Source organism: Cyprinus carpio, chromosome A9, assembly GCF_018340385.1.
Source record: "Cyprinus carpio isolate SPL01 chromosome A9, ASM1834038v1, whole genome shotgun sequence".
NCBI lineage: Eukaryota > Metazoa > Chordata > Actinopteri > Cypriniformes > Cyprinidae > Cyprinus > Cyprinus carpio.
Window position 1 is genome coordinate 30,444,003 of NC_056580.1, and position 144,179 is coordinate 30,588,181.

The window sequence follows — 144,179 nt, forward strand, 5'->3', positions numbered from 1 at the left end:
ACATCATCATCATCATATGGTTTATAATGTGAGTTTAATTATAAACTGCACTGACTTCATAAATGCACTTTCATATTGTATAAGTTCATTTTGGTGTAACAGAAGGAAATGGATCAGCTGTGTGTGATTATTAGTAATCTTTTAAAACATTCATATTTTCTATCAATTGAATGCTGTGGTCCATATGTTGTTGATGTGATTTTAACAGGAAACAAAGGTGTGTTAAAACTGAAGATAACAGAGTGAAACAGGTAAAACATTCAAACACAACTTTACAGAAGCAGAAAATCAATCCATCAGCTGTTATGTGTTTCAGACTGTAACTGTACAGAATGATGAGAAAATAAAAGTCTTTTATCAACAGAATCCAGCAGAAAAACCTTTAAAAACTCATATTTCTCTCATATTAGACAGTGATTTCTGAAACTGTGTCTGCAGCGCCCTCAAGATGACGTGACACATGATTTAAGAAATAAAAATATAAAAACACTTATTTAAATGTAAATGTTTGTTTAAACTTGTTGAACTGTTCTCATAACCTGAACACAAAACAAACATAAACCATGAGCAGCCGAGTCTGATTCACAAACAAATGACTCATGAGTCTGTTGTTTTAACGAATCATTTAAAAGCCTGATGAGCTCAGGATTTATTGATATGAATTAGTCTGGCAAGTCCATTTTTACCCACCAAAAATCCTATATTTAATATAGTGCTATACATGTTTACTTATATTACCTGCTGCTATTTTCTTTCTCTGTGTCTGTAGATCTGTGATCCCAGTGAAGACACATACACAGCTCTTGAGCTCAAGTCCACGACCTCTGACCTCTACGACACACTCACAGTAAGTGAGACGTCAAAGTCAGATCATCATCACAGATGATCACATGACCATCTCTCGCTCTCTTCCACACAGACCGTTCGTCCCAGACCTCCTGAAGACTCTTGATCCTAAACATGAGAATCCATCAGTAAGTGTCTGAACTGCAGCTCCTCTCAAGATAATCAATAAAACTCTCTTCAGTTCTAGTTTGACTGGTTCATGAAGCTTTTGGAAGGTTTATAATGTTGTTGATGAACTTCAGTCAGTCGTTCTTCTTCTTGTTGTTTGTTCAGATCAACAGGAAGATGCTGCAGTGAGAGGCGGAGCACAAAGGAGCCAATCCTGAGCTCTGTGGGCAGAGCCACATATGATTGACAGGCGTCATTAGTGAAGAGCTTAAATACATGACGTAACAGTGGAATAAAATGAAAGTTAAAAACTGGTGAATTGTCGTCGTGTAAATATATAATGTTATAATTAAGTCAGCAGAGCAAAACACATGAAGTGATATTCAGTTGTGAGATACAACCACTGTTTTATTATTTCACAACATTTTCCTGCTTTTAAATCATAATTGATCATTGTACCCTGATACTGAACAAAATCATAACTGTGCACCTCACAACAGACAATGTATTATTATATGGTGTCAAAGTGCTGCTCAGTATGATCTGTTCTTCTGTCTTTGTGTTTCCCTCAAACTACCAGCAGAGGTCACCATCTCTGCTCCTGACATCAACACTGATGTGCATCAGCTATGGAGGTAAATCAGTAGCTAAACTTGAGAGGTTGAAAATCTGTGAGAACTTGTCATATTAACATTCATATTTGTAAGTTGAAATTTACACTCACAGCTCTGATGTGAAAAGCTGAATCATTCAATTTGCACAAACAGACAATGATCATAACACCCGTGTTTTGAATTGGAAGTTGTAGATTAATAGTCACAAATGTGTAAAATGACATTCACACAAAGTAAATGACATGCACAAATGTTTATGACATATTTACTTTTGTACTTTACTTCATTTTCGCTGCACAATGTCAAGTCGGCACTTACAAGCTCTCAGATCTGGCGGTACAAGTTCACATCCTAGCGCTCTGACTTTTGCTACTCCTTTTGCTGTATTCTGTTGCAAAACTCACTTGTGTATGCGGATGTGAGAGAGCAGAGCCGGGGACGGGGCTTTGGTGCGAATGAAGACATTTTATTGGTCGATGCCTGATGAATCTAGTATCTTAAAATCCTGTAAAAGCTAAGGATATTCAGTGAAAATAGTTTGCAGTGTTTTACAAATAACTGATACATATGCATAAAACACAAATTTCTTTCTTGGCAAGTTGCGATGGCTGGCGTTGTTCATTGGTCAGGCATCGACCAATAAAATGTCTTCATTCGCACCAAAGCCCCGCCCCTGGCTCTATTCTCTCACATCCGCATACACAAGTGAGTTTTGCAACAGGAATACGCAAAAGGAGTAGCAAAAGTCAGAGCGCTAGGATGTGAACTTGTACCGCCAGATCTGAGAGTTTGTAAGTGCCGACTTGACATTGTGCAGCGAAAATGAAGTAAAGTGCAAAAGTAAATATGTCGTAAACATTCGTGTATGTCATTTTCTTTGTGTGAATGTCATTTTACACATTTGTGACTATTAATCTACAACTTCCAATTCAAAACACGGGTGTTATGATCATTGTCTGTGTGTGCAAATTGAAAGATTCAGCTTTTCACATCAGAGCTGTGAGTGTAAATTTCAGCTTACAAATACGAATGTTAATATGACAAGTTCTCACATTCAGATTTTCAACCTCTCGAGTTTAGCTACTGATTTACCTCCATATCCCTCCAGCTTTGAGTATGAATGAAACACACACTGCAGGAGTGTTTAGCGCTCCGTGATGTTCATCTCGCTTTCTGGGTCCGAATAAAATATCAGGTCATGCGCAGACTATCCTGTCTCTTTGATTTTAAATCTATATTTATTTACATCTGCTCTTGAAAACCTCTATGCGAACACACTTGACCAAAAAAGTGCGGGGGAAGAATTTCGGTGATATTAAAAGTAATCTACGCCCCTGGTTTTAATGCATAAAGCCACATACTTTTACATTAAGTGTTTTAGAATGTCCCGATGATTCATTCATGAATTCGACTGGTCCAGAAGATTAAACTTGCAGCAGCTAAAATCTTGTGATTCAATAAATCAGACATAGTGAGTCAAGTTAACAATAAACAACTGTGCATTATAATGAAGGCTTTGGAAAACTGCACAGCGTTTTTAGCTTTTAAAACAACATACTCTGTCCTACACCAACTACAAACAATTGATCAATTTGTCTAAACCCCTGTGTTGGTTAGGTTTAGGGGCGGGTTTAGGTGTAGGTCATTTGTACAAATTCATATGGGTTGCAAGGGGTCTGAGAATGCGGGACTCTGGGTGCGTCGACAGGCTCCGAACACATACAACTTTTTCATAGAATAGCCTGAATATAAACATCACAACTTTAACATTTTGCATATTCAGCATTTACAATTGCCAACGTGACACTCTAATTGATCATTTATATATATTACACTTCCACTAGACTTTACCCTTTATCTAAAATAATAACATGAGAATGATGATGTAAAATATATTCAGCATCTAATCCATATTCTCAGTAAAGAACATACACTCCGTTTGTTATCTGATGTATTACATTGAATGACGAGACATATGAAATTCGCTCATCTACATTCACTCAACTGTAACGCATAACACACAGTTTAACAGACATCACTGCCAAATAATGACCACGTATGTAAATTAGAGATAATTCATAACGTGAAACATATTATCTCTTATAGATTCAAATAGTATTTATACTTTAACCAGTTATAAAGGACTTTTGCGCTAATCGCGGGGGCACTTATGCTAACCATGTGCTCAACACGACGAACTCATGACTCACTATAAGACAATGAAGAGAAGAACGCATTTGTGATGGCTTCTCGTTTCTGCATTTACTACGAATGAGCATCACTGGCGCGCCGGGCTACTATGAGATGCGTGCGATGACGTCATCACGCTGGTAGGCTATGCCAAGCGAAAATAATCAATTTAATAAATGCACAAAACACTCTTTCTTTTTAAACATAAAGTACAATAAAACATTTAAACCATGTTTAAAACTATTGGGAAAATTAGCATCACACTAAAGAAAATGTACAAACACAAACGGCCTGTACTCACTATTACACTCTCCCCTACAGGATAAGATGTCGTCCCGACATCTACCAATGCCCTTCTCAATCAATCTCAATCAATATTGCTTTCTGTTAACAAATTTCTTTCTTTTCTCTTTTTTCCATATAAATCAATTGGCAAATGTCATATATTGACAAGAGTCTCAAAGTTCAGCAGCAATAGTCCATTTGGCGGGATTGTTGTCAGGAAAGGACAACAAAAAAATATATATATATATCTCACTTATGCCAAACGAAACAGTCCATTTGAAACTTAGAACAGTTTAACGTGGCTGTGTTCAGAGCCCTAAAACTGTCCATGTTCCCTAAATGGCACAGCAGTATCTGCTTTGCTGTTCATTTGAGTTCACTATTGATTGTCCATTGTTCATATATGTTTTCCAGGCTCTTCAGTGTGCATATTAGAAAGGCAGTTCATAGTTTATCAAATGTTCCAGTATGTGTGACCAGATATCAATAGTCCATATTATTTGCAACCCCAGGGTAATTGGTACTATAACCAAAACAGTAGGTCACTTAAAGATATGGTAGATCAAAGTTAGTAGCAAAAAGGTGGGGCTTGGTGATAATAAAAGGGTATTGTTGACCAAGTGTTTGGGACTCTGAAATCCTGATAATAGTCACCACTCATACTCTGCACATTGCGACATACTGGTGTCCCAAAGGTGTCGTAAGTGAACTTTTTTGGGGGCCGTCGCATTCTTGTTGTTAACTTGGAACTGTTTTGCTCCCCTGAGTCCATGTTTCTCTGTTCTTGTGTTACAGGTGCTCCTCTCTCGACTAACTCTGTTTCCTCAGACTCAACAGTTGATCTGATCTCCTGAGCCTCCTGTCTGTCTCTCATGTTGTTGACTTGTCTCTCTTCTCTAGGCTCAGTTTCCAATTCATCTTGGGTTGACTGTGGATGTTGTTCATGAGCTAGTCTATGGGTACCTACTGATGATTCAGGTAAGTCTGACTCCCTTGATAACACATCTCTATTTGTCCCATGTTGTCCATCAGTCCTTTTGTCTCTTTGTTGGTATCCCACTCTGAAGCTGTACTCATCTTCCTCACTTTCACTGTTGGCCTCTGGCACATACTCTCTGTTCCTTCCAAGCTGACTCCTCTTTTTCCTCTGTTGGTTAGGTGTGGAGTCCTTTTTAGGTAAGTAATCACATGGTAGAAGTAGATTTCTGTGTAAGACTCTTGACCTTCCTTTCCCCTGCTCAGGTTTCACCTCGTAAATAGGGACATCCTCCATGGCTTGACGGATTACAACGTGAACTTCGTCCTCCCAGTAGTTCCTTAGCTTTCCAGGACCCCCCCGTGGGGTGAGATTTTTCACCAGGACTCGGCTTCCAGGGTACAGGTCAGCACATCTTACTTTGTGGTCGTAGTTCCGCTTGTTCCTTTCAGCAGACTTTTCTGCATGGTCCCGTGCAATCTCGTAAGCCTCTTGCATTCCCTTTGTCCAGCGTTCTACATACTCTCGCTGATTAGTGGTGCCGCGGTCCTGGTCAAGTCCGAACAACGCATCAACGGGGAGTCTTGGAGACCGACCAAACAACAGGTAAAATGGCGAGAAACCGGTAACCTCACATTTAGTGCAGTTGTACGCGAAGACTAGTTTGTTAAGTGCCTCCTTCCAATTGGATTTCTCTTTCTCCGTCAGAGTCTTGAGCATCTGTAGTATCGTTCGATTAAACCTTTCCACCTGGCCATTTCCTTGGGGATGGTAAGGGGTTGTTCTTGATGCTGTTATACCACTGTACTTCCTTAGTTGGTCGAACAACTGGTTCTCAAATTCTCCGCCTTGGTCGTGGTGGATCCTCGAAGGGAATCCGAACTTAAGGGCAAAATCATTGAACAGTCGGTCAGCCACCGTTTTGCCTGATTTTGATGTGGTAGCATAGGCTTGAACAAATCGAGTAAAGTGATCGATGACGACGAGAATGTACTCATATCCTCCTTTGCACTTATCCAGATGGAGAAAATCAATCGAGACCAGCTCAAACGGGTAAGTTGTCTTGATGCTCTTTAGCGGTGCTCGTATCTCCCGACATGGTTTTTTCTGCTTAATGCATGGACACGCCCTTAGGACATAATGCTCAACGTCCTTTTGCATCTGTGGCCAGAAAAAACGGTCTCTAATAAGGCTTGTTGTCCTATCTAGCCCTTGGTGGCCCATCTCATCGTGTAGTTCCCGCAGGACGATGTGCTTGAACTTGGCCGGTAACACAAGCTGAGTTCGCTGTGACGTTTTACGGTACAGTATGCCATGTTCATCTAACTGTAACTTGTCCCATTCTCGGATTAAACCTCTGAACTTTGGTTTGACTGCCCGCCACTGCTTTGAGCCTGGCCGGGACCCAGACTGTAAGTGCTCGACGATCACTTTGATGTCCTGGTCGTCACTCTGTGCCTGTCGAATCTCCTCTTTTGACAATGACGTTGGTGATACTTCATCTGTGTCTCTCCATGCCATTACATCCTCGCATCTGACAGTCATGCTGGGACCCAGCTCATCCTGGATTTCGACTGCTTGTATCATTGCTCCGATGCAATTTGATGGAAGCTCCTCTGTGTACTCTTCCATCACAGTCTCTACGTCCAACGGTATCCTAGACAACGTGTCTGCATCCACATTCTCTCTTCCCGGCCGGTAGCGAATTGTGAAGTGGAAATCCGCTAACTCACCGACCCATCGGCACCCGGTTGCATTGAGTTTTGCAGACGAGAGTACATAGGTCAAGGGATTATTATCGCTGTACACAGTGAAAGTTGGGGCGTAATACAAATAGTCCCTGAATTTTTTCACAGTCACAGCCCACTTTAGGGCGAGAAATTCCAGCTTCCCACTGTGGAGGTGGTAGTTCTTCTCAGCCGCAGTCAATGTTCTGGACCCGTAAGCGATCACCCTCAACTTTCCACCTTGCCGTTGGTATAGAACAGCCCCCAGGCCTTGATTTGATGCATCCGTATGCAGGATGAATGGTTCAGAGAACTCTGGGAACCCTAACACAGGTGGTCTGACCAAACACTCAATCAATTTCTCCAAGACTTCTTGGTGGTCCGCTGTCCATTCAATTTGCTGGTTTGATGGCACCACAGAACCTTTCTTGCTCCTTTCTGTCCTTTTCTTTGCCTTTGCTGGACTTTCCCCATCATTGGCTTTGCCCTTCAAAAGGTTATACAGTGGACTGGCGGTTCTTGAAAAATCCTTTATGTACCGACGGTAGTAGCTGAGCAGGCCCAAGATCTTACGTAGCTCACCTACAGTGCTTGGTCGCTTGTCCTTCAAAGCTGTTACAGCAGCCGTGTCGGCTGGGTCCAGGCGACTACCCTCTGCAGACACAATTCTGCCCAGGTATCTCACTTCGTTCTTGAACATGTCGCATTTCCGTGGCTTTAATTTAATTCCATGGGTACATAATTGCCTCAGTACTCTCCTCACGGCCTCCACTTGGTCATCAAATGACTTTGTGAAGACCAAGACGTCGTCCAGATATGGCACACAGATCTTGTCTCTGCTCCCCCTCCAAACATTTCTCCATGAACCGCTGGAACGCTGCCGGAGCATTCATAAGGCCAAAAGGGATGCGTATCCATTCATACAAACCCCAGGGAGTTGTGAATGCTGTTAGTGGCCTGCTCTCTGGGGTCATGAAGCCTTGGTGATACGCTTTCCCTTGGTCGAGCAGAGAGAACCAAGAATTGCCCCCCAGGCCATCCAAGACATCCTGCACTCGAGGAATCGGCTGACGGTCAGGTACTGTCTTCCGATTCAGGTCCCTGTAATCTATACACAGTCTGAGGCTGCCATCCCTTTTTCCGGACACACACAATTGGCGAAGAATAAGAGGAGTTGGACTTTTCTACCCACCCTTGAGCTATTAAATCCTGTAGGTAGTCTTTCATCTCCTGGTACAAGGGCCTTGGAACTGAATTGTATGTCCGAGCTACAGGTGTACTGTCATTCAAGGAGAGACTCATTTGAAGTCCCTTTGCACAACCAATGTCGTCGTCGGATTTTGAGAAAACCTGGCACTCCTCCCTTAACATCTGCTTTGCTTGTTGTTGTTGCCGTGCAGTTAGATGGCTCAAGTCAACTGGTGGGTCCCACAGGCTGTCTTCCTCTGTTCCCCTTGGTGTCTCCTCGACCGTAATCTGAGTCACAGATCCTGTTCCCCTTGGAGATATCATCGTCGCAGGTAAGACTGATGTAACTGGTTGCACTATTCCCAACTCCACTCTACCTCCTAGGATAATATCGTGATCGGTCTCGTTCGTCACGCTCAGAGTGACTGAAGGGCGGCCACCTTTTTTTCACCTCCAGCAGAGTGTCAAACAGTTCTAGGCCCTCAAGGTATTGAGGGTTGACGCATGGCTCAAACAGCAACACGCTGTCTTGTCTCACATGTGGCATTTTTATCTTGCACTGTATTTGCATGATTGTGTGCCTTGGTATGTTCACAGATCCCTTGGCCGTACTCACTGTATACTCGCCAAAATCATCAGCTGTCACCAGATTGATGAAGGTATACACTTTGCTTCTTTTCAGGTTGGGAAAGGCGCTTACAACAGTTTGATACAACTGCCTGTTAGTCGCTTTGTTCAAATTGTCTGTATCTTTTTGTTTCATCACTTGCTCGATTACATTAAATCCAATTATAGGTTTAGGGAGTTGCTGACCTTTTAGAACAAGCATAGGGATGACTAATTCTTTCACTCTTTCAGCAGGGGAGGCCAACTTGAATGTCACCTCAACCCATCCTTCGTACGGCATGTCAGTACCATTGGCCGCCACAAGGTGTAGGCGTTCAGGTGTTTCTGTGGCTTCGGAAATATCCCTCAGTCTAACTTTCGGTATGTAGCTGTCTTTCCACTGCTCATCAATAATACACACCTGGGAACCTGTGTCCCATAAAGCTTCTGTCTCATGTCCTTGTAAATAGCAGGCCACCAGGCATTGCCTGCCAACTAGGGAGGTTACTGGGGAGTGCTGATTAACTCGGCAGTTGGCTGTTATTATACTGTCTATCTCATGAGGCACAGGGTATTGCGGTTTGGTTTTGAATTGCCGTGTTGTGTGTCGTCGGGACGTGCTTGTCTCTTGGGTCACTCCCTGTCCCTTTGGAGTAACCCTTCCCCGTTTAACTGGATCTCCCTCGAGTTTCTTGTACCCCGTACTCTGCACCCAGCTGCATAATGTTCACTGCTGCTGCAATAATAGCAATGGGTGCACAGCTCCGTGGTTCCCCTCTGTTGGCAGTGAAAACATTGTCTAGCTTGCTGGCGTTTGGGCTGTTGAAACTGGCGTTGGAGCTGCGACATCCGTTCATTTGGGTATTGTCGTGAGACTGGGTATAGTGACTGACTGGCTGGGGGGGGTATTTGAAAGTGATGGCGCTGGGGCTGCTGTTGCTGAGCTAAATGTGTCAAGGCATGGGGTGGCTGTGGCGTTGTATATTGTTGCTGTGAAATAGCACCAAACTGCTGATGTTGTGATTGAAATTGATAATGTTGTTGTTCAGGTGTGACTGAATCTGACCTCTGGGCTTGATGACCTGGCCCTGGGCTCCACTCTGGCGGCAACTGGCTGATCTGTGTCATGTTCTGCGGATGGTGGCGTGCCGCTGTCACTGCGAACTCTTCATTGTTAACTGCAAAGCACTGCTGTGATGCGACTAGTGGTTGTTGAATTTGCTCTTTGATCAGCATAATGTCATCACTTAGTTTTTTTAGCTGAGACATTAAGTCAAGTTTTGACTGTTTAGGCTGGCATTTCTGTTCAGGAACGGGCTCCTCCAGCTGGGTGGCGTGAACAACAGCTTGGCGTTCTGTTTTTCCGCTTGTTCTGCCTCTCCGACTCATGAGAGCATGCAACATTTAATTTTTCCAGCAATACTTCATCGGAAATCGCAGCGTCAGAAAGATATGGCTGTAAGTCGCTCTGAACACGGTCGTTTTGCAAGCCTGTTAAAACTGAATGCAGAAACATGTTCTGCACTAAAACAGGGTCATACTTCAGCCCAGATTCATCTTCTTGTGAGGCAAACAGAATTTTTTGTCTCAGGTCAAGAGCACGTATCAGGAAGTTTTTTGGGGGGTCTCTTTGCTGCGCTGGCCCTCAGTGGTCAATTGTTTGTAAAATTCAGTTGCATTTTTTTCTTGATAATGAGAACGGAGAATGCGTCTCAGAGTAGGAAGAGTTAAACCAGCTTTACCTTCAAGATAACTACGCAGCTGAAGCCCAGGTGTAATGGATCTGATTACTGCATCTATGATTTCCTGTTCAGGATATCCCTTGTCCAGCCCACTCTCGATTTGACGAGCAAGACTAGAGAATGATAATCGGTCCTTTTGGCCTGGTTCACCGATCAAGCCTGAGATTTTAAACTCTTTATGCCAAATGACTGGCGCGCTGTGTCTCTGGGGCAGTTGTGAATGGTCTGTACGCCTCCTATCTGATGTTGCCTGTGCCCCTGATGTGGTATGTGCCACAGCAGTATTAATATGCATGGCCTGAAATGACTCCGTTACAGTACTAGTTTCCCTCACTGGTCTCTTGGCAGCGTTCATGTCTCTTCCAACATGTCCTGGCTCCACCCATTTTTCTGGATTGTCAGAAGTGGCTACTGTGAGGTCACTTATTTTCTCATGAATACACAATAACTCCGCCATACCACTATCCTCTAGTTCTTCCAGCTCACTCCTCAATAAATGACTGCTGATATACTTTATGAGTTGAGAGGCGGGTCACATCTTTCACTGACGTGATGTGTAAAAAAGGAGCAGAGTTCTATTAATTTCTCTCTTGACAATGTGCATAATTTTTCTCCTATCTCCTCCTGGAGACTTTGAAGCGCATCCATTCTTGTTTTGCTTTTCTCTGCAGTATTTAGCAGTGTTGAAAGTGGTGGTTACCTCACTGACCTGGGTGCCGTCGCTTCTAAACTCACTGTGTCTCAAGCGCACGCACCACTAAATCAGCCTTGTTTCTCCACTTCACTCTGCAGCCTCACTGCGGTACATCTGGGTAAGAGATGAATGTGACTGGGTGGTTCTCGCTGATGAAGGAGTCAGTCCACCCAGCAATCATCCCAGCGGTGCCTCCAAAATTGTAGTACTCCTGTAAGTAACAAGACAATGAAGAGAAGAACGCATTTGTGATGGCTTCTCGTTTCTGCATTTACTACGAATCTCTCAAAAAAAAACTATGCATATTACAACTGTTCAAGACACTTCATTGTCAAATACACATACAACTTTTTCATAGTAATGCCTGAATATAAACATCACAACTTTAACATTTTGCATATTCAGCATTTACAATTGCCAACGTGACACTCTAATTGATCATTTATATATATTACACTTCCACTAGACTTTACCCTTTATCTAAAATAATAACATGAGAATGATGATGTAAAATATATTCAGCATCTAATCCATATTCTCAGTAAAGAACATACACTCCGTTTGTTATCTGATGTATTACATTGAATGACGAGACATATGAAATTCGCTCATCTACATTCACTCAACTGTAACGCATAACACACAGTTTACAGACATCACTGCCAAATAATGACCACGTATGTAAATTAGAGATAATTCATAACGTGAAACAATATTATCTCTTATAGATTCACATAGTATTTATACTTTAACCAGTTATAAAGGACTTTTGCGCTAATCGCGGGGCACTTATGCTAACCATGTGCTCAACACGACGAACTCATGACTCACTATTCATATAATGAAACAGCTGCGTTAACACACACACACAACTCGTTCCTATTATTAACAATGTTTATGCTTAAATCGAAAATGTGTTTTGCATTATACTTTGCAGTTACCTGTAAGTAACAAGACAATGAAGAGAAGAACGCATTTGTGATGGCTTCTCGTTTCTGCATTTACTACGAATGAGCATCACTGGCGCGCGGGCTACTATGAGATGCGTGCGATGACGTCATCACGCTGGTAGGCTATGCCAAGCGAAAATAATCAATTTAATAAATGCACAAAACACTCTTTCTTTTTAAACATAAAGTACAATAAAACATTTAAACCATGTTTAAAACTATTGGGAAAATTAGCATCACACTAAAGAAAATGTCTACTCTATCTTGATAGCAACGCCTGTAGCGGTTTTTATTATTTCCGAGCATGCAATTCATGTCGTCTTTTTTTTATTTTCCCCCCCACCCCCTTTTTCGTCTTGTTGTCCCTTTTGTTCCCGCAATGGCTTTCCCAATCATTTATAGATGTTGCGTTGCCGCGGGGCATCATTATTTCCGTCATTTCTGCGAGTCAAGTCATTATTTCCCTTCTTGCCGGGATGGTGGGGGGTTTCCTCCTGCGCGGGGCTGCGGTGAAGAAGTGCGCGGTGGCCGCGCGGCAGCATGTGCAGCTTAGAGCTTGAACATGCCTTCAACATTTATCCACACAAGTCTAAGCAACGCACGACACTGCAACAGTTATCCAAAGTAGAGCTACTGTGATGTAGCTTATTTTTCTTATGAATACCGTAACAACAGAGCTCTTCCTAGCAACGACAACTGTGCCTATAACAGAATGAGGCGCAAGAAATAAATACACTGTCCTCTCTGTCTTTTCCTCTTCAGCTGCACCTCCTCCATAAATGACTTGCTGATAATACTTTCCTGAGTGAGAGGGGGTCACAATCCTTTCAACACCACTGACGTGATTGTAAAAAGGAGCAGAGTTCTTATTAATGGCTCTCATTGACACTGTTGCAATACGTTTTTTCTCCTACCCTATCTCCCCTCCCCTCTCCTCCGCAAGACTTTGAAGCGCATCCGATTCTTTCTGTTTGCTTTTGCTCTTTTGCTCTTTTTCTCTAAAATATTTAGGCAAGTGTTGAAAGTGGTGGTTACATCTCCCTTTTTACCTGGGGGCCGTCGCTTCTAAACTCACTGTGCTCAAAGCCGCAGTTCTGCACACACTAAATTGAGAGCGCCTGGTTCACACTTCACGTTCTTCTCCACTTTCACTCTAAGCAAGAGCCCGAACAATGCGGTACATCTGTGTAAGAGATGAATGTTGACTGGGTGGGTTCTCGCAATGAAGCCAGCAGTCTCAAACCCACCCGCAATCATGCCCAGCGGTGCCCTAGTCCCAACAAATTGGTATACTCCTTAAGTGACACAAGACAATGAAGAGAAGAACGCTTTGGATCTGCTTCTCGTTTCTGCTGATTTACCTACGATCTCTCAAAGGGTATTTCTGTACACTGTCTTTTGCTAGTACGCTTGAAATACACTCACTGTTTTTCACAACAAAGGTCTAAGCAAAGCGCACGACACTGGACAAACGTAATGCAGGGGGACGAGTACGAGGGACAATTGCACGCACGTTCAAACACAGTAAACAAATACATATGCGTTTCCTAGTCAACGACAACTGCGCCTAAACACTAAAAGAGAACAAGAAATGATGTAAAAAGTACGATCTGCTTTTAACTTCGCCTGATTAACTGAGTCTCTCAAAGCCGTGTTGTCTGTACACTGATGTCTTTGGCTAGCCGACATTGAACACACTCATCTGTTTTCACAACAAAGTCTCCGCATAGCGCACGGACAGTGACAAACGTATGCGCTAGAGTACGAGACCAAAACGCCAGCACGTCTCAAAACAGTAAACAAACAAGCGTTTCTTAGCAACGACTACTGCTGCTGTAAACACTAATGAGGACAAGAAATAAATACTTACGATCTGCTTTTAACTTCCGCTGATTTAAACTGCTTCTCTCAAAGGGTATTTCTGTACACTGTATTCCTGCTAGCGCTGAACACACCTTCACTGTTTATCACAACAAACGGTCTAAGCAAGCGCACGACTGACACTCGTATGCGAAGAGTACGAGACCAAAACGCAGCACCTCTCCAAACAAGACATGAAACAAACCAAGCGTTCCTAGCAACGACAACTGCGCTAACACTAATGAGACCAAGAAATGCATACGTTACGATCTGCTTTTAAATGCTTCCTCTGATTTAACACGCTTCGTCTCAAAGGGTATTTCTGTACATGTCTTTTGCTAGCGCTTGAACACACTCACTGTTTATCACAACAACGGTGCTAAGCAAACTATTGGACAATGACAACGTAATGCGATAGTACGAGACCAAACGCAGCAGGTCTCAAAACAGTAAACAAACAAGCTTTCCTAGCAATGAGACAAGAAATAAATACACTTACGATCTGCTTTTAACTTCCCGCTGATTTAACTGCTTCTCTCAAAGGGTATTTCTGTACACTGTCTTTTGCTAGCGCTTGAACACACTTCACTGTTTATCACAACAAAGGTCTAAGCAAGGCGCACGACACTGACAACGTATGCGATAGAGTACGAGACAGCACGTCTCAACACAGTAAACAAACAAGCGTTTCCTAGCAACGACAACTGCGCTAAACACTAATGAGACAAGAAATAAATACACTTACGATCTGCTTTTAAACTTCCGCTGATTTAACTGCTTCTCTCAAAGGGTATTTCTGTACACTGTCTTCTGCTAGCGCTTGAACACACTTCACTGTTTATCACAACAAAGGTCTAAGCAAGCGCACGACACTGACAACGTATGCGATAGAGTACGAGAACAAACGCAGCACGTCTCAAAACGGTAAACAAACAAGCCCTTCCTAGCAACGACAACTGCGCTAAACACTAATCAGACAAGAAATAAATACACTTACGATCTGCTTTTAACTTCCGCTGATTTAACTGCTTCTCTCAAAAGGTATTTCTGTACAATGTCTTTTGCTAGCGATTGAACACACTTCACTGTTTATCACAACAAAGGTCTAAGCAAGCGCACGACACTGACAACGTATGCGATAGAGTATGAGTCCAAACGCAGCACGTCTCAAAACAGTAAACAAACAAGCGTTTCCTAGCAACGACAACTGCGCTAAACACTAATGAGACAAGAAATAAATACACTTACGATCTGCTTTTAACTTCCGCTGATTTAACTGCTTCTCTCAAAGGGTATTTCTGTACACAGTCTTTTGCTAGCGCTTGAACACACTTCACTGTTTATCACAACAAAGGTCTAAGCAAGCGCACGACACTGACAACGTATGCGATAGAGTACGAGACCAAATGCAGCACGTCTCAACACATTAAACAAACAAGCGTTTCCTAGCAACGACAACGCTAAACACTAATCAGACAAGAAATAAATACACTTACGATCTGCTTTTAACTTCCGCTGATTTAACTGCTTCTCTCAAAAGGTATTTCTGTACAATGTCTTTTGCTAGCGATTGAACACACTTCACTGTTTATCACAACAAAGGTCTAAGCAAGCGCACGACACTGACAACGTATGCGATAGAGTACGAGACCAAACGCAGCACGTCTCAACACAGTAAAAAAAACAAGCGTTTCCTAGCAACGACAACTACGCTAAACACTAATGAGACAAGAAATAAATACATACGATCTGCTTTTAACTTCCGCTGATTTAACTGCTTCTCTCAAAGGGTATTTCTGTACACTGTCTTTTGCTAGCGCTTGAACACACTTCACTGTTTATCACAACAAAGGTCTAAGCAACCGCACGACACTGACAACGTATGCGATAGAGTACCAGACCAAACGCGGCACGTCTCAAAACAGTAAACAAACAAGCCTTTCCTAGCAACGACAACTGAGCTAAACACTAATGAGACAAGAAATAAATACACTTACGATCTGCTTTTAACTTCCGCTGATTTAACTGCTTCTCTCAAAGGGTATTTCTGTACACAGTCTTTTTGCTAGCGCTTGAACACACTTCACTGTTTATCACAACAAAGGTCTAAGCAAGCGCACGACACTGACAACGTATGCGATAGAGTACGAGACAAACGCACGTCTCAACACAGTAAACAAAACAAGCGTTTCCTAGCAACGACAACGCTAAACACTAATGAGACAAGAAATAAATACACTTACGATCTGCTTTTAACTTCCGCTGATTTAACTGCTTCTCTCAAAAGGTATTTTTGTACACTGTCTTTTGCTAGAGCTTGAACACACTTCACTGTTTATCACAACAAAGGTCTAAGCAAGTGCACAACACTCACAAGGTATGCGATAGAGTACGAGATCAAACGCAGCACGTCCTAACACAGTAAACAAACAAGCGTTTCCTAGCAACGACAACTGCGCTAAACACTAATGAGACAAGAAATAAAGACACTTTCGATCTGCTTTTAACTTCCGCTGATTTAACTGCTTCTCTCAAAGGGTATTTCTGTACACTGTCTTTTGCTAGCGATTGAACACACTTCACTGTTTATCACAACAAAGGTCTAAGCAAGCGCACGACACTGACAACGTATGCGATAGAGTACGAGACCAAACGCAGCACGTCTCAACACATTAAACAAACAAGCGTTTCCTAGCAACGACAACTGCGCTAAACACTAATGAGACAAGAAATAAATACACTTACGATCTGCTTTTAACTTCCGCTGATTTAACTGCTTCTCTCAAAGGGTATTTCTGTACACTGTCTTTTGCTAGCGCTTGAACACACTTCACTGTTTATCACAACAAAGGTCTAAGCAAGCGCACGACACTGACAACGTATGCGATAGAGTACGAGACCAAACGCAGCACGTCTCAACACAGTAAACAAACAAGCGTTTCCTAGCAACGACAACTGCGCTAAACACTAATGAGACAAGAAATAAATACACTTACGATCTGCTTTTAACTTCCGCTGATTTAACTGCTTCTCTCAAAGGGTATTTCTCTACAATGTCTTTTGCTAGCGATTGAACACACTTCACTGTTTATCACAACAAAGCTCTAAGCAAGCGCAGGACACTGACAACGTATGCGATAGAGTTCGAGACAGCACGTCTCAACACAGTAAACAAACAAGCGTTTCCTAGCAACGACAACGCTAAACACTAATGAGACAAGAAATAAATACACTTACGATCTGCTTTTAACTTCCGCTGATTTAACTGCTTCTCTCAAAGGGTATTTCTGTACACTGTCTTTTGCTAGCGCTTGAACACACTTCACTGTTTATCACAACAAAGGTCTAAGCAAGCGCACGACACTGACAACGTATGCGATAGAGTACGAGACCAAACGCAGCACGTCTCAACACAGTAAACAAACAAGCGTTTCCTAGCAACGACATCTTCTAAACACTAATGAGACAAGAAATAAATACACTTACGATCTGCTTTTAACTTCCGCTGATTTAACTGCTTCTCTCAAAGGGTATTTCTGTACACTGTCTATTGCTAGCGCTTGAACACACTTCACTGTTTATCACAACAAAGGTCTAAGCAAGCGCACGACACTGACAACGTATGCGATAGAGTACTAGTACAAACGCAGCACGTCTCAAAACAGTAAACAAACAAGCCTTTCCTAGCAACGACAACTGCGCTAAACACTAATGAGACAAGAAATAAATACACTTACGATCTGCTATTAACTTCCGCTGATTTAACTGCTTCTCTCAAAGGGTATTTCTGTACAATGTCTTTTGCTAGCGATTGAACACACTTCACTGTTTATCACAACAAAGCTCTAAGCAAGCCCACGACACTGACAACGTATGCGATAGAGTACGAGACCAAACGCAGCACGTCTCAACACAGTAAACAAACAAGCGTTTCCTAGCAACGACAACTGCGCTAAACACTAATGAGACAAGAAATAAATACACTTACGATCTGCTTTTAACTTCCGCTGATTTAACTGCTTCTCTCAAAGGGTATTTCTGTACACTGTCTTTTGCTAGCGCTTGAACACACTTCACTGTTTATAACAACAAAGCTCTAAGCAAGCGCACGACACTGACAACGTATGCGATAGAGTACGAGACCAAATGCAGCACGTCTCAACACAGTAAACAAACAAGCGTTTCCTAGCAACGACAACTGCGCTAAACACTAATAAGACAAGAAATAAATACTTTACGATCTGCTTTTAACTTCCGCTGATTTAACTGCTTCTCTCAAAGGGTATTTCTGTACACTGTCTTTTGCTAGCGCTTGAACACCCTTCACTGTTTATCACAACAACGGTCTAAGCAAGCGCACGACACTGACAACGTATGCGATAGAGTACGAGACAAACGCAGCACGTCTCAACACAGTAAACAAACAAGCGTTTCCTAGCAACGACAACTGCGCTAAACACTAATGAGACAAGAAATAAATACACTTACGATCTGCTTTTAACTTCCGCTGATTTAACTGCTTCTCTCAAAGGGTATTTCTGTACACTGTCTTTTGCTAGCGCTTGAACACACTTCACTGTTTATCACAACAAAGCTCTAAGCAAGCGCACGACACTGACAACGTATGCGATAGAGTACGAGACCAAACGCAGCACGTCTCAACACAGTAAACAAACAAGCGTTTCCTAGCAACGACAACTGCGCTAAACACTAATGAGACAAGAAATAAATACACTTACGATCTGCTATTAACTTCCGCTGATTTAACTGCTTCTCTCAAAGGGTATTTCTGTACAATGTCTTTTGCTAGCGATTGAACACACTTCACATGAAATAGCATTTCACAGCTATTTGCCACAAAACAATTACAAATTATGCTAAACAATACCAAACCAAACGCAGCACGTCTCAACACATTAAACAAACAAGCGTTTCCTAGCAACGACTACTGCTAAACACTAATGAGACAAGAAATAAATACTTACAATCTGCTTTTAACTTCCGCTGATTTAACTGCTTCTCTCAAAGGGTATTTATGTACACTGTCTTTTGCTAGCGATTGAACACACTTCACTGTTTATCACAACAAAGGTCTAAGCAAGCGCACGACACTGACAACGTATGCGATAGAGTACGAGACCAAATGCAGCACGTCTCAACACATTAAACAAACAAGCGTTTCCTAGCAACGACAACTGCGCTAAACACTAATGAGACAAGAAATAAATACACTTACGATCTGCTTTTAACTTCCGCTGATTTAACTGCTTCTCTCAAAGGGTATTTCTGTACACTGTCTTTTGCTAGCGCTTGAACACACTTCACTGTTTAATCACAACAAAGGTCTAAGCAAGCGCACGACACTGACAACGTATGCGATAGAGTACGAGACCAAACGCAGCACGTCTCAACACAGTAAACAAACAAGCGTTTCCTAGCAACGACAACTGCGCTAAACACTAATGAGACAAGAAATAAATACACTTACGATCTGCTTTTAACTTCCGCTGATTTAACTGCTTTTCTCAAAGGGTATTTCTGTACACTGTCTTTTGCTAGCGCTTGAACACACTTCACTGTTTATCACAACAAAGGTCTAAGCAAGCGCACGACACTGACAACGTATGCGATAGAGTACGAGTCCGAACGCAGCACGTCTCAACACAGTAAACAAACAAGCGTTTTCCTAGCAACGACAACTGCGCTAAACACTAATGAGACAAGAAATAAATACACTTACTCGATCTGCTTTTAACTTCCGCTGATTTAACTGCTTCTCTCAAAGGGTATTTCTGTAAACTGTCTTTTGCTAGCGCTTGAACACACTTCACTGTTTATCACAACAAAGGTCTAAGCAAGCGAAGGACACTGACAACGTATGCGATAGAGTACGAGACCAAACGCAGCACGTCTCAACACAGTACACAAACAAGCGTTTCCTAGCAACGACAACTGCCCTAAACACTAATGAGACAACAAATAAATACACTTACGATCTTCTTTTAACTTCCGCTGATTTAACTGCTTCTCTCAAAGGGTATTTCTGTACACTGTCTTTTGCTAGCGATTGAACACACTTCACTGTTTATCACAACAAAGGTCTAAGCAAGCGCACGACACTGACAACGTATGCGATAGAGTACGAGACCAAACGCAGCACGTCTCAACACAGTAAACAAACAAGCGTTTCCTAGCAACGACAACTGCGCTAAACACTGAGACAAGAAAAAAATACACTTCCGATTTGCTTTTAACTTCCGCTGATTTAACTGCTTCTCTCAAAGGGTATTTCTGTACAATGTCTTTTGCTAGCGATTGAACACACTTCACTGTTTATCACAACAAAGGTCTAAGCCAAGCGCACGACACTGACAACGTATGCGATAGAGTACGAGACCAAACGCAGCACGTCTCAAACACAGTAAACAAACAAGCGTTTCCTAGCAACGACAACTGCGCTAAACACTAATAAGACAAGAAATAAATACAGTTACGATCTGCTTTTAACTTCCGCTGATTTAACTGCTTCTCTCAAAGGGTATTTCTGTACAATGTCTTTTGCTAGCGATTGAACACACTTCACTGTTTATCACAACAAAGGTCAAAGCAAGCGCACGACACTGAAAACGTATGCGATAGAGTATGAGTCCAAACGCAGCACGTCTCAAAACAGTAAACAAACAAGCCTTTCCTAGCAACGACAACTGCGCTAAACACTAATGAGACAAGAAATAAATACACTTACGATCTGCTTTTAACTTCCGCTGATTTAACTGCTTCTCTCAAAGGGTATTTCTGTACACTGTCTTTTGCTAGCGCTTGAACACACTTCACTGTTTATCACAACAAAGGTCTAAGCAAGCGCACGACACTGACAACGTATGCGATAGAGTATGAGACCAAACGCAGCACGTCTCAAAACGGTAAACAAACAAGCGTTTCCTAGCAACGACAACTGCGCTAAACACTAATGAGACAAGAAATAAATACACTTTCGATCTGCTTTTAACTTCCGCTGATTTAACTGCTTCTCTCAAAGGGTATTTCTGTAAACTGTCTTCTTGCTAGCGCTTGAACACACTTCACTGTTTATCACAACAAAGGTCTAAGCAAGCGCACAACACTGACAACGTATGCGATAGAGTACGAGACCAAACGCAGCACGTCTCAACACAGTAAACAAACAAGCGTTTCCTAGCAACGACAACTGCGCTAAACACTAATGAGACAAGAAATAAATACTTACGATCTGCTTTTAACTTCCGCTGATTTAACTGCTTCTCTCAAAGGGTATTTCTGTACACTGTCTTCTGCTAGCGCTTGAACACACTTCACTGTTTATCACAACAAAGGTCTAAGCAAGCGCACGACACTGACAACGTATGCGATAGAGTACGAGACCAAACGCAGCACGTCTCAACACAGTAAACAAACAAGCGTTTCCTAGCAACGACAACTGCGCTAAACACTAATGAGACAAGAAATAAATACACTTACGATCTGCTTTTAACTTCCGCTGATTTAACTGCTTCTCTCAAAAAGGTATTTCTGTACAATGTCTTTTGCTAGCGATTGAACACACTTCACTGTTTATCACAACAAAGGTCTAAGCAAGCGCACGACACTGACAACGTATGCGATAGAGTACGAGACAGCACGTCTCAACACAGTAAACAAACAAGCGTTTCCTAGCAACGACAACTGCGCTAAACACTAATAAGACAAGAAATAAATACAGTTACGATCTGCTTTTAACTTCCGCTGATTTAACTGCTTCTCTCAAAGGGTATTTCTGTACACTGTCTTTTGCTAGCGCTTGAACACACTTCACTGTTTATCACAACAAAAGTCTAAGCAAGCGCACGACACTGACAACGTATGCGATAGAGTACGAGACCAAACGCAGCACGTCTCAACACAGTAAACAAACAAGCGTTTCCTAGCAACGACAACTGCGCTAAACACTAATAAGACAAGAAATAAATACAGTTACAATCTGCTTTTAACTTCCGCTGATTTAACTGCTTCTCTCAAAGGGTATTTCTGTACACTGTCTTTTGCTAGCGCTTGAACACACTTCACTGTTTATCACAACAAAGGTCTAAGTAAGCGCACGACACTGACAACGTATGCGATAGAGTACGAGACCAAACGCAGCACGTCTCAACACAGTAAACAAACAAGCGTTTCCTAGCAACGACAACTGCGCTAAACACTAATGAGACAAGAAATAAATACACTTACGATCTGCTTTTAACTTCCGCTGATTTAACTGCTTCTCTCAAAGGGCATTTCTGTACACTGTCTTTTGCTAGCGCTTGAACACACTTCACTGTTTATCACCAACAAAGGTCTAAGCAAGCGCACGACACTGACAACGTATTCTATAGAATACAATAACAAAAAAAACAATTCTCAACACAACAAAAAAACAAGCGTTTCCTAGCAACAACAACTGCGCTAAACACTAATGAGACAAGAAATAAATACACTTACGATCTGCTTTTAACTTCCGCTGACTTAACTGCTTCTCTCAAAGGGTATTTCTGTACAATGTCTTTTGCTAGCGCTTGAACACACTTCACTGTTTATCACAACAAAGGTCTAAGCAAGCGCACGACACTGACAACGTATGCGATAGAGTACGAGACAAACGCAGCACGTCTCAACACAGTAAACAAACAAGCGTTTCCTAGCAACGACAACTGCGCTAAACACTAATGAGACAAGAAATAAATACACTTACGATCTGCTTTTAACTTCCGCTGATTTAACTGCTTCTCTCAAAGGGTATTTCTGTACACTGTCTTTTGCTAGCGCTTGAACACACTTCACTGTTTATCACAACAAAGCTCTAAGCAAGCGCACGACACTGACAACGTATGCGATAGAGTACGAGACCAAACGCAGCACGTCTCAACACAGTAAACAAACAAGCCTTTCCTAGCAACGACAACTACGCTAAACACTAATGAGACAAGAAATAAATACTTACGATCTGCTTTTAACTTCCGCTGATTTAACTGCTTCTCTCAAAGGGTATTTCTGTACACTGTCTTTTGCTAGCGCTTGAACACACTTTACTGTTTATCACAACAAAGGTCTAAGCAAGCCCACGACACTGACAACGTATGCGATAGAGTACGAGACCAAACGCAGCACGTCTCAACACAGTAAACAAACAAGCGTTTCCTAGCAACGACAACTGCGCTAAACACTAATGAGACAAGAAATCAATACCTTACGATCTGCTTTTAACTTCCGCTGATTTAACTGCTTCTCTCAAATGGTATTTCTGTACACTGTCTTTTGCTAGCGCTTGAACACACTTCACTGTTTATAACAACAAAGGTCTAAGCAACCGCACGACACTGACAACGTATGCGATAGAGTACGAGACCAAACGCAGCACGTCTCAACACAGTAAACAAAAAAGCCTTTCCTAGCAACGACAACTGCGCTAAACACTAATGAGACAAGAAATAAATACATTACGATCTGCTTTTAACTTCCGATGATTTAACTGCTTCTCTCAAAGGGTATTTCTGTACACTGTCTTTTGCTAGCGCTTGAACACACTTCACTGTTTATCACAACAAAGGTCTAAGCAAGCGCAAGACAACGACAACGTATGCGATAGAGTACGAGACCAAACGCAGCACGTCTCAACACAGTAAACAAACAAGCGTTTCCTAGCAACGACAACTGCGCTAAACACTAATGAGACAAGAAATAAATACACTTACGATCTGCTTTTAACTTCCGCTGATTTAACTGCTTCTCTCAAAGGGTATTTCTGTACAAAGTCTTTTGCTAGCGATTGAACACACTTCACTGTTTATCACAACAAAGGTCTAAGCAAGCGCACGAAACTGACAACGTATGCGATAGAGTACGAGACCAAACGCAGCACGTCTCAACACAGTAAACAAACAAGCGTTTCCTAGCAACGACAACTGCGCTAAAAACTGAGACAAGAAATAAATACACTTTCGATCTGCTTTTAACTTCCGCTGATTTAACTGCTTCTCTCAAAGGGTATTTCTGTACACTGTCTTTTGCTAGCGATTGAACACACTTCACTGTTTATCACAACAAAGGTCTAAGCAAGCGCACGAGACTGACAACGTATGCGATAGAGTATGAGTCCAAACGCAGCACGTCTCAAAACAGTAAACAAACAAGCCTTTCCTAGCAACGACAACTGCGCTAAACACTAATGAGACAAGAAATAAATACACTTACGATCTGCTTTTAACTTCCGCTGATTTAACTGCTTCTCTCAAAGGGTATTTCTGTACACTGTCTTTTGCTAACGCTTGAACACACTTCACTGTTTATCACAACAAAGGTCTAAGCAAGCGCACGACACTGACAACATATGCGATAGAGTACGAGACCAAACGCAGCACGTCTCAACACAGTAAACAAACAAGCGTTTCCTAGCAACGACAACTGCGCTAAACACTAATGAGACAAGAAATAAATACACTTACGATCTGCTTTTAACTTCCGCTGATTTAACTGCTTCTCTCAAAGGGTATTTCTGTACACTGTCTTTTGCTAGCGCTTGAACACACTTCACTGTTTATCACAAAGCTCTAAGCAAGCGCACGACACTGACAACGTATGCGATAGAGTACGAGACCAAATGCAGCACGTCTCAACACAGTAAACAAACAAGCGTTTCCTAGCAACGACAACTGCGCTAAACACTAATGAGACAAGAAATAAATACACTTACGATCTGCTTTTAACTTCCGCTGATTTAACTGCTTCTCTCAAAGGGTATTTCTGTACAATGTCTTTTGCTAGCGATTGAACACACTTCACTGTTTATCACAACAAAGGTCTAAGCAAGCGCACGACACTGACAACGTATGCGATAGAGTACGAGACCAAATGCAGCACGTCTCAACACATTAAACAAACAAGCGTTTCCTAGCAACGACAACGCTAAACACTAATGAGACAAGAAATAAATACACTTTCGATCTGCTTTTAACTTCCGCTGATTTAACTGCTTCTCTCAAAGGGTATTTATGTACACTGTCTTTTGCTAGCGCTTGAACACACTTCACTGTTTATCACAACAAAGGTCTAAGCAAGCGCACGACACTGACAACGTATGCGATAGAGTACGAGACCAAATGCAGCACGTCTCAACACATTAAACAAACAAGCGTTTCCTAGCAACGACAACGCTAAACACAAATGAGACAAAAGAATAAATACACTTACGATCTGCTTTTAACTTCCGCTGATTTAACTGCTTCTCTCAAAGGGTATTTCTGTACACTGTCTTTTGCTAACGCTTGAACACACTTCACTGTTTATCACAACAACGGTCTAAGCAAGCGCACGACACTGACAACGTATGCGATAGAGTACGAGACCAAACGCAGCACGTCTCAACACAGTAAACAAACAAGCGTTTCCTAGCAACGACAACTGCGCTAAACACTAATAAGACAAGAAATAAATACAGTTACAATCTGCTTTTAACTTCCGCTGATATAACTGCTTCCCTCAAAGGGTATTTCTGTACACTGTCTTTTGCTAGCGCTTGAACACACTTCACTGTTTTATCACAACAAAGGTCTAAGCAAGCGCACGACACTGACAACGTATGCGATAGAGTACGAGACCAAACGCAGCACGTCTCAACACAGTAAACAAACAAGCGTTTCCTAGCAACGACAACTGCGCTAAACACTAATGAGACAAGAAATAAATACACTTACGATCTGCTTTTAACTTCCGCTGATTTAACTGCTTCTCTCAAAGGGTATTTCTGTACACTGTCTTCTGCTAGCGCTTGAACACACTTCACTGTTTATCACAACAAAGGTCTAAGCAACCGCACGACACTGACAACGTATGCGATAGAGTACGAGACCAAACGCAGCACGTCTCAAAACAGTAAACAAACAAGCCTTTCCTAGCAACGACAACTGCGCTAAACACTAATGAGACAAGAAATAAATACTTACGATCTGCTTTTAACTGCCGCTGATTTAACTGCTTCTCTCAAAGGGTATTTCTGTACACTGTCTTTTGCTAGCGCTTGAACACACTTCACTGTTTATCACAACAAAGGTCTAAGCAAGCGCACGACACTGACAACGTATGCGATAGAGTACGAGACCAAGACGCAGCACGTCTCAACACAGTAAACAAACAAGCGTTTCCTAGTAACGACAACTGCGCTAAACACTAATGAGACAAGAAATAAATACACTTACGATCTGCTTTTAACTTCCGCTGATTTAACTGCTTCTCTCAAAAGGGTATTTCTGTACACTGTCTTCTGCTAGCGCTTGAACACACTTCACTGTTTATCACAACAAAGCTCTAAGCAAGCGCACGACACTGACAACGTATGCGATAGAGTACGAGACCAACAGCACGTCTCAACACAGTAAACAAACAAGCGTTTCCTAGCAACGACAACTGCGCTAAACACTAATGAGACAAGAAATAAATACACTTACGATCTGCTTTTAACTTCCGCTGATTTAACTGCTTCTCTCAAAGGGCATTTCTGTACACTGTCTTTTGCTAGCGCTTGAACACACTTCACTGTTTATCACAACAAAGGTCTAAGCAAGCGCAGGACACTGACAACGTATGCGATAGAGTACGAGACAGCACGTCTCAACACAGTAAACAAACAAGCGTTTCCTAGCAACGACAACTGCGCTAAACACTAATGAGACAAGAAATAAATACACTTACGATCTGCTTTTAACTTCCGCTGATTTAACTGCTTCTCTCAAAGGGTATTTCTGTACACTGTCTTTTGCTAGCGCTTGAACACACTTCACTGTTTATCACAACAAAGCTCTAAGCAAGCGCACGACACTGACAACGTATGCGATAGAGTACGAGACCAAACGCAGCACGTCTCAAAACAGTAAACAAACAAGCGTTTCCTAGCAACGACAACTGCGCTAAACACTAATGAGACAAGAAATAAATACACTTACGATCTGCTTTTAACTTCCGCTGATTTAACTGCTTCTCTCAAAGGGTATTTCTGTACACTGTCTTTTGCTAGCGCTTGAACACACTTCACTGTTTATCACAACAACGGTCTAAGCAAGCGCACGACACTGACAACGTATGCGATAGAGTACGAGACCAAAACGCAGCACGTCTCAACACACAGTAAACAAACAAGCGTTTCCTAGCAACGACAACTGCGCTAAACACTTAATGAGACAAGAAATAAATACACTTACGATCTGCTTTTAACTTCCGCTGATTTAACTGCTTCTCTCAAAGGGTATTTCTGTACACTGTCTTTTGCTAGCGCTTGAACACACTTCACTGTTTATCACAACAAAGGTCTAAGCAAGCGCACGACACTGACAACGTATGCGATAGAGTACGAGACCAAACGCAGCACGTCTCAAAACAGTAAACAAACAAGCCTTTCCTAGCAACGACAACTGCGCTAAACACTAATGAGACAAGAAATAAATACTTACGATCTGCTTTTAACTTCCGCTGATTTAACTGCTTCTCTCAAAGGGTATTTCTGTACACTGTCTTTTGCTAGCGCTTGAACACACTTCACTGGTTTATCACAACAAAGGTCTAAGCAAGCGCACGACACTGACAACGTATGCGATAGAGTACGAGACCAAATGCAGCACGTCTCAACAGTAAACAAACAAGCGTTTCCTAGCAACGACAACTGCGCTAAACACTAATGAGACAAGAAATAAATACACTTACGGTCTGCTTTTAACTTCCGCTGACTTAACTGCTTCTCTCAAAGGGTATTTCTGTACACTGTCTTTTGCTAGCGCTTGAACACACTTCACTGTTTATCACAACAAAAGGTCTAAGCAAGCGCACGACACTGACAACGTATGCGATAGAGTACGAGACCAAACGCAGCACGTCTCAACACAGTAAACAAACAAGCGTTTCCTAGCAACGACAACTGCGCTAAACACTAATGAGACAAGAAATAAATACACTTACGATCTGCTTTTAACTTCCGCTGATTTAACTGCTTCTCTCAAAGTGTATTTCTGTACAATGTCTTTTGCTAGCGATTGAACACACTTCACTGTTTATCACAACAAAGGTCTAAGCAAGCGCACGACACTGACAACCTATGCGATAGAGTACGAGACCAAACGCAGCACGTCTCAACACAGTAAACAAACAAGCGTTTCCTAGCAACGACAACTGCGCTAAACACTAATGAGACAAGAAATAAATACACTTACGATCTGCTTTTAACTTCCGCTGATTTAACTGCTTCTCTCAAAAGGTATTTCTTTACACTGTCTTTTGCTAGCGCTTGAACACACTTCACTGTTTATCACAACAAAGGTCTAAGCAAGCGCACGACACTGACAACGTATGCGATAGAGTACGAGACCAAACAGAAGCACGTCTCAAAACAGTAAACAAACAAGCCTTTCCTAGCAACGACAACTGCGCTAAACACTAATAAGACAAGAAATAAATACAGTTACAATCTGCTTTTAACTTCCGCTGATTTAACTGCTTCTCTCAAAGGGTATTTCTGTACACTGTCTTTTGCTAGCGCTTGAACACACTTCACTGTTTATCACAACAAAGGTCTAAGCAAGCGCACGACACTGACAACGTATGCGATAGAGTACGAGACCAAACGCAGCACGTCTCAACACAGTAAACAAACAAGCATTTCCTAGCAACGACAACTGCGCTAAAAAAACTAATGAGACAAGAAATAAATACACTTACGATCTGCTTTTAACTTCCGCTGATTTAACTGCTTCTCAAAGGGTATTTCTTTACACTGTCTTTTGCTAGCGCTTGAACACACTTTACTGTTTATCACAACAAAGGTCTAAAGCAAGCGCACGACACTGACAACCTATGCGATAGAGTACGAGACCAAACGCAGCACGTCTCAACACAGTAAACAAACAAGCGTTTCCTAGCAACGACAACTGCGCTAAACACTAATGAGACAAGAAATAAATACACTTACGATCTGCTTTTAACTTCCGCTGATTTAACTGCTTCTCTCAAAGGGTATTTCTGTACACTGTCTATTGCTACCGCTTGAACACACTTCACTGTTTATCACAACAAAGCTCTAAGCAAGCGCAAGACACTGACAACGTATGCGATACGAGAGTACGAGACCAAACGCAGCACGTCTCAACACAGTAAACAAACAAGCGTTTCCTAGCAACGACAACTGCGCTAAACACTAATGAGACAAGAAATCAATACTTACGATCTGCTTTTAACTTCCGCTGATTTAACTGCTTCTCTCAAAGGGCATTTCTGTACACTGTCTTTTGCTAGCGCTTGAACACACTTCACTGTTTATCACAACAAAGGTCTAAGCAAGCGCACGACACTGACAACGTATGCGATAGAGTACGAGACCAAACGCAGCACGTCTCAACACAGTAAACAAACAAGCGTTTCCTAGCAACGACAACTGCGCTAAACACTAATGAGACAAGAAATAAATACACTTACGATCTGCTTTTAACTTCCGCTGATTTAACTGCTTCTCTCAAAGGGTATTTCTGTACAATGTCTTTTGCTAGCGATTGAACACACTTCACTGTTTATCACAACAAAGGTCTAAGCAAGCGCACGACACTGAAAACGTATGCGATAGAGTATGAGTCCAAACGCAGCACGTCTCAAAACAGTAAACAAACAAGCCTTTCCTAGCAACGACAACTGCGCTAAACACTAATGAGACAAGAAATAAATACTTACGATCTGCTTTTACCTTCCGCTGATTTAACTGCTTCTCTCAAAGGGTATTTCTGTACAAACTCTTTCGCTACCTATTGAAAACACTTCAAAAAATAACACAACAACGGTCTAAGCAAGCGCACGACACTGACAACGTAGGCGATAGTAGTACGAGACCAAACGCAGCACGTCTCAACACAGTAAACAAAAAAAAGCGTTTCCTAGCAACGACAACTGCGCTAAACACTAATGAGACAAGAAATAAATACACTTACGATCTGCTTTTAACTTCCGCTGATTTAACTGCTTCTCTCAAAGGGTATTTCTGTACACAGTCTTTTGCTAGCGCTTAACCACACTTCACTGTTTATCACAACAAAGGTCTAAGCAAGCGCACGACACTGACAACGTATGCGATAGAGTACGAGACCAAATGCAGCACGTCTCAACACAGTAAACAAACAAGCGTTTCCTAGCAACGACAACTGCGCTAAACACTAATGAGACAAGAAATAAATACTTACGATCTGCTTTTAACTGCCGCTGATTTAACTGCTTCTCTCAAAGGGTATTTCTGTACACTGTCTTTTGCTAACGCTTGAACACACTTCACTGTTTATCACAACAAAGGTCTAAGCAACCGCACGACACTGACAACGTATGCGATAGAGTTCGAGACAGCACGTCTCAACAAAGTAAACAAACAAGCGTTTCCTAGCAAGGACAACTGCGCTAAACACTAATGAGACAAGAAATAAATACACTTACGATCTGCTTTTAACTTCCGCTGATTTAACTGCTTCTCTCAAAGGGTATTTCTGTACACAGTCTTTTGCTAACGCTTGAACACACTTCACTGTTTATCACAACAAAGCTCTAAGCAAGCGCACGACACTGACAACGTATGCGATAGAGTACGAGACCAAACGCAGCACGTCTCAAAACGGTAAACAAACAAGCGTTTCCTAGCAACGACAACTGCGCTAAACACTAATGAGACAAGAAATAAATACACTTACGATCTGCTTTTAACTTTCGCTGATTTAACTGCTTCTCTCAAAGGGTATTTCTGTACACTGTCTTTTGCTAGCGCTTGAACACACTTCACTGTTTATCACAACAAAAGGTCTAAGCAAGCCCACGACACTGACAACGTATGCGATAGAGTACGAGACCAAACGCAGCACGTCTCAACACAGTAAACAAACAAGCGTTTCCTAGCAACGACAACTGCGCTAAACACTAATGAGACAAGAAATAAATACACTTACGATCTGCTTTTAACTTCCGCTGATTTAACTGCTTCTCTCAAAGGGTATTTCTGTACACTGTCTTTTGCTAGCGCTTTGAACACACTTCACTGTTTTTCACAACAAAGGTCTAAGCAAGCGCACGACACTGACAACGTATGCGATAGAGTACGAGACCAAACGCAGCACGTCTCAACACAGTAAACAAACAAGCGTTTCCTAGCAAGCGACAACTGCGCTAAACACTAATGAGACAAGAAATAAATACACTTACGATCTGCTTTTAACTTCCGCTGATTTAACCTGCTTCTCTCAAAGGGTATTTCTGTACACTGTCTTTTGCTAGCGCTTGAACACACTTCACTGTTTATCACAACAAAGGTCTAAGCAAGCGCACGACACTGACAACGTATGCGATAGAGTACGAGACCAAACGCAGCACGTCTCAAAACAGTAAACAAACAAGCGTTTCCTAGGCAACGACAACTGCGCTAAACACTAATGAGACAAGAAATAAATACACTTACGATCTGCTTTTAACTTCCGATGATTTAACTGCTTCTCTCAAAGGGTATTTCTGTACACTGTCTTTTGCTAGCGCTTGAACACACTTCACTGTTTATCACAACAAAGGTCTAAGCAAGCGCACGACACTGACAACGTATGCGATAGAGGTACGAGACAAAACGCAGCACGTCTCAACACAGTAAACAAACAAGCGTTTCATAGCAACGACAACTGCGCTAAACACTAATGAGACAAGAAATAAATACACTTTCGATCTGCTTTTAACTTCCGCTGATTTAACTGCTTCTCTCAAAGGGTATTTCTGTACACAGTCTTTTGCTAGCGCTTGAACACACTTCACTGTTTATCACAACAACGGGTCTAAGCAAGCGCACGACACTGACAACGTATGCGATAGAGTACGAGACCAAACGCAGCACGTCTCAACACAGTAAACAAACAAGCGTTTCCTAGCAACGACAACTGCGCTAAACACTAATGAGACAAGAAATAAATACACTTACGATCTGCTTTTAACTTCCGCTGATTTAACTGCTTCTCTCAAAGGGTATTTCTGTACACTGTCTTTTGCTAGCGCTTGAACACACTTCACTGTTTATCACAACAAAGCTCTAAGCAAGCGCACGACACTGACAACGTATGCGATAGAGTACGAGACCAAACGCAGCACGTCTCAACACAGTAAACAAACAAGCGTTTCCTAGCAACGACAACTGCGCTAAACACTAATGAGACAAGAAATAAATACACTTACAATCTGCTTTTAACTTCCGCTGATTTAACTGCTTCTCTCAAAGGGTATTTCTGTACAATGTCTTTTGCTAGCGCTTGAACACACTTCACTGTTTATCACAACAAAGGTCTAAGCAAGCGCACGACACTGACAACGTATGCGATAGAGTACGAGAACAAACGCAGCACGTCTCAACACATTAAACAAACAAGCGTTTCCTAGCAACGACAACTGCGCTAAACACTAATGAGACAAGAAATAAATACACTTACGATCGGCTTTTAACTTCCACTGATTTAACTGCTTCTCTCAAAGGGTATTTCTGTACACAGTCTTTTGCTAGCGCTTGAACACACTTCACTGTTTATCACAACAACGGTCTAAGCAAGCGCACGACACTGACAACGTATGCGATAGAGTACGAGACCAAACGCAGCACGTCTCAACACAGTAAACAAACAAGCGTTTCCTAGCAACGACAACGCTAAACACTAATGAGACAAGAAATAAATACACTTACGATCTGCTTTTAACTTCCGCTGATTTAACTGCTTCTCTCAAAGGGTATTTCTGTACACTGTCTTTTGCTAACGCTTGAACACACTTCACTGTTTATCACAACAACGGTCTAAGCAAGCGCACGACACTGACAACGTATGCGATAGAGTACGAGACCAAACGCAGCACGTCTCAACACAGTAAACAAACAAGCGTTTCCTAGCAACGACAACTGCGCTAAACACTAATGAGACAAGAAATAAATACACTTACGATCTGCTTTTAACTTCCGCTGATTTAACTGCTTCTCTCAAAGGGTATTTCTGTACACTGTCTTTTGCTAGCGCTTGAACACACTTCACTGTTTATCACAACAAAGGGTCTAAGCAAGCGCACGACACTGACAACGTATGCGATAGAGTACGAGACCAAACGCAACACGTCTCAACACAGTAAACAAACAAGCGTTTCCTAGCAACGACAACTGCGCTAAACACTAATGAGACAAGAAATAAATACACTTACGATCTGCTTTTAACTTCCGCTGATTTAACTGCTTCTCTCAAAGGGCATTTCTGTACACTGTCTTTTGCTAGCGCTTGAACACACTTCACTGTTTATCACAACAAAGGTCTAAGCAAGCGCACGACACTGACAACGTATGCGATAGAGTACGAGACCAAACAGCACGTCTCAACACAGTAAACAAACAAGCGTTTCCTAGCAACGACAACTGCGCTAAACACTAATGAGACAAGAAATAAATACACTTACGATCTGCTTTTAACTTCCGCTGATTTAACTGCTTCTCTCAAAGGGTATTTCTGTACACTGTCTTTTGCTAGCGCTTGAACACACTTCACTGTTTATCACAACAAAGGTCTAAGCAAGCGCACGACACTGACAACGTATGCGATAGAGTACGAGACCAAACGCAGCACGTCTCAACACAGTAAACAAACAAGCGTTTCCTAGCAACGACAACTGCGCTAAACACTAATGAGACAAGAAATAAATACACTTACGGTCTGCTTTTAACTTCCGCTGATTTAACTGCTTCTCTCAAAGGGTATTTCTGTACACTGTCTTTTGCTAGCGCTTGAACACACTTCACTGTTTATAACAACAAAGCTCTAAGCAACCGCACGACACTGACAACGTATGCGATAGAGTACCAGACCAAACGCAGCACGTCTCAACACATTAAACAAACAAGCGTTTCCTAGCAACGACAACGCTAAACACTAATGAGACAAGAAATAAATACACTTACGATCTGCTTTTAACTTCCGCTGATTTAACTGCTTCTCTCAAAGTGTATTTCTGTACAATGTCTTTTGCTAGCGATTGAACACACTTCACTGTTTATCACAACAACGGTCTAAGGAAGCGCACGACACTGACAACGTATGCGATAGAGTACGAGACCAAACGCAGCACGTCTCAACACAGTAAACAAACAAGCGTTTCCTAGCAACGACAACTACGCTAAACACTAATGAGACAAGAAATAAATACACTTACGATCTGCTATTAACTTCCGCTGATTTAACTGCTTCTCTCAAAGGGTATTTCTGTACAATGTCTTTTGCTAGCGATTGAACACACTTCACTGTGTATAACAACAAAGCTCTAAGCAAGCGCACGACACTGACAACGTATGCGATAGAGTACGAGACCAAAACGCAGCACGTCTCAACACAGTAAACAAACAAGCGTTTCCTAGCAACGACAACTGCGCTAAACACTAATGAGACAAGAAATAAATACTTACGATCTGCTTTTAACTTCCGCTGATTTAACTGCTTCTCTCAAAGGGTATTTCTGTACACTGTCTTTTGCTAGCGCTTGAACACACTTCACTGTTTATCACAACAAAGGTCTAAGCAAGCGCACGACACTGACAACGTATGCGATAGAGTACGAGAACAAACGCAGCACGTCTCAACACATTAAACAAACAAGCGTTTCCTAGCAACGACAACTGCGCTAAACACTAATGAGACAAGAAATAAATACACTTACGATCTGCTTTTAACTTCCGCTGATTTAACTGCTTCTCTCAAAGGGTATTTCTGTAAACTGTCTTTTGCTAGCGCTTGAACACACTTCACTGTTTATAACAACAAAGCTCTAAGCAAGCGAAGGACACTGACAACGTATGCGATAGAGTACGAGACCAAACGCAGCACGTCTCAACACAGTAAACAAACAAGCGTTTCCTAGCAACGACAACTGCGCTAAACACTAATGAGACAAGAAATAAATACACTTACGATCTGCTTTTAACTTCCGCTGATTTAACTGCTTCTCTCAAAGGGTATTTCTGTACACTGTCTTTTGCTAGCGCTTGAACACACTTCACTGTTTATCACAACAAAGGTCTAAGCAAGCGCACGACACTGACAACGTATGCGATAGAGTACGAGGCCAAACGCAGCACGTCTCAACACAGTAAACAAACAAGCGTTTCCTAGCAACGACAACTGCGCTAAACACTAATGAGACAAGAAATAAATACACTTACGATCTGCTTTTAACTTCCGCTGATTTAACTGCTTCTCTCAAAGGGTATTTCTGTACACTGTCTTTTGCTAGCGCTTGAACACACTTCACTGTTTATCACAACAAAGCTCTAAGCAAGCGCACGACACTGACAACGTATGCGATAGAGTACAAGACCAAACGCAGCACGTCTCAACACAGTAAACAAACAAGCGTTTCCTAGCAACGACAACTGCGCTAAACACTAATGAGACAAGAAATCAATACACTTACGATCTGCTTTTAACTTCCGCTGATTTAACTGCTTCTCTCAAAGGGTATTTCTGTACACTGTCTTTTGCTAGCGATTGAACACACTTCACTGTTTATAACAACAAAGCTCTAAGCAAGCGCACGACACTGACAACGTATGCGATAGAGTACGAGACCAAACGCAGCACGTCTCAAAACAGTAAACAAACAAGCGTTTCCTAGCAACGACAACTGCGCTAAACACTAATGAGACAAGAAATAAATACACTTACGATCTGCTTTTAACTTCCGCTGATTTAACTGCTTCTCTCAAAGGGTATTTCTGTACACTGTCTTCTGCTAGCGCTTGAACACACTTCACTGTTTATCACAACAAAGCTCTAAGCAAGCCCACGACACTGACAACGTATGCGATAGAGTACGAGACCAAACGCATCACGTCTCAACACAGTAAACAAACAAGCCTTTCCTAGCAACGACAACTGCGCTAAACACTAATGAGACAAGAAATAAATATTTACGATCTGCTTTTAACTTCCGCTGATTTAACTGCTTCTCTCAAAGGGTATTTCTGTACACTGTCTTTTGCTAGCGCTTGAACACACTTCACTGTTTATCACAACAAAGGTCTAAGCAAGCGCACGACACTGACAACGTATGCGATAGAGTACGACACCAAATGCAGCACGTCTCAACACAGTAAAACAAACAAGCGTTTCCTAGCAACGACAACTGCGCTAAACACTAATCGGACAAGAAATAAATACACTTTCGATCTGCTTTTAACTTCCGCTGATTTAACTGCTTCTCTCAAAGGGCATCTATGTACACTGTCTTTTGCTAGAGCTTGAACACACTTCACTGTTTATCACAACAAAGGTCTAAGCAAGCGCACGACACTGACAACGTATGCGATAGAGTACGAGAACAAACGCAGCACGTCTCAAAACGGTAAACAAACAAGCGTTTCCTAGCAACGACAACTACGCTAAACACTAATGAGACAAGAAATAAATACACTTACGATCTGCTTTTAACTTCCGCTGACTTAACTGCTTCTCTCAAAGGGTATTTCTGTACAATGTCTTTTGCTAGCGCTTGAACACACTTCACTGTTTATAACAACAAAGCTCTAAGCAAGCGCACGACACTGACAACGTATGCGATAGAGTACGAGACCAAACGCAGCACGTCTCAACACAGTAAACAAACAAGCGTTTCCTAGCAACGACAACTGCGCTAAACACTAATGAGACAAGAAATAAATACACTTACGATCTGCTTTTAACTTCCGCTGATTTAACCTGCTTCTCTCAAATGGTATTTCTGTACACTGTCTTTTGCTAGCGCTTGAACACACTTCACTGTTTATCACAACAACGGTCTAAGCAAGCGCACGACACTGACAACGTATGCGATAGAGTACGAGACCAAACGAAGCACGTCTCAACACAGTAAACAAACACGCGTTTCCTAGCAACGACAACTGCGCTAAACACTAATGAGACAAGAAATAAATACACTTACGATCTGCTTTTAACTTCCGCTGATTTAACTGCTTCTCTCAAAGGGTATTTCTGTACACTGTCTTTTGCTAGCGCTTGAACACACTTCACTGTTTTTCACAACAAAGGTCTAAGCAAGCGAAGGACACTGACAACGTATGCGATAGAGTTCGAGACAGCACGTCTCAACAGTAAACAAACAAGCGTTTCCTAGCAACGACAACTGCGCTAAACACTAATGAGACAAGAAATAAATACACTTACGATCTGCTTTTAACTTCCGCTGATTTAACTGCTTCTCTCAAAGGGTATTTCTGTACACTGTCTTTTGCTAGCGCTTGAACACACTTCACTGTTTATCACAACAAAGCTCTAAGCAAGCGCACGACACTGACAACGTATGCGATAGAGTACGAGACCAAACGCAGCACGTCTCAACACATTAAACAAACAAGCGTTTCCTAGCAACGACAGCTGCGCTAAACACTAATGAGACAAGAAATAAATACACTTACGATCTGCTTTTAACTTCCGCTGATTTAACTGCTTCTCTCAAAGGGTATTTCTGTACAATGTCTTTTGCTAGCGATTGAACACACTTCACTGTTTATCACAACAAAGGTCTAAGCAAGCGCAAGACAACGACAACGTATGCAATAGAGTACGAGACCAAACGCAGCACGTCTCAACACAGTAAACAAACAAGCGTTTCCTAGCAACGACAACAGCTAAACACTAATGAGACAAGAAATAAATACACTTACGATCTGCTTTTAACTTCCGCTGACTTAACTGCTTCTCTCAAAGGGTATTTCTGTACACTGTCTTTTGCTAGCGCTTGAACACACTTCACTGTTTATCACAACAAAGGTCTAAGCAACCGCACGACACTGACAACGTATGCGATAGAGTACCAGACCAAACGCAGCACGTCTCAACACAGTAAACAAACAAGCGTTTCCTAGCAACGACAACTGCGCTAAACACTAATGAGACAAGAAATAAATACACTTACGATCTGCTTTTAACTTCCGCTGATTTAACTGCTTCTCTCAAAGGGTATTTCTGTACACAGTCTTTTGCTAGCGCTTGAACACACTTCACTGTTTATAACAACAAAGCTCTAAGCAAGCGCACGACACTGACAACGTATGCGATAGAGTACGAGACAGCAGCACGTCTCAACACAGTAAACAAAAACAAGCGTTTCCTAGCAACGACAACTGCGCTAAACACTAATGAGACAAGAAATAAATACTTACGATCTGCTTTTAACTTCCGCTGACTTAACTGCTTCTCTCAAAGGGTATTTCTGTACACTGTCTTTTGCTAGCGCTTGAACACACTTCACTGTTTATCACAACAAAGGTCTAAGCAAGCGCACGACACTGACAACGTATGCGATAGAGTACGAGACAGCACGTCTCAAAACAGTAAACAAACAAGCGTTTCCTAGCAACGACAACTGCGCTAAACACTAATGAGACAAGAAATAAATACACTTACGATCTGCTTTTAAACTTCCGCTGATTTAACTGCTTCTCTCAAAGGGCATTTCTGTACACTGTCTTTTGCTAGCGCTTGAACACACTTCACTGTTTATCACAACAAAGGTCTAAGCAACCGCACGACACTGACAACGTATGCGATAGAGTACCAGACCAAACGCAGCACGTCTCAAAACAGTAAACAAACAAGCGTTTCTTAGCAACGACTACTGCTAAACACTAATGAGACAAGAAATAAATACTTACGATCTGCTTTTAACTTCCGCTGATTTAACTGCTTCTCTCAAAAGGTATTTGTGTACACTGTCTTTTGCTAGCGCTTGAACACACTTCACTGTTTATCACAACAAAGGTCTAAGCAAGCGCACGACACTGACAACGTATGCGATAGAGTACGAGACCAAACGCAGCACGTCTCAACACAGTAAACAAACAAGCCTTTCCTAGCAACGACAACTGCGCTAAACACTAATGAGACAAGAAATAAATACACTTACGATCTGCTTTTAACTTCCGCTGATTTAACTGCTTCTCTCAAAGGGTATTTATGTACACTGTCTTTTGCTAGCGCTTGAACACACTTCACTGTTTATCACAACAAAGGTCTAAGCAAGCGCACGACACTGACAACGTATGCGATAGAGTACGAGACCAAACGCAGCACGCACGTCTCAACACAGTAAACAAACAAGCGTTTCCTAGCAACGACAACTGCGCTAAACACTAATGAGACAAGAAATAAATACACTTACGATCTGCTTTTAACTTCCGCTGATTTAACTGCTTCTCTCAAAGGGTATTTCTGTACACTGTCTTTTGCTAGGGCTTGAACACACTTCACTGTTTATCACAACAAAGGTCTAAGCAAGCGCGCACGACACTGACAACGTATGCGATAGAGTACGAGACCAAACGCAGCACGTCTCAACACAGTAAACAAACAAGCGTTTCCTAGCAACGACAACTACGCTAAACACTAATGAGACAAGAAATAAATACACTTTCGATCTGCTTTTAACTTCCGCTGATTTAACTGCTTCTCTCAAAGGGTATTTCTGTACACTGTCTTTTGCTAGCGCTTGAACACACTTCACTGTTTATCACAAAAAAAAGGTCTAAGCAAGCGCACGACACTGACAACGTATGCGATAGAGTACGAGACCAAACGCAGCACGTCTCAACACAGTAAACAAACACGCGTTTCCTAGCAACGACAACTGCGCTAAACACTAATGAGACAAGAAATAAATACACTTACGATCTGCTTTTAACTTCCGCTGATTTAACTGCTTCTCTCAAAGGGTATTTCTGTACACTGTCTTTTGCTAGCGCTTGAACACACTTCACTGTTTATCACAACAAAGCTCTAAGCAAGCGCACGACACTGACAACGTATGCGATAGAGTACGAGACCAAACGCAGCACGTCTCAACACAGTAAACAAACAAGCGTTTCCTAGCAACGACAACTGCGCTAAACACTAATGAGACAAGAAATAAATACACTTTCGATCTGCTTTTAACTTCCGCTGATTTAACTGCTTCTCTCAAAGGGTATTTCTGTACACTGTCTTTTGCTAGCGCTTGAACACACTTCACTGTTTATCACAACAAAGGTCTAAGCAAGCGCAGGACACTGACAACGTATGCGATAGAGTACGAGACAGAACGCAGCACGTCTCAACACAGTAAACAAACACGCGTTTCCTAGCAACGACAACTGCGCTAAACACTAATGAGACAAGAAATAAATACACTTTCGATCTGCTTTTAACTTCCGCTGATTTAACTGCTTCTCTCAAAGGGTATTTCTGTACACTGTCTTTTGCTAGCGCTTGAACACACTTCACTGTTTATCACAACAAAGCTCTAAGCAAGCGCACGACACTGACAACGTATGCGATAGAGTACGAGACCAAACGCAGCACGTCTCAAAACAGTAAACAAACAAGCGTTTCCTAGCAACGACAACTGCGCTAAACACTAATGAGACAAGAAATAAATACACTTACGATCTGCTTTTAACTTCCGCTGATTTAACTGCTTCTCTCAAAGGGCATTTCTGTACACTGTCTTTTGCTAGCGCTTGAACACACTTCACTGTTTATCACAACAAAGGTCTAAGCAAGCGCAGGACACTGACAACGTATGCGATAGAGTACGAGACCAAACGCAGCACGTCTCAACACAGTAAACAAACAAGCGTTTCCTAGCAACGACAACTGCTAAACACTAATGAGACAAGAAATAAATACACTTACGATCTGCTTTTAACTTCCGCTGATTTAACTGCTTCTCTCAAAGGGTATTTCTGTACACTGTCTTTTGCTAGCGCTTGAACACACTTCACTGTTTATCACAACAAAGGTCTAAGCAACCGCACGACACTGACAACGTATGCGATAGAGTACCAGACCAAACGCAGCACGTCTCAAAACAGTAAACACAAACACAAGCGTTTCCTAGCAACGACAACTGCGCTAAACACTAATGAGACAAGAAATAAATACACTTTCGATCTGCTTTTAACTTCCGCTGATTTAACTGCTTCTCTCAAAGTGTATTTCTGTACAATGTCTTTTGCTAGCGATTGAACACACTTCACTGTTTATCACAACAAAGGTCTAAGCAAGCGCACGACACTGAAAACGTATGCGATAGAGTATGAGACAGCGCAGCACGTCTCAACACAGTAAACAAACAAGCGTTTCCTAGCAACGACAACTGCGCTAAACACTAATGAGACAAGAAATAAATACACTTACAATCTGCTTTTAACTTCCGCTGATTTAACTGCTTCTCTCAAAGGGTATTTCTGTACAATGTCTTTTGCTAGCGATTGAACACACTTCACTGTTTATCACAACAAATGTCTAAGCAAGCGCACGACACTGACAACGTATGCGATAGAGTACGAGACCAAACGCAGCACGTCTCAACACAGTAAACAAACAAGCGTTTCCTAGCAACGACAACTACGCTAAACACTAATGAGACAAGAAATAAATACACTTACGATCTGCTTTTAACTTCCGCTGATTTAACTGCTTCTCTCAAAGGGTATTTCTGTACAATGTCTTTTGCTAGCGCTTGAACACACTTCACTGTTTATCACAACAAAGGTCTAAGCAAGCGCACGACACTGACAACGTATGCGATAGAGTACGAGACCAAATGCAGCACGTCTCAACACAGTAAACAAACAAGCGTTTCCTAGCAACGACAACGCTAAACACTAATGAGACAAGAAATAAATACACTTACGATCTGCTTTTAACTTCCGCTGATTTAACTGCTTCTCTCAAAGGGCATTTCTGTACACTGTCTTTTGCTAGCGCTTGAACACACTTTACTGTTTATCACAACAAAGCTCTAAGCAAGCGCACGACACTGACAACGTATGCGATAGAGTACGAGACAGCACGTCTCAACACAGTAAACAAACAAGCGTTTCCTAGCAACGACAACTGCGCTAAACACTAATGAGACAAGAAATAAATACACTTTCGATCTGCTTTTAACTTCCGCTGATTTAACTGCTTCTCTCAAAGGGTATTTCTGTACACTGTCTTTTGCTAGCGCTTGAACACACTTCACTGTTTTTCACAACAAAGAGTCTAAGCAAGCGCACGACACTGACAACGTATGCGATAGAGTACGAGACCAAACGCAGCACGTCTCAACACAGTAAACAAACAAGCGTTTCCTAGCAACGACAGCTGCGCTAAACACTAATGAGACAAGAAATAAATACACTTACGATCTGCTTTTAACTTCCGCTGATTTAACTGCTTCTCTCAAAGGGTATTTCTGTACACTGTCTTTTGCTAGCGCTTGAACACACTTCACTGTTTTCACAACAAAGGTCTAAGCAAGCGCACGACACTGACAACGTATGCGATAGAGTACGAGACCAAACGCAGCACGTCTCAACACAGTAAACAAACAAGCGTTTCCTAGCAACGACAACTGCGCTAAACACTAATGAGACAAGAAATAAATACACTTTCGATCTGCTTTTAACTTCCGCTGATTTAACTGCTTCTCTCAAAGGGTATTTCTGTACAATGTCTTTTGCTAGCGCTTGAACACACTTCACTGTTTATCACAACAAAGGTCTAAGCAAGCGCACGACACTGACAACGTATGCGATAGAGTACGAGACCAAACGCAGCACGTCTCAACACAGTAAACAAACAAGCGTTTCCTAGCAACGACAACTGCGCTAAACACTAATGAGACAAGAAATAAATACACTTACGATCTGCTTTTAACTTCCGCTGATTTAACTGCTTCTCTCAAAGGGTATTTCTGTACACTGTCTTTTGCTAGCGCTTGAACACACTTCACTGTTTATCACAACAAAGGTCTAAGCAAGCGCACGACACTGACAACGTATGCGACAGAGTACCAGACCAAACGCAGCACGTCTCAAAACAGTAAACAAACAAGCCTTTCCTAGCAACGACAACTGCGCTAAACACTAATGAGACAAGAAATAAATACTTACGATCTGCTTTTAACTTCCGCTGATTTAACTGCTTCTCTCAAAGGGTATTTCTGTACACTGTCTTTTGCTAGCGATTGAACACACTTCACTGTTTATCACAACAAAGGTCTAAGCAAGCGCACGACACTGACAACGTATGCGATAGAATACGAGACCAAACGCAGCACGTCTCAACACAGTAAACAAACAAGCCTTTCCTAGCAACGACAACTGCGCTAAACACTAATGAGACAAGAAATAAATACACTTACGATCTGCTTTTAACTTCCGCTGATTTAACTGCTTCTCTCAAAGGGTATTTCTGTACACAGTCTTTTGCTAGCGCTTGAACACACTTCACTGTTTATCACAACAAAGGTCTAAGCAAGCGCACGACACTGACAACGTATGCAATACGAGACAGCACGTCTCAACACAGTAAACAAACAAGCGTTTCCTAGCAACGACAACTGCGCTAAACACTAATGAGACAAGAAATAAATACACTTACGATCTGCTTTTAACTTCCGCTGATTTAACTGCTTCTCTCAAAGGGTATTTCTGTAAACTGTCTTTTGCTAACGCTTGAACACACTTCACTGTTTATCACAACAACGGTCTAAGCAAGCGCACGACACTGACAACGTATGCGATAGAGTACGAGACAGCACGTCTCAACACAGTAAACAAACAAGCGTTTCCTAGCAACGACAACTACGCTAAACACTAATGAGACAAGAAATAAATACACTTACGATCTGCTTTTAACTTCCGCTGATTTAACTGCTTCTCTCAAAGGGTATTTCTGTACACAGTCTTTTGCTAGCGCTTGAACACACTTCACTGTTTATCACAACAACGGTCTAAGGAAGCGCACGACACTGACAACGTATGCGATAGAGTACGAGACCAAACGCAGCACGTCTCAACACAGTAAACAAACAAGCGTTTCCTAGGAACGACAACTGCTAAACACTAATGAGACAAGAAATAAAAACACTTACGATCTGCTTTTAACTTCCGCTGATTTAACTGCTTCTCTCAAAGGGTATTTCTGTACACTGTCTTTTGCTAGCGCTTGAACACACTTTACTGTTTATCACAACAAAGCTCTAAGCAAGCGCACGACACTGACAACGTATGCGATAGAGTACGAGACCAAACGCAGCACGTCTCAACACAGTAAACAAACAAGTGTTTCCTAGCAACAACAACTGCGCTAAACACTAATGAGACAAGAAATAAATACACTTACGATCTGCTTTTAACTTCCGCTGATTTAACTGCTTCTCTCAAATTGTATTTCTGTACACTGTCTTTTGCTAGCGCTTGAACACACTTCACTGTTTATCACAACAACGGTCTAAGCAAGCGCACGACACTGACAACGTATGCGATAGAGTACGAGACAGCACGTCTCAACACAGTAAACAAACAAAGCGTTTCCTAGCAACGACAACTGCGCTAAACACTAATGAGACAAGAAATAAATACTTACGATCTGCTTTTAACTTCCGCTGATTTAACTCCTTCTCTCAAAGGGTATTTCTGTACACTGTCTTTTGCTAGCGCTTGGAACACACTTTACTGTTTATCACAACAAAGGTCTAAGCAAGCGCACGACACTGACAACGTATGCGATAGAGTACGAGACCAAATGCAGCACGTCTCCATATATATGTACATACATATACGTCTCTTATATATATATAATTTTATTTTATAATATATATTTAAATGTAGGCCTATAGGGTTGTGTTTTGGATAGGCTTATCTCTCTTTAACGTTTAATTCATTTAAAAAGTATGAACGCTGTGAATTGCTGTGGAACAAGCAATATTCAAACAGATAATTGTGTGAGATTGAACCATATTGTATTTATTGATGATAAATATGTGTAAACCAGGATATTATGTATTTAAAACACGTTAAGTTTATTAGAACTACTTCAGAAATGTTACCTGCTTCATTGATGCATTACTGAGAGATATGCATCACATTAGGTTTATTAGTTGTTTATGTTAAAACTGTGTATATATGCAACTCAAATGCATGAATGTTTAGATCAGGCCTGAGACGGCACACATGGCTGCAATAACAACAAATTAAACCATCACAGAAGTGTTTAAAGTGCGCAGACATCCGCGTTTGAAGGGTTTTAGGAGTGGCCTGGAATCTCAGCACAGACAAAATAAATAAATACAATTTTCATAAAAACTCATTAGACGAAAACGAAACGCCGCTGCTTCTTTGAGAAAGTGAAGTTATGATCTTTTATGAATCCTTCTCGGAGCTCTTTAACATGGCTATTTTAGCCGGTGAGATTCGGGAGCATTTGAATAAGTCCTAGTCATTCTTTCCACGCTACTCTTTTCTATGTATTATTATATATTATATATTCATAAATGTTTATGTATATACACTGCTGTTCTAAAGTTTGGGATGCGTAAGATTTTTCATGTGTTTTAAAGAAGTCTCTTCTGCTCATCAAGGCTGCATTTATTTAATCAGAAATACAGAAAAAAAGAAATATTGTAAAATATTATTACCATTTAAAATACTGTTTTTTTTAGTTCAATATACTTTAAAATATTTATTTCTGTACTGCAAAGCTGAATTTTTTATCAGCTATTATCTGTCACACATAATAAATGATAATAAATGCAGTTATTTTTAACATTTCATTCATCAAAGAATCCTGGAAAAAGTTTTCGGTTTCCAGCACTGACAATAAATCATCATATTAGAATGATTTCTGAAGATCATGTGACACTGAAGACTGGAGTAGATGCTGAAAATTCAGCTGCCCATCACAGAAATAAATTACATTTTAAAGTATATTAAAATAGAAAACCAATATTTTAAATTGCGATAATATTGCAATAATATTTCACAATATTGCTGTTTTTTCTGTATTTCTGATCAAATAAATGCAGCCTTGATGAGCAGAAAAATCTGATATCCATTATTTTCACTCAATAAACTCCGTTACACAAGCATTGACAGAGTGGCCGCGATCAGCTCCGCAGACGTGTGCAGTGGAAATCAGGGGTTAAAGGCTTTTCCAGAGGGGTTTTGGATTTCTCTTTTTCAGTGTTAAATACATTGTATATTGTGTGTTATATAGGGTTCAGAATAAAGATAGGAATAAAACCATATTGAGCAGTGCATAAAAAAATCAGAACTTTCTCAGTCGTCCCATCTGAAGTTCGTCGCTCCCGTCCCCGCGCGCTTCTACCTGCGTCTGGAGAGGCGGGCCGCGCGCTGACTCCGCCCCGCCGCAGCGTCAAACTCTCTTCAGCCGCCGCGCCGCGGGAGCCGCGCACAGTCAATGCGGACGACCAGACCTCGCGATGCTCGCGCTCACGCTGTGGATTCTAGCGCTGCTGTGGAGCGCCGCGCGCGCCGACGCGAGGAAACCCGACGAGTTCTTCAGCGGAAGCGTTTACCGCGCGAGGTGCGCGTCGCGGTGCCTCAGCCTGCACATCACACGCATTTCTGCCGCTTTCAAGCATTTCCAGGTGCGTCCGAATGTGACATTCTATCAGACTAGAGTTTCAATGGAAAATTCTAAAACTGTGTCTTTGGTTACAATCTTGGCATTTAGATCCGTGTGCTTTTGTTATTATGATCATGATATGTGCTTTTGAATGACCAATATATGGAATTAACCGCTTATTTTATATTATATGAACAATAATATTGTTATTTAACACTATTTAAATTAATTTTAATATTTAAAAACTTACAACATGCATTGTGTTGGCAAAACTGGGAGTTTATTTTGAACCTGACGCATTGATGATGATCTTATTGCTCATTAGTGACCTAGAAATATTAGGCTACTAGTAAAACTTTTCAATGACAAAATATGAATCGAACACTAAATATTTGCTCAAGGAGTATATGTTGGATGGAACAGAAAATCTGCTATTTAAACAGCTTTATCAGTCCGTTGATAATTATGATTAGAGTTATTTAATTTAGGTTAGAAATGAATCATGTTTTTCCTGGTCATCTGGTTAGTTTCTGATACTGTGCGCTTTATTGATGAGAGAGTTGTCAGGAGTTTTCAGCTCTGAACTCTCTTCTGTTCTGTTCTGCTTAATCTGCTTTAAAGAATAAATTCATATTGGCATCAAACAGACTGCACACTTGATTGATGTGTAAAGTTACTTGGGGTTCTAGTTAGTTCTTTACAACTAAAACAACATCTGATGGTTATAATCAGAGGAGAAAGAGTCGGTTACATTCCTTCAGTGATTTTCATGAAGAAAATGTTACATATTTAATACTTCTTATTTAAGCAAAATTCACTTCCAAAATTATATATATGTATTTTTAAAATAATTTTTATGTTTTATTTATTACAATTTTTTTTGTAGTAATGAGAACTGTACATGGGCTATACATGACATACACTCTTGATCAAGTCTATAAATTATTGGACAAAGTTGTTTGTTTGTTAGTGTCTTCAACTTATCTCACAATATAGTCTACTTGATTAGTAGCAAACATACTGCATTTTTGCGTTTGTTGTTCATACCTTGTTAGATATTGAAACCAGTTGAATGTATGTTTAAAAGGCATTGTTTTGAGTCTTTGTTGCATTTTGGCTGATCTTTAATCTGTAGTGTATGAGAGCATGCAGTAAAACAGATGATTCTGTTTTAGAAAGTGAAGGCTTTGTGTTGCTCTTACGTTCTTGTTTTGTCAGAAGTCATGCATCTACACCGTATTAGTTTCCTCAGAGCTCTTCTCCTTCTAATGTTTCCACACAAGTGCATTCAAGGTTAATGCATGCATCTAATGCCTGAAACTTGCCATGCAACCCAAACAAGCTGACGTGCATCCGAGGAGAAATGCAGTCGTGACGGTTTATGATGTTGCCATTTGGCAGCTAGCCGTTAATGATTTGAGGGGCACATCTTTCTTAACATCAAAAGGGACGTATGGAGAAAGCTGGTGAAGTCTTTTGTCTGCACAGGAAGTGCAGTGACAGACGGAGGTTGATAAAGAGTTGGTTGAACTGGCTGTGAAGCTCCAGGAATAGAAATATAACACAATTACCTCTCAATAAAAACAGTCAGCTCGCCCATCCTCTTAACACTCAGACACACACACACAATAGCCACCAAATCTTTCATGTAAAAATGGGAGGTCTGGTCAGCTGCAAAAACATGCAGCCCCCTCTGAACTCTCCTGATGACCAAATGCCAGCGTCACACGCCGCATCTGCTGGAGGTGAAGCACGAGTCACTCAGATAAACCATCATTCAGAGCCATCAGAGCTGACCAGAGAAGGATCAGAACCCACTGCAGCAAACAAAGAGTCTGACAGCACAGGAATGATTCAGAAAAACTTGGGAACAAATGCGTTTCAGGGTCTAGAACAATGTAAAACAAAGAAACGTTCTGAAGTAAATTCTGAATTCTGAATTTTTAGATGAATAATTAGTGATTTATCTATCTATCTATCTATCTATCTATCTATCTATCTATCTATCTATCTATCTATCTATCTATTCATCATGTATCTATCATCTATTGTTTTTCTATCTGTTTCTCTATCTATCCACACTTCCATCATCGATCTATCTATTGTCCTATCTCTCCATCTCTCTATCATCCATCTATCTGTCCATCCTTACATCTATTTTTCTATCATCTCTCTCTCTTTCCATCCATTGTTCCATCCATCTATCAGAACAATCTATCCATTCTCTTTAGCCATCCATCCATCCATCAGTCCATCCATCGTTCTATCTATCTATCTATCTATCTATCTATCTATCTATCTATCTATCTATCTATCTATCTATCTATCTATCTATCTATCTGCCTGCCTGCCTGCCTGTCTCTCTATCCTTCCATCATCGATCTATCTATTGTTCCATCTCTCCATCTCTCTTTCTATATATCCATTCATCCACCATCAATCTTTCTATCATCTATCGTTCTATCTCTCCATCTATTTATCCGTCTGTCTCTCACTCTAATATTCTATCTATACTGAAAATACAGGATTCTTTTATTTAAACTGGCGAATAAACAGAACGTTAGAATAAACAAAAAAGTAACAAAAAAGTAAAACAAAGTAACGTTCTGACTTATTATTTTTAGGCAGCTAATTAGTGATATTTGGCCGTTCAGAGGAACGAGACGCTCTTAAGAACATCTCGACTCATGCCGGAGAGTGTGATCGTCTGGTTTGTTTTCATGCCGCTCACATAATTCAGAAGCTCGTATGATTTGTAAGGAATCAGTTTGTTAATTCAAGCCGCTTTTGACACTTAAGTTTATGTCCCAAATAACAGTGTGTCAGTGCAGGTCATCAAAACAGTCAAATCAAAGCTTTCTGGAGTCTTTATTGTCTTATTTGAGAGTATTTATGTATCGGAAATTTGGTAAGAGACAGAGGGAAACACCCGGCAGTAAATCCAGCGTCTGCGAGCTGAAAGGCCGGCTCTGTTCGGGAAAGCATCTGCTGCGTGTGGAATTATTTATGTGTGGACGTATGAAGCCAAAGGTGTGTCAGAGAGTCCTGCGAGTGCGCCTGACGTCGTAAAAATGATTGCATTTTAAATTAAGCCCTTAGTTCCTTCCATTCGGCTCGAGGGACACGCGTTCTGATCCAAAGGAAAGACAAACATTGGAAAGAAGTCGTGCCGTGTCCCTTGTCAAGGGCCTTTGATATGAAACAACCTGCGAAGGGACTCAAACCACAGCAGCTCGTATTTGTGCAGGTTTAATTAGCAGAGACATGAATGGAGTCTTGTGGCGATTCACACGCTCAGAAACATCCAGGAACCTTCAGATTCAGCGCTCGATTAGCAATGTTTATAATCGTGTTGGTGCAATCTTCTGCTCTTTGGCTGGTGTGAGTGTGTGGTGTGTTACGGCTGAACTTATCTACAGTAAGTAATAATGGCTGTTTAAACAAACCAAGAGTGCATTATTTCCACTTTACAGCACGTTTATCTCTGGAATGTGGCATCTGTAGATGTTTTGCGCCTTATGAAATGCTGATAATACCGTCAGCTTGCTGATTTATCCACGCATTGCCCAATCCTGGCAAAAATGTCTCATCTCAAGTGGTTTTGCTTTTCTTGTAAGGATACAGATGCTTTTAGTATTGTGTTACAAGACTATAATAAATTATTTTGAATGTGGAAGAAAGCTTCTTGTTTGTGAATATGTTTTATAATATAGTTATTTTTCCTGAAATTCAACCAGTAAAATGGTTTAAATATTGCGTAATCTTGGTTGGTAGTTTCATTTTGTATAATCCAGTGAATTCAATACTTGGATTATTTTCTGTTTTATTTGGAACTTGATGGACACAAATCTAATCTTCATATAACAAATGCATTGTGCGCTTTAGGACATTTCTGTTGAAAATAGAGAAAAAGAGCGTGCCGAATAAATAAATTAATAGTAAAATGAAATTAAAATTAAATTAAAAATTATTAGAATAAATACAAATACTTTAAAATGAATAAGAAATAAAAATAATATTTAAACAAACAAATATTAAAATAATGCATTAACAGATCTGTAAATAAATAATACTTCTAGTAGTGGAGTTCTATAATGGGTAGAAAAAAACCTTGAAAGAATTAATTAACTTGAAAGAAACTAAATGCTGTTTAAAATCTATTTAGGTATATTAAAAAAAGCTAATATTTCCCAGAATAAATTGGGTCTAAAGGGTTGAAAAACCCTGCATTATTTTAAATAAATAATGCAGTACTGTATACAGTGCTTTAATGAGTAGAAAAAATATAATTAATTTTAATTTAGATATATTTGTAATACTAATTTTTACAGAACAAATTGGGTCTAAATGATTGAATCTAATTTTTTTTATTATTTTAATTAAAATAATAAATGCATAAATACAACTGTAAATAAATAATACATCTAACAGTAAAGTGCTATAATATTATTTTTCTTATTTTAACTTATTTAAACTTAACTTAAACTAATGCATATATATTTACAAGGTGTGTGTGTGTCGTGTGTCATGTTAAACACTCGCCTAAAGCAGCTCTGATTAAAGCTTCTCAGCGATGTAAATAAAACCCAGAAGAACAGAGAGAGAAGAGCTCAAAGCACCTGCTGCTGACTGTAACTCACACTAACTAGAGCACTTAACATGTGACACCGCAGCACTTTGACACAGAGACCAAGAGCTCCAAATTAAACGAGAGAATAATAACCTTCAGTTTCTGACATCTATAAAACACTACATTATTCAGATGTGATCTGTCTATCATTGTTCTGTCATTTTATCCATCTATTGTTTCATCCATTCATCCAACGTTCTGTTTGTCCATCCATTTATCATCTATTCATCCGTTTATTGCTTTATCCATATATCATCTGTCTATCCATCTGTTGTTTTGTCTCTCATCCATCCATCCATCCATCCATCCATCCATCCATCCATCCATCCATCCATCCATTTATCATCTATCCATCCATCTATTATTCTACCTGTCCATCCATCCATTGTTCTGTCCATCCATCATCTATCCATCCACCTATCGTTCTATCATCCATCCATCATCCATCCACCCATCCATCTGTCATCTATCTATTAATCTGTCATTTCATAAACGTTTCATAAAAGTCCTATAAACCTGTCTGTCCCTCCATCTATCGTTCGATCTATCAATCCATCCATTTATCGTTCCATTCATCCTACATCTATCCATCCATCTATCATTCTATCATCTATCCATCCATCCATTATCCTGTCTGTGTATACATCTATCGTTCTGTCCATCCATCCATCATTCTATCATCCATCCATCCATCCATCCATCCATCCATCCATTGTTTTGTCTATGCATACATCTATTGTTCCATCCATCCATCATTTATCTATCCATCTATCATTCCATCTATCCATCCATCATCTATCAATCAACCAACCATTCAATCATCCATCCGTAACCAACCAACCAACCATCCATCCTATCTATCCATCATCCATCCATCCTTCCATCCTTCCATCCATCTATCGTTCCATCCATCCATCATCATCTATCATCCATCAATCATTCTGTCATCCATCCATCCATTTGTCATCTATCTATTAATATATCGTTCTATCTATCCATCATTCAACCATCCATGTATCATTCCATCCATCATCTATCTATCTATCTATCATTATATCATCCATCCATGCATGCATCCATCCATCCATTATTCAATCATCCATCGTTCCATCCATCCATCCATCCGTCCATCCATCCATCCATCCATCCATCCATCCATCCATCTATCCATTATCTATCCATCCATCTATGATTCTTCCATCCATCCATCCATGCATCCATCCATCCATCCATCATCTATCCATCCATCTATGATTCTTTCATCCATCCATGCATCCATCCATGCATCCATCCATTCACCCATCCATCCATCCATCCATCCATCATTCTTTCATCCATCTGTAAGGCCTATAAACCTTTAGGCTTTCAAAAGCTTTCCATTCATTACATGTAAATTTAACTCAAACCCTCTTGTACACTTTGAACATTGTTGTCTCTGTGACGAACTCTTAATATTCTTCTATTGTTAGCTTTGGATAGAATCGTCTGTCAAACAGATACATATATCTTTCAGGACGATGCTGTTTAGTTCCTCAAAGGGTTACAGTGAATCTTCAGAAGACTGATTGTAAATCTGTGAGCTTTAAATACAAAGGTAAAAATGCTCAAGGAATACCCTTGACTCTTCACTAAGGCCCGGGTTACAGTGCTGACCTATAATTATCAGTCCCGGGTCAGAGACAGCTGGGTCAACATCCCGCCGAGTTTCCGAGGGATGCTGTCACGCCTCAGAATGTGTCGCCCATCCTGACAGGGATTCATTTAACAAAGAAGACACTGGAGCTCATGTTATAATGTGACACACCACAATACATGCTGATCTCAAACACCTTATTGCTCCATAATCTCCATAGATTCCTGCAGAAATTTAAAGTTCTGCAAAATGCTGGTTGAATATTTTTATATCATATTTGGTCATGCCTTCATCAATTAGTAAGTGTTGCATTGAATACTTCATCATATCTAAATCCTTGCTGCAGAAAGGTTTGTCTCATGGTCCTGTCTTAGAAATATGTAGTAGGGCTGCATGAATTGGGGAAAAAATGTAATTGTGATTTTTCTGATAAAAAAAAAAATTGCAATTAAAATAAAAATCCAGGTTTGCAGTCCTTGTTTGTAGGGCTGTGTAATTTGGCCAACATTTTGTGATTAAAATATCAATATGGCTATAATAATAATATATAATTACGAAATAAAATCAAAATAAGACAAAATAAGAAATATTATTGCAGTGCTTGTTTGTAGGGTTGCCAACATTTTGTGATTTTATATAGCAATTAAGGTTCCAAAGGGGTGGAAAATTTCCAAAAATGTACAACATTTTCTGAAAGTTACCAAAGAATCCTGGAAAGTTTCTGGAAATTTACAGGCAATTGTCTGCCCCTTTGCAACCCTAATAGCAATATGGCTGTAAAATAATAATAATAATAATAAGATAATAATAAGAAATAATAATAATAATAATAATAATAATAATAATAATAATAATAATAATAATGTTATTATTATTATTATTATTTCTATATAAAATTATGAAATAAACACCAAAATACAAAATATTACTATTATAATATTTCACTGTAAAAAATAGTATTTAATAATAATTATTATTATTATTTTACTTATTATTATTATTACTAAATATGAATGAAATAAAACAAAAATAGGAATATTTTACCATATATACCATTATACTTCACTGTAAAAAATGCATATTTAAGAAAAAAAAAAAGTAAGCTTATATTACAATTGTAAAAATACAATAATAATATTTATTATTATATTAATTTCTTCATTTTCAGTTGTTGAAGCATCAAACTTTTATTTGGACAGAAACTGCAGGGAGCCCTTACAAGCTGCTCTTCTGTTGTTAAGTGTGGGAAGATGTTTGGTGATCCTAAAATTATCACGATTTCAGTTTCATTTCCATTAATCTAACATGCAGGCAGCTCATTATGTTTTGTAAACTAATATGTTTTGGTTTAAAGCCCCTGTAGCTTATGAGGTGCAGCTAATAATGTTTGATTTACAGTTATATAAAGATGATGCAGTTATCATATCTGTAGCAGATCCTGTAGCGCTACTGAAACGGTTCAGACTGTGCTGGTTTAATGTCTCTGATGAAGACACATTAAAGCATCACAAATGTCTTCGAGAATGCACATGTTCTGCATGTGAGTGTTTGCTATCATACCGTGCTCTCCTCGAAGCTGTTGACCGTTATCCTTGACATCGAGTGCACAACACCCTGCGGGACTGGAGGGCCAATTAAGTCCTTTAATGATAAGTTCTTTTCCAAGGTTTCACAGGGAATTTCCGATGGATTACATTGTTCCAGATTCCTTTGAACATGAGATTGAGCAGACTTTGGTTCACAGACCCGTGAAGTCTGTCGCTTCGGATGATTGTGGAAAAAGGAACAAAGCATTGATTCATTTGAAACTGAACACTTTTAGTCCGTTTTCTGAGTGATGGTGCAAACAAATCTTTGAATATGTGTTTTGAATCAACTGAAACGAACAGTTTAAAGGAACATTTCTAGTCAGTCATGTTTTTTTCTGAGTGATAGTGCAAATGATTCTTCGATTCAGTGTTTTGAATCAGTTCACTGAAATGAACAGTTTGAAGTGATTTACAAAAATCAAACTTGCTATTTTTTTCTACTTTTACTTCTCTGTTCATTTACTTCTGTTTTGAGTGAATGTTTCATATCTGATGTGATTTCAAGTGTTTTCTGATATCTCTTCTCTCTTTTCAGGGCAATGGATCATTGGTGTGGTGTCAGAATCACAAGCAGTGCTCAAAGGTAAAGCTGTGAATCTCTTTAAAATCGCAAAAAAAAAAAAAAAAAAAAAAAAAAAAAACCCGGGGTCATAGTTCTAAATCACCAGAAGAAAGTGATAATGAAAGAAAGAGAGAACAGAATAGGAGTAATACAAGAGATACAAGATACAAGAGACACAAAACCTTTCTTATTATATCAATATAATAAGAAAAGATTCAGATTTTAGGATTTTTTTTAAGCTTTTTACTCCAAATTGTTATTAATGTAGTGCAATTAAATCTAATTCTCATTACTGCAATGCAAGACAAAATTGTGATATTTTATTAAAATATTTGTAAATGTAACATGTTTTAAAAAGTAAGATTAAAGTATTTATACATTTCATTATTGTAATGCAAAAAATATATATATATTTTATTTAGATCTTAGTAAAGTTGGCAATTTTAAAAAAGTATAAATACTTCAACCTAACTTTTTTACGTGTAAACTTTACAAATATTTATTAAATATTTATTGCATTGCAGTAGGGACTTTATTTAAATAATCAATATTTAAATATTTGTAAAGTTTAAAAGTAAAAAAAAAAATAGATTAAGTATTTAGATATTTCATAAGTGCAATTAAAGAAAAAATAGTGATATTGTTTTTAAATATTTATAAAGTTTACACGTTTTAAAAAGTAGGGTTCATTCATCTCATTACTTCAATGCAAGAAAAGTTATGTTTTATTTAAATGTTCTTTTTAAGTTTTAAAAAGTAATGTATTTAAAAAGTATTGATGGTATATTTGTTTTGCTGCCTTTATTTAAGCTGATTTGTGTGTAAACAATGTATTGAAGTAACAAGAAACATTTTGATTTTGATGTGAAATAAGACCTGGACGTGTTTTGTTAAATTCAGTGCCTCACTCAATATGTTTTTTAATATTTTATGTATTCAGTAGCATGTGTAAATGTGATGCATACTCTCCAGTTTTCTATGGTAACAATGATATTGAGTCTTTGTGGGGGTCTGACGGTACAGACATGTCCTGTGTTGAATCATTACACACTCACAGGAAGAGCTGATGCATGACGCTGTTTCACACAACACTGGTTATACTGAGACGCCGACAGACAGATTCATTCTAAAGGTATGAAATGATGAAGGCAGAGCAGACGATGAGCAACAGTCTGGAGCAGAGAAAGAAAGGGCTCTGTTTTTCACTTTAAGGCTGCATTTATACTTTGGTTGGTTGGTATGTGTTTGATAATATCTGTGTGTTGCATTGATAGTTTCGCAACGGCAAACTCTATCGAAGTTCATTTTGAGACACTTTTGCATTATACATGTTAGCAGAATTTTTAAATAAGGTATGACACAGGAATTTTATTCATATAAATAATAGTTTACAAGTTTTAAAAAGAAATGTATTTAGACATCTCATTATTTCAATGCAAAAAAAATAGTGGTATTTTATTTAAATGTTTGTAAAGTTGACAAGTTTTAAAAAAGTAAAGTATTTGTATATTTAATTTCTGCAATGCCAGAAAAAATAGTATTTTTTATTTAAATATTTGTAAAGTTTACAAGATTTAAAAAGTAAAGTATTTATACATCTCATTACTTCGATGCAAGAAGTGGTATTTTATTTAAATATTTGTAAAGTTTACAAATGTAAAAAAGTTAAGTATATTTACATCTCATTACTGCTATGCAAGAGAAAATAAATTATATTTTATTTAAATATTTTTTTAAGTTTACAAGTTTAAAAAAGTAAGGTTAAAGTATTTATTTATTTCATTACTGCAATGCAAGAAAAAAAGTGTTCATTTATTTACATTTTAATTGCTTGATTCAAATCAGAGTTTGATTATATTTGTGTAGCATTGATAGTTTAGCAAACGGGAACTCCATTGAATTTCATTTTGAGTCTCTTGTGCATTTACATTTTTTGCTGAATTTTTAAATAAGGCATGACACAGGTGTTTATTAATATAAATATTGGTAAAGTTTACAAGTTTTAAAAAGTATTTATATATATATATATCATTATTGCAATGCAAGAAAATTTAGATTTTTTATTTATTTAAATATTTGTAATGTTTACCAGTTTTAAAAAGTAGCAAAAAAACTCCATTGAAGTATATTTTGAGTCTCTTGTGCATTTTACATTTTTTGCTGAATTGTTAACAGTTATTTTAGTAATAGTCAATTGCTAATTTCTCACCAGTTGCCATGTATTTGAAGTTGTCTATGACATTGTTGTGAAAACACGTCACGCTGGTGTTTAGAATGAGGCGAGTGAAGTTCAGCCAAGAAGAACAATATTAACAAGGCAAAACAAAAATTAATTTTGTTTCATAAGTTTTTTCCCTTAGTTAATGAGGATGTCAGAGGGCTTCAAAGAGTAGATACACTGTGCTTTAAAAGCAAAGCCGCTTTGTTTTTGTGCTCGAATGCAACAAAAGACCTGCTCTTTTCCTTTCCATGGACTTGGCTAGTGTTGGATCCTGGCAACGGTGCTGTCCCCAGTCATTCATCAAGAGCTGCTGTGTTAAAGATGGATTTGGCTGTTTGCGTGTCTGAGCATTGGGCGTTCCCATTACAACTGGCCCTCTTCATCTTGGAGAGTCTGAAAACTCTTGACGCCTGTGAGGAGATCATGCCATGCTTTGGACTCTGTGTGTTTCTGTTGCTAGTGATCTGTCAGGTCTGCTTCAGAATCATGTGTGTTGTAATGGTAATTAGTAATGCATATGTTGTCGTTCTCTGGGTGGGACGGGGGCCATGGAGTGAGTTCAGTCTGCGCTAATTTTATGTGTACACATGCGTCAGATGGACGCCTTTGCCTGTTGCTTCATGTTTCTTTGTTTCATGTCTTCAGAAGTATAGTTGACTTTTTTTGAAAATGTGTTCTGTGCCATTATAATCAATCATCTAGCTGTTTTTGAAAGCAAGAAACAAAGTTGATCACCCTTTGGAATTGAATTAAGAATGTCTTAAATTCCAGTTCAGTTCCTGATTTTGAATTGATGTAGCAAACAGATGAAGAACAGCAGTTTTAGGAATGTAAGAAAATAAAATAAATTAATTGAAATAAAAAAAAAATCACTTAATGATAATTTTTAATTAGAAAAAAAAATTGAAAGTTTTGAAAAGTTTTGATAGTATTGAAAAAAGTTTAAAAAGCTTTTAAAGTTTGATGGATGGATGGATGGATGGATAGAAGGATGAAACGATGGATGGATAGATGGATGAATGGATGGATGGATGGATGGTTGGATATGTAGTATGATGGATGAATGAATGAATGAATGAATGGATGGTTGGTTGGTTGGTTGGATAGATGGATGGATGGATGGATGGATGAATGAATGAATAGATGGGAGGATGGATGATAGATAGATAGATGGATGGATGGATGGATGGATGGATGGATGATGGATGGATGGGTGGATGGAAAGTTTTGAAAGTATTGAAAAAAGCTTTTAAAGTTTGATGGATGGATGGATGGATGGATGGTTGGATAGATAGATAGATGGATGGGTGGATGGATAGTTGGATAGTTGGATAGATGGATGGATGGATAGATGGTTGGTTAGATGGATGGTTGGATGGTTGGATGGATAGATGGTAATTGGGGTGGATGGTTGAATGGATGGATGGATGATTGGATAGATGGATGGATGGATGGATGGATGGATGTTGGATGGATGGATGAATGAATGGATGAATGGATGAATGAATGAATTGATAGATGGGTGGATGGATAGCTGGAAAGTTGGATAGATAGATGGATGGTTGGATGGATGGATGGATGGATGGATAGATGGGTGGATGGTTGGATGGATGATATTTGGATAGATAGATAGATAGATAGATAGATAGATAGATAGATAGATAGATAGATAGATAGATAGATAGATGAAGGGTTAAACCTTGATTGTTGCTGTCATTTGTAAAGCTCAATGTGAACTTTGAGAAAATGTTTCTTTGCCAGCATTGATTCTCCAACATTTATAAGAGCCTGAAATATTTATAAACCCCTAAACTAAAGAAATGTAGGTCCTTTTTGTTTAGTAATAGACTTGGAGATGTTTGGCCGTTCTGAGATTTTCTGCATTGGCCACTTTAACATATTTTCGCAATGTTGGGAAAGTTACTAATTCTTGAATTTTTAAACCAGCATTCACACAGTATGTGGCGAGGCTTTTTCTCTTAGAGATGTTAATGACGTGGATTGTTAGTCCTGGTTTGTGGAGTTTGTGTGCTCACACACCTCCTAATGAAGTGATCTGTTTGCAAAGTCCTCACAATAACAAGCCAGACCCACGCTGGGCCGATTATATAGGGCATTCCGGTATATTGTCCCGTACAGTGTGTGTGTGTTTTATGTTTGTGAAAAGCTCCGTTCAGCCCGTTTACAAAAGCAAAGACAGTAATGTCTCCGACAGCCACCTGCTGCCTCCGCGAATGCACTGAAAGATGCGGTTTCTGTTTAGTAGAAAGGCTCATCGTGGTGTCTCTCTTCCAACAAAAGTGAAGCAAAGGTGGGTTAATTATATAAACAAAGTTGAAATGACCTCTCAGATCCATCAGCACATTGGAGAAGGACAGTGTTGGCATCTCCTGCGAAATGTCCAGCGCCCCTTTGTTATGATAATTAACCCCACTGCCCTATTGCCAGATAGAAGGGAGAAGGCATTTGTGAGTATTAGAGCTTCATTAGCATGCCACAGCACCACCATCACCCTCCATTCACAGCCGCCTCGGCCTTTTGTGTCTCCTTTCTTGTTCTTTCGTGTGAGTACTTCTTCTGGAGTGAGAGAAAGCTTGGCCTTCACATGCCAAGACAGTTTGACAACTTCTGGGTGCTTGTTCAAGCGAAAGGGGAAAAAACAAGGAGCTGAAAAGCAGTATCAGCTGCTCACAAGGGTCGGACTTCCAAAGACCCTCAACAATTGAATTGATTTGCTTAGCAAATAAAAATCACTCTCAGAAATAGACTTGTGAAAGTTTATAATTTTGGCTGTACTGTTCATTTTGTTGAAATAGTTACAAAAATTTTAATTTGCTGAAAATTTACTCACCCTCTGGCCATCCAAGATCAGGATGAGTTTGGTTCTTCATCAGGTTTGTAGAAATGTAGCACTAAATCAGTGTCTCAGCAATGGATGCTCTGCAGTGAATGGGTGCCGTCAGAATGAGAGTCCACACAGCTGATAAAAACATCACAATAATCCACAAGTAATCCACACCACTCCAGTCCATTAGTTAACATCTTTGTGAAGACAAACGCTGAAACAAATCCAACATTAAGACGTTTTCAACTCCATAATCCATAATAACACTTCCTCCAGTGAAAAAGTGTTCTGGTCTGAATCAGGAGAGAAATCTGCGCTGATCAAGCAGTGTTTAAACAGCTCTAAACAAATATGTGGCTGGATTTTGATGTGAGAGACAGCAGGTGATGTACCTTTTCACTGGAGGAAGTGTTATTATGGATTATGGACTCTATGGTATTTTAGTTAAAAATGTCTTAATGCTGGGTTTGTTTCAGCTTTTGTCTTCTCCAGATGTTAACTGATGGACTGGAGTGCTGTGGATTTTTTGTGGATTATTGTGATGTTTTTATCAGCTGTTTGGACTCTCATTCTGACGGCACCCATTCACATTGCTGAGACACTGATGCAATGCTACATTTCTACAAATCTGATGAAGAAACAAACTCATCCTGATCTCGGCTGGCCTAAGTGTGAACACATTTGCAGCAAACGTTCACTTTTGCATGAACATTTTCAGCATATTATTATTTTTGGGTGAATTACTCCTTTTAAATAAAAGACCAAAAAACCAAGATCCACAAAAACACATATACCCTTATATTCTCCACTAATCCAGTAATGCAGTTTAGACTTCTGATATTTCTTATTTTTTTTATTATTATTTATTATTATTTTGTGTGTGTGTGTGTGTGTGTTGGATGGTTTGATTTACCTGTCTGTGTTTTGCTTTAAAAATCTTTTGTGGCTCTCAAGAATCAATCAAGAAAAAATGGAAAAACCCGCCGCATTTCTGAGACCCCCTCCGTCTCCAGCAGCTTCTTTTCACAGGGTAGAAATTTAGTAGTTTTTGTTCATATTTTGAATTGTATTTTATTTTTATATTTTATTTATATTTTTTATATTCTTTTATATTTTAATTTTAGTTAAAGTTTTAGTGTTTTTGTATTTTTGTCTTATTTTATTTTAAAATATGTCTATAGTTTTTATTATTCTATTATTTAGTACTTAAATATTTTATTTGATATATCTCAAAAAACAACACCTAATAATATTATAGTTTAAGCAATTTTTTAAATATTTTATTAAATTTTTGGTTAATGTTTATTTTATTTCAAGGAATGAACTTTTTTCTGGTTTTAGTTTAATAAACAATAATAATCCTAGACTGAATACTATAGTTAAAAATCTTTGCTCTATGAATTAAATGTAACAGAAATACTGTTTTATATATATATATATATATATATATATATATATATATATATATATATTATATATATAATATATATATAATATATATATATATATGCATTCTATTGTCCTAACAAACAAAAAAGCCTAAACCAGTGTAGTCCAAATCACAAATAAATGACTCTCATGAGTTGATTCTTTTAATCAGTCGACTCAAAAGAATCATGAATCAGTATTGAACTCATGAGCTGATGGTTTGAATCAGTCTACTGATTCACTGAATCAGTCAGAGAATCACATTTTTTATTTGTTTATTTATTTGTATTTCTTTTTATTTTATTTATTTGTTCATTAGATTTATGACCAATTATTGGCAGCGATGCTTGAAAGAATCATTTACCGAATCAATTAACCAGAATTGGTTTAATTACTTACGATTCCCGTCCCTTTTTGAATAATAAATGTACATGTGGTGCTTCCAGCATCATTAAACCTGGCAGTTCACATGATCTCTCTCTTGTGAAATGATTCGCACCCAGCAGAAGCACAAGCTGTTGGTTTTACTGTGAGTTTTTGGACTTCAAAGCTCCTTTTGGTGAAGACATAAAGCAGATGAGTTCACAAGACCTCGCTCAATGTCAGCGTGAAGGACATCAGCCTTCAGAGGAAACAAACACTCGTTTACAGTTCAGTGTTCACTTTACAGTGATATTATATACAAAGAACATGTTGCTCATCATTCACTTAATGATACATTCATTGTATCTCAATATTTATGTATTTTTTCTAAAAGATGATAAATGGCAAAAATACATGTTAATATCTAGCGATTATTATTTGCTGTTTAATGCAACATCTGTTTTTAGCAGGTGTGAGTGTGGAAATAACTATGAATATTTGTGATACTGGTTGATTATATTGCATTGAGAGTATTGATTATCACATAAAATATTGAAACCAGAACTTTTAACTAGTAATTTTTATTCATTCATACTTAGGTAAAAGATGCCATTAAACAAATCTATAATATATACTGTATTGATGTTGTTTCTACATTAATTTAGAGATTCGGTTGTGATTGCAACTATTATTAATCATGATTAATTACAAAAAAACATTTTTTTTTTAATTATATTTTCTTTTAAGTTAGATTTTTTATATTCTGTTTTAATTTTAAAGTTTTTAAAAAAATGATACTCTATATCAGTAAAAAAGAAAAATTGCAAGTAAGGTTTTTTTTTGTCTATTTAGTTTCAGTCAGGGTCATTAGTTAACTAAAACTAAAACTTTAATTAATTTTAAAATCATTAAAGGAAAAAAAAAAAAGTCATTTCTTAAAATGAAATAAATGTTCAGAAAATGAAATTTAAATAATAATAAAAAAAAACACTAAACCTGAAATATAAAATAAAAAAAGAAAGAAAGAAAACCTCTGCTAAAAATGACAAAAAACACAACAAAATGACTGAAATAAAAACTCTTTTATTAAATGATAATAACCCTATATTGATGGAAGATGTGTGATTAATTAGCTTTAATTGATTTACAGCACTATGATATTCACAATTTTGCTTAATGTTACATCACCAGTGAAGTCTTATGAATATTTCTCCCCTGCTCTGATGGTTAGTTTTCTGTTTCTCTCTGTAAACCACACAAATATTCATCCTTCAGCAAATCATTACAAAAAAAAACAAAACACTAAATCCATAATCTTCCTAACATCATTTTCACACTTTTTTTTTTTTTCTCTCATCTCTCCTGATTATGCGTGAGTGTGTGTGTGCGCGTGTGTGTGTGCCTGTGTGTGTGTGTGTGTGTGTGTGTGTGTGTGTGAGTGTGTGTGTGTCGGTGTAAGTGTGAGTGTGTGTGTGTGAGTGTGAGTGTGTGTGTGTCGGTGTGAGTGTGAGTGTGTGTGTGTGTCTGTGTGTGTGTGTGTCTGTGTGTGAGGTCAGGCTCACTGATGGGATGCTGCTGTTAAGTCAGTTGGGTTTGTCTGCGATCTGCTCGTTTCTCTTCATGGTGGGTGGCAGAAGCGCAGCGTTAAACAGCCGGAGGAGAGACTGTGTGTCAAGACACACACGTATGCAGACGTTCACACGCTTGCTCCTCACTGTGCTGCTGCTGTGAGAGAGAGAGAGAGAGAGAGGGAGAGAGGAAGGTCATGTTTCAGACATGTTAAATATCGTCTTTAGACGTGTTCGTGACTCTGAGAGCGATGCAATGCAAAAAAAATTTAAAAAAATAATGAATACGAATCTCTTCCTCTGTATTTTTGTCTTGTTTTCCAAAACAAATATCTAAACATCCTTAAATCAAGATACATTTACTGGAGATGCAAAATGAAGATACAATAATACAAAAAATACAAAAATACAATAATTTAAAATATTTTATTACCTGTGTACTTACATAGTAACTAGATGTGTACATAGTATGTAACCACAGTGTAAGTACACATTGATACATAGTACTGTATCTACAGCTCTAATGTTTGTGTAACTACACATATGTAACAAACCACTCAAAGGTATGTGTAAGTACAAATGTGTAACAGGACATTGGCAACAACACTTTTTGGTAATAAAAGTACAAATGTGTGACAGGACTAACAACACGTATTGGTAAAGAAAGTGTTACACTTTACATTAGATTTATCATGTAATTACTCTGATGTTCCACAGCAGTGGCGAGTAAGTTAGGCTTTACATATAAATTGTGGTTGGTGTCCAGAATGTTACACTTTATATTAAGTGGACAGTTCCTGAGGAGTTACCATGTAAGTACACTGGTATTACAGTGGTGCATCAACTCCAACTTCAGATCCAACTCCTCCCACTTTACATATCCCTAAACCTGCCCATCTCCACCCCCTGGATCCCATCTCCACACCTTAACCTGCCCAACCTGCCCACCCCCAGGTTTAGGGGTGGAGATGGGATCCAGGGGGTGGAGATGGATCAGGATTAGGAGTGGAGATGGGATCCAGGAGCAGCAAATCATCATATTAGAATGATTTCTGAAGATCATGTGACACTGAAGACTGGAGTAATGATGCTGAAAATTCAGCTGCGCATCACAGAAATAAATTACAGTTGAACAGATATTCACAAAGAAAATAGATGTTTTACATTATAAAATATTTAACAATTTTTACTGCATTTTTGATCAAATAAATGCACACCCTAAAAGACACCTTTACTAAATAAACGATCAGTTTATGTACGTTTGCTTTGTGCTCGTTCTCAAATATTTCTTCTTTGTTTTACTGTCTGATGTTTCTCTGAATGTGACAGAATCCTAACTCTCTCTCTCTCTCTCTCTCTCTCTCTCTCTCACACTCTCTCTCTCTCTCTCTCTCTCTCTCTCTCTGTGTGTTTTCTTCATTGGCGTTGGTGCAGATAAACAGCAATTTAGCAGTGATGTGCTTCTCCACAGCTGTCATGATAACAGCTTGCGTTTTTAATTTTCTCTCCGTCTTGAGGGATTTTCTCAATCAGAGCAGTTTGACAGGGCCGGACGCTTATCAGACCTCCGTCCTTAATAACTCGCAGCGCTTCTCCTTGACGTCTGTCCTCATTCTTTAAGCCTGTAAGTGTTGTGCTGAGTTCCTGCATTCACTGGTCTGGAGTCAGTCGGGAGTAATTTCAGTAATTTGTCTTTACTGAAGCCTTCATTAGTCGCGCTGATCTGCTGAAGAAATAAATCACTTGCTCTAAAGTTATTTTAAAAAGTCTAAAAGTTATTTAAACAGAAAATACTATTTCAAACAATTAAGGTGCTAAGAATAAAAAGGAAATGTTTGTTTTCAACTTACATAATACAATGTTGTTGTTTTTTTAATAGTATTTCATCAAAATAAATTGCTAAAAATAAAAATGCGACATTTCTTTATTTTCAATTAAATTTTTTTGTTTTAATACTCTTTGTAGCAATGGTTTTGACTCTGTTGCTCCATTTAAAATTAAGAAACCTAAATTACAGTTGCAACCTTAGCTAAACAAAGATACTCATGCCGCTAGACAGGAATGGAGGAAAGCTGAAAGAAAGTGGGAGGATAGGCTCCAAGTTTCCTATGAAATCATGATAGATTGTATGATGAGCTAGCAGCACTCAGTTAACCCTCTGAGGTCTAGGAGGTTTCGGGGGCCTGGAGAAGTTTTGATATCCCCTGACTTTTGTGCTTTTTTTCAGTTGCTTATAAATAGATACATGGCTAAAGTCTAATAACACTGTAATCAGTACAAACTGGGCTACAATAATATGTAAAGAGCATGTATGTACATGATTGTGTTTTTGAGAAAACAACGTTTATGCGTGGTTCGTAAAAAACTACAATTTTGAAGTCACTGAAATAAGGTCATAAAACAAAATAGAGAACATTTGTTCACAAGACTGTCAAACCTGGAGCTTGTAGCTTAGAATTTTTGCTTCAAAATGATGTGAAAATCATCTTGTTTACTCACTCACAGAAAACAATAGATTAATTTAAATTTTCTAAGACACTTTTTGTTTCAAAATGGCATATGCGAGTAGGCGTCAACTATCATGAATATTTGTGTAATCCACACCTGAGAAGACAAAGACCCACATAATGAGCTGCATAATGAGCCTTTCAGGCAGGTGAGTGACCGAGAGGGAAGAGTTACAAGAAAGAATGTAAGGACAAAATAAATGTTTATATTTTTATGTTTGTAGTTTATTTAGAATATATTTAATTATCCCCCAAAATAACTTGAGATTCACTTGCGAGTGCAGTTAAACAGTTTATTAGGAACAATCAAAGCTGACTTTCAAAGCTGAATTTTTAGCATCATTACTCTAGTCACACAATCCTTCAGAAATCATTCTAATATTCTGATTTGCTAATCTATATATATAAAAAAAAAAAAACAATATATATATATATATATATATATATATATATATATATATATATATATATATATATATATATATAAATATTATTATTATTATTATTTTATTATTATTAATTTGGAAGAGATTATGCGAGGGAAAAATATTTTTCTAACATGACAGCAAAGCATGCACATAGTCCAAAGACTCTTTTCAATACAATACATAATGTTTTAAATCCTACCTTGCTTTTATATCCTGAGGCTTCACCTAAAACCTGTGATAATTTTTTGAAGAGCTTTATAGATAAAAACTCTATTCAATCTCGTATTACCATGCCTGCTTAACTGAATTTGAGCCTGTTTCTTCTTTCTTTCTTGTGGATGTTTTGCATAAAATGAAGCTTTCCTTATGCTCCTTGAATGTAGTTCCTCCTCGTCTTTTTATGGAAGTGCTGGGTGTCATTGAACCTTTTATTATAACAATAATAAATAGTATCTATTTAATATCTATCTACTGTCTCAAGGCACTGTTCCACCATTTCTGAAACATGCAGTAATGAATCCACTTCAAAAAAAGGTCTTTCATCAATTGACTGTATTTTTAAGTGAGAATTTGTTAGACAAGTTTCCGTTGGGTTTTAGACAACATCATAGTACAGAGTCATCTTTGCTGAAGGTACTGAATGATCTTTTGTTAGCTGTGGACTTAGGTAATTCTGCAATTCTGCAAGTACTCTTGGACCTCAGTGCTGCTTTTGACACAGTTGACCATGCCATTTTACTTGAAAGGTTGAGCGACTGTGTAGGAATTCAAGGTACTGCATTGAAATGTTTTAAATCCTATCTTTGTGATAGAACATTTTCGGTGGAGGTTGGGAATTTTTCTTCCACTTCTGTACCATTAACTTGCGGTATGCCTCAGGGATCAATTTTGGGCCCGCTTTTGCTTTCACTTTATTTGCTCCCTTCAGGCAGGATTTTTCAAAAGTATAACATTCATTACCATTTTTATGCTGATGACATACAGGTGTACCTCCCTTTGAATGGTGGGGATAATTATGATATACATTCTCTATTAAATTGTATATGTGGTAAGATGCTGGTCGGCAGCCAACTTTCTAACATTAAATGATTCTAAAACTGAAATTGTAGTTTTCGGACCTCCAGCATCTATCAGTTTGGGTCCTTTATCCTAGAATTCTCATACTCATGCAAAAAAAAGTGCTCTTTAATAATGGTCCTAAATTTGACAGATAAATTAACTCAGTGATAAAGAATAGCTTTTATCATCTTAGATCTATTGCGAAACTGAAAGCGTTTTTATCACTGAGGGACTTGGAGACTGTGATCCATGCTTTTATTTATTCCAAACAGTTTGTTGCTGACTGTGCCATGGTCATGTTTGAAGTTAAAAGGAAATTGTGCTTTCTCTGTTGTGGCTCTACGACTGTGGAACGATCTGTCGGTAAATAATAGGCTGTCATCTAATGTTAAGTGTTTTAAATCTTCGCTGAAAACATATATTTTCTCTCTGGATTTTGGATCAATGTTCTCTTGCTAGTTTATCTGTTTTTATTGTATTGTATTTTCTTTTGGTGTGTATTTAATCGATTTACGTTGTACAGCACTTTGGTCAGCCGCCGCTGTTTTAAATGTGCTTTAGAAATAAAAAAGCCTTGCCTTGCCTAGCGTGTTGAATAAAATAATGTTCATTCATTGATGTGAAGAAGCTCTACTTTTCTCTCTGCTGTAGTTTCAGTGTAAAGTCGAGTCTCACGCTCCATTAACTCCTACAGAAACTGCTCAGAAACATTTTCCAGCCAGTTTTCCCTGTAGTTTGTGTTTCCTTCACTGTCGTCTGTGTCACATTTATTTTTCCACGTTTCTTTTGTGCGATTTCATCATTCGCTGTGAAGCAGCATCAGTCTGTCTCAGTGTTTTTGTGAAATGAGTCACTCAGATGGTTTCTTTCAGCTTCCTACATTCAATGAGCGTGAATGAAATGCCTGCGGTCTGTTTGTTGCATTTATTTTTAAATAATTTGTTTCATTTGACATTTTTATGATTTAAATAATTATTAGTAAGTGTTTTATTTTGATTGCATTTATTTTTAAATTATTTATTTCATTTGACATATTTATGCTTTATTTAATTATTAGTAAGTGTTTTATTTTGATTTGTTTTTGTTTTAAAATTATTTATTTACATTTAAAATTTTTACCATTTAGTTAATAGCAAGTGTTTTTATGGTTTCATTTAAACATGATTTATTTTGTCTTACTTTAATGATTTAATTCTACATTTTTATGATTTAAATAATTAATTAATGTTTTTTTTTTTTCCATCAACCATCCCTCACGTCTTCTGTGTGACTGAGCGCTGAGCAGATTGGAGCTGAAGCGCTCTCGTGTCTTTGGTTTGGCTCTGCTCGTGTGGTTTGGGTCGAGACCAGTGCTTCTCTGATGGACGTCTCTCGGCCTGCGAGCAGTGATTTCACTGTTACAGCAGTGATTCTGACACACATTCTCACGCTGGATTGATGAATATATTGGGTTTCAGTCATCCTTCGCTCACACTCTCCTGTGCTTTCTTCTGTTAGACACAAAGAAGAGGAATTTCTGCTGTCATCTTAAAAAACAGCATAACAATATCCAGTATGATCATACATTATATTCCTAACGAGTAGATCATGGAGAGCTTCCCATCAGCTCTCGATCAGCCCGTCTGGGTTCTTTTGTATTTAATAACTGGCTGATAATGAGACATCATGTGGAGGAAGATCCTCAGAAGATTCACAAGCGGTTTTTGTCAGCCGAACCACTTTGACCTGCAATATTTACTTAATATATTTGCTCAATATTTACTCATTAATTTAGCAATACATCGGCATGTTTACAGTTCTCTGTCGAGAGTTAATGGTCACATCGCCTGCGGGTAAACAAATAAAATATTTTAACTTTAGTAAGTGTTTACAGTTGCTTTTAAAATGTTTTGTTCTAAATTTTATGGTTTAATTAATTATTAGTAGGTGTTTTATTTAGATTTTTATTGTTTAATTTTACATTTTTATTTAACAGTAAGAGTGTTATTTAATAGCTTTTATTTTAAAATTATTCAGTTTAATTTCAATTTTTTATCACTTAATTAATTAGTAAGTGTTTTTTTGTTTTTATATTATTTATTTTCATTTAGATATGTATGATTGAATTCATCATTAGTAAGTGTTAAAATTATTATTATTATATATATATTATATATATTTTTAATTTTTATGGTTTAATTAATAACATTTTATTTTGATTTGCTTTTATTAAAAAAAAATAATAACAATTTTAAGGACAAAAACCTGACAGATGTTTAATTTGATATTTTTATGATTTAATTAATTTATAGTAAGTGTTTTATTTCATTTGCTTTGGTTTTGAAATTATTTATTTTAATTGAGCATTTTTTTCTGATTTAATTAAAAGTGTTTTTATTATTTTATTTTATATTTTTTTCTGATTTAATTAATTATTAGTAAGTGTTTAAATTTTATTACATTTATTTTACAATTATTTTTGTCATTTTATATTTTTATGATTTAAGTCATCAACAGTCAGTGTTTTATTTTGATTGCTTTTTTACAATAATTTATCTCATTTTAAACGTTTATGAATTAATCATTAGTAAGTGTTTTATTTGGATTGTTTTTATTTTAAAATTATTTGTTTAATTTTACATTTGTTCAATTTATTAATAGTGAGTGTTTGATTATTTTATTTTTTTATTTTCATGATTCATCAGTTATTTAGAAGTATTTTTATTTTTATTTGTTTTCATTTAAAAAATATCTATTTTTATTATTTAATTATTACAAGTTTGGAAAGCTTTTAGAGGAGCGCTTGTCTGGTTCAGGCTCATTTTTATTTCTCTGTTTTTCCTAATGGAGTGTTTCTTCTTCTTCTTTTTTTTTTCAGTGTCTTGAGCCTTGCAAGGCATCATGGGACCTGAAGGAGAACCAGTGTCAGGACTTGTGTGAGGTATGGAAACTCTGAGATGTAAAAGAGTCATGTGAGAGCCGGCCTGAGATGAGTGACTCACAGCCATCCTGCTTCTGCTTTCAGACTCAGTTCCCGAAGAAGCATTACGAGTGTTTGACGAGCTGCGAGTTCCTGCGCTCCGTTCAGACGCTGAAGCCGGGAGACTGTCCCGCACCGGAGCAAGCGAGCGGATTCGCCGCAGCCTGCGTGGAGAGCTGCGAGACAGACCCGGAGTGCACGGCTCTGAAGAAATGCTGTCCGAACGGATGTGGACACACCTGCCAGATCCCCAAGAACCCCTATAAAGGTACAAACACTTCAACAGCAAAAAATAAATCATTTACTCACCCTTGTGTCGTTCAAACCTGTGTGACTTCCTTTATTCCATGGGGAAATCTCTGTTTTTTTTTTTTTTTTTTTTTATGTACACCAATGAAATTCACAGAAAGAGAGAAAAGTCATGCTTAGGTTAAGAATTTTTAAAAAATCAAATACTAAAATAACCAAAAGATTCAAAGTACTTACAGTTACTGCACTTATTTTTTCACATATAAAACCTAAATAGTAATAAAAAATAAATAAATAAGGAAAATACTCAAGCTAAAGTAAAAATAAATAAAACCTAAATAGCAAAAAAAAATAAATAAAAAAAAAAAAAACAAAATTAAATTAAATTACACCTAAATAATAATATTAAAAAATAATAATAAAAATGAGAAAAAAAAACCACACAAAAAAATGCTAAAAAGTAAACTAAAATTAAATAAAAAAAAACAAACAGAAAATATACAAATAAAATGTTCAAAATAATAAATTGTATAAATGTAATGTAAATGCATACTAAATTACTAACTGGAAATAACTAAAACTAAAAAAACCAAATTAATAATATATATTAAAATATATATATTATATAATATATATATATATATATATATATATATATATATATATATATATATATATATATTAAAGATGAATACATTAAATAATGAAATGTGTATAAATAACAAAAAATACTAAGGAGGCACTTTGGATAAAAGCATCTGCCAAATGCATAAATGTAATGTAATTCAAAACATTAATACCTTTTTTTTGTATGGATAATTATTATTATTATTACTATTTTACTTGAACTACAAAATTAAAACTAATAAATAAAAATTAAATAAAAAACCCCCTAAAATTCTAAGTATAAAAAACTATAAATATGAATGACAAAAAAAAAAAAATAAATAAAAGTACTAAAGTTTTAACTAAAGTTAAAATAATAAAAAAATGTAAAAATAAAATCCAATTCAAAATATTTACAAAACCTAAGCATTATATATATTAGTTTTTATTCATTTTTATTTATTAGGTTTAGTTATGTTAGTAGTTACAGTAAAAAAAAAAAAAAAAAATAATACATTTTATTTATATATATATATATATAGATATATATATATATATATATCTATATAGTATATATAGATATTATATATATATATATATATATATATATATATATATATATATATATATATATATATATATATATATATATATATATATATTTTTTTTTTTTTTTTTTTTTTTTTTTTTTTTTTTTTTTTAACTGTAACTACTAACATAACTAAACCTAATAAATAAAAATGAATACAAACTATATAGGAGCAATAAAAACTTATAAATAAATAAATAAATGAAAAAAAAAAAAACAACAACAACAATATATATATATATATATATATATATAAATATATATATATTCAAAATGAAATTCCAAATATAAATGAAAACTGTAACAGAAGTGTGGCGTCTGATGTTGTTGGCGGTCGAGTGAAGGAGGCTTTACGGTTTGGTTTTATTGATGTCAGATTTACTGGTTCCCCCTCGTTTGCAGAAAGCTGTAAAGCCTTTTATTGAAATCCAAAGGCAGTCAGAGAGTCATTGCCTGAGTCAGAAGCGTAATTGTTTCTCTCTGTTAAGATGATGATCAACGATGCTGGAAACCATTATCATCTCAAATTGAGCGTCGCTGCTCTGTCGATGGCTCTCAGATGTTCCTGCAGGTGGACGAACACAACCTCGCCTTTCTCCTCGACCCGGTTCAACTAATAATATCAGTAACACGCTGCTGCTTAAAGCCTTTATTTATAATGCATTATGAAGTATTCATAATGCATGTTGTAATGCATTATATCTTTTCACAGATGCATCATAATATTTGCAGGTTCTTTGTTGCATCTTAAATCAGTCGTGTGTTTTAATGCATTTACCATCTAAAGGTTTGATAATGAATAGATAAGAATCATAATGTATTATAACTGTGATTATAATTAATTATGAGATCCTACAATGCATTATAGGGTGCATAGTTAGTGCATTAAAATACTTTTATAACGCGTTATTTATAAGGCCTGTATTCTATATACAAAGATAAAAATTAGAGCAAGGATTTTAAAGTTAAATGAAGATGTTTTATTATTTTTCATATTTTTGCAATGAATAAATATTTCAGAGAAGCTCAAAAGACAATGTTATTTTAGTATCACTGAAAAATTATTATATAATTAATATTTTGAATTATTTTTTTATTTTTTTATTTTAGTTTTTTTTTTTTTTTTTTGTCATTTTTATCTAGTTCATATTTTTTCTTTTTAAACATGATTTAACATTTCATTTTTATTTCAATTTTAGTTATTTGGTGCATCGAGTTAAAGTAAGTGAAACTGAGAAATGTTGCCTGGGCAACTAACTTTATTTATGTTATTTTATTTCAGTTAATGTTTATTTCAAGTAGCAAACATGTTTTTTAAGGTTTTAGATTTAGTTAATAATATAATAACCCTGATTTTTGCATTAATTTTCTGGTCATGTGTTTGATAACTTGACTGACTTGAGATTTATGTTTGGTCGTAACAATGAATAAATAAAATAATTTTAATGTATTATAAATAAATTGTTTATAATTAATTATGAGATCATACCATGCATTGTAGGGTGCATAATTAATGCATCAAAAATACTTTCATAAATGCATTATATATGAAGGCTTTAAGTAAAGTGTTACCGTAATGTCAAAAATAGTGACATATGCAGTGCATGTTTTTACTCTGACCACGTTTTCATGGTTTTGTGTTTCTAATGATGCATTTTAAAGCATGAAGCCAGAGCGGTGTTTCAGGAGAGTTTCAGAAGATATTCCTGAACGCCTCGTTTCTTTTGATTTAGTTTTGAGCTCTCTGAAATTCACCAGGAGCTTCCTGAGAGTGGGAACCACGCGAACCACTCTCACTTCTCAAATCCTCAAACACGACTTCATTACTTCTCACATCTCTTCTCAGATTCGTGTTTTCATGTTCTCTGGGCAGTTTGTGCTTTCGTGCTACATTGTAGATCAATTCCCCTCAATTCTTCATCTAAGATGAAGCACAAAAATAACTTACTAGAAATAAATTGAATTAAAAATGAAATAATAAATTAAAAATAAATAATATTTAAAAACTAACAAAAATGCTGACAACATTGTTGAAAAACCGAAAGTATCAAAATAAAAGCTAATTCAAAATATTAATAAAAACTAAAGTAGTATTTAAATAATACGGACTCTTGTCCACACTGTATAAATGTAATGTAAATGTAAATACATAAATGTAGAAAAATCGTCCTTCTTTGCTATAAATAAAAGCTAAAACTAAACTAAAACTAAACTGAAATATAAATAAATTAAACCAAAATTGGTAATAATAATAATAATAATAATAATAATAATAATAATAATAATAATAATAATACCAAGATGGCTGCCATGCTCTGTCTCTGAGGTCTCCAGCTCTCTACAATCTAATACAAATCATTGTAATCACATATTGGACCATTACTTTAAGGTTAACACTTGGTCAATATATGTATTTAGTCTTCACATTTTGAATATTGGACTTGCGCGGTGAGTGAATTGGACTGTTTTCATCATTTCAACTGTTTGAGAGGCTTCTGGGCTTGGTGGGCCTGCCACTCCTATTTCAGTACATCTTGGTAAGATTGTGGAATCATGCCTCCCAAAGGTAGTAAACAACCATCAGAGGATGATACAGTTGTAACTATGGGTGTGTTGACCCACATGATGGATCAGCAGAGAGAATTTTATAAGGAAATGTTAAAACAACAACAGGACAACTTTCAAGAGTTTCATTCAAATCATTATGGATAGAAATGCGAAAAGGTTGGATGGTGTGATTAGAGATGTACAAGAATTAAAAACTAGTCTGCAGTTCACACAAGGCATCATGGATGAGATGAAAGTTAAGAATGATATTGACATAAAAATTAGATAATTTGAGAGCAGTATTTTAAAATCAAAGCAGGAATTGGAGGATCTGTTTGAGAAGCTGGATCACATTGAAAATCAGTTAAGGAGATCTAATCTACTAATTGATGGGATCGCGGAGGAAAAAGGCGAAACAATCAGTGGATTAGAAATGAAGATTCAACAAATGCTGTCTAATAATTTGGGTCTGGATAGTTCTACAATTGAGATGGAAAGGGTCCACCGGATTGGCCAATTCCATGAGGGAAGAAAGCCAAGAAAAATTGTTGTGAAGCTTAGACTTAGATTGAAAGACCCGACAGCGCATCCTTTCCTCCACCAAGAAATTAAAGGGTACAAACATTTATATCAATGAAGACTTTTCTGATTTGGTGCAGCAGAGGAGACGTGAACTGCTGCCAAAACTGAAGGAGGCAAGAGAGAAAGGTGAAAGGGCCAGGGCCAGCTTAAGGTTATGATAAGCTTATAATTTGGCCGGCAAATGGACAAAAGCTAGCATCTGAATAATTGCTCATGATCTTTATTTAGATTCTTATCCTGATGTTTTTGTTTTGATGTTTTAATCTTAGTAATATGATAAATTTAACTTTCAAACTTGCCTAAAGAAAAGGTTTAGTTTTAGCTCATTTGAACATTTGTAGTCTTAGAAATAAGGTTCATGAAATTATAAACATCTGTTTCTAATGGGATTCATGTATTGGCCTTATCAGAAACACACTTTAGACTGCAGTTTTGATAATTCACAGTTAGCTGTTTGAGGGGTACAGACTATTTAGAAAAGATAGAAATCAAAATGGTGGGGGTGTTGCATTCTATATTAGCGAAAATATTGCAGTCACTCCAAGGGAAGATTTGATGGGCAGCGATGTTGAAGTGATATGGTTACAGTTAAATATTCAGTTTAACAAACCCATTTTAGTGGGCTGCTGTTACCGACCTCCCAGTTCAAATGTAGATTACTTGGAAAAGATATGTGATAACATTGAGAAGGCATCTGCTCAAACCAAAGATATCTTTCTTTTGGGGGATTTCAACATTGATTGGTTTTCAAAGAAGTGTTATTTACGTAGAAAGATGATAACTATAACTAATGCTTCTAACCTTAAGCAGATTGTTACACAACCCACAAGAATTTCTTTGAATGGTAAATTTAAATCAACATGCATTGACCACATTTTTACAAATGTGTATGAGTTGTGTTCACATGTCATCTCAGTTGGAGTAGGATGCAGTGATCATAATTTAATCATCACAACAAAGAAAACTAAATTGCCTAAATTTGGTGCAAGGATTGTCTATCGTAGGTCTTATAAAACGTTCGATCCTAATGCGTTTGTGGGAGATGTTGAAAGGTCCACTTGGTCGGCGGTCTGTGACGAGGAGGATGTTAATGCTTCTTTACGTATTTTTATGGATCGGTTTGTGAAAATAGTTGATAAACATGCACCAATTAGAAAAAGGTCGATAAAAAGCAATAATGCTCCTTGGTTAGATGCCGAGCTAAAATCTATAATGAGGGAAAAGGGATAATGCCAAAGCTGAAACTTTAAACTCTAAAAGTGATATGGATGAAAGGTATTATTGTAAGTTGAGAAATAAAGTGACAAAGTTAAATAAAAAGAAAAAAAAAGAAAATATATTTTAGTCAAAAGATTAGTAACTCATCAAATAATAGCAAGCAATTGTGGAAAGTTATTAATGAAATAATGTGTAAAAAAAACTAAATGTTCTAATATGTATTTGGGAAACATCAGCAGAAATAATTACTAAACCTTTGGATATAGCAAATCATTTGAATGACTTTTTTATAAAGAAAACTGCAAATTTAAGATCTAGTATGTTATCATACCCTAAGGATTCACCTTGTAGTAATTGTGAAGAATATTATGAGGAATAAATCTTGTTCATTGACATTTGGTACAGTTAAAGAGGAAATTGTTGAAAAGATGTTGCTCTCTCTCCCGGAGGAAAAAATTGCAGGTATAGATCACTTGGATGGCAAAATTTTTTAAAACGGTTGCTAATATCTTATGCAAGCCTATTAGTCACATTTTTAATAGATCTGTGATAAGTGGGGTGTTTCCGGAAATTTTGGAAGCAGTCTAAAATTATACCTTTAGTGAAAGATGATAGATTAGGTCTCACTGAATCAAATTGTAGACCAATTAACATTCTACCCATATTGAGCAAAATATATTTGAAAAGTTACTTTTTAATCAAATGATACAGTACTTTGTATCAATAATTTTGCTCTCCAATACACAGGTCACAGCATGCTTATAAGCCAGGACACTCCACTAACACTGCATTGGTACAAATGGTAGACCAGTGGCTAACTTTTATGGATGACAAAAAACTTGTGGGTGCTGTGCTGCTGGATTTCACAGCAGCTTTTGATGTTATTGACCATGACATTTTACTGTCTAAGCTAAAGTGCTATGGGTTTTCACATCAGTCTGTGTCCTTGATATGTAGTTATCTCTCTGGTAGAAGTCAGCGGGTATTTTTCTGATTGTAAGCAGTTGTCATGTGGTATTCCTCAGGGCAGCTGTTTGGGTCCATTGTTGTTTTCTGTGTTTGTCAATGATTTGTCACATGCTGTTTTAAGAGCAGATGTTGTACTGTATGCAGATGATGCTACAATGTTTTATGCATCACCTACAGTAACTGACATAAGTTGTACCTTGCAGAATGAACTTAATGCCATTACAAATTGGGTGAAACTTAATAAATTAGCTCTTAATATATCTAAAACTAAATGTATAGTCTTTGGTACTAAACGTATGCTTGGCAAGCCTTGCAACTTAAATCTAATTATTGATACATCTGTGGTAGAGCAGGTGAGTCAGACTAAACTCTTGGGTGTGAAGCTGGATAGTCAGCTCTCTTGGGCTGATCAGATTGACCACATTGTGTCTAAAATGGCCAAAGGCATTGCTTTTTCCCGGAGATGTTCAGTATATTGTCCACCATTAGTTATGAAAACAGTTGTCCCATCTTTAGTTCTGTCACATCTGGGGTATTGCCCAGTAATTTGGTCCAGTGCTGCACAGGGACATCTGAAAAAATTACAAATCGTTCAGAACAGAGCCGCAAGAGTAGCCCTTGGTTGCTCTTTTCGCTCCACCGTGGATAAAATGCATACCTGTTTGGGCTGGCTAAAGGTGGAGGACAAAACTTAATATAAGTCTTCTCTGTTATACGCACCATGCTCTATTTAAAAACCAATCCAAAATCTTTTGTAGATAAATTTGGTTTTTAGTGGGTATTGTCACGGACATGTTTACGCGTCAGGTGAGCTCAGGTGTGTTAGTGGTTCCATCTGCAAGGTCCAACTGTATGACAAGAACAGTTTTAGTTAGATCTGTCATCTGCTTGGAATAAAATTGGACTTAAGAACCAAGGCATATATCCAACATATGTAATTTTAAGAAGACTCTAAAACAGATTATTATTAATTACACCAGTTAATTTGTGACTGTTATAGGTACTGACATTTTCAAATTGTATTGTGTGAATGTGTATATGTGGATAAATGTATACATGTAGTTATGTTATATGTAAGTTATATTTATGTATGTTATATTTGTGTATTTTAACTGTACATGTGTTTTAGCACTTTGATGGGCCCCAGGAAGACTAGCAACCACACTGTGGAAGCTAATGGGGATCCAAATAAATAAACAAATAAACCAAAAAAGACAAAAACACATAAGAAAAGGCTATTTCAAAATGTTAATCAAAACTATAATAATTTATAAATAATATTAAAATACAAAAATTCACTTTACATAAGTGTCTGCCAATACATATATATAATGTACATGTAAAAGCATAAATGTAGTAAAATCATCCTTGCTGTTTTGATTTGGAGGACTAAATGGCAAATGATGATATATATAAATCTAAATTTAAATAACAATTAAATTTAGTATTACAACTAAGCTGAGATAAAATAAAATATTAAATTAAACACTAAAATTTGTAATATTTAAAAAATTACAAAAAAAATAAATAAACTTAAACTGAAAAAATAATATAATAAAGTATTAATAATAATTATTTTTAAATGTGTTTTTCTCATTTTAATCTTTATTATTATTATTATTATTATTACTGATTAGGTTTATTTTTTTAACAGTTTTTAGTGTTGCAGCTCCACAATCTCACTTAAACATTTCGATCTCTACGTTGCATGAGCACAACATTTACATTTATGCATGTGGTAGATGCATTTATCCAAAGTGACTTACTTTGCATTAAATTTATATATTTCATATAAGTTCATGCATTCCCTGGGAGTCGAACCCATGGCCTTGCAGTTGCAAGCGCGTGCTGAGCTCCAGGAGTATACTTGATGTGCACCTGCAGACTCTGGAGCTTTGTGGAGCTTTGTGTAGTTTCTGGATGACCCTCTTCAGATCCTGCTCTCGGAGCAAGAGTGTGAATTCCAGCGCTGGTTCAGGAACGCTGTGGGATTTTACTGGAACGCCGGGATTAGAACAGACGTCACACGCGTGCTTGAGCTGTGAAACCACAGCGCAATCAAACACAGCTGTTCTGCTGCTCCTCCGATCTTCTCCTGGAGAACTGGCTGTCACTGATCGTTTAATGCGAACGGATCTCCTTAACAGAGTCCTTGAACTTCTTCATCCACAGTGGAAATGTTCGTCATCACTGCATTCCTCTGTATGCTGATTCTCATGCAGATGTTTAGAATCACTGGTGCTTTTCATTTTATTGCTATCAAGGCTGTCAGGTGATTAAAATGTTTATTTAATTACATGTGATGTGCCAATTAAGTGATTGCACAGTAATCGCACATCAGTTCAGTTTGAGAAATGAACCCCCAAAAGATCATTTAAAGACATTACTGTGTTAAATGAAAAAAACATTGAATAGACATTACAAAAAGTAGCTTTAGAAAGAAATTTGATTCAGCAAATCACTGCCTTAATGAGTCATTAATTTAAACAGTTCGTTCAAACAGCTGATTCATACAGAAAAGAAGCAGGTGACTGTCTTTATGAACGAGTCACTGAATCATTGGCTCACTCGATGTGTTCAAATGGCTGATTCGTTTAGAAAAAAAGCAGTTTACTGTCTTTATGAACGAGTCACTGAATCATTGACTCGCTCGAGTCATTCAAACATCTGATTTATTCAGAAACTAAACAAGTGACTGTCTTAATTAGGGCTGTGCAAAAAATCGAATACGATTTTCATGCGCATCTCTTCAGTAAAGACGCTCCTGTATTAGTGCGAGTATACTCCCAGCACGTTATTTGGTATTGGGGTCGCTTCAACCCGCGAACATGAAAAATAACAAACAACCACAGACTTGGCAAAAAAACTGGTTGGCTTTTTATACACAGAGCCGTAATTCACTGGACAGTCTACAAAAAAAAAAAAAACGATTTTAAAATCGCAGGCGATTCTTTGTCGATTTGGAAAGCGATTTTTTGTTAACTTGTCGGTGGACTACGACTCTGTGTAGTAAATTGACGCTTCACTCAGGCTGAAAACCAGTGTTGCCAAGTCTGCAGTTTGTTTTTCATGTCCATGGGTTAAAGCGACCCCAATACTAATAACGTGATATTTAGCCCCTAAAATGTGAATATTACCATGGCAACCATGCCAAAAAACGTATATTTTACAGGGATGCAATTTTTATCGGGGAACCTCCTGGAAACGCGATTGGGCTAGTTTTGGACTGTTTTTTGAGAAGCAACTGGGCAGGATTTGTTGTGAAAACCCGGCAACCCTGATCTGAACGCACGTGCTGGAGATATACTATTACAGGAGCGTCTTTACTGATGAGATGCGCATGAAAATCGTATTAGATTTTTTGCACAGCCCTAGTCTTAATGAATAAGTCACTGAATCATTGTCTCATTTGATTTGTTCACAAAGCTGATTCATTCAGAAACGAAGTAAGTGACTGTCTTTATGAATGAGTCACTGAATCATTGTGTCACTTGATACGTTTAAACCATAGACTGTATAAAAACATGGACTTAGTGTCCGTGACGTCACCCATAGACCCCTGAAGAGCGGTTTTGAAGTTTAAAGTGTGCAGAGCAGGCCGTCGCCATCTTGGCAGCGCGTCACCACGTGACTCTCCTGGATAATCGAAAATGTGCAAAAAAGCGGGAGCTGGTTGCTGAAGCCACGCCCACCTAGCGTGACGGCATTGTCAGCAGCGGCAATCCACCTGTCACTCTAGTGGCAACGCTCTTAATTATGCAGAACTTTAAGGCTTAATATAATTTAAACGGAAGAGTTATAAAAAAAATTCACCCCCTCACAGTTGTCATGAAGGGCAAAATTAGCTATATAGACCAAAATCATTTTTTGCACCAGGCTGTAAACATGTTTTTTTCCACTGTAAAGTTGGGCATTTTAACATGGGGAGTCTATGGGACTGACTCCCTTTTGCAGCCAGCCTCAAGCGGCCAGTCGAATATGGTGGCTGTCATAAAATCTTGATGTTGGCTTTACGAGAGAGAGCAGGAGGTTGCTGCTCGGTTTAAACGGCTGATTCGTTCAGAAATTAAGTAAGTGACTGTCTTTATGAACGAGTCACTGAATCAGTGACTCACTCAATTCATTCAAAACACGGATTCATTCAGTAACGAAACACAGCTGTGGCTTTGGTTGTTTGGAACTATTTTTGTTTGTGAAATTGAGCAAAAACAGACATTATTGTGTCTAGCGTATTGCTAATTGAAGTGTTGAATAAAATCAATATCACATTTTCAGTCGTGCAGATCTTGGGGAAAAGCAGCACTCTTGCTGGTGTGATATTGCTAAACTTTATCATATGATATAAATATAAGACCCACATCTTCAGCGCTGTTCTCTGATGAAAATGCCTCCGTCTGCTGCTCGGCTGATTTCTGGAGACATTTGACGTCTTTGAGCTTCATGTCGTGAAGTCCTTCCCGTCGTTCCTCAATCAGCGGAGCTCCATCACAGCTGTAACGAATCGAGGAAAGACACGGAGCAGAACATTTTCTCTCCTCTCTTTCCCCCCTGAAGCTTTGTACTTATTAAATCTTTAATTTATTGCATGTGGATGAATTTCAGATGTCTTTGAGGGTTAAGTGTAAGTCACTGCCGTATGGAGCAGATGGAGGTTTGCTGTGAGAGCATCACATGAACATCACTTTATATCACTATTTATCATGATGCCGTTATTTTTAACTATTGCACATACATTGAAACAATTTTATGTTTTGAGTAATCCTGTGATAATGTCTGTTTTCATTAATCCAGCAAACGAAAGAGCTCACAAATGAAAGATTAGATTATTGTCTCGTTTTTATTTTTCATTATTTTTAATTATTTTATTATTTTTTAAATTTAATATCTTATTAACTATATCAAAAAGTTATTTTACTGTTATTCATATACTTATAGTTTTATTCATATTTTGAATTAGATTTTATTTTAGTTTCATTTATTATTTTCTGTATATTTTTAATTTACGTTTTAATTTGACAAATTCTGCTGTGTTCTCACTTTTTAAAATTTTATTATTATTTTTAATTTCAATTTTAGTTTTAAAGTTTTAGTAATTTTCTTCTGTATTTTCACTTTTTTATTTTATTATTAGTTTTATTTACCATTTTAATTTGAGTTTAAGTTTTAGTATTTTTTGTGTTTTCAGTGTTTATTATTAGTTTATTTTAATTTAGTTAAAATTGTAGTAAAGTAAATAATTGTGTACTTTCACTTTTTTATTAGGGCTGTCAAATGATTAATCACGATTAATCACATCCAAAATAAAAGTTTTGTTTACATAATATATGTATGTATACTGTGTATATTTATTATGTATATATAAATACACACACATGCATGTATATATTTAAGAAGAATATGTTATGTTTATATATTAAATATATTTATATATAATATAAAATATAAGAATATAAAATATATAAATGTATATACATGTAAATATTTTCTAAATATATAATTTATGTGTGTGTATTTATATATACATAATAAATATACACAATATACACACATATATTATGTAAACCAAAACTTTTATTTTGGATGTGATTAATCGTGATTAATCATTTGACCAGCCCTATTTTTTTATATATTTTTTTTAATTAGTAGTTTTATTTTCCATTTTAATTTCAGTAAAAAAAAATCACTTTTATTGGTTTCTGTTTTTTCTTTAATAGCTATATAATTTTTATTAATTTTATTTCAGTTTTAGTTTAGTTATTTTAGTACATCAAATCAAACTAAACAAAAAAGAGAAACACTGACATGGAAACTAGCTGATATAAAATATATATTTGTAAATATTTTATTTTATTTCAAGTAACTAAAGTTTTTTTTTTTTTATGATTTTAGTTTTAGTTAACTGTAATAATCCTATATTAGATTTTTCTATGGAACAAATTGCCCTCCAGATTGCACCCGTCCATTAATATGTGCAGATTTCCACACTAGTGTCTGGTGTTTTGATCTATCCGTCTGTGTTTCAGGATCTCCTCTGAAGCCGCGGAAGGAGCTGCTGTTTGTGGAGCGGCCGTCAGGATTGCTGGAGGTCGGCTGGTCGTCCCGCTTTAATGTCTCCGTGGAGCCGGTGCTTTACGTGCTGCAGCGCCGCTGGAACTTCGGCATCCATCCCAGCGAAGACGACGCTATGCCGTGGCAGGACATCGCTCAGGTCAGGCCTTTCACCCAGTCGTGCGATTATATGCATCTTAAAATCATGACACTATTTAATTTAGCGACCCAGCTGGCACTTAAATTAAAGGAGTAGTTCACTTCCAGAATAAAAATCTCCTGATAATTTACTCTCCCTCATATCATCCAAGATGTTAATGTCTTTCTTTATTCAGATTTGATTTATTCTGAACTTGATAGACACAAAACAATAGATCAGATTAACTGAAATATATGCGCACATATTTATTTATTAGTTATGTTTAGTATCATTATATATATGTCAATATACTATTATAATATGTATTAATATTTTGAATTTTTTACTACTATAATATCCACCAAACAAAAAAAAAACAAAAAAAAAAAACAATTGTATGTTTTTTCTTGTTCAGTAGCCGTTGGAAATGGATCACAAGCTTTTGTTTCATGCCAACTTTACTGCAAAAAAATGCTGTTCTGACTCAGTATTTTCGTCTTGTTTTCCAGTACAAATATCTAAACACTCTTTTACATTATTAGAGAGACATTTACATAAGATAAGTTTTGTTTTCTTAAAAATGTCTCAAAATTAAGCGACATCGGCAGATATTTGTTCTTGTTTTAAGCAAAAACGCACTACATTTTGATACATTTTTCAGAAAATTAAGTCATTTTTCTTCTTCAGTAAATGTATCTTGATTTAATAATGTTTAGATATTTGTGCTGGAAACGAGACAGAAATACTGAGTAAGAATGTCATTTTTGTGCATCAAATACACAGATGTCTGTCCAGTCTTTCATGTTTTAAAATAGATCAGATTCCAAGCTCATATTCAGAGCTGCATGTATGTGACCCCGTGACCTTTGACCCCTGTGCCCCTCAGGTTGCTGAAGAGCGCGCGCTGCTGAGCGACATCCGGCCGAGCAGGTGGTATCAGTTTCGCGTGGCGGCGGTGAACGTTCACGGCACCCGCGGCTTCACGGCTCCCAGCAAACACTTCCGCTCTTCCAGAGGTGAGTCTGACAGATTTACGGTCCTCACAGGTGCAGCGCTTCACCTGCTGCTCGCTGTAGGCCTGATTTACTCCCTGAGCTACTGTTTAAGATGCTGCTTCTTCTTCTGAGACTAAGTTTAGTCAGCATCTCCTTCTAAGCTACAATCTCCAAACTCGGCTCAGACCTTCAGACTTTCAGTTTTAGTGGATGATAATAACTCTGATAATGACCAAATGCTGTTTTCTGGATGAAGTATTTATTTAACAAGCTTGAGCCTGACTCGTGTTGCTCTGATAGATTTACTCTCACTATAGATGGCTCTTCCAAGCTTTATAATGACAGCGAATGGGTGTTATTTTTCATTAGTCCAAAAGAAGTCCAATAAAGTGCATCCATCCATAATAAAAGCGAATATTTAAAACTTTATAAACAGTTATCTCAAAAATGGCTACAAATACCCAATTTGATGATGCTGAGTTCAAAAATATCATTAAGAGAAAAAAAAAATGAAGATTTTTCAAAATATATATAAATGTATCAACTTTAACCCTCTGGAGTCGATTAACGCGTATACGCGTTTTGGGGTATTTTCTCCTGATAACCCCGAAAAGAACTTAAATTACACTTTCAGTTTTGATCGTACAGATAAGAGCAATACATCAGTCGAATCTGTAAAGGGTCTACTTTTTTTTGTATACAGACATAATAACAACAAAACTGTGTGCACTTATAAAATAAAGATAACAAACAAGGAGTGCTGTCTGCAGCCTTTGTCTGCGCTGATCTTCAGATACAAATGCGTCATTAAAATGAACTGTAACTCAGTGAAAACTCAACACAGAGACATGAGAGAGATATCTATAGAAAGCCTGACATGTCTACTTTTAAACTAAACGAGTGCTGCTGAAAACAAATATTCTGTGATAAAGTAATCCATATGAAAACAACGCGATGTCCGTTTTTCACGTCTCCCTTCATTATCTTCTAATGCGACCACGCCCCCGCGCCGAGCGGCTTTTGAGATTCAAATGTTTCACTGAAGCGCGCGGCTTTTGAATACGCCCACAGAAGACAACGCAGCGGGACTGTTCTTCAAGTTTTTTTTATTTTACTGTTTGCTTCGCGATGAGAGGAATAAGACATTATTCACCCCAAAAGATGTTATGTGGATGAGGATTTGAGATTTGGATTTCCTCAGAAAAAAAGAATGAAGCACTTTATTCAGCAGAGATCATAAACATAAGTAAGTCTCTTTTTATTTATTTATATACTTGTACTAGTTTTCACATAACGTGTAAACATTTTACTATTAAGACTTGTTCCAAAGACTTTTTCCCAACTATAATTCCTGACTAAATGTATAATCAAGTGAAATATTATGAAGTTTCAATAACAATATACACTACTATACCATTCAAAAGCTTGATGTAAATAATATAAATGTAACAATAAATGTAACTGTAACAAATGTAACAATCATTGCTGTTCTTTCAATTTATCCCCCCTAAAAAACCTAAAAAAAATATTCTCAGCTCTTTTCAACATTAATAATAATAATAATAATAATGATAATAATGATAATAATAACAATAAATGTTTTTTTTGTAGAAAATAAGATTGTTAAAAGGATTTCTGAAGGATTGTGTGACTAGAGTAATGATGCAAAAAATTCAGTTTGAAAGTCAGCTTTGATTTTTCCTAATAAACTGTTTAACTGCACTCACAAGTGAATATTAAATTATGTTGTGGGATAATTAAATATATTCTAAATAAACTACAAACATAAAATTATATACATTTATTTTGTCCTCACATTCTTTCTTGTAACTCACCCCTCTCAGTGACACAGCTGACTGAACGGCTCATTATGCAGCCCATTATGCAGGCTTTGTCTTCTCAGGTGTGAATTCATGATAGTTGACGCCTTGTTTTCTGTAAATGAGTAAGATAATTTTCACCTTAGAAAATTTTAAAATCAATATATTGTTTTCTGTAAATGAGTAAGATAATTTTCACATCATTTAGAAAAAAAAAAATTCTAGGCTACAAGCTCCAGTTCTCCAAATTCCTGGGGAACCAATTTTCTATATGTGTTTTATTGCCTTATTCAAGTGATTTAACATTTTTAGTTTTTCCACTAACCACGCATAACATTTTTTTCTCAAAAAACACAATCATGTACATACATGCTGCTCACATATTATTATAGCCTAGTTTGTGCTGATTACAGTGAGATTAGACTTTAGCCATTTAGATATTTATAAGAAACTGAAAAAAGCACAAATGTCAGGGCATGACAAAACTTCTCCAGGCCCCAAAAATACCCTTAGACTCCAGAGGGTTAATGCATGTATCAAAAAAAGACAAAAAAGCAGTTAAATGTCAATAGTTTTAATGACAAAAAGAAACATTCGTAATCCATCATTTAAGATACAATCTGCAAAGTAGTGGAAAAAGTGGAAATCAGGATTAGGCATCAAATAAAATGTGCAAAAATGTTATGAAATGCACACATTTAATGAGAAATTGTGACGTGAGAGAGAAAAACAGACACTAATTTTGCAATCAGCAGCACTAAATTAGTAAGAAATGAGTATTGAGTTCATTTACAGTTACATTTATTCATTTAGCTGATGCTTTTATCCAGAGCGACTTATATATATCATATATATATATATATATATATATATATATATATATATATATATATATATATATATATATAATATATATATATATATATATATATATTATATATATATATATATATTCAGCTTATTAGTAGAGACTCGAAGATCTGAATTGGGTGTTTCAGACAAAGGAGGGATACAAAATGTGGAATGTTGGGGTGCCTCCAGGAACTGGAACAGTACGTCGTATGTCCACTCTTGTAAATATTATGTTTGTAAATTGCAGCTTTGTGACTTTACGTCCACTAATTATGGCTTTGTTTCTCATACATCAGTAAGAGTCATGAGAGTCTGCATCCCTCACAGGATCACAATCCGCTCTTGTTTATTCCAACTGAAATCACTTCAGCGCCATAATTATGACTTACAAAATCATACAGGCGACTTCCCAGCAGGATCCGATCTCATCTTCTGATATATACGTCTATAACTAGTGATCTGTGATGATTTATTACAGCGTTTTTATTCAGTCAGTGAGCTATATAGAATTAATGAGTGTGTCAGTACAGTTATTCATATGACATTCAGTCTTCACCTGATTTGCAGAGACTTACTTTGATTGTTTATGTTTTGCACAAGCATCTAGTTTTCAGACGGGCCTCAATAACAAGAACCCAATGGCTCTAGATTGGCCCATTTTCTCATTAAAATCCCATTTGCCTAACTTTACTTCCTCTATACAAATGACATCAGTTCCCTTAGATGTGGACGACGCCCCCATCACATTCACATGTGCTCAGTGATCGCAAGAAAACTCACTACATCATGCTGTTTTTATGTAGTTTTACTTTCTAATTTATATTGAGCCCGATCCAGCAGGAGACTGCTTCAAATGTACAGAAAAGAATTTGTAACAAATTACATGTAATTTATAAAAAATTATGATACTGTGTATATATATATATATATATATATATATATATATATATATATATATTATATATATATATATATATATATATATATATATATATAATATAAATAGAAAAAAAATGTGAAATAATTGCATTATCATGAAGACAAAAATGTATAATTAAAAAAAAACTACATGCTGGTTCATGAAAGGTAAATTTTCTCAGTTTATTAGCGCCTTTGTTATTGTTAACTAAAACTAAAACTATTAAAAATCATTTTTGTTAATTGTAATAAAGCTGAAATAGAATACTAAAACGTAAACTTATTAAACTGAAATAAAATAAAGCAAATTAATTTAATATTTAATTTATTTTAATGGATTAAAACAAAAATGAATAAAAATAACAAGAGCACAACAAATTTACCAGTTTTATTTTAGTATCCTTGAGATACTATTATAGTTTTTATTAATATTTTAAACAAGTTTTATTTTTTAATTTTCTATATATTTATGTTTTCATTCTAATTTTATTTTCAGCTTTAAGTAATATTGTTTTGTGTTTTTTAAGTCTATGTCTAAATAATTTTATTAATTTTATTTTAGTTTTATTTTAGTTTATTTTGTATGCTTTTAGTATTAGTTAATAATAACTGAACATTAAAATTAATTATAACTATACTTAAAATGAAAACTGAAATTAATACTATAGAATATAAATAATACTATACATTATTTAATAATTAATAAATATGATATTTATAAATACTGTAAAAGTGCATTTCTGGGTTTATTGTTGTATTCTGTGTTTGTTTACATAAAAATGAACTCAATCAAACCTGTGTGAGTTTTTTTCTTCTGTATATTTTAATGAATATCTTGGCCACTGTTTTCTATACGATGAATATGAATAGAGTGTTGCTGCGTCAGACTCCAGAAATCGCACAGGAATCATCCGAGTGTCTGCTGATGATGATTCTCTGTGTTCAGACCCGTCTCCTCCTCCCGCCCCGTCCGGACTGAGAGCGGCTCACATCACGACGGGACCCGGCGGCCTGCTGACGGTCAGGATCAGCTGGACTCTTCCCGTGGAGCCCGACGTCCCCGTCCATCACTACAAGATCTACTGGAGCTGGACGGTCCCGGGGAAATCAGCCGTGCCGTCCCGGAGGAAGAGGAGGAGGAAGACCAGCGACGGGGTGAGAGCCGCTTTCACAGATCACACAGAAACACAGAGAGATGCAGACTCAGGCCTTTCATTACCTCTTTATTTGAACATTTACACAAGCAGTCAGACGCCATTCAGTGCAAAACTATGAACACGATTAACCCTTCACTGTTCCTGGAACAAAGATGGGCGTTACATTTTTACAAAAATTAAGCAAATGTACTAAAATACATTCAGAATGTACTATTTAAAATAATATTACATTTTTATATATATATATATATACTGCATATATTTATAATAATACAAACATTACAAAATTGCATATCATTTTCAATTTATATATATTTATATATATAGTGGCTACATGCCAAATACTGCAAAAAATATACAAAATATATTGCCTATTATTATCAATTAAAATCAGTTTTTAGCTACTGTGTATATAATAGTTACATCACACACTGTATTAATTGAAAATAATATGCAATATTTTTTGTATTAATTTTATATTTGTATATATTATTTATATTTTCAATTAATTAGATTTATAGCCACTGTGTGTGTGTGTGTGTGTGTGTGTGTATGTATATGTATATGTGCATAAGAGTATTTTCAGACATAATGACTTTTATTAGGTTTTGCATTTGCATATGACAAAACTACTTTATCATAGCTGATTTGTAGACTGCACTCCAAAAATTGCATTATGGTGCTCATTTTTGACTGCAAAGATCGCACGCGTTTTTAAGGCCATTTTGCCTTTTCTAATCATATCCACACACTTTGAGTTCATACAGCAAATACCACAAAAGCCAGCAAGTTTCGTACCATTCCAATAAAGTATCAAATGTAAAAGAAGAATGAAAAACAACATTTTTGGGTGTAATATGTCCTAAGAGTTAAAGGAGCAGACTGATGACTCGCTGAAGCTCCTGTAGATCCAGTGCAAACCCTGCGGCGACTGTGTTGGTGACGTCTGACACTCGATCGCTCTGTTGCTGCGCCGGACACCGATTCGAGCAGCAGCACCTCAGGGTTTGGTTAGTGACCCGCTGCTGCTGGAATGCCCAAACTAACCCGCTCACTAACTCAATAACTCGAGCTAACCGAGCTCACGCTGCTGCAGGAATGCAGGAGCTTGATCAGCTGAGAAACGCTCGTCGTGTGCACATGTGTTCCTGATATATGGCCCGCGCTTGTTTGGACTTCAGTGGTCCTTCTGAGGTCTGAACGCACATCACGCCCCTTTAAGAGCAAAGACTGCTGGGAGATTCTTTATCGAGTGACTCTGTAAATCAGCTGTAAAACCCCAAGTTCACAAGTTCATGTCTAGATTATTCACAAAAATCATATGTGTCAATTTACTGCTATGAATTATATCTGTTATACTGTATAATTAGTTATTTAACGTCCCTTGCAATATGTCAAATACATACAGTATAAAAATGTCAAATATATCAGACATATAATATATATCAGAAATTTTAGAAAATATGTCAAATATATTATATCAGATATATTTTAGATAGATAGATAGATTTTATATTAAATATGTATGTGTATATATATATATGTGTGTGTGTGTGTGTGTGTGTGTGTGTGTGTGTGTGTGTGTTAAACATGTCAAATACTTAATATTTTAAGTCTCAAATATAATATAAATTAAAAGTGTTAGAAATATTATATTTATACATAAATATAAATATATAAATGTATAGTAATTATATTATGTATTAAATGTATGTCAGATATATATCAAATTTCACATATTATATATTAAATATATGTCAACTATATATTATATCTCAGGTATATTATATTAAATGTGTGTCAGATATGTTAAATGTTAGAAATATTATATATATATTAAATATAGAAGAATTTTATATAATTAATATATATCAGTTTTATTGTGTATTAAATGTGTAAAATATTTTATATCTTAAATATCAAATATATTAAATGTCAGATGTTTATATAAATATAAATATATAAATGTATGTTAAATATATTATGTGTTAAATGTATGCCATATATTTTATATATCAAATTTCAAATATATTATACTATTAAATACATGGCAAATGTGTTGTGCATTAACTGTCAGAAATATTAACTTTGTCAAATATTTTATAGATTAGATCTAAATTATATAGTAAACGTGAAATATATTAAATCTCAAATAAATTATGTATTAAATATGTCAGATATGTCAAATGCATATATAAATGTCAAATATATAATAATAAATGTGTTCAGTATATTATGTATTAAATATATGTCAAATAAATTATGCAGTACCTGTCAGAATTATTAAATATTAAAATATGATATATTAGATATGTCAAATATATTTCAAATTAAATGTCATAAAATGTCATAATTGCATAAAATATCATATGTCAGATTTATGTTAAATGTCAAATATACACTAAACATCACATATGTGTCAAAAATATTATATATTGATTGTATGTCAAATATACATTGAGTATTTAACACAATATATAACAAATAAACTGATCAAATATGTAATGATAGTAATAAATATGATTTTGGGGAATTGAATTGAATTATAACAGCTGAGGAAGTGTGGTGTGTATCAGATGGCGTGATGTGGTGTTGATGGTTGTGCTGGTTGATGAAGTGATGTGTGGAGGTGTAGAGACTGGTTTCTTCTGTGGTTTCAGGCCAGAAGCTCGGTGGATCTGGAAGGTCTTCAGGCAAACAGCAGCTACACTGTGGAGGTCCAGTCCGTCTCATACTGGGGTCAGATCCCACTGAAGAGCGCCAGAGCCTCCGTCCAGTTCAACATGCAACTCCACAACCAGACAAGTGCGAGCCAACTCATATATATATAGTACATAAAATAATTATAATTAGATAATGTATCATACTGATTCATTTATTATAGTTATTAAACTATAGTAAAAAAAAACTATGTATGTGTGTGTGTGTGTGTGAGAGAGAGAGAGAGAGAGAGAGAGAGAGAGAGAGAAGAGAGAGAGTGTGTTGTTTGTTTTTTGTGTGTGTGTGTGTGTGTGTGTGTGTGTGTGTGAGAGAGAGAGAGAGAGAGAGAGAGAGAGAGAGAGAGAGAGTGTGTGTTTGTTTGTTTGTGTGTGTGTGTGTGTGTGTGTGTGTGTGTGTGTGTGTGTGTGTGTGTGTGTACTCGTGTCTGTGTGTCTGTGTGCTCATGTGTGAATGAGTGTGTGTGTGTTTGTGTGTGTATGTGTGTGGTGTGCGTGTGAGTGTGTGTGTGAGTGTGAGTGTGTGTGTGTGTGTGTGTGTGTGTGTGTGTGGTGTGTGTGTGTGTGTGTGTGTGTGTGTGTGTGTGTGTGTGTGTGTGTCTGAGAGAGACAGTGTGTGTGGGTGTGTGCGTGCATGCGTGCATGCACGTGTGTGTGTGTGTGTGTGTGTGTGTGTGTGAGTGAGTGAGATAGTGTGTGTGTGTGTGTGTGTGTGTTGATGGATTTAGAAAATGTCTATATATATATATATATATATATATATATATATATATATATATATATATATATATATATATATATATATATATATATATATATTTATTTATTACATATATGCTAGATACATTATGTATTACCTGTCAGAAATATTAAATATATCAAATAAATGTCAGATATATTATATGTTAAACATTTGTCAAAATATATTATACTGCATATTATATCTCAGAAATATTATATTTTAAATATGTCAGATAAGTTATATAAATGTAATTAGACCTTTGCTGAATTAAAATTCAAAACTGTCAAAATAATCAACAGCCGCCAAAAGAGATTTTAATATTCACAAATATTAAAACAAAATTCTGGTAAATAATGATAATAATGATATAATTAACTAATTATAAAAATGAAATGATAGTTAAGTAAAAATCTAGTTCAAATAGTCAGAGTATGTCTTTCACTAAATAAACTTAAAGAAGAATCATATTAAATCACATTCATTTGCATACGCCAAAATATCAGTTCATATGAATCGACTGATTGAATCAGCTTTATAAACTGATTCATTTAAAAGTTTGAACTGATTCACAGAAATGATTCAAACTTCAAGTCTAGCAGTTTTGAATATTATTTTTAATTTGTAATATATTTTGCAGCCTTAATAGAACAATAATATAGTTGTGTTTAAAGAAAATACTTTTTAAAATTTTCACGTTACTTGCTTTTTTCTAGTAGTTTCTGAGTGGATTTGTTTCTAGATGTCCAAATAAACACTATAAGTGGAAATCAGCTTTGTGTCGCTGGATGTTTATATCTGCTTGAGTAATGAATGGCTGTTTCGTGTGTGTAACGTGTTGATTTAGAGGCTGTATCTAAGGTCCCTGATCTGGGTGTGGTGTTGATGAAGCGACCCGCCGGCGCTCTGGAGGTCGGTACGCCGTATTATCAGAACAGACAGCTGCAGGTCCACATCTACTGGAAGAAGAGAGGAGGTACGAACACGCATCAACACAACATCTGTGTCTGCGTCTGGATCCTGCAGAATTCACAACTGGCTTCCTTTTATTCACAAATAGATTCAAACTCAATGAGAATTTCATTTCAGTCTTCCAGTTTAACCAACATCCTGCGATTCATTTCTGTGAATCAGTTCAAACTTTTGAAATGAATCAGTTTACAACTCTGAATTAATTCATATGAATTGTTATGTTGGTGCATGTGAATTATTTTTAGTGAATACATACCTTGACTTTATATAAATATATAGTTTTAGAATAATTATGCCTGTTTATTATTTTACATAGATGTATTTCTCTAAAGTTCAGTATTCTCAAATTAATATTACAATTACAATTAATTACAATTAATTATAATACTGTAAATTAATTAAAAGCCATTAAAAATACATTTAATTATAATTTAATTATTTTATACCACTACTTAGAAAATTGAGGATTATTTTTTTATTACCATTATGTATTTATTTTTATCAAATTTAGAAAAACGTCTAGTTGTTAAGTCAAAATATCTTGTATTTTTTATTTATTTAAATATCAGAGAATTTTATTATCACCTACAGCACCACAAATGTCACCACATTGTTTTCAGGTATACAAATAAATATTTATCCATTAATATTTAACAAAATTGACCAAATTAGGAGCATTCTAGGAAATGAAGTGTTCATTTGGCATGATTTATTAAATACATAAAAATTAACTACAATTTTAAATGTATTATTAATAGCATGTAATGTTCATGTATTTGCTGTTTGAGATTCATAATAAAAAAAATAAATATATTATTTAAAACTACTTATATCGGTTATGTGAAGTTATTTATTTAACTTTAATTTTACATTGTTACTTTTGATTTTTCTTTATTGCGTCATCCGCCTCAGTTCAAATGCATCTTTATAAAACGGATAGTTCCGGTGCTTGATTCTGATTGGTTGAGCCACGTTCGAAGCTGTTGTAAATTACTCTGCAAAGTAACATACACCTTTGTTTACGATTGTGTGTTGCTTGGCAACCACTTTGTTGCAACCACAACTGATTCTGAGGAGCTACATTGTTTGGTTGAAGAATACTGTTTTTATTAATATCATTACACTTTATTTGCTCTGCTTTATTTTGTGAAACCTTACTACGTATATGAAATAACCGTTTTATAAAAGCAATAATCCCCATGAAGCCGTGGTTTACAGTGAATTTATAACAGCTAAGGGGCTTGTTGCTTCATTTTAATGGGTTTTGAATGGTGTTGAGAGTGACCTCACATGTTTGTGTATTTCATAGAGTTGGACTGAAATCCCACTTCGTTCAGGCCGTGTTCACTGCTCTGTAAAGCTCCTAGAAGAAGCTGAGAACAGTCTGAGCTATTGATGCGATTTGTTCGGAGGTGTTGCGTGTTTCTGCTGACTCAAATCCTGCTCTGGGCTTTTATTCTGCCGGACTCAAAGCATCAGCTCAGGCTGAACTAATCGCACTTCTGCTTCAGCCAAAAATCACACACTCAGATATTCAAGCTAGGGATGTGCAAAGTGACATATTTTTGTAATTAGCTGGTCTTTCTGAATGACTATTTGATGAAAGAGTGAGATGCAGCATGACAAAATAACTTTTTATAGCACAAACTAGAATAATTATTTATTTATTATATCTTATATTTTATTATTTTATATATAATATTTATTATATATTTATTTGTAAAATATAATAATTAATTATTAAATAAATTACCAGATTTTTTATTTAGTCTGATTTAGAAAAAAAAAACGACTAGCTGATAAAACAGCAAGAAAAAAAATGCCTTGAAAATTATATTGCACAAACCAGAAAATTTTCAATCATTGAATTTATTTATTTATTTAAATATTAAAAAGAAATATATATTTAGGAAAATTTTGAAAAATTACCAGTTGATAAAGAAGTGAGATGCTGGATTAAATATATATATATATATATATATATATATATATATATATATATATATATATATAACAGAAATACCAGAAAATGTAGAATCATTTAAATTATATTATTTATTTATTTATTTATTTATTTATTTATTTTTATTTTTAAATTAAATTTTTTTTTTTAAATCATTAGTTAATAAAACAATGGGATGAAAAAATATTGTGAACATTTTTTTTGCACAAACCAGTGTTTTTTTTTGTTTTGTTTTTTTTTCAGTCTAATTTAGAACATAGACTACTTGATAAAACAGCGAGATACAGAATGAAAATTTGAGAAAATGTGGAATTTAATTTATTATTATTTATCATTTAATTTATTTTCTAATTTTCAATTTAGTTTAATTTAGGAAAATGACTAAATGATAAAACATAAGATGACAAAATTTCTTGAACTTTCTATTGGACAAACTAGATTATTTTAAATAAATTATTATTATATTATTATTATTATTATTATTTATTATTTAATTAATTTTCACAGTTTAATCTAATATAGAAAAAGGACTAGTTGATACAACAGTGAGATGCAAGATTAAAAAAAACTAAACATTTTGAATAATTTAATTTATTATTATTTATTAATTATTTCATTAATTTTCTAGTTTTTAATTTAGATTAATTACAAAAATGACTAGCTGATAAAACAATGAGATGCAGATTACTTTTTTATTTAGTCTAATTTAGAAAAAAAAATGGCCAAAATGTATAGAATGGCACAATATTTTTATAGCTCAAACTGTAGCATTTTTTAGCTTTCGGACACAGCACTTGTTCATTTTACTCAGTATTTTTTCTTTTTCTCCGGCTGCGATTCCTTTTTTCTGCTTCCAGAAATGTTCTGAGCTTCACGTCGGCCCCTTTAAAGGCTCTTTTATCTGGACGACTGCAGTCGAGTCTAATCTGAAATGTTTCGTTTGACATCCAAACGGCGCAGCTTGATGAATAATAAACGGGAGGCGTTGCATAAACACTGCTGATTAGCGCAGCGAGACTCTACTGTTCTGTAATCGCCGGCGCAGGAGGAAACCAATCAAATGAGACTCGTCCCACTGTTCATTTTAATGCCTGATTCCGAGAAAGGTGTGCAGGTACTTCATGATAATAAACACCACATAGAAACCATCAGGAACAGTTCAGCCAAACATTAAAATGCTGTTATTATTTTCTCTTGTTGTTCATGCAACTTGCATCTTTCAGTGACTTTAATGGCATTTTTGGGCCACTATGTTTCTGCTTTCTTTTTGTGGTTCTTCTCATCCTGTGGCTTATTTGTGTCACGATTCACTTGCATCATTTTTTTATATACTGTATATAAAGTATTTATATTTCTGTTTATCACCAGTGTTGGGGAAAGTTACTTTTAAAAGTAATCCATTACAATATCACATGAAAAGTAACTAATTGCAGTACTTAGTTACTTTTTATGGAAAGTAATGCATTACGTTACTTGTCACCTAGGCAACAGTGAGATGCAGGATGACAAATAGGCAAATATCTTGAATGTTTTGTAGTACAAGCTAGAAAATACTGACAAATTTATTTAATTATGATTTATTTATTATTTAAATTGTGATTTAATCATTTAGACTAATTTAGGACAAATAACTAGTTGATTTATAAATAACAGTAAGATGCAGAATAAAAAATATTTATTTTTTTGTAGTACAAACAAGAAAATTTAGAATAATTACATGTATGTCGTTTATTTTCTAATTTTTTATTTAGTCTTTAAAATATGATTAGTTGATAAAACAGTGAGATGAAGGATGAAAAAATGTTTTCAACTTTTAAAAAAATTTTTTTGAACCAATTAATTAATTTATTATTATTTACTTATTATTTTATATATTTTCAGTTTTTTTATTTAGTCTAATTAAATAAAATGACTAGTTGATAAAATGTTACGTATTATATATTTATTTTATAGATTATTTATTATTGTTGTTATTATAAATTTAATTTATGTTCTAATTTTTAGTCCAATTTAGAAAAATAACAATAATTTTAATTCACTTTTTGACCACTATGTTTTCTAAACGGTGTAGTTCAGTTTGTTTTGCGGAACAAAATATATTTTCTTTCTCTTTATATTTTTATATCAATCTGGTACAAGGCTGTCATGTTTAAATCAATGTGATGAACAAATTAAATCAAAAGTAATCTAAGATTAATCAAAAAGTAGTCTGATTATATTACCTAAAATGTGTAGAGTAATGGATTACATTACTAAATACAATTTTTGTCATGTAATTTAGGATCAGTTTAAACTTTTAAATGTCAGATTAATCTACTGTACAAACCAGTAAAATCTAGTTTGAATAATCAAGAGATGTTTTCCTCACTAAATATATGCTGATCAGGCTGTGTGTGTTGTGAGATGTTTATTTTGTGTTGATGTTTGATTTGCAGATGCTGTTGAGAACCGTTATCATGTTCAGTGGATGCCTGAATACTGCAGCCACAACCAAACTGGAGCGCCACAGAAATCAGTGACTCAGGTCAGTGTGTTAGTGTTCATGAGGAGTTTCTGCTCTCCAGAAACACAGAGTCTCTTACGGGAGCACAGCCTCATTTCTCTTCATTACTGAAGCTGATTAGCGCGTGTTGTTTCAGATGATGTGCTCAGAATGTGCTCCAGTGCCTAAGAAAACACACGCATTAAAATCACATTTCCAGGAAGCGGGATTGAATTTATCAAACTCCCAGAGTGGCCCCACCGGAGCCTTAACCTGCCGCCCTGAGCCACGTTCTTCACCACGCCGCACACTAGCTGCTAGGAAGCATGCGTTTGCTTTCTGTAGACGGCGGGGAATCAGCAAGTTTAAATGTGTTGTCCTGCTTCATGACTGAAAAACTATGTTTTTACCTTTTCCAAAGATAATGGGATCGTTGTTGGCTTGTTAACTGTTGTTGTTGAGTGTTCTGGTTGCTAGGTGAAAGCTAGAGTGTTGTGGGTGGTCGCCAGGGTGTTGCTATGGGGTTGCTAAGGTTTTCTAGGTGTTGCTATGCAGTTTTTAAAGTGTTCTGGTGGTTTCCAGGATGTTGCTATGGGGTTATGTATTCTGGGTGGTTGCTATGTAGTTTCTATGGTGTCCTTACTGGTTGCCAGGACATTGATATGGGGTTGCTAAGGTGTTGTAGGTGGTTGCTAGGGTGTTGCTATACAGTTTCTAATCTTTTCTGTGCTGGGTGGTTGTTAGGTTGTTGCTAAGGTGTTCTGGGTGGTTGCCAGGTAGGGCTGGGTACCGAGTTCGATACTTTTTAGGTATCGACCGAATTGCCTCGATACTATCGAGTATCGAAAAATGACATGTTTTCCACATGTCCAGATTTCGCTACCTAAGGAGTTAACTCGTCAACATCAGTGCTCAAACAAATACATATGAAATGCACAACAACACACATATGTGCTCACGCACATACACGCAAACTCTACACACATGAGACGCACAAACTCTCCGCGCACATATTCATATGAGACGCGAGCACACACACATAATACCTTAAAAATGTGGAAAAGTCGATCAAAAGTGTGGGTACATTTCTCCAGGCTCGATGACAACAGCGCGCGATGCAGTATTTGCGGTAAAATAATTGCTGCAAAGACCGGTACCACGACAAATATGATGAAGACCTTGCCAGCGCACGGAGTAAACATAAGAGCAGAAAGTTGCCCGTCTTCGACTGATAAATAAAGAGATATCTTGTTGATCACTCTGACAGTGTTTATATTGCAATAAATAATAACCTACTGAATGTACACTGCCGGTCAAAAATGTGTTGGTTAGTCAGAATTTTTTCTGAATGAAAAAAGTCAGAAAGTAAGGATGCATTAAAGTTATCAAAGGTGACATTAAAACATGTGTAATGTTACAAAATATTTCATTTTTAAATAAATGCTGTTCTTTTGAAATTTTTTATTCATCAAAGAATCATGAAAAAATGTATCATAGTTTCAAAAATATTAAGCAGCGAACTGTTTTCATATTTCTGAAGCGTCATGTGACACTGAAGTAATGATTTTGAAAATTCAGCTTTGACATCACAGGAATAAATTACATTTTGAAATATATTCAAATACGATTTTAAATTGTAATACTATTTCACAATATTACAAGTTTTACTGTATTTTTTATTAAAATAAATACAGCTTTGGTGAGCATGAGCTCTTTATAAAACATTTTTTGTTCCTTTGTGCTTTTTTTTTGTTCCTTTGTGCACTGGCTAAGGAGCATGAGTCAAACTGAAAAAATAAAACCAAAGTTGTTCTGAGGTAATGTGTTCTGTAATCTTGTTAAAATGGATTTCATAAAATTGGTATCGAAAAAAGTATCGTTAGGAACCGGTATCGAAACTGAGGTATCGAAATTGGCACCGGATCAAAAGATTTTGAACAATACCCAGCCCTGTTGCCAGGACATTGCTGTGGGGTTACTTAGGTGTTCTGGGTGTTGCTGTACAGTTTCTAAATTGTTCTGGGTGGTTGGCAGGATGTTGCTATGGGGTTAAAATAGTGTTCAAGCTTGTTGCTAGGGTGTTGCTATGCAGTTTCTAAGGTATTCTGGGTGGTTGTCAGGACATTGCTATGGGGTTGCTAAGGTGTTCTAGGTGGTTGCTAGGGCATTGCTATGTAGTTTCTAAGGCATTCCAGGTAGTTGCTAGGGCACTGTTATGTAGTTGCTAAGACGTTCTAGGTGGTTGATAATGTGTTGCTATGCAGTTTCTAAGGTGTTCTGGGTGCTTGCTAGGGTGTTGATATGCAGTTTCTGTGGTGTTCCAAGTGGTTGCTATTGTGTTGCTATGCAGTTTTTTTAGGTGTTCTAGTTGCTATGGGGTTGCTAGAATGTTGCTTTGCAGTTTATAAGGTGTTCTGCATGGTTGTTACTGTAGGCTATCGCTGTGTAGTTGCTAGAATGTTCTGAGTGGTTGTTATTTTGTTGCTGGGTGGTTGTCAGGACATTGCTATGTGGTTCCTAGGGTGTTCTGTAGCTCAAACTATAGAACATAGTGTTAGTGATGCCAATATCATGGATTCAATTCCCAGGGAATGAACTGATCAAATGTTATACATGAATGCAATGCAGTTTTTATATGTAAGGCAGACGGGGCCAAAAGTCTTTAAAAGGTACACATGAAATTGGACCATGTCAGTGTGCACTGTTCATCCATGTTATCACAGTTTTGAATGTGTTTATTTTGTATTTGTAGACGCGGATTATGGACGTATTAAAGTATCAGGATTTGCCATGTTTCTGTAGTATGTGTACAGATGAAGAGTTTTACCACATGAAGTCCAATTTGAACGTATCTCTTGACTTCTTGATTCCGGCCATGTTCAAACGTGCAATACTTGAGATAAAGTAGATTTACCTCTAGATTTATCCACATATGGATCCTTTCTTTAGTTTATTTAGTCTACTGTGCTAGTAATGTAAAGATGTAAATTAGGAATTTTCTACCTGAAAAAGAAAGTTAGACCAAACGGCTAATAAGTAAATGACAAATCATGACGCAAGATTCACATCACACACAACGTACCATGTACTATCCCTCATGAACAAATATAACGTTTGATGTTTGCAGACATGCATACCAGTGTACCATTACGACATCCTTCATGAGTAAACATGAAATCTGCTGTTTGTGTACATATATATACCAACATACCATCATGTCACATATGCAAATATAGTCTCAAATACTTCTGAACTGATAAACATGTAATACACACAGGACATCAGTGTATTTGGCACACGTCAAATTTCACGCGTTCTGTTTAAAGACTTTTGGCCCTGTCCACCTTCCATATCTTTAGGAATTGCTTGGGTCTGTGTTTTAGGGCGGTTGCTAACGTTGCTAACATCACTCTTTGATAACGTGTTTGTCTTTTGCAGGAGAACTTCATCAATTTACCCGGTCTGCTGTTCTCCTGTAAGTACAGGGTCACCGTTCACACGCTCAACGCCAAACGACGCTCCAAAGATGAGAGCATCAGCTTCCTGACGCCATCCTGCGCGACTCTCAGGAGCAAGAGCGTCAAACCCATCGCCTGTCCCGGAGACACCGGTGAGCATGTTTATCACTCATCAGGAAGGGTTCATTTTCAGGATGCGGCTTCATACACTTCATACATTTAGCTTGAAAATGACATTTGAGAAATTAAAGTGAGATAAAAATTTAGTTCATTTAGCTTTTTATGGCTGCATATTATATTTACATTGTACTAGTAGTGTTATTTTAGTATAACTGATCTACTATTATAGTTTTTATCAATATTTAGAATGTTTATTTTTTTATATTTTTATATTATATTTTATATCTATCTATCTATATATTGTGTTTTCATTGTATTTTGATTTAATGCTTTGATAATTTTAATTTAATTTTTAATTTTAAAATTTTTTGTTTTTGTCAATTTTTTTTTTTTTTTTTTTTTATTACATTTTATTCATTTTTATTTCAGTTTTAGATAGAAATGTTGCCTTAGCAGCTAACTAAAATATTTACTGAAAGTATTATTGATTTTTTTTTTTTTTTTTTTTGTCATTTTAGTTCCGTTCGCATTTATTTTTAGTTAGCATTATAATTTGTCAGTTTACATAAATGTCTGTTCAGATAATTTTAGTTAACAGTAATAAAACTGAGATGGAGTGTCCTTTTGAGCCCATACCAGTGTTACTTTATTATCACTGATAAACTATTGTAGATTCTATTTACATTTTTGTATTTTAGAATTTCTGTTTTCTGTTAAAGTTTAGTAATTCACTTTTTAATTTTTTTCACTTTTTTAAATGTTATTATTAGTTTTATTTTCCATTTTAATTTTAGTTAAATTTTTAGTATTTTTTTGTGTGTGTGTGTGTGTGTGTGTGTGTGTGTGTGTGTGTGTGTGTGTGTGTGTTATATACGTCTATATAGTTTTTTTTATAATTTTTTATTTGAGTTATTTTAAGTACAATCAACTTAAACTAAATAAAATTCAGAAATGTTGCCTTGGCAACTGACTGAAATAAAATAAGTTGTATATATTTTGTTTCAAGCACTGAAGAAGTTTTCAAAATGTGTTTAGTCTTAGTTAACAGTGATTTACTGACCAGTTCCCTCATTTTTCATAATATTAATGTATTTTTGCCATTTTTTTGTTACCTGTCATATTTATAAAAATCGGTGCATGCTCATTAATGCAGTCTGATTGGATCCTGAAGTGTTTCGTGTGATTTTGTGCGGTCCAAGCCTTAACTCTCTGCTGTCCTCCAGATATATTTGATGTTTTTCTCAAACCCTCCAGCACCATCGAAGGTTTTGGCTAAGCCTGAGAATCTGACAGCGACCTTCAGCTTCCACGACGGTAATGTGACGGCTCATTTCCTCTGGAGGGTGTCGCGAGCGCAGCTGCTTCAGCCCGTCACGGGTTTCCAGGTCACATGGGCGGAGGTTTCCAGCGCAAGCCGTCTGAACAGCCTTCCCAACAGCATCATTTCCCAGTCTCAGATCCTGCCACCTGTAAGTCGTCTCCACACACCCTGTTCTCCCATGAAAGCTACATAAATTATGCTTACATTACGTGTTCTTGGCCCATGCTTTCTAACCGGAGCGCCTCTCATGGAAAATTGGTTACATATTCAAGTCCAAGAGTGTAACATATGATACACAATCATCTTGTGTGCATAACGCAAGCGCTGGCATCGGCCCACAGGATCCGTCTGATGAATCGAGCGCTGCATGAGGCGCAGAGGCTGTTCGTTTGCTCACCTTTTACTAACCAGACCTTTATCTGGATGAGTTCTGGATGAAGTAAGGCTGAGTGATATATCAAATGTATTACATTTTTTGCCAGAAAAAAATATAACTTAATATAATATTAAGTAATAATATAATGCATAAATAAAATATTATATTTATATTTCTGTAGGCTGATAGATATAATATATATATATATATATATATATATATATATATATATATATATATATATATATATATATATATATATATATATATATATATATATATGTATATATATATATACACATATATATATGCTGATAGATATAAATTTAAATTCTACATATAAATTATACATAATTATATTAATTCATATACTGTATATAATAACATAAAAAATCTGAATATATGTATAAACTTTATATACTACACAATTTAAAATATAATACTACATATCAATATAAATTATTTATATATAATTATTATTTGTATTCATTAATTAATATACTATAATTAATGAACATTATAATATTCATTAATATACAATGCAATTAATACACTAATTTATATTACATTGTATTACAATTTTATCAATATTTTTATGAATATATAAATTGCCTTATTTATATAAAATTGTAAGAATTTTACAATATTTAATATTTAAATAGAATTTATAAATATATATAAATATAATATATTAATGTTACATTTAATATATATATATATATATATATATATATATATATATATATATATATATATATATATATATATATATATATATATATAGAATATAAATATTAATTTATAATTTATACAATTTAATAGCATTAAATATTTAAACTTTAAATATTAAATATAAAGCTAAAAATTATGGAGATATTATTTTCAGCTGTGTCACCCAGTCCTAATGGGGAGGTTTATCTTGAAGTAAATAATTGATTTGGATTTATTATTATTCATATGGTAGTTATTAGTATGTTCTCAGGGATGGATTGTCATTTTGAGCTCATTCTTCGTCTGACATCAGCGCTGTCAAACATCTAGCAGATCTTCTCCATCAATAACACTGGCTGCTCTCCTCCTAGAACAAACAGTTCAGGTTTAATCGACTCAATCAGATTGAAATACATCAAATCCAATTGCATCCAGTTCTCATTCGCATGATTCCTCAGATCTTTTCTGAAGGCCGGTTCGAGGCACGCCATCATTATCAGATTGGATCTGTGTATGAATGATGTGGAATCTGTGATGTTTATGGATGATTTCATTCTTTATGACGAGTAAATCTGAAAGGCTTCCAATGAGCTCATGACAGACATGAAAATGAAGACGCTGGACAATGCCTCACGCCAAAACATGTTGGAGAAACATCTACATGAGCTTCTTTCATGAATAATCTGATCTGAATAATCCGAAAAGAGAAAATACACTGGATTATACAGAAATTACAACATGGTCAGTTAATATATAAACCGTTTTTGTTGCATTTCCATGAAAAGTGGCTTTATCGTGAAGGATCTGATGATGTTTCAGTCTAAAAGCTGTGTGTATTTTGTAATTTTTTACAGGATCATAACCTTCTGGTCGTGTCCAGTCTCCGGCCGGCCACCTCCTACAGGTTGGAGGTTAAGGTCATGACCGCGGCGGGAGAAGGACCTGCGACAAAGAAGATCTTCCAGACGCCCGACCGGCCGCCGCTTCAGCAAAGTAAGTCAACATAATTCTGGAGTTTAAAGGAACCCAAAAATGCTCCTGGTTGCATGGATGTTTGTTTTGTTTTTATTGACTGTTTTAAATACTGCAGACTTTCTATTGGTGTATGATCGCCAAACACTTCTTGGCATTAGATCAGCTATGGAAAATACGGCGATCTATAATGTTAATCGGGGTGGAAAAAACAATTTGCCCCCTCCTCCGACCTGCGTGGATTACCTGCCTATCTCTGCCGGACCCTATGCTCCCCCGGGAGAAAGAAGCGATCCAGACGCCGCGGTAAATGAGGTGGTCTGTTGCTGAAAGTGAAGACGCTAATGGCTGTGTTCCCAAATGCCAATCCTGGCTGGATTTTTGCAGGTCTTGATGTGGATTGTCGCCGGTATGTGCTTTTTAACGCTCTTGGGATCCTGCGTACAAGTGGTCGGTACCTGTAATCGGTGTAGATAATGAGCTTCTGATTAATTTTCATCGGCCACCCCGTCTCAGAAGAGGTGGTGTGGATGCTTCTCTCCTTCGGTCTTCTGACCACGAAACTTCGTCGTTGAAAGACTCATCTCCAGTGAGAATAGCCTTGGTGAATGCTAGATCACTAGCTAATAAGTGCTTTATTTTGAATGACTTTTTCACTTCCAAGGACCTGGGCATGTTGTGTGTGACTGAGACGTGGATCGGTGTTGGTGAGTCGAGTGTTTTTTCAGAAGTTTTACCACTGAACTGTTCCTATTTTAACTCTCCACGTCTTACGGGAAGAGGAGGTGGAATAGCAACTATTTTTAAAGAACACCTAAACTGTCGGCGTCTACTCCTATTCCAGCTTTGAAGTCAGTAGTTTTGAACTAAGTCTGGGTTACCGGTGCTGTGCGCTGTCGTTTATCGCTCACCCAAATACAACAAGGACTTTATAGATGATTTTTCTGATTTTTTTTGGCTGGAATCATGCCAAAATATGATCAGGTTTTAATTGTTGGGGATTTTTATATCCATGTGTGCTGTCCCACTAAGCCTCTGGCTAAAGCTTGTTTAAATCTTGTGGAGTCTTTTAATTTAACTCAGTTTGTGATTAGTCCCACATATAAATGTGGACATATACTAGATTTGGTTTTATCATATGACTTGCCTATTGGTAATATTGAACTCTGTGATGCTATTTTTTTCTGATCATCTGCCTGTTTTATTTGAGATATGTACTCCTTGTGATTCTAAAGCGACTGCTCCAACCCCCCGCTGTCGTACAATTAATCCTACAACTGCTCAATTGTTTTCTGAGGCTTTCAATAGCATTGGTGACGATTATTCAATTTCCTCATATGGCCTCAACACGGATGACTTAACCTCTCTGTTCCTTTCAACCTGCCAAAGTATTTTGGATACAGTGGGCCCTTTTAGGATGGTTCAAGAAAGACCTAGAGTTCAACCATGGCTGAATGCTACTACTCGAGCTGTAAGGCTTGAGTGTAGAAGGGCAGAACGCCACTGGAAGAAGGATAAATTGCAGATTTCTTTCTGTTAGATCTGAGAAAAGTCTCTCTCTAATGTTATCTGTAATAACTGTCCTAAGCCAGCTGTGCTGTTCAGTACTATTAACGCTGCTTTGAACACTCCCCAAGCTACTTGTTTAGAGCCTTCTGTTGAAATGTGTGAGAAATTTTTACACTTTTTTTATTAATAAGATTAAGGTTGTTAGAGCTAATATTTCTCTCCCATCTACTTTTTAATCCATTTCCACTGAGTGCTCTGCTGTTTTTAATCAGTTTGAGCCAGTGTCTCTTGCCTCATTGAGAGAGATCATTGTTAAAATGAAATCATCCTCATGTTGCATGGATATTGTTCCTCCCTGTCTTTTAAAAGAGTCCTTTAGAACTATTGGTCCAAAAATTCTTGCAATTATTAATAGTAGCCTGGCATCAGGAGTTGTACAGCAGTCTTTTAAACATGCAGCAATGGAACCAGTAATTAAGAAATCTAATTTGGATTCATCAGTTCTTGCTCATTTTAGACCTATCTCAAAACTTCAGTTTCTTTCCAAACTACTGTAGAAGGTTGTATTTTGGCATTGAATTCATTTATAGATCTACACGGTATACACAAAGTGTTTCAGTCTGGTTTTAGATCTTTACATAGCACAGAAACTGCACTGTTGAAGGTTTTTAATGACTTGTTACTTGCTACTGAATCAGGGGACTGTGCAATTTTAATTCTACTAGACCTTACGGCTGCATTTGATGCTGTAGACCATAAGACCTTGATTTGACGCTTAGAACAATGTGTTATTCAAAATAACTGTTTTCTATTTTAATATAGTGTTTTTCTATTTTAATATAGTGTTTTTGAAACCTGCACTCTTAAAAAATAAAGGTGCTTCAAAAGGTTCTTCAAGCGATGCCACAGAAGAACCATTTTTGGTTCCAAAAAGAACCATTCAGACAAAGGTTTTAAAATATTATTATTATTATTTTAAAATGAGAAAACCGTTCAATTAAGATCTAACCTGCCCTTGGGGAACTCTGTTCAACCTGAGAGATCAAGCGGTCCGATGCTGTGGAGCGATTTTCAGCCTGTTTCTTTTGAATCCTGTAAAGGCATTGTTGAATTCTAAGATCAACTTCTTCTTCTCAAGATATCATTCCATCTAGATTTCTAAAACAGATTTTCAATAATGTTGGACATGATCTTTTAACTATTTTTAATACTAGTCTAATTACTGGGGTTGTTCCTGACTGCCTAAAAACAGCTACAGTAACTCCATTATTAAAGAGGTCCAATCTTAATAATTTTAGGCCTATATCAAACTTGCCATTTCTTTGAAATTTAGAAAATTGTGTTGACTCAGCTGCGGTCCCAGTTGATGTCAAAAAATTTTTTTTTTGAAAAAACAATCGAGTTTTAAGCCTCAACAAAGCACAGAAACTGCACTTTTAAAAGTTGTAAATTATATTTTATAAGAAACAGATAAAGGGAATGCTGTGGCTTTAGTGCTTTTAGACTTAAGCTCTGCATTTGATATGGTTGACCACAATATCTTGGTTTCCAGGTTGGCGAGCTGTGTTGGGTTACAGGGCAAGGTGTTGAAATGGTTTCAATCTTTTTTAACAAACAGACGTTTTAGTGTTTCCATTGGCCAACATAGTTCATCCTCACGCCCACTTGCTTGTGGGGTGCCACAGGGCTCAATTCTTGCCCCAGTTTGATTTTCTTTATTTATGCTACCAATGGGTGCTATCTTTGAGAAATATGGAGTGCCCTTCCATCTATATGCGGATGATACTTAGTTCTATTTCCCTTGCAACATAAAAGTAAAGAATTCTTAGGACCTCTGTTGGATTGTCTATACCAGGGGTAGGCAAGTTCGGTCCTGGAGAGCCGCAATCCTGCAGAGTTCAGCTCTAACCCTGAAAAAAACCCTCACTTGCCTGTAGCCTTAGTAATCCTGAAGACATTGATGAGCTTGTTCAGGTGTGTTTGATTAGGGTTGAAGCTAAACTCTGCAGTACTGTGGCTCTCTAGGACCGAACCTGCCTACCCCTGGTCTATATGAATTACAAATATAGTTAAAGCAGAATCTTTTAGTGTTAAACAAGAACAAAACAGAAATCATTTTGTTTGGTTTAAAGTCATATGAAGACTGTACCCTTCATTTTGGTCGTCTCATCTTATGGTCATCATTGCAGAGGTGATGCAGAGTCTTTGCTGTTGGAGGTCCTAGTCTATGGAACAAATTACCAGCTTAGAGCTGTGCCGTCTTTGCCTGTATTTATATACCTGCTTTAAAAACATATTTTGTCAATAGCTTTTATCTAGCCATGTGAATTGTATTGTTATATTGTGTTTTGATGTTTTGCAGTTTCTTATTTGTTTTATTTTAGCTGTATTGTACAGGACCTTTGATCAACTGGTAGTGGTGTGAAAATTCTTCAGCTGTTAAAGGTTCTTTACGGAACCATTTAGACAAAAAGGTTCTTCTATGGCATCATGAAGCACCTTTATGTTTAAGAGTGTGTGATACTTTTTTCTGGATTATTTGCTGAATAATAAAAAACAAAAAAACAACAGCATTTATTTAAATTAGAAATCTTTTGAAACCTTCACTTTTTGTAAAATCACTTTCAGCCATTCAGTGCAATGGAAATTCTAAAAAAAAAAAAGGAATATATTTCATATGGATCCTTGACATTGATGTTTTCATGTGTTTTTATCCTTTACAGAAGCCCATCTTCATCAGCAGCAGCATCAGAAGTCTTCAGCAGAGAAACACTGAAACGGTCAGAAGACACAACACGACGTGCAGCTAATCACAGATTTCGACAGACGCGATATTCAGATGTTCTGATCTGAACGCCTCTCCCTCGTACTCTCTCAAGCTCTATGGTTTTCATTGCAACAACTTTAAGAAATCACCTCAAACTCTCGAGCGACAGCAACATTTCATGTGTGAATTTATACCATTTCAGAAGGTTAAAGTCAACGGGAGAGGTAAATCATGGCGATTTGGTCATACTGTATGAAATTGAGTTATATTTTAATGGAATATTAAGGTGATTCAGCTGTGGAGATGCTGCAGTTAATCGGTTTATGTTATCAAAGAAAATTCAGCATTAACTGAGAGCAAAGGTTGATCTGATGATGCATGTCAAACCGTCAGTTATTCAGTCATTATTTGCTCGGTCTCATGTCATTGCAAAATCATTTGCTGTTCATTTCTGAAGAATCTTAATGCAGCTCTTTTCTATTCAACAAGAGCATATAGTTTTTTCCTAAAAGCATCTAAGCCTAATCAGATTTCAGAGATTGTTGATGCCAATGTTTTTTGATGGTCTACCTAGGCTTTTCATGTTTTTGGGAAATGCTTAGCTCATAACTTAAAAAAACATGAGTGTGATTAAATAACTAAATTTTTTGGGTAAACTCTTCCTTTGATTGGGCATAAACAACCCATCTTTGTCGCCTCATATTAATATGTTAGCAATATTGCATTAAAATTAACAGAGTGTTTTGTTTATTAATGATAACATGCGAGTGTTTTCAGATGAAATTATGTAAACTGTATATGTTCTTGGCTGTAGAGATACTTGTGGCAGTCAGTGAATGTTGATGTTGATATTTATTTATGTGTGTGTTGCAGCTCTTCATTTGTATGTGAGTGTGTGTATTTTTTCCATGTATTAGCAAGGCATTGTTTTTTTTTATCTTCTTGTAAAGACATAATGTAAAAAAAATGAATTGTACATATAGTCATATGTTCCGTTATTTCCATGGATAGAACCTGTACATACTTTTAAGTAATAAAATAAAACCTCTACTCCTTCATCTGTAGTCCTGTGTTTATGAAGATGTTTGCTGTCAGTAGGCGTGTTTTCATTACCCTTAAAATTGAAAATTTAAAATATGCCTAATGGAAATGCATCAATTTCGCAAAAATGCCCATATATCGCAAATACGTTTTTACACTCACATGAGGTGGTTCTTCAGGCAATTTGAAAATATTCAGGTCACATGGCATACGTAAAAATTTATATGATTATTGTTTAACGTAGTATAACCTTCACGAAACACCTCATACATGGCCGCTTTCAAATATAAGGTACTTTCCTTGCCATTAATGCTTAGATAACACTTTATGTGCACTGTACACATCTGTGTCGCATTACGGCTCCGACGCAGCCACTCTACTCAATGCTTATGTTTATACTAGCCGTACCATGGCACATTGCAGAAGTGGTCCTCCGCGCTGCTTCACTAAAGATACACGCCTACGTCTCCTTCGATTAAAAATAATGGTTGCACTTTATTTTACAGTACGTGTACTTACATGTACTTATAGTGTACTTACAGTGTATTTATCTAAGAAAGTTCTGGTAATACAAGGTAACTACATGGGTTAGGGTTAGGTTTAGGGGTAGGTTCAGGGTTAGTACCTAGTTATTACACAGTTATTGTAATTACTATAATAAGTACATAGTATGTACATGAGGAACAGGACTATAAAAATAATGGCTAATGCGTTGGCTGCAATATGCGTGAACCTACCAAAATCATCGCCATGACTTATCCAGTGTGAATACGCAAGCAGCCACAGACCCAAATGTGAATGTTCACCAACGCGTTTATGAATCGCCAGGAAGGTCACAAACACGTGAATGTTAACACATAAACAACACGAAGACTTTCCCTTAAAACTCTGAGTGAGCCTTTACATTGGATGTTATTTAGGTAAGTTTGATTTACTTCCTCATCAAGATTCAAATCAAAACTTTGAATCAGTTGAACCAAATGCTTCGCATATGATTCACTGTTTCAAAACACTTGAAACGCCAGGCACTGGTGACACTTGCTGAACAAAACAGTGTTAATGCAATGAAAACAGCACGAACATGCATAAAACACTGTTTCAAATGTTTTATTCGAAGCGTAAGATTTTAAATGCAATGATTTTTTTAAAGGAGGGCTTAGTCAGGCCATTATAAACTACAGTACAACTCTTCCTTATTATACAAATGTCACTAAATATGTCTACAAATCTATAAAACTAAGGTAAAAATCACACTGGTTCACAGAAATTTCGAAACTGTTAGGACTTAACAAAAATAAATCTGAAATCATTTGACTTTGGCAGTCTGATGTACTCCAAATTGCTAGTTCGGAGTAGTAATGTGAGAAATTAACCTTTTCGAAGCTTTTAATCAATTGACCCTTCCTGAGAGTTTGATTGACAGGCATTCTGACCAATCATAATGCCGATTCTGCAATTTTGTCCGGCTAACAAACCAGACAGTAAAGTGGATTAACGGTGGACTTGAACTTGAAAATGGTGTGACGTCTTTCCGCAGTTGAAACAAGATACTTTCTGATGTATATTCATGTTTATTTCATGCTATAACTAGAGAGGAAGAGATGATTGGTCAAGTGTCACTTGAAGTGAGGTGATACAGCGATCTGTCACGACTCATTAAAGAGCCACAAAAGTATTTATTGTCTAAAATTTTTAAAATATGACAACATTTGAAAGCGGACACTTTGTTTCATACCAAAAGTAACCTGCTCTGTCTTGTCTGTCGGTGTATTTTCCATATGCTCTTTGCTCCACAATGTATTTTTCACTGCGTGAGAACATGATCCCTGCGTCCCAGTGTTCATACTATCCATCCTAAATAGTATGTGAGATTAGAATTAGTGTGCCCCAAAGTATAGTATGTTGAAAAGAGTATGTCAAAAGTCCCCAGATGGTCTACTATTTCAGGTAGTTTTTTTTTTAAATGTGGGTCTTTGCACACTTTAAAGGCTAAAATTACCCACAATCCATCGCATTTCGTTGAAGGATTTGGTTTAGAACTACAAACATGAATAAAATGCTTTAAAAAAACTACAAACATGGCGGATATCTGAGACCACAGTTAAGTAGAGAGGTTTAGATAAAGGGGTTTGAGTTACTAATCAACATTTAACCTGTTAAAAAATAAATAATAATTAAAAGAAACCACATTTAAAAAAATATATTTATATAATGTCTGTATTATATTTAATCTACAACAAAGTGTGGCCTTTTAGAAACATTGGTTTGGCCATTAACTTTCAAATGCATCAATATACAAAAATATGAGCAAAGATCTCCTCATAAGGACACATGGCTGGCAGACTGAGCTACTTCTTTTCGCTCCGATATGGTAGGAAGTGAAATGTGGAGGATATAAACCGTGACAGATGATTGACAGGTCAGTTTACAGTGACAGAGTGCCTGTAACTATGCGACAAAGCGGTCTGTTAAAGACATAATTGTATGACGTGATAATGTGTCCCAAAGCTTGCCTTCTCTTTTACTACACACTCAAAATGTGTTTACTTTTTCTTCACCAAAAGAGTACTTTAAGGGTGTAGTATAAGTAGGCACATTGGGAAGCAGCAGCAGATGTGTGGCATGAGAGCATGCAACAAAAACTCAGGCCAAAACATGCATAAAAACAGCTTTTACAAACCCACTGGAAATGTTTTATTGAAAGTATAATATATTAAAAGTTTATATATAACATAAGGTGCAAATTAACAAGTATAACACAGAAGATGCCTTATACAGAGTGAGGTATATCAATAGTGTATATTTCTGAATGGCCAGTGACCCTAACAGTGCATATGGCATTAGGAGGTAGAGATGTGCAAATGAATGTGCAAAATATCAGGAGGCATAATGAGAAACATTGTTAGTGTGCATAGAAGACTGGATATTGTACAGAGCATTTATTTTTTTTTTACACATTAGGTGGTCCATCTAGGATGTAGTGTTCAGCGTCTAAGATTAGAATTCAGTAGGCTGACAGCTGAGGGAAAGAAACTGTTCCTGAGTCTGCTGGTGTGACAGTTGGGCAGTTTTCACCACCCGCTGGAGGGCCTTCTAGTCTGAGACAGTGCAGTTGCTATACCACACTGTGATGCAGTTTGTAAGAATACTTTCAATAGTACAGCGGTAGAAGTTTAGCAGGACGTGGGGGGACAGGTGAGCTTCCCTTAGTTTCCTAAGGAAGTAAAGGTGCTTTTGCGCCTTTTCAATCAGAGAGATGATTAGGGTCAAGGAAAGATCCTCAGAGAAATGGACACCAATGAACTTGAAGCTAGCCATGTGTTCCGCTTCAGCTCCATCAGTGTAGATGGGAGTGTGTATATGGTTCTTCCTGGTTCGCCGGTGGTCTACAATCAGCTCTTTGTTCTTCTGGGTGTTGAGTGCAAGGTTGTTGTTGGCACACCACACTGCTAGGTGCTGAACCTCATCCCTGTCTCATCTCATCATCTCTGCTATCGCTGTGGTGTAATCTGCAAACTTGATTATGGAGTAAGAGCTATGCACAGGTATGCAGTTGTGGGTGAAAAGGAAGTAGAGGACTGGGCCCAGCACATAGCCCTGTGGTACACCAGTGTTTAAAGTAAGGATGGAGGAAGTGTGTTTACTGATCCTAACAGAGTGTGGTCTGTTGGTGAGAAAGTCCAGGGTCCAGTTACAGAAACGAGAGGCTGATGCCAAGATCACTGAGCTTGGAGATCAGTTTAGATGGGATCACTGTAATAAAGGTGGAACTGAAATCAATATATAGCATCCTGATGTATGTGTTGTTACAGTCCCAGTGAGTCAGGGCAGAGTGGAGAGCTGAGGTGATGGCATCCTCAGTTTACTTGTTGGATCTGTAGGCAAACTGATATGGGTCCAGTGCTGGGGCAAGCATGGTTTCAGGTGGGAGAGGAACAGTTTCTCAAAACACTTTGCGATTATGGGAGTAAGAGCGACAGGGCAGAAGTCATTGAGGGCGATTGCAGCAGCATGTTTTGGTACTGATACAATGGTAGCTGTTTTGAAGCAGGTGGGGACAATGGCCTGAGCCAAGGAGAGGTTGAAATTGTTTGTGAAGACCTCAGCCAGGAGATCTTCACAGGCCCTAATCACTTGGCCAGGGATGCCGTCAGGGCCGGCAGCTTTATGCGCGTTCACCTTACTCAGGGTGGAGCACACGTCACTGTTGGAAAAAGTGAGCGGTAGGTCATCAGGTGTGAACACAGCTTTGATGGGTGGTTCTGTGTTTCCACGATCAAAGCGAGCATAAAAGTTGTTCAGTACGTCTGGGAGGGTGGCACTGCTAGTTGAGGGGGTGCTGTTTGCTGGTGATGATCTGTGAGGGCATGTCTGCCTGTCCACATGCGTTGAAGGTCGTTGTTTTTAAACCTGTCCTCAATATGCTGCTTGTAGTTATATTTGGCTGCTTAAATGCCCCTCTTCAGATTGGCTCTGGATAAACTGTAGGCTCCACGGTCGCCAGATCTGATAGCATCGTTGCGTGCCTTCAGCAGGATTCTGCCTTCTCTTTCATCCAAGGTTTCTGATTGGGATATATTTTAATTATTTTATGGGTTGTTACCCTGTCAACACTTCTGTTGATATGTTGCAGAACAGAACTGGTGTAGGTATTAATGTCTGTGTGGGAGTCCAGTGTAGCCCGAGAAGCAAACATATTCCAGTCTGTGTTCTGGAACTCATGCTGTAGTGAAGAATCTGCTCCTTCCAGCCAAACTTTAACAGTCCTCACTGTTTCACATATTTGATGATGGGGGTGTATTTGGGTAGCAGGAACAGGGATAGGTGATCAGATTGTCCAATGTATTGGAGGGGATTTGCTTTATAGGCATCAGAAATGTTTGTGTAGACATGATCATAAGTGTTGTCTCCTCTTGTATATTTCTGTAAAATCCATAACGTTGCAGTCCATAAAATTTTTTGAGTGATCTGGCATCGTAGCTCGTTGATCTTATTTGGCAGAAATCACTCATTAGCGAGGAAGCTTCACTTACCCTGTCTTCGTTTACGCTCACTTCACTGGCAACAGGCACTTCCTGTCAGACTGGTTGACTTCCTCAAGCCCGGGGACCTGAGTAACTCAGGAGGTAATAGATGGACGTCTATTGTTGTATTGTTGTATGAAGTTGAATATCCAGTAGTGTGTAGCGGCTGTAGGAGGTTATTGCAAAGTTGTGATGAACAACTGAGCTGAAAATAACTAGTAGAATAGTAAAGAATTTGCAGAATCTGGAGAGACGCTGAGCCTTGCGCTGTGAACGCACCACCATCTTGTCAAAAAAAAAAAAAAAACTTTTATTTTCTGAAAATGTTGGCAGCTGTTTTTACACCAGGAAGGTTGAAGTCCAGTTATTTCAGTCCATTATCCAGTGACCTTCTGTCCCTGCTCTCTTCATCCTTCAGTGATGTTCCTTCACTGTTTATGTACAGGTCTATTATGTCACAATCGATTAGTTCCTGACTGTCTATGTGAGTTAATCCTCTTGAGCTCAGCTCTAGTTTCTTTCTCTCAGGGTCAAAACCAGAAACTTCTATTCAATCCTGCTTTCCAGCGAATGCCATGCTGCTTGTCTGAAGCCTTCAAACCTTCTTAAAAGCAACAAAGGACAGTGACAATCAACAGTGTATTGTGGATCCTACTTTTAAATTCTCTAAAAAGATGCAGAGAGAGAGAAAAATCTGAGTTTTCATGCAAGAGTGTTTTGATGCAAAGAGTTTGATTGAGATTCCTCTGGTGTTTTGATCTTGCGTGTCTTTGTCCTTGTTTAGCAGGAGGGTTTGAGGACTGACTGTGTCTCACGTGTCTCGTTTTCTCCTCTGAACCGGTTTTGGTGATTAACTCAGCACTCAGCTGCTTCTTTTCTGTTCCCTGCAGCTCTCACGCGACCTTCACTGTGCACTTTTCACTGTGCATCTTGACGCATGTGATTTACATTCTTTGCTGTGGTGGTGAGGTCTTGCTTACATGAAGAGTATTAAATTTAGTTTTTGGTTTTTGTTTTCTTTATTTACATTTCAAGTGTTTTGTGTTTTGAAGGTGGTTTTGTTCTATTTCATTTATTTCTGAGTATTTTTTTTTTTTCATGATCATTGGCACTTCTTCATAATCAATTAATAAATGACCACCTGTTGACGTTCCTACAATCTTAAAAATAAAGGTCCTTCACTGGCATTTATGGTTCCATGAATAACATTTTACATCCATGGAACATTTTACATCCATTTTTCACATCCTTTTCATTGCGCAAAAGGTTCTTTATAGTGGGAAAAAAGTTTCTTCTTCCTATTAATATGTTCTTTACACTAAGAAAAATGGTTCTTTTAAGAACTGTTGAATGAAATGTTCATCTTTGGGGAACCAAAAATGTTTTTTTGTCGGCATTGTTGTGAAAAGACTTTTGGAACCTTTATTGGGTGGATTGTTTTTTGTTTTGTTTTATTTATTTATGAGTATTTAATTTTGTGTTTTGAATTTGTAGTGTTTTTGTTCTGTTTTGTATGTATTTTTGTCTTGTTTTGTTCCCCATCATTCCAATACGTCTGCATCCCAAAATGTCCTTTTTTGATCATTTTAAATATTCAGTTTTAATATTTTACATTTTTGCATTGGCATTTTTTTTTTTTTTTTAATCAATCAGTAAATGACCTCTTCTGACATTCCTACAATCTTAAAAATAAAGGTTCTTCACTGGCATTTAATTATACATCCATGGAACCTTTCCATTGGACAACAGGTTCTTTATCATGCAAAAAGAAGAATGAAAAAAGGTTCTTCTGACTATTTCTTTTTTTATTTCATTTTTTGGGTTACTCCACCCCAAAATAAAAATTTTGTCATTAATCACTTACCCCCATGTCGTTCCAAACCCGTGAAAGCTTTGTTCGTCTTCGGAACACAATTTAAGATATTTTGTATGAAAACCGGAAGGCTTGTGACTGTACCACTGACTGCCAATTAAAATACACTGTCAAGGTCCAGAAAAGAGACACAGAGGAGACAAATTGTTGAATAAAGTCGTTATTTTTGTTTTCTTTGCGTACAAAAAGTATTCTTGTCACTTCATAACGTTACAGTTGGACCACCAATGGCAGATGGACTATTCTGATGATGCTTTTCATACTTTTCTGGACCTTGACAGTGTATTTTACTTGGCAGTCAGTGGTACAGTCACAAGCCTTCCGGTTTTCATCCAAAATATCTTAAATTGTGTTCTGAAGACGAACAAAGCTTTTACAGGTTTGGAACGACATGGGGGTAAGTGATTAATAACACAATTTTCATTTTGAAGTGGAGTATCCCTTTAAGAATTGTTCACTGAAAGGTTCTTTTTGAAACCAAAATGGTTGTTCTGTGGCATTGTTGCGAGAACACCCTTTATTTGTAGGATTGTATTGCCAAATTCCACTATTTTCTGTATTGTCCCTTTTCTTTTATTAGATATTTCAGGCTGGCAGAAGACCCAGTGACCTTGCTCAGGGCTCTGGGGTGTTTCTGGTTAGACTTTGCAGAGGGAAACTCAGCTAACGCACATGAAAGACTGATTCTGCCAAACTGCTAGGATGTTTTGTCTACATGTAATGAAGAACAGAGAACACATGTGCCATGCAAGAAACCCACAGCATTTTTAGCTCAAGTGTCCATTTGTAGGTAGATACACCAACACCAATTAAGACAAGACACTGAGTGAATAGGGTAGAAAATTAAACTAATAGATGTCACACTAAAATATAACATTAAGAATTGCTAAATTGTTGTGTATTGCGAGTTGTCTGAAACGTTAAATTCAAATATGCAAATTATGCATCATCTAATGAAATATTGCACTAATTTTGAATTCATATCCAGAAGATAAATCAGAAGGTTGGATAAAAACAGTTTCAAAATTCTTGTTTGATTTTGTTGATATATTAGAGTTAAAGGTTTTTACAGATGGGATTACGGATTTCTCTTTTTATGACTCTATAAATCAGAAAATACTGTCAACAGACAAAAAAATAAATATATTTTCGCCATGGTTGTAGGAATAAACTGTTGTAGAAAATGAACAATCCTCTCAGTAAAACCCTTCAGAATATAGATAAGAATAAAACATTACATTTTGGTGTATGTACAGTAAGTGCTGCTGAAGTGGAGAAACAAACTCCTTTTTTAGAAAAAGGAGTTTAAACATATGAATTGTAAATTAAATCTACAAGTGCAAAAAAGATAGAGTGCAATGATACAAACAGGTGAATGAAATATGAACATAAGATATGTATTGTAATTGAAAACTACAAACACAAGTAGAAAATGTCCAATAAAATACACTTAAATGTGTATTGTGGATGTTTTCTTTCTACTAATTTGAAAGAAACAAGTTATGGAAGCAAAATATCATAAATCAGAAAATATTGTAAACAGCCATAAACAACTAATTTTTTTTTACCATATTTTTAGGTATAAAATATTGTGTAAAATCAGATGAATGATGAATGAACAAACCTCTCAGTAAAAACTTTCAGAATATAGATAGGAATAAAACTGTTTTGCTGCTGAAGTGGAGAAACAAAGTTATTTTGAGAAAACTACCTTTAAAATGTGTATTGTAATTCAAATCTACAGACGCAATTATAGTGCAATAATAAAACCAGGTGAATGATAATATGAACAAACCCCTCAGTAAAAGTCTTCAGAACATGGACCAGAATAAAACTGTAAGATCTGGTGTATGTAAGTGCTGCTGAAGTGGAGGAAAAAAATAATAATTTTGAGAAAACGGCCTTTAAAGATATGGATTGTAATTGAAATCTATAGACGCAAATAGATAAAGTGTAATAAAATAAATATTTAAATGGATTTAGGATGTTTTTTTTTCACTAGTCTGAAAGAAGACAAGCAAAATATCACACATAAACCAGACAATACTGTTAAAAGACAGAAAAAAATAATAATTCACCATATTTTTAAGGAATAAAATGTTGTATAAAACCAGGCGAATGAAATATAAACAAACCCCTAAGTATAAACCTTCAGAATATAGATAAGAATAAAACTGTAAAGTTTGATTTGTGTAAGTTTTACAAAAGTGGAGAAAAAACTAATTTTGAGAAAACAGCCTTTAAATATATTGCAATAACGTACTGTAATTGAAATCAACAAATGAAAAAGTGCAATAAAAATAAACACTTAATGTGTTTTAGATATTTTCTTTCCACTAGTCTGAAACAACATGCCACGAAAAGCCAAATAGTCCAAAATTGGCCAGTGCATTAAAAAAAAAAAGTATTTGCCTTTAGTGTCTTACCTTAAAACAATTAGCAGTGTGAAAATAAATAAGAACATCAGCAACTGACTCTATGAAAACACATGAAAAGAATTATCATCCCAACATGAATTACTCTGCTTTTCCTGTTTATTTTGTAAGAGATATTTTGTGCATTGATCTCGTCTCAAACTGCTGTGGGACTGCAGGTGTTTGAGTAAAGCCACACACACACTAACTAATGACACAGTTTCTCTCAGCGCTGTGTGTGGTTAAGGCCTCAGCCAGGCCGGCCAGAAAGGCGATATTCTCTTAAGTATCGTTTGAGAACTACGAAAGATATACGCTCGCTGAGTAAATGATAAAATTCTCCTAATGACTTTAGCAGCATCACTCATAATGTCATCGCCGCACCACAGCTGTAGTGCAAATATTCATCCGTGAGGAGAAATGCAGCACATTCATCAATCAGATTTCTCCCTGATGTGTCCCCATCAAGTCATGAAATGGTAGGGAACGATCCGTAATTATTTACTCAATGAAAAATACCTTCCTGGCAACACAAAAGCCGCAGACAGACTCCACTGAGCTGTTAGTCAAAGCGTGAAGGGTTTGTGAAACAAATCAGACTCGCTGACAGTAAGAGTCTCTCAGAGATTAACCAGAACTCATAGCAGAAAAACCACAGATATTTCATAAATGCATTTAAAGTTGTTCGTTTTTTATTAATCTGTTAACTTTCATATTTCATCATATCCTGTGATTGTTTAGTGTAGTGACCTGTAGCTGTCAGATAATTATATCTTGTGACCAGAAGAATTGTTTGTTTTCCTTGTGATTAATAGTAGTAAGTATGAAGCTGATTTCTGCCATGGAGTAAAAAATAAGGTAGTTGGGACTTTTTATCTCACAAATATAACTTTTCTTCTCAGAATTCTTACTTTTTTTCTCAGAATTCTGAGTTTACATCTCGTAAACCTTTTTTTTTCTGCCACAGAATAATACAACAAAAAGGTAATTGCAACTTTTTATCTCACAATTATGACTTTTCTTCTCAGAAATTTGAGTTTATATTTCGCAATTCTGACCTTTTTTTTCAGAATTACCTTTATTTAATTATTATTAATAGTACTTAATATGGAAGCTTATTTCCACCACAGATTACAAAAAAAAGTAATTGCAACTTTTTATCTCACAATTCTCACTTTTTTCCTAAGAATTCTGAATTTACATCTTGCAATTTTTTTTTTTTCTGCCATAGAATTAAACAATTAAAAAAGGTATCTTGTGACTTTATCTCACAATTTTGACTTTTCTTCTTGGAAATGTGAGTTTATATCTTGCAATTTTAAGTAAATAAATAGCAATTCTGGATATGGAAGCTTATTTACAACATGGAATAAAAAAAGAAAAAAACTCTCAGAATTCTCAGAAAAAAAAGACAAAATTGTGAGATATTAACTTGCAATTGTGAGAAAATATGTCTGAATTGTGAGATATAAACTCACAATTACAAGAAAAGTCAGAATTGCGAGACAGAGTTGCAATTCCTTTTTTTTTTTTATTCTGTGGCAGAAAAAAAAAATTAATTTTAAAAAAAAAAAAAATAACAATATAAAAAAAAAGACAAAATTGCAAGATATAATCTTGCTTAGCTTTTCATTTTTTTATTCTGTGACAGAAATGAGCTTCCATAACCAATTGTAATGTATTTAACATTTGTGTTTTATACTATTTTAAAAAGCAATAAGCAACTTGAGGCCTTCAATTACAGTGATTTTACTGCGGTTAAGTTGGTTTCACACCCATAACGTGTGGTTAAATCACGGCCTCGAGGGGCTTATTGCTTTAATTAGCACTTTGTTCTTTCTGTGTGACATTTTCTTTTTACTCTGTCACACTAGAAATTCCTAGAAAGGCTCTCGTAGATGGTGACTTTCGGGTGATTTGTGGCAAATCAAAACAGCTTACATTTGATGCAGCCCTTCAAACCCTCCAGGGCAAAGGTCAGTGGTCAAGAAGGCCTGCTTGTGTTTGAAGAGCGTCCCCAGGGAAGCCATTATCTGAACCTCGAGAAAACCGCAGAGAAAAAAAAAACAAAAAAAAAAACATCCTGCTGTATTAATTTGGAAATACTGCAGATATGTAAACTTTTCACGCTTATTAGAGGTCATCTGCCCTAAACTCGACTTTTAAGGAAAGATAAACAAATACTGGGCAGATCATATTAAAAAAAAAAAAAAAGTATAATTTTTATCATTATATCAACATGTATCATTATTTATTTACCTTCATGTTGTTTCAAGTATTTTTTTCTTTCTTTGGTGCAAAAAAAAAAAAAAAGAAAAAAGAAAAAAAAAAGAAGCAGAATATTGATGTTTCTGTTGTCCGTACAATAAAAGTGAGGGATCTGGCTCCAAATAAATAATTAAATAATATAATAAAAAAAACATAATGTTTTTAAATCTTCTGAATTCATGTTTTTTTTTTTTTTTATTTACTTGAAATGCAAAATTACTTAAGAAATTAAGTCTTGTTTTCTGAAAAATTATCCAAATTAAGTGAGATTTTGCTTAAAACAAGAATAAATATATACAAGCAAGTATCATAATAATAAACAATTACCACCTATTACAACAAATTATTCTTACAACAACAACACATCAATTTTTATACTTTTACACAAAAACAAAAACATTTTTTCATGCATCAGTCAATGTTGATATACTGGGAATAATATAAATAAAATATACAAAATACATATTTAAGTGTTTATTTCATTGCACTTTATCTATTTGCGTCTGTAGATTTCAATTGCAATCCATATTTTTAAAGGCATTGATATTTTTCTTCACTTCAGCAGCACTTACATACATCAAACTTTACAGTTTTATTCCTATCGATAGTCTGAAGTATTTTCCTGAGGGGTTTGTTTAAATATCATTCACCTGAGGAATGTTTTATTCCTAAAATCATGATGAAAATTTATTATTTTCACACTGTTGACAGTATTTACTGATTCAAAAATTTTTCAAAGATGATTCAAAGATTGCAAATTCAATTAGATAATGCCTCATTTGCATATTTAAAAATAACATTTAAGCAAAACTTGTAATACAGAAAACGTGCAATTCGTAATTTAATTCATCAACAGGGGAAATATGGTAATGTCTACTCTATTAGTTTTTTTTTTTTTTTACCCTATTCACCTGGGGTGAACTTACTTATTTGGATGTTTGTTTGTTTTTAGAAACCAAGACTTTATCTGAAGTCATTTTGCTTCCTCAGTAAATGTATCTTGATTTAAGAATGTTTAGATATCTATACTGAAAAACAAGACAAAAATACTGAGTAAAAAGACTTTCAACATCATCAGACATCATTATCATGTGACATGTAATGATATGATGTGTTTGGCATCAGTGATGTCACAGATTTTTAAATGTACATAAATAAAACAACAAAAAAGCTGCTCAAACATTCACCTAAACATCTCCTTTTGTCTTCCACAGAAGAAAGTTAGTCTTGCTGTCTTGAAGCAAAATTTGTTACTTGGTGTAAAAAAATAATAATAATAATAATTACATTTCTAACATGAGTAACTAATGACAGAATATTAATTTGTGGTTACATTATTACTCTTTCATAATTCCATAATTTTAAAGCATATCTAATGCACACTTCAAAAAATGATGTTTTAACTCAGTATTTTTGTCTTGTTTTCCAGTACAAATATCTAAACATCCTTAAATCAAGATACATTTTTCTGAGATACAAAATGACTGAAGATAAAATCTTGATTTCATATCAAAATTAAGTGAATTTTTGCTTAAAACCAGAAAAAAATACAATAAAATAAAATAATATAAATCTGACAATGGGGTCAGAAAATATAAATTAAGCTTAAATCAAAGGGTTGGCAGATTTTTTTATTTTTTTTAAGCAGAAACTCACTTTTTTACATATAATTTTAGAAAATAAAACTTATTCTTAAGCCATTTTGTTTCACAAGTAAAATACTGGTGAACATAATTTTTTTGCGTTTAAGGAAAACCAAGTGAAATAAAAAAAAAATTCTAGAAATGTCTACAAATGTCAACATTTAAATATCAAAACTTACTTAAATGAAAGCACATCTGAGAAGCAAAAAACATTAAGATAAGTCTTGTTTTCTGAAAAATGTATCAAAAATGATTTTTGTGACCATGATGGCAGATTTTTGTTTTAAGCTAAAATTTACTTCATTTTGATACATTTTTCAGAAAAAAAGACTTAATTTTGTTTCTTCAGTCAATGTATCTTGATTTAAGAATGTTTAGATATTTTTACTAGAAAACAAGACAAAAATACTGAGTTAGAACAGCATTTTCTTGCAGTGTGTTGCGTGATCTCTCAGTTTTGGTATTCAGGTGCATTATGTCCAAATGGAAGTAGAGAGTTTATGAAACAATGGTGCGTATCGAGTTGCACAGATGCTCTGTAATCACGGAGCTGGACGCTCTTCAGCGCAGGTCAAAGGTCGTCTCCCCTCCGAGGGGAGCCCGAATCCTGCTTCTGCTACCAGGAGCCGCTCAGATGTAATCAACTCCGTCATGGAGGCTTTTTTCCATCCGTTCTTTGAATTAGACAAAGAACTGCTTAAATAAGACAAGCTGGAGAAATGCTCTGGAAGAAACTCCTGACCTGCGCGTCTTTGAAATCTCTGAATGTTTCAGCATGTGAAGTCTTCTGAAAGAACCGCTGATGAAGAAATGAGGCACGTTATAGTGAACATATACGGCAGGGAAATCCTCCTTAACTGTAAAATCACTGCCGTTAATGCCTTACTGCTTTTGCAAAACGTTGATGACAACAATATGACAAAAAAAACACCATCAGTATTAGGTGTGATCAAACTAGATTCGATGTTCCATTCGCTTCCATTCACATGAACACAATGCAGCATACGCACATTTGGTTTATTCATGAAAACATGAGAAAGCAGTAACACAAATAACATTTCATATTTCACTTCGTTTACAAAGTTTGATGAACTTTATGGAAGCTTATTCCCATCACTGAGTAAAAATATTAAAAAGTAATTACGTCACATATTGTTAATGGATTTGGATTAACCAAAGAATTAGTGGGAGCTGAAGGATTTTTCTGAAGAACAGCAGGCAGTTTAACTGTTCACGGCAAACAAGGGGCTCTTGAACAGCTATCACTAAACAAAAAAACACAGCTGTGGATCATTCAGGTATGTCAACTTCTTCAGGTCAGTACTAAATAAAAAAATAACATGCATTTTGAATGATCCCCTTGTATTTTGGTAAAATAATTAAGATTTTGCAGATTCTACAAGGTGTATGTAAACTTTTGACCCCAACTGTTTATAATTTCTTTTACATAATATAGTATAATTTATGAAATTTAATTCTGACAGTATTAGTTTTGCCATTTTAATAATAGTTTCTGGGTTTGAGGACATGAGTTCTTGCGTGTTTTACATCAACTATGAACTATTTAATCAGAATGTAGAGTTGGTTTCAGATGTTTTCAGTACCAGGTCAGATTATTTCCAGGCAGTGTGTGTTGGTTTATGAGCTAATGGTTTTAGTGAAATGGTTGATGTCTCAGGACAGAGATGACACAACATCAAGAGCAGCTCCGTTTTCCCATTCGATCCGCTCCGTCATATTCAGGACAAGATTAATCACAGATTCCAGCCGCTCCAATATAGAAATGCCAGTCATAGTTTAATGACGAGCACATGGCTTATGGCCTGCTGATTGTTTGGACATGTGCAGACGATAATTGACAGCATTTGTCAAAGCCGGTTTACGGCGGACTGTAGAAGAGAAAACAGCACAGAAATGGAAGATTGTTTATCAGCATGTGTTATAATGTATAAGAGCAGAGCCTTTACTGTTCACAGCTGTTGAGATGTTCCTGTTATACTGTACATTATCACGTCCATCACATATGTCTAAATATGGATGGAAATCATATTTGTTGGAAATCAGTCTTTTTATCCAGGGTTGTTATAACTGACTAAAACTAAAAACATGGAAAAGCATTTTCCTTACTTGAAATAAAATGAAATATAAATAATAAAATAAAAAACATTTTATTTATCATTTTAATTTAGTATTACTTTATGTACTAAAATAACTAAAAAGAAAACTTAAAAAATAAGAAAAACTATATAGACATTTAAGAACAACAGAAACAAATGAAGATAACAAAAACATACTTTAAAATGAACAAGAACAGAAAATATAAAAATTAAATCTAATTCAAAATATTAACAAAAACTATAATAGCATCTCAGCAATACTAAATTAGCACTACTTTTATCTCGATATTTCAATGAGTTGAATGAATGTTTAACTTTGTCTTGTAATGCAACTAATTATATAATTGGAAATATTGTAGTATTGCAAAAAAAGAAAAAAACAATCCTCATATCTTTTTTGTTTTTTTAGTTGTGGTCAAAGGTTTTGTTTCCCAGGGTTATTATAGTTAACTAAAACTGTATGGGTGCTTAATTTAATTTAATTTAATTTTATTTTATTTTATTTTATTTTTCATTATTTTATTACCTTTTTATTATTCTATTTTATTTTCCTTTTATATTTTTAAATTAAAAAGAAAAGGAAAAACAGAGAAATTAAAACTGATTTAAAATGTTAATTCAAAACTGTAATAGTATCTCTGATACTAAATAACTCTGTCCAGTCAAACAAATTAACTGCGGTAAATGTACTATTTCTAAAGATGTGCATCATATTAGTTTGTTTAATTAAAGTACCACAATGAATTGAACATGTTTGTAAATTTAAAATAATTCCAGGTGCTGCGCCAATTTGAACAATAACAAACTGTCAATTCATTCAGAAATATTATAGATATTTTTTTTTCTTTCTTGAAATGTTCCAAACAAAACATGTTTTATTGTGAATATTGTTGTAAATGATAATGAACTTACACCACTTCCCACCCTGTTTGTAGAAGTACTTCGACATTTGAGAGAGCCACTTCCTGGATGACATCATCCCACAGGAAGTGAGGTCATGATTGGAGCTCAGATATCAGTAGGTATCAGCAGACTTGATGACACAAATTATTTTGGTAATATCAGTAATATTACAAAAGATGCTTAAAAATTAAAGCTGAAATGTCTGACTGTATTTCTTAATGTTTGCTAAACTAGAAATATTTCCTTATTATACAACATATATAGATTTTTTTTTTTTTTTTTAAAGGCTCTTCGTTGCAGGAATGACTGAAGGATGGTCGTGTTCTCCAGCTCTCTTTCTGCTCTGTCGTGCATTAATAATTAAACAGCAAATAACACAGCGTTCAGTGATGGTTGTTTTGATTCAGACGTCAGTGTGAAGAGAGACCGAGAGCCTGAGGAAGAAATGTAAGTTCAGTCATCATTTATTCACCCTCATGTCGTTCCAAACTCTTTTCAAAAGCGTGTGCTGGTCTACAGATCATGTGTTGAGCTGCATGACTTGAAACTGAAACTCTTGATTGATTGAATCAGTAATGGAAGCGTCTCTGTTGGCCACTGCGAGGGGTCTGGACATATTTAACTTACTTGTGATTAACTAATCATTAAGCCAAACAAGACAGCTGATAGATGGATGCTATACTGTAGGCCTTGTCCCAGCAGATTTAATTTTTCTCGATTTTGTTGAGCACTACAAGAGGCTATATAGCATATAGGATGTTGTAAGACTGTTTACTATACAAAACGATAACACAGAAGTTCTGTGTTGTTATTATTATTATATTTTACTTTTTATTATTTTTATTTTATTATTTAATTTTTGTATTTTATTTATTTTATTTTATTATAATTTTTCATTGTATTTCATAATGTTTATTATTTTAATTTTATTTTATTATTCTATTTTTTAATTATTTTTATTTTATTGTTTTTATTTTTATTTAATGTTTTTTATTATTTGTATTATTTTATTTTACTTGATTTTAATTTATTTAATCATATTTTAATATTTTTTTTAATTTTTTATTTATTTTATTTTACATTTTTATTTTTTTTTTTCCGTTTATTTATTATTCTGTATTTTTATTTTAGTATTTTATTTTACTTTTTGTTATTTCATTTTTAGTTTATTTAATTTCATTGTTCTATTTTATTTTATTTTATTTTATTTTTATTCTGCATTTGAATGTGCTCCTGGATCTGCAGTTGATTTCATTTTTATATTTCGCAGTTGATATAGTGTGTAAACTATACTCATGCATGAGTTGAAAACTATTGCTGGGAATATAGAAATAAAGCATCATGATTATTAAATAATGCAATAAATTAATTAGTGATTATTGCATTTAAACCTCAGTAGAAAAAAAATCAGAGTTGAGAAGTTTGATTATGTGTAATTATGCACTGATATAAGTGTAAACTTTATTCATGCATGAACTGAAACTATGAAGCATCATGATTACTGCAGTGCATTTAATGCATGATGTTGAAAACGATGAACAAAATTATGTTTCCTTGCTCATGCGAGAAAACTGGACTGTGACAGTCTTGGTTCGACTAATCAAACCAGTCATATTCCAAGCAGATGACGTTTTATTAACCATAACGCTGCTGGCTTCTATGTCACGCGTGCTGCATGAATGACGCTGATGTTCTCACTATGCTCTGTTTACGTTTGTCAGTGCACTGCGTTGGTTTTCTCCGCCGTGACCCTGCTGCGAGTTCAACCGTAGCTGTTTAAGAGGGCTGCAGTTTGACCTCCCGTCGCTCTTAACTCTGTATATTAGATTTCAGATGTGCCGCTTTCACACAGATATGAGGAGATATGATGGGACGGATGCTTTTGTTCGCAGCTGAACTTGATAATGTCATTTCTGCTCCCCACACCGAGTTCCTCAGCGCTAATGCGTCACAGATGCTGGAGAATCTCAGTATGGGAGGTCCACCTGCGTCTCCGAACACTGACAGAGAAACATCACCAAACGGAGAAAATGCCGTCTGTGATGCGTCAGATCAGTAAATCTAAGCCTATGTAACATATTTGCCTTTAAGGGACAGTTCACCCAAAAATGAGCGTTCAGTTATCATAGACTCACTGTCATGTGGAAGCCTGTTTCCACAAACATAAAAATCTCACAATTCTGACTGTTTTTCTCAGAATTGAGTTTATATTTCGCAGTTGCAAATTATAAACTTGTTAGTTGTGAGTTTACGTCTTACGACTTTGTTCTCGCAATTCTCAGTTTATATATCGCAATTCTGAATTTATGCATAACAATTTACTTCTTTCTCTGAATTTTGAGTTTGTATCGCGCAATTCTAATTTATTTGTTTTTGGATTTTGAGTTTACTTTTTGCAGGTCTGAATTTAGATATCGCAATTCACTTTCATTGAATTCTGAGTTTATATATTGCAATTTCTTTTCTATGAATTCTCAGTTTATATATCACAATTCTGAATTTATATATATCAATTAACTTTTTTTACCGATTTCTAAGTTTACATATTTCAATTCCGTCTTTCTTCTTGCAATTTGGAGTTTACATTGCACAGTTCTGAATTTTTGTCTCTGAATTTTGAGTTTATTTCTTGCAATTCTGAATTTATATATAACAATTTAATTTTTTTCTGAATTCTGATTTTATATCTCGCAATTCTGAGTATTTTTTCTGTGAATTCTCAGTTTATATCTCACAATTATTTCTCAGAATTCTGAGTTTACATCTTGCAGTTCTGAGTTTATAGAATATATTGCAATTCAGATGTTTTTTCTCTGAATTTTGTGTTTATGTCTCACAATTATTTCTCAGAATTAAAAATTTTAATCTATGATTTTACATCTGCAGAAAATAAAAAAGTCAGAATTGTTAGAGATAAACTGATATTTATTAAACATATAAATGTGTCTGTGTGTGTGTGTGTGTGTGTGTGTGTGTGTGTGTGTGTGTGTGTGTGTGTGTACATTTAAAACAACAGACAACAAAACTGAAGGGCGTTTATAATAAAGTGAACATCTCTGGTGTGGATGCTAGTGTAGTTACCATTATAATGATCATTCTTGGTGTCAACAGACCTTAAATGTGTTCTTTATATAATAAATACATTTGGAACGCCATCTAGGCGAGTAAATGATGACAGCATGTTGATTTTTGGGGTGAATTATTTATTCCTTTAAGGGTGAAGAAGTTAATTTTCCAACGAATGTGTAAAAGAGGAGATTCAAGACAACTTGTTTATCAAGAAAGAAGGTGAAGAAATTAGTTAAACTAAAGCACCAGAAAAAAAAAAAAAAAAAAAACTTTGATTTTAAACAACAAACAAAAGCTACATTTTAGTAAATGTTGAAGCAAAGAGCAAATATTGACATTTCCGTCTACACTTTTTTGGTGCTGAATGAATTATAGGCCTGTTTGTAATCACTATTTCTCTTTCTTTGTCTGCATTTCAGATGGATTCTTCCCGCGATGCATTATGGGAATGCACTTACTGTGACAGATACATGCGATGCTGCCTTATAATAAGCCAAAAAGCAGGTATCACACGCCTGTTTTACACGGTCTGCATGAGCAAGGCACATTCATTTCATTTTTCTCTGGATTTAACAGAAAAATGCTTTCTGTATTTTATGGCATATCCTTCTGTCTTGTGTGTTTCTGTGGCTATTTATTTATTTATAAAGTATTTATCCGTTTTAAATGATCTATTCATTTATATATTAATTTATTTACTATTTTACTTATTTGTTTTTTATATATTTTTATTTTGTATGTATTATTTTGATGTATTTTTTAATTAGTATTTACTTATTCCGTTATTTACATATGGTTTTATTTGTGCTATTTATTTGATAATATATCTATTTTTGTATTTTTTTTTATTTTTCTATTTTTTTTATTTCTTTATATATTCGATTAATTATTGTTCTATTTGTTTGTTTTTTATATATTTATGTATTTATTCTTTTTACTTTTAATTTTGTATTGCTTTTTTATATATTAATTATTTTAATATTTGATTTAAATATTTATTTTATTTATTAATTTATTCATTCCTTTATTTATATATTCCTTTTATTTATTTAATTTATTTTACATTTTGTATTTATTATTTTATTTATACATTAAATTATTTTGTTGTTATATTTAATTTTATATATTTTTTTATTTTCTTTATTCCTATATTTAGTTAGTTAGTTAAAACAGAAAACACATTAAAATGCATTATGAAAGGCCTGAAAATCCTATCTATATAGGCAGCTCACTGTGTATAATGTTCGAGGTCACTGGTGTAAACTGGAAATTTCCTCTGAAAGAACGACCCCCTTCTTTCTTATAATTTCTATTCCATGTGATTACAAGCCTTCGAGGGTCCTCAGTCCAAACTCGCAGATGAAGCGGAGTAGCAGAGGCTGGTTTTGGCCGCCTGCGAGTGACTGAAGTGATCGTTAGCCTCGTTTATCAGCCTCCGCTGAGTTTAACCGTAACTGCAGGATAATGTGACACGCACTTTAACCAGCGACATCCATCAGGGTCTGAAGCAGTGAAACGAGCAGACGCTTTTCATCAGATTCAGCAGGAACCAGCAGCTGGTCACCCGTGTGTGACGTGTTAACTAACAACACCCTGCTTTATATAAGTTCATTAAACAAACATATCTAAACTGCATTCATTTAGCTTCAAAAAGATGTGAACTGCTGCTCTGGAGTTTGAGGTTTTGTGAATCACTTATTTGCTCAAATGAATCAGACTTTGCACATTTTTTTCTTCTTTCTTTACTTTATAAAGTGCAATTAAACACAACAACAGATCACCATGCTATAAAAAGATAGTAATAATAATATATACGATGGCTTAAAAAAAAAAAAAAAAAAAAGAGCATGCACATTATACCATTATTGCTTGATTCAAGAAAAACAAATACAAATGTAGTTTGGTTAGTACACTGTAAAAAATTGAGAATTAAAAAAAATATATATTAAAATTCAATTAGTACACTGTTAAAAACAGACAAGCTAATTAAAAGTACGTTAGTGCCCTGTAAAAAAACAACAACAACAACAACAAACAAACAAACAAAAAAAAACCCTTAAATTTGTACACTGTAAAAGATACAAAAAAGTATTTAAGTTAATTCAATTAAGTACACTGTAAAAATAAATAAATAAATAAATAAATAAATAAATAAATAAATAAATAAATAATAATTAAGTTAGTACACCATAATAAATAAATGCAAAAGTTACTTCACTGTAGAAAAAAAGAAATTTAAATTTTAAATTTTAATTGAAATGTATTAATAAAGATAAAATATAAAATAAATAGTATAAATATAAAATCTATATAGTAAAAAATAAAAAATACATTCAAAAATAAAACATTAAATTAAAATTAAATTACTACACTGTAGAATAAATTAAATTAGAAATAAATTAAAATTAAGTTTTACTGTTAAAAAATTAAAATTTAGTACATTAAAAAAGTTGTTAAAAATCACAAATAAAAAATTAAATTAAAATTAGAACGAAAATAAATAAAAGATCATTAAAATTAAGTTAGTACACTGTAAAAGAAAATAAATAAAAAATGAAAAACGACTTTTTTGACATCAGATTATTAGAGTACATTTTAAAAGAAAAAACTTTTTCAGTCTATCTACTTTAAAAAATAATGTTTTTTTTTATGTTACTTGCTGTATTTTTTTTTTTTTTTTTTTTTTTTTGTAATTATTTATGAATTTTACTAGCAATTTCTTTTAGTTTTACTTATTCACAACACTGGTGTTTTTACGTGAGCTGTTAATTGTCGCTCTAATGTGAACATGAATGAGTTTGCAGTAGTTTATGGCTGTAAATGCATGACCTTTACTCTCATGCTACTGAGTTTCATATCCATGTCTAATGTTATTAACAACATGGACCTTTAATCGTTTCCCTCATGAGTGCACATGGCTGGAATATTAATTTCACATGCCCAGGGCAAAACATCGCTGCATGTCAGACATCTCGGATCTGAATCCGGTAATTGAACAGAAGCCAGATTGATTTATAAATAAAAGAACCTCCTCTTCCTCATCTGAAATATTCATACGTGTAAGTGCCTGCAGGAGGCTCCCATAAAAGCCAATTACACTCGATTCCTGTCAGACGCTCACAGATCCAGATAGTTCTCTTTTAGGACTGTTCTTGAGTTCATTTCCCCTGTTCATTTTCTCCAGGCATTACTTCCAGAGTTTTGATCCATGAAGCAAAGCGAGTCAAAAGCATTCGGATGAAGCACAAAGGTGTGAGACTGAACTCATTAAACACGTCTTCATTCAGATGCGGATGGTTTCATATGTTGGAAATGAGTTTTCTTGGCATGGAACGGCTATGTAAACCCAGCACAGATCTGCTATTGTTAAACTAACTGAACTGAGTAAAGCTCAATGAAATGAGCATATATTTATGTATTCATTCCATTATTAATATATTTATTTGTTTGTTTGTTTTATTTATTCATTCATTCCTTTATTCTTTTATTTATATCCTTTATATCGTTTAATCAATATATATATATATATAATATATATATTATATCATATATATATATATGTATGTATGTGTATATATTAGATATATATATATATATATATATATAAGATATATAATATTTGTTTTGTTTCTATTTTTATATTTATTTATACATGTATTTATTCCCTTTTGTTATTTATATATATATATATAGTTTTAATTATTTATTTATGTATATATTTACTTATATATGTAGTCTTTTATTTGTACATTTATTTATTTAAGTATCCATTTCTTTATTTATATGCTCATTTATTACTTTTTTCATTGGTATATTTTTATTCCTTTATGTATCATTAATTCTTTATGTATTATGCATTTATCCATATATATATATATAATTTATTTGTGTATTCTTGTATTTAAATACTTATTCAAGTTCTTTATTGCTTTATAAATGCGTGTATTACCTATTTTTATTACTTTATTGATATGATTTATTATATATTATGTATCTATTTATTCATTCATTCATTCCTGTATTTATTTGTACCTCTGTTTTTATTTTTCCCCACTCCTATAAGAGGTCTGATGAATCTCAGGCTGGATTTCGGTGGGTCTGGTCTGGATTCTCGTGATTTGCTCAGACTCAGGTGTGTTGAACTGAGACTCCGGCTAAACTCTTTTGTCAAATCTATTTTCACACGTTCAGGAATCTCAGGCTGTTGCTCTTTTTCTCCTCTTTCTCTCCTCGTCTCTTGCTGAAATGAAGATCTGTGGTTTTTGATGGTTTCTTCATTCCCAGCTTTAGATGTTTGGCAGCTCTTTGAATCCACACAGATGTCAGGTTTGCTCTTCTCTTGTTTTCTGTTTTTAGTGGAAAAGGACGAAAGATCTGGCATTGTGCACTTCAGAGATTGTACTGATTCTAAAATAACGCAGATTTATCACCTCAAGAGTCTTGACACGCGACGGAGAAACACAAAGACAGCGTTTATTCTCAGATCGGTCTTTGAGAACGGATGGAGTTTGTTGTTTTAAGCTCTTTCAGAAACACATCATGTATTTCAGCTGCTCTGAGATCCCAGAACACCACTGACACATCACTTCACATTCACCATCACCAGAAACACTGCACTCACATTCTTACTTTCTTTCTTTCCTTTGTTTATTCAGTCCTTTATTTATATATTATTCATCCATTCATTTCTTTATTTATATATTACTCATAAATTCATTCATTCTTTCAAACATTCATTGCTTTGTTAATATATCATTCATTTATTTCTTTATTTATTTAGGACTCATTCATCCTTTCATTATTATTGTTATTCATTATTATTAATTATTTTAGATTCTTTCTTTCTTTCCTTTTATTAATTCCTTTATTTATATATTATTGACTAATTCATTCATTCTTTGCTTTATATATCATTCATTCATTCATTCATTCATTCATTCGTTCATTCCTTAGTTATTTTAGAAGATTTTCTTTCTTTCTTTCTTTCTATCTTTCTTTCTTTCTTTCTTTCTTTCTTTCTTTCTTTCTTTCTTTCTTTCTTTCTTTCTTTCTTTTATTCATTCATTCATCCATTCATTCATTTATATAGTACTCATTCATCCATTCACTGCTGAGCTATTTTAGATTCGTTCTTTCTTTCCTTTTATTAATTCCTTTATTTATATATTATTGACTAAGTAATTCATTCACTCATTGGTTTATATATCATTCATTCATTCATTCATTCATTCATTCATTCATTCATTCATCCATCCATTCATTCATTCCTGAGTTATTTTTGATTTTCTTTCTTTCTTTCTTTCTTTCTTTCTTTCTTTCTTTCTTTCTTTCTTTCTTTCTTTCTTTCTTTTTCTTTCTTTCTTTCTTTCTTTCTTTCTTTCTTATTTTATTCATTCATTCATCCATTCATTTATTTATTTATATATTACTCATAAATTTGTTCGTTCGTTCATTCATTCATTCATTCATTCATTCATTCATTCATTCATTCATTCATTCATATAGTACTCATTCATCCATTCATTCCTGAGTTATTTTAGATTCGTTCTTTCTTTCCTTATATTAATTCCTTTATTTATATATTATTGACCAACAAATCAATATTATACAATTCATTAAATAATACACACATTCATTCATTCATTCATTCATTCATTCATTCATTCCTGAGTTATTTTAGAAGACTTTCTTTCTTTCTTTCTTTCTTTCTTTCTTTCTTTCATTTATATTTTATTCATTCATTCATCCATTCCTTTGTTTATATATCATTCATTCATTCAGTTATTCGTTCTTTCTTTCTTTCTTTCTTTCTTTCTTTCTTTCTTTCTTTCTTTCTTTCTTTCTTTCTTTCTTTCCTTCCTTCCTTCATTTGTTTCTTTCTTATACTATTTATTTATTTATTCATTCATTAATTCATTCCTTTATTAATGTGTTTGTTTGTTTATTCATTCATTCATTTGTTCTTTTTATTGCTTTTATTTATTCATTCATTCATGTGTTCATTTGCGTGTTGTTGTGCTGCATCGCGTCAATGCAGTGCCTGAAAACCTTGTTATTTTCAACCACCGGTATTAACACTGCATTTTCATGGGTTATTATTGAACAATAATTCAATTGTTAGTGTGTGTATATACATACAGTTAGAAACAAAAGATTATTTCAATCAGCGAGCCACAAACAACACCAGCTGCTTAATGTTATTCTGAAGATATTTATATACATAACAAATAAAATCCATAACCATCACAGTCACGTAACGCTCTGTTTTACAAATGGAGTGTCATTTTAAACCTGCTCCCCCTCCATGGCTGTTGTTGAAGTTTTATATTTCATGTTGATTCATTGCTATATTGTAGAGTTGAGTTGAAGCGCTGCTGTAATTTCAGACTTGTGTAAACATCACGTCTGATGAAAGAGAGAAACTCTGTTCAGCATCAGAAACCACTGAAGTCACAGCTCACATTTCTGTTGTCATTACAGCCATAAAGAACATGAATTGATATCCACAAAAACCACAAACAGCTTAAACATTAAATATAAAATATAAAAAAAGTAGAAAAGTGTTTTGTTCAGTTATTTACTGTAAATGTTCTGTATAGTAAAAATACATAATTTTATTTATTAATTATAATTTTAATTATTACAATTTTGAATGTTAAAGTATTTAAAAAAAATAATAAATATTTTATTCTGTTCTTTTCCGTAAATGTTCTGCATATCAAAAATACGTAAATCATTTTAATTATTTGTAATTTTAATGAATGTCCCACAGCTCAACACTCGATCTGCTCAGGTTCATATAGAGAGTCAGTTGTGGGCGTGTCTCAGAACCTTCAATCACTGGCTGCTGGTTTGATTGACAGAGCGTCTGAACCAATCAGAACAGTCAGCACTGATGAAGAGGGTTTCTCCTCAGAGATGGTCATGCCTTGATGTTCCTCTCTCGGCTGTTTTTCCTCATGCCTTTAGGATTATGTGAATGAGGCTGATGTTCTCCAGATCTTCTAGAGCTGCTGTGGCCATTTGCTGTGTGATGCACTGAACACTGAATGTTTGTCTGAGATCTGAGTGAGTGACACAGACGTGCAGTTCCTCTAAACATGATAAATGCCCTTCCAGTGTAACAGAGAAGCACATAAAGCAGACGAACGGATGGAAACACTCACACTCACGTCTGTAATCACTCCCTCACCGCAGCGTTCAGTCTGATGTTTAAACACAACGCAGGGCTGGAAAGAGCTAACCTGGGGTTTCATTCATCATCAGATTCATGGTTTGGGGGGTGATTTTGTTACGTGTAGGTCATTTCTTTATAATGCCCTTTAATTAGCTTTGAAAATAATATTTTTATTTTATGTAATTTCCAATTAATATTTTCTCCTTTTTTTATTTTATGCATTTAATGTATGAAATGCGAAGCAAACTGGTGGAAATTATATAATCTCTATATGGAGACTATTATATAATATTCTATATATATATATATATATATCTATATATATAGGCTTATATCGGATATATATATATGCACTAGCATACTACTAAAATAAGTAAGTAGTGCATGGAAATGGCAAAAAAAAAAAAAAAGTAGTTTTCCAGCATCAGAAATGATCAGGTGATTCATAATGAATGAATGAATTTATGAATTATGAAACACTTATTAATCACTATATGCTTTTGAAAATCAGTAAGCTGCTAATCAGCATTTCATAAATAAGAAATGACATTCATGTCACGATTCATGTTGAAATGGCATCAAAAACTGACATTCATGTTACAAAATTAAATTATGAAACATTAACATCAATTTCAATTCCAATTACATATTTAATTATTTTCCATTGCCATTTTCATATTAACTGTCAAATAATGCAAAAAGTGGGAAATTGTTTTTCATGTGCGTTTAAATATATATATGAAATATAAATATGAAATGCTAATAAGCGGACATTTTACATTTATTAATTTAATAATTAATAATTGTTTATTTATTTATTTTATTGTGTCATTTTCTTTTTAAACTGTCAAATTAAGCAAAAATAAATAAAAAATCATGTGCATTGAAATATTAAATGCTAAAAATTAAATATTAAATTATATTAAATATTAACTTAAATATCAAATGCTAATTTGCAGATTACTAATAATAAATGAAGCCGGTGTAAAAACAGAGTCTCATTATGAAACACTTGAGCTTAAAAATAATTAAAATACTCAAATTAATGAGTAAATGCAATGACTTTAATTCTTATGATGCCATTTTTTATTTTATTGTGTGTCTTTTCATTATTGTATGGATTTAAAATATATATAAAATGCACATTAGCAGATTAGTAATATTAAGAGAATGAAGTCATTGAAAAAACAGTTTCACACAAGTTTAAAAAGACTGAAAATGATCAAATAATGACTGTCTGGTTTGAATTTATTTAGTTTACGTGGTTTGAGAGTCAGATAATGAAAAGATAAAGACAGTACTTTCATAAACTGGATTCATTTGGTTAATTATGAGACATTTATAAGTGTGAGATGCATTGAAATGTCCGGGATCTGAACTCTAGAGCTTATTTAATGTTGTCATTCAAAACAAATCCACAGTGAACTGATTCACATGAACCGTTTCCAAGGTTGCTCCATTTTTCCGTGTTTTCTTGCGCTCCAGGTGATGGATAATAGTCTTATCTCAACAGAAGGAGGTTTGTTAATAGAGCAGGAGTGTTAATCATAATCTGTAAAACTCAGTCTCTCCTTCAAACCTCATTCTCTCCGTCCACCGGCATGTTTTTATGTTTCCCACTGAGTCTGTAAAGGAGCCACTGGGAACGCCGTGGAACGGATCCGACATTCCCAGATGATCTGCTCCAGCTTTAAGAGTCAAACGTGTTTGCCACTGCTGCCAATTCCTGCCGAACGACTGCTGATATCCATACACAATATTAAATGAGTTTCTGGAGGAAAACTGACAGGGGGGCTTTATGATTTAAAAAAGTTTTCCTGGAACCAGACTCGGAAGTGCTCGTAAAAATGAAGAACTATTAGAGAACTTTCAGATATCTTTACCACATCTTTACACATTGTTATTTTCTTCTTTAATGGGAAGCTTTATGATTTACAAACAATCTGTTTCTTTCTCTCTCTGCTCCACGGCTCCTGCTGCTTACGATGGACTTAATCATCTTTATAAGTACAGTAACTACATTATTTTACTTCTTATACATTGTCTTATTAACACATTCCATGTGTTTTACATTCATTATTCTTGTGGAAGAATAGCTGAGTCAATGTTATATTTTATCATATTAAAATTTTCTATTAATAATTTACTTATTAAATATTCACATTTTAATATAAATATACATAACATTCTAATTAATTTTCTGTTTTTTTTTATTAGTTTTTCAAATATAGTGATGAACATTATTTTTTACTTCAGTTTTTATTAATAGTTTGAATTAGACTTTATTTTAATTTACATTTTATGCAAAGTTTTAGTAATTTTATGTTTTTGCCATTTTTCTATTATATTTTATGTATTGTATTAATGATTTTTATTTTAGTTTTTATTAGTCATTTGAATAAGTATTTTTATATATATAATTTTGATTTTAGGTAGAGTTGTGTTGATTTTATTGCCACTTTTATATATATATGTAATGTATATATATCAGGGTAGTATATTAAATAGTTTTTGTATTTATATATATATAATTATATATATATATATATATATATATATATATATATATATATATATATATATATATATATATATCATATATTTAATGTGTCATATTTCCGTTTAAATTTGAGGTGAAGTTTTAGTAGTTTTGTCGCCATTTTTCTATTAAATTTTATATATATAGAAGTTTGTATGAGTTTCGTTTTGTTCAATTTGAGGTGAAGTTTGAGTAGTAATTTGTCGTACATTTTTTCTATTAAATTTTATCTTCAGTTTTAGTTGATTATGTCGTTTTTATTATTAGTTTGAATGAGTTTTCTGTTTTCTTTCAAATCAAAGCTAAATAACAGTAAGCAAACAGCGCATCCTTGTGGCGTGGATGGATACAAAGAGCGTCATACTGTGATATGGGAGAGACACAGAGGAGACGGCTGACACAGAAATGTTGAATATAAAGTCGTTATGTTTTGTTTTCGTTCGCTTACAAAAAGTGTTCCCGTGCTTCATATAACCCAGATTGCCGGTCTGATGGCATGGATGGGCGTATTCTGAACGACAACTATTCAGAAACTTTCCGGACCCTATTGACAGTGTTATTTATGGCAGTCTGTACGGGGACAGTTCACAAAGCCTCCTAGTTTTCTTCGCCAAATAAACTCTCAAATTTGTTGCCCAAGCCGAACGAGAGTTTACCGGCGTGTTGGAACGATGTGTGTGACAGGAAGTGCTTAATGCCAACATTTTTCATTTTGGGCTGGAGGTCACCCTTTTAATTATGTTTACTTAATTTTTCATGTGAGAATTGCAAGGTAAATGTTTCAAGTTTTTGTTTATTTTATCATATATATATCTATTTTTTTTTTCTGTTATAATGAACTTTTATATTTAGCGAATAGTTTATGTATTTTATTCTTTATACGTATGTTTTATGCTTTTTCTTAATTTCACTTTAGTTCGTTATTTTGGACATCAAGTTAAAGTTTTAATATATAGATATACATATATATATAATATAATATAGTATATATATATATAAGTTGACATGTGTTTTCATTATGTGGTTTCTACTGATCTGAATGTCTTCTGGAGTTTTTCTCCATTGAAGAATCATTCATGCCTGTATGAATCATAATTCGGGTTGGGGTCTGTTCCAGTCACCATTCTGAGCACTACTGAGACAGATAATTGACTCTATACTCACTAATTACTGAGAACCCAATTAAATGTCTTGATCAGGAGTAATTAATCACTCCGTCCAGTGCCCACTAAGATCAATCTCAATGTGGTCAGCCCACAATTGCTGTGCCCAGGATGGCCACCAGATGACACTGTGTTTTTCTGTGAGCACATGGCTTGTGCTGTGTTTGTTTGGTGCCATGTGCCCTCTCCTGTCTATTGTCTGATCCGCCCATCTTGTAGTTACAGTGTGTCATTATTGTTTAGTGTTCTAAACTGCTGTCTCCCTCGTTAAGCGACTCGTGGGGTGTCCCATATTTCCCCGTGCCGTGCCTGCCTGTTCTTCCCCCCTCGGGGGTCTGCAGTCTGTTGCTGGTTTGTTGTTCAATGTTATGTCTTTGAGTATTGTCGGATGTGTGTATGTTCCCCGTGCCGTGCCTGCCTGTTCTTCCCCCCTCGGGGTAGTTTTTCTTGTAGTTTTGTTTATTTTTTACTATTAATAAGTGCCCTTATCCTCACGCATTTGAGTCCTGGCCTCATCCCTTCACCAGACCGTGACACAGTGACTGTGAACTCCTTCGAGACGTTCATATTTATATGAATTCATGGTTTACTGTCCAAGATCACAGGTCACACTTGGACATTTACAGCACCTGAGGACAATTTAATGATTTAAACATCTGTAAGAACCACTGAACTTCACAAGAACTTCACAAAACCCAACAAATCCAATTCCCATTTCTGCCAACCCAAATGCAACTCATCATAAAAAAAGTTTATAAGAGTTCAGTGCCTCAGTTTCATGTTTATATGGAGGAAATATGTATTAATTCAGGATAAAATCAGGGAAAGCGTGACCGGTTAGACTTCCACTCAGCAGTGCAGGTCAGTTATGAGTTAAAGACGGCGTGAAATGAGAGCAGCGTTTAATCCGCGTCTGTGTGCTACAGCCGACTCATCAAACCACACTAAACTTTAAATCACTTTCACAAATATGGACCAAATATTCATGACTCCTCTTGCTCTCTGAGACATGCAAACTTTTTTTATCCTGTGGAGAAAACAGGCATATGATAGAGTCTAGTTAGACATTCTGTTCTTTTTAATTTTAGGTGTAGTTTTAGGTGTATTTTTTTTTTTTTAATTCCTTGATGGAAACAAGCTTCCATAGGAGTCCAGCTCCAGATGTGGTTTTCTCATCTCTATTTCACTGATAAAAATATATCAGGTAGCAACACTTCACATTAGCAGCACAGAAATCACGATTAAAGAAGATCGATGGACGAATGGTTGGCCAAAGCATGAGCAAACACACAGGCAGACGCTCTTCAGCACAGACACAGCAGACGCTTTACTGACGGTGGTGCGAGCTCAGGTTCCTTCGGTCCGTTTGCATTTGTCTTTGTAAAGGTCTGTCTGCTCAGTGACTGCATGTTTGGACCCGGTCATCTGAGCAATGAAAGTCTGCGCTCATCACAGAGGCACGGCAATAAATCAGTCTGACGTGTGCCCTGCTTCACACTGAAGTGTCAAGTGTTTTGAACGCTGCCGGGACAGAGACGTTCAGCCCATGTGCAAGCCATGTGTTTGGGATAAACGAGAAGAAATGATAGGCTGACGAGCTGCACATCTGGATGCACTAACAGCCGAGCCGATGCACGCTGTCTGCAGGAATGAGTGAAGAAACCTTGAGATTTCTCAACTGTGCGACGCTCTTGTTTAAGTGGCGTGAAGGACAGAAACATATGAGAGACACCTGCAGCGTTCGGCACTGAGGTCATGTGACTGGTAGAGGAGCAGAGGTCATGTGACTGGTAGAGGAGCAGAGGTCATGTGACTGGTAGAGGAGCAGAGGTCATGTGACTGATAGAGGAGCAGAGGTCATGTGACTGATGATGAGCCGTCAAACAGACCTGCAATACACTCTCAGAAAAAAAAAAGACTTTTTGTTTTCCCCTTTTTAACATTAAAATTATTCAATAAATAGTCAAAATTGCTTAAAAATTACAAATTTCTTACTTTTATCTTGCAAATATTTTAAACGTTTAGTCAACAGAATAAGCATCAAAATATATAAAATCAGTACATGATGCTAAATTAATTATGCGGTTGATCCTGGCAGTCTAAAATAAAATGCAACAAAATAATAAAATAATTTAAAATTACTGTATGGGGTAAAATTAATATATTAAATGCTGATGACCCTGGTGTTCTAAAATAAATAAAAATAAAATCAAATGAAAGTAGTATGTTGTGTAAAATGAAATATGCTGTTGACCCTGACTGAAGTCTGTGATAAAAACTGAGAGAAAGACTGACATTCATCTGTTCTGTTTTCTGACTTTAATTAGCTGATCTTCAGTGAATCTGAGTCTCTGATGATTTGAGAGACTCTCGTGTCATTTACTGATTGATTCCACAGCTCATAAAACAATTGAAATGAGGCTCTAATTGAGTTTTGGGGTCAGATGGGCCGGTCAGAGGAGATTTTCTCTGTTATTAATGGAAACTCTGATGCACATTTCGCTCAGAGCAGTGATTCGACCTCTGAGTAGATCAGATGTCAGATCTCCTGATAATGAGAAGGAACGAGATTCTGTCTAAACTGAAAACCCAGCACGAGTTCAGGACTGTCTCTGTGTGTCAAAAACAAACTGGACTCAGTTATCATAGTCCTGATATTAATGATTCCTTAAATCATGTGTTGTTGAGAGAAGTGTGCTGTTACTTTAGTGATCAGCAGGTGAATTTTCACTTTATTATTCATTAAATTATCATTAAGTATATTCATTATTATTATAACATGTTTTTAAATTATTATTATTTTATTTTAATTTATTTTTTGCTTTTTAAGAGAAACAATTCAGGCAAATAATTTTATTTTAATAACATTTATTTTATTTTATTTATTTACTTTTTTATTTAATTGTTTTTTTTTTTTGAGTGAAAAAAAAATGAGGCAAAAATAATTGTGTTATTTATTTATTGCTGTTTGAGAGAAACAGTTAAAAAAATAATTCATGCATTTATTTAATTTTTTTCATTTTGAGATAAATAATTGCACAACGAATATTATTATTATATTTATTGTTTTTTATTTGCTGTTTTGAGAGAAGCAATTGAGACAGAATTTTATTAATATTATTAAATTTTTTATGTATTTATTTGTTGGCTGTTTGAGAGAAACAAGTAAGACATAAAGAATGTTATTTATTTATTTATTTTGCTGGTTGAGAGAAACATAAAGAGCTGTCCATTGTGATTTTTCTGCGATTTAATTCAGATGTTCAGGGCAGTGATCATGAATGTGTGAAGGTTGTGTTCATGAATGAGGCGCATTAGAGACTCAGTGAGCTCCAGATTCACTGTCAGCTAATTTTTTCCGCTCATTATCAGCATGTTGTGTTTTAAAGTCAACGGTAGGTAAAGTGTTGCTCTGCAAACAAACGGCACAAAGAGAAGGACAGTTACTATATAAATGAGAAAAAAACATAGAAAGACTCCCAGTGGAACTGAAAGAGAGATGTATTTGTGCACCTTTGAGACTTTAACACTAGCTTTATGTAGATGATGTTTGCTTCTGCTCCTGTTTACAGATTATTTATACCACTATCTGACGACCAATTGGTCCACTGAAGAGAAAAACAATGAGGAAATTATGTTTTATTGATTATATTTCCTTGGTTTTTTGGTTTATTTTTAACCATGAGATCAGACTCTGTTCTGCTCATAATCTCAGAATAACGCATCGAGCATGAAGAGCGTGTTTTCTGCTGCGTGTTCAGGTCAGCCGTGAACGAACGAAAGCCAGCTCAAACAAAAAAAAACAAACAAATCACTCACTAACTACCATAAATAAATTCACTCACACCCCGTGGCAACAGCCGAGCAAAACAAGGTCATTTCTTTTGTTGTCATTCAGTAATTGCTTCCTTAAGAAACATCTCTCACATTAATAATGAAAACTTACTGCACTGTGAAGAAATCTGAGGAAATCAGACACACTTGGCTGAACTTTATAACTACAGTGACGAATTACAGGATCTCAAATACTTTGTCGTTTTTACCTGAAATATTATAGAGCACTCAGGTTTTATGCC

The 144,179-nt window shown here is 35.7% G+C and overlaps 2 protein-coding genes across 3 annotated transcripts in view; both read left to right on the top strand.

Annotated features, from left to right (window-relative positions):
• LOC122134345 (B-cell receptor CD22-like) overlaps nt 1–1,269 on the top strand; it is a 4,879-nt gene extending 3,610 nt beyond the window's left edge. The window contains exons 6-10 of the mRNA XM_042764418.1: nt 1–28; nt 209–251; nt 770–847; nt 920–974; nt 1,120–1,269. The exon at nt 1–28 is cut by the window's left edge and continues 102 nt beyond it. Coding sequence (XP_042620352.1) covers nt 1–28; nt 209–251; nt 770–847; nt 920–952 — 182 coding nt within the window. The 3' untranslated portion in view covers nt 953–974; nt 1,120–1,269. The remainder of the gene's footprint in view (nt 29–208; nt 252–769; nt 848–919; nt 975–1,119) is intronic.
• Nucleotides 1,270–46,080: 44,811 nt separating this feature from the next.
• Nucleotides 46,081–109,927, top strand: LOC109080956 (anosmin-1-like). 2 transcript variants are annotated; one of them, XM_042764421.1, is made up of 15 exons: nt 46,081–46,306; nt 54,672–54,719; nt 69,975–70,037; nt 70,122–70,344; nt 82,860–83,044; nt 83,910–84,039; nt 88,555–88,763; nt 91,426–91,570; nt 93,069–93,197; nt 97,592–97,680; nt 101,077–101,248; nt 102,471–102,685; nt 104,479–104,617; nt 108,829–108,885; nt 108,945–109,927. In XM_042764421.1, exons 1-14 carry the CDS (start codon nt 46,139–46,141, stop codon nt 108,879–108,881), a joined length of 1,968 nt encoding a protein of 655 aa, XP_042620355.1. In that variant the 5' UTR covers nt 46,081–46,138; the 3' UTR covers nt 108,882–108,885; nt 108,945–109,927. The 2 variants fall into 2 exon arrangements, with proteins under 2 accessions (XP_042620355.1, XP_042620353.1); XM_042764419.1 differs by having other exon boundaries at nt 108,829–109,927.
• The last annotated feature ends 34,252 nt before the right edge of the window (nt 109,928–144,179 follow it).

What these genes read in the sequence shown, in the direction of transcription:
- LOC109080956 (XM_042764419.1), top strand. Translation starts at nt 46,139, where the DNA reads ATGCTCGCGCTCACGCTGTGGATTCTAGCGCTGCTGTGGAGCGCCGCG. An exon ending in ACACTTCCGCTCTTCCAGAG is followed by an intron (nt 84,040 to 88,554) that starts GTGAGTCTGACA and finishes CTCTGTGTTCAG; the next exon opens with ACCCGTCTCCTCCTCCCGCC. An exon ending in CTACTGGAAGAAGAGAGGAG is followed by an intron (nt 93,198 to 97,591) that starts GTACGAACACGC and finishes TTTGATTTGCAG; the next exon opens with ATGCTGTTGAGAACCGTTAT.